This window comes from Phragmites australis, chromosome 2 (genome assembly GCF_958298935.1).
Source record: "Phragmites australis chromosome 2, lpPhrAust1.1, whole genome shotgun sequence".
In the NCBI taxonomy this organism is placed as follows: domain Eukaryota; kingdom Viridiplantae; phylum Streptophyta; class Magnoliopsida; order Poales; family Poaceae; genus Phragmites; species Phragmites australis.
This window is the reverse complement of record NC_084922.1, coordinates 42,699,290-42,842,785: the sequence shown is the minus strand read 5'-3', so window position 1 is coordinate 42,842,785 and position 143,496 is coordinate 42,699,290. Positions and strand designations below refer to the sequence as shown.

The following is a 143,496-nucleotide window of genomic DNA, read 5'->3' as shown; positions in this document are numbered from 1 at the left end:
TGAACATCAGGAATCATTTTGATTGATACAGAGCTGTGCTCTTGCAATGCAGGGATTTGTCGCACAATAACCTCATGGGGTCTATTCCTAGCACCATGGGAAACCTGACCAGTCTCCAGGTGGTCAATCTTTCTCAGAACAAGCTTAATGGGACGCTACCAGTGGAGCTATCTAACCTGCCCAGCCTCCACATCTTTGACGTCTCCCACAACATGCTGTCCGGGGACCTGCCGAAAAGCCGCTTCTTCGACAACATCCCTGAGTCCTTCCTCACCGACAATTCTGGTCTCTGTAGCTCACGGAAGAATGATTCGTGCATTGCAGTTATGCCAAAGCCGATTGTGCTCAACCCCAACTCCTCATCAAACCCCTCGTCGCAGGCACCTAGTGCCCCTAGCAACATGCATCACAAGAAAATCATACTGAGCATCTCCACCCTCATTGCCATTGCGGGTGGGGCTGCCATTGCTATTGGAGTGATCACCATATCTGTGCTCAACCGGCGTGTCCGTGCCCGTGCAGCTGCCCCTCGCTCAGCATCTGCCACTGCATTATCTGATGATTACCTTAGCCAATCCCCGGACAATGATGCTAGCTCCGGGAAGCTTGTCATGTTTGGTAAGGGCAGCCCTGAGTTAAGCGCTGGTGGGCATGCCTTGTTGAATAAAGATTGTGAGCTTGGGCGTGGAGGCTTTGGTGCAGTCTACAAGACAGTGCTCAGAGATGGACAGCCGGTAGCCATCAAGAAGCTTACCGTCTCTAGCTTGGTCAAGTCAAGGGATGATTTCGAGCGACAAGTGAAGTTGCTTAGCAAGGTGCGGCACCACAATGTTGTCGCACTCAGAGGCTTCTACTGGACTTCATCACTGCAGCTCCTGATCTATGATTACCTACCTGGAGGGAATTTGCATAAACACCTGCACGAGTGCACTGAAGATAATTCACTTTCCTGGATGGAGAGGTTCGACATCATCTTGGGTGTTGCCAGGGGCCTGACGTACCTGCACCAGCATGGGATCATCCATTACAATCTCAAGTCAAGCAACGTGCTGCTGGACAGCAATGGCGAGCCCAGGGTCGGCGACTATGGTCTTGCCAAGCTGCTGCCAATGTTAGACCGGTATGTGCTTAGCAGTAAGATCCAGAGTGCGCTTGGGTACATGGCGCCAGAATTCGCATGCAAGACGGTGAAGATCACTGAGAAATGCGATGTCTATGGCTTTGGGGTGCTTGTGCTGGAGGTCTTGACAGGCAGGAGGCCTGCTGAGTACTTGGAAGATGACGTCGTTGTGCTATGTGATTTGGTCAGAAGTGCGCTGGAGGAAGGCCGACTGGAGGACTGCATGGATCCGCAACTATGTGGTGAGTTCCCGATGGATGAAGCCCTGTCGATCATCAAGTTGGGCCTTGTCTGCACTTCGCAGGTGCCATCGAACCGGCCCGACATGGGTAGGGTGATGAACATACTTGAGCTGGTGAGGAGTCCTCAGGATAGTGCCGAGGATGAGCTGGTTTGAGTTCTAATTGTAATATTTGTTCTTATTGGTGTTGAGCTTTTTGTTTCGTTTTCTGAGGTGCATATATGATGCCCAATGGGAAAGAAAAGTGAGGAAGCATAGAGTAGTAATGTTAAGATAAACATCTGCTGAGAGGATAGCTGGACGTGTTTGTTGCTAGAGGATTGATGCGACTATAGATTAGGAAGATTTAGAATATTAAGTGCGATTTAGATTAATTTTTCTTTTTATTTGATTATAATGACGTGCGTCTACCTTTATACAAAGAGGGGAAATTACAATTCTAAATCAATTCTAATTTCTAACTCATGTTTTACCAAATTTATCTATAAGCAATTCTAATTTAATCTGATTATTAACTTATCTTAAATAAATCAATTTGAATTCGAATTGTATCGTATCAAACTTATCTCTAATTTTTTTCAACTAACACGTGCTACCTTAAGGACATAACAGGTGTGGAATGCTTGTACCCTGTTAAAATTTTCGCGCCGGGGGGGGGGGGGGCGGTGGGGTGGGGCTGGATGCAAACCAGGTCTGATGATACCTCGAACAGCTGGATGACACAGTTCTGCTGATAGTGTGACTTTTTTTGACAGATCAAATCGATCAACATTTCTCTAATTTATATGCTCGATTTCTAATTCGCGGTTCGTTTGACAGAATAAACTGCTCAACATTTCTTTAATCCAGAGGGGGCTAATTGTGGTAATCTTTTTTGTATTCGGTGATGAATCAACCAGCAATGTAGTAGAGCAGATCAGAAGCTTTAAAAAACAATGGTGTTCTCATTCAAAGGCTCTTATCCATTGGATATATCCTGTCTTCAGTTCATCGGTTTGGCCTTTTGGTCAAACAATTAATAGTAGTAGATGCGAATAAGCAACAGTTGACTTTGCAAAATACAAGAACAGCACTCCTATTTTTCCCTCTCAAAGACGTGTTCAGAGGGACTCGCTTGAGCAGGGCTGCAGGAGTCCATGGCCATCACTGGCTCATTGGTCATTGCTGCCGCGCCACCAGTCTTCACCGCAGGAATTGAATGACTTTGTTTAAACTTTAAAGACGGGCACCTACCCTCTCGACCATCCTCCTCCCACTCCACCTCCACCTTGTGCAATAATACTAGTAGCAGGCAGAGGCAGGCAGCAACAGCGGTCACCTCATTGCTGCTCGGCGCGGATCTGCTCTGTTCGCCAGGACCCAGGAGTAAACAAGGACAAGGCGCAAAGGCTCCAGACTGCACTCATCAGATACAGTGCTGGTGTGGCTGTGCCTGCCGACTGAATGGGGAGCTGCGGAGATGTCGAGAGTGGCGACTTTTTTGCGATGGCGCGCACTTTCCACCCTGTCACCCGCCATTTTCAAATAGCCAGATAGAACTACGCTACACATGCAAACAATAAACCGAGTGACACATTTTTCAGACCAGAAAACTGGGAAGAGCTATTATCATGCAGTAATTTTTTGAAAGTGCGGCATACCTTTGAAGATTAAAGTATTTTTTGGCAAATGTTCCAAGACAAGCTGCAGACGTTAGCAAGCCTAAAGAAAGGATGTTGAAGGAAAATACGTTGTGCTGTATATGCGGAAAGAAAGAGATCACTTACCATATTTTCTTTAAATGTCACATGTCCAAGTTTATTTGGTGCTGCATTAGAGATGACTTTGGATGGAATGGGTATCCATCCTTGGTGATTGATTTATGAGCGAATTAGCTATCTAGTAAATTAGGTATTTCACAATATCTGGATATGTTTATGTTTGCAGTGTAGCTTGGGCTATTTGGAAGATGCATAACAAATGACGATTGAAAAGATATTTCCAAATAAGTCGGCTAACATTGCATTCTTATGATCTCTTTTCTATAGAAATGGCTGCTGCTGCTAAAAAGGAGCTCGAAGCTTAAAGCTGAGAAAATTATCTCCTGCATGCTAGAGTGGATGAAGAATTTTGCACCTATTACATAGACTCTTGCTGACATCGTTAAGTTGTAAGTTTCTGGTGTCTTCGTATATTTGTCGTGCTACTCTGCCCTTTAGATGGATTTGTGTTTCTGAGCTCATAAAACTGTAGCTAGACTGCCTTTAAGTCGTTGATTTTGTTTTAGTAGTCTGAGCTGGTATTGGTAAGCTGGTAGCCCCAGTAGTTGTTAAAAACTTTTGGTGTCTAATTTATCTTCCAATATAAATCGTGAAAAGTCTCTTCTATCATACAGTAACTCAATTGTCTCTTGCCTAGAACACTTCATTTACCTACTGCCCTTAAAAATTTTAGAGAATTTTTACGGTGCTCCATACTACCTATAGCAAGAGGTAGTATAAATTTAATCCAACCGTCTACGTGATTGGATATTTTTGTAATTATTATATTTTCGTTAAAATTACCCACCATACCATTCAGGGGTATCGCAGTCATTTACCAATTGTATCTATCCTAATGCATACATGCACCTCCACTCGTCAAGCACCTCCACTCCGACCTCCTTCCTGATCTGCTCGTCCATGATCTCACGGTGCCGTCCCGCCAGCACTGCTGTGATGAAGAAGAACGCGAGGCTCCCGTCCTCCTCCTCCTCGTCGTCCAAAGGGTGAACGCCTTCCTCCCGATGAGCAGCTCCAGCACAACCATAGCGAAGCTGTAGTGCTGTACATGTCGCTCTTGCCGGTGAGCTGGCATGTCAGCAGGTACTCTGGGTCCAGCGTCTAGATACCCCAGTGTCCCCTGGACAAGCGTGGCCACCGCCGCCTCGTTTGCCGGCGTAAGCCTCGACGCGCCAAAGTCAGACATCTTGGTCGCGAGGTCGCCATCGGGCAGGATGTTGGTGAACTTGACGTTGCAGTGGAGGACAGGCGGCGAGGCCGACGAGTGTATGTATGCGAGCGCATTCGCCGCGGACTCGGCCGCGATGCGGAGGAGCGCTCCCGGCGGCAGCAACAGCTTGCTCTCACCATCGCCGTCGCCGCCGCCACCGTGGATGTGCCCATGGAGGCTACCGTTGGGGACATACTCGTAGACCAGCATGGGGACCTCGACCTCGAGGCAGCAGCCGAGCAGCTTCACCACGTTCCAGTGGTTGATCTGGGAGAGGATCAGCATCTCCCTCGCGAACTCCCTGATCGGCTTTGCGTCGACCACCCTGGACTTCTTGACGGCCACAGTGGAGCCGTCGGCGAGGACGCCCTTGTAGACGACGTTGTGCCCTCCACAGCCAAGGACTTGAGCCTCCACGAAGCCATCGGTGGCCTTGTTGATCTCCTCCTCAGAGAAGATCTTGAACGCCACGCCGGAGCTGGCCAGGATTCCCAGCTGCTACTGCAGAACCGGTTCTAACAATTCGGGCCAGTCCATACGTTGAATCCATGATTTTACAAGTTATTACTTTCATGCCATTTCTTTTTTTTCCAAAAATATCCTTATACTACTCCTATATACTGCCGATACTACCTCTAAAAATAGGTAGTATTCAAACCGATCTAGATCGTTCGAGCCAAAAAATGAATGGTCCAAATTATTTCGAGACCACCGTAAAATTTCTCAAATTTTATTGCCAGCTGAGCAAAGACCGACATAATGAAATCTACAAACTGAGTGTTTGCCCTAAAAAAATATTGGTGGTGTGAGTGTGATGACAAAGGTTGAAATCAGTAGGGTAGGAGTGTAGTCGAAGCATGCATGTGATGTCGAGTGAATAAGTATACTCACGCTAGCTTTAATCACGGAAAATCGAGTACTCCGATTACGCGGATTCAGAATCATAGTGCAACGGCCTATGGGAAGGTTACACACTGTAGAATAGGGCATTGCGTTTGTGTCACTCAAAAGCAACGTCCACAGGCCATTGATTCGAACGAAATTAAGAAATGCCACATCCTTTTTCCCTCTTCTTTTGAACAGTATATTGTACGAGTTTTTCTTGAAACAAGCTTAATTTAAGTTGGAGGACCGTGGTAGGTAGGGGCAAACATAGTCTAAAAGTTGAGCAGAGCATATCAGTGATCAAACCTTTATAACTTCATGAAAAAAGCGCAATTCTATTGAAAAACAAAAAAAAATTTGAGCAGATCTGTGCCATGTTGGGCGTATGCTGGGTGCTCGCAGGTCTTCCGAAGGAAGAAAGAAATGGATACGAAATTCGGCAAACTCCTTGGGCAAAGCTGTATGCTCGTTCTAGTAAAAAGCGAATTACCCCAGCTAGTCAGCTCCTGAGGCCAGCATTTTGCAGAGCGAATCGCGGTTTGCGCCGTGGGGATCGCCGGGCCAGATTTGTCGCGTTGCTGTTGCGAAGATTCGGAGCGGAAATTGATTAATCTCCCCTAAATCTCACGCACACGCACCAATGTGACTGGAGAAACCTACAAGATAACAATTTAACAAGAGATTTGATGACCAGTACACTAGACTTACGCATGCTTCTCCTACGAAGAAATCTGTAGTACTCCCCGAAATGGTTGTCACAGGTAGTGCGTCTTTCGAGGATGCTGTCCCAACGTCCCGTGCCGTTAACCTACGTGCACCTGCCTTCTTAGTTTTTCCTCGCTTCTGTTTATTTTTCCCGAAATCTGTACTAGAGTAGCATGTGCTGGAGTAGAAGCTCTAGCACTCCCAAGCTACTCCCAAGTCCAAACTGTTTTATGTGCCGCGTGCAAACGAAAAGGCCTGCCTTGCTCGTAGCCACGCCGCCGACGGGCGGAGGGCTGCTCCAGCCGAGTAACCGGCAACGCACTGCACGGTGCTGATGGCCGCTGCATCGGCCCATCCCGAGCAGACTGCTCACGACGTCTGGACTATGGAGAGGACTCGAAGCCAGCTACTCTACCAGTATCCCGTGAAATTCTCGAGCCGGACTTCATTTCCTCATGACTAGCGCGCATGCTTCTTCCGGCCTACCACGGGCATCGATCGCGCGCAGGTGGTGGCGGCGTTGGGCTTTGGGGCTCATTTATTACGGGCGAGGACATGCACCGGTGGGCGCATTTATGGAGCCTGCCGGCGCCCTGACCCTGCGGGCTGGGTCGCTGGCGCGGCCAGGCCCTACCACATGCCCGCGTGTCGCCGTCCCATCTCGACCGGACAGGCGGCCTCACCGGTGGCAGGCAAGGGACTCGAGCCTTTCCGCTGCATGCATGTTCTGAACTTTTGTGATGCGTCGCCGAGCACGCGGCGGTGGACAGTACCAGCGGTAGTACTAGCTCTGAACAGTTTATACGAGTGCACAGCAGCACAGGGCAGATGCGCAGGTGATGGAAGACAGCAGCACAGGGCAGATGCGCAGGTGATGGAAGCTGGCGTTGACGTAACTGTTGAACCGACGGTGTCGCTGCGTCGCCACGTCGACGTTGGAGCCCCGATGGCATCGCGTGCCCTCCGTTTTCGGGGCGAAGCGCGAGGCACCAGTAGTGCACCACCCATGGGGTGACGGGCTTCGTCGTGGCTGGGAAACAGAAGCCCAGTTATCCACCGGATGAATGCTCACTCGATGGTATATAAGCTTATAGAGATATATGTTTGTTTATATTTGAGAGGAAAACTCGTCAATAGCTTAGTGAATGCAGGTTCTATATTTATTTTTCAGACAGATTTACTTATTAACCGTGTTTGCATCTCCGGTTTCGGAGGCAATTAAAGCGTGAACGTGCACGTGCCGCTACCAGCTGCACAAGCTTCACTTCGTCTCCAAAAAAATTGCTGTACAAAACAAAAATACAGGCATGTACGATGTACCATATGCAGCGGAGGTGAGAGTCCTAAGGATTTTAATTTCGTTTTATATTTTTTTCATTTACCGAGAAAAAGAATAAAATTCGCAAAATTTTGTTAAAATGTTACTCAATTTTCGTCATATACTTATTTCCCATATCCTAGTGAAAGAAAAATTTAAAATTAGATATTTTATAAAATTTCGGTGAAATGGTGAAATTTTATCCCCGGTGAGACAGAGGCTGCATGTTTTTTTTGGGATTTCTAATTCGCTCGCACGCCAGCTACAGAAGTAGCAATTTTCAGACATGCCCTCTCACCTTTCCGTTTTTAGAAATTTTTTCCTCCCATAACTTCCCTTTTATATAAAAGTTTTCAGGACAAGTTGTCCAGATAAGTTTTTTACAAGTTAAAAAAAAAGTTTGAGAAGAAGTTAACAAGAAAAGTTTGTTAAAAAAGTTTTAAGGAAAGATTTTTGAAAAAAAAAATCTAAAAATAGAAAATGGCCTCTGAGGGGGGCGGTGTGAGCAAGGGAACACTTGTGAATAAGAATTTCCGCATTTTTTTTGTCTTTTGTGAGACAGGGCTGCACCTAAATATGGCCCAAATTGCTAGAGTTGGCCGAGCCCAAATGAACCTAATCTTCTAAGGAGAAGCCCAAACAGCCGGAAAGCGTTGCTACGGCCCATATTGGCTCAGCAGTAGAAGCCAAGCCCGAGCGGAGGGCCAGCAGCCCACTGGTGACCAGACCCTAAACCATTTCCCCTCCCCTCTTCTCCGGTCTCCACCCTTCACCGTGCTCCAGGGGTGCTAATGGCGGCGGCGGCGGACCTCGCAGGGAGCAAGCGGGCCATGGCCTACGCGCTCTGCAAGCACCTCAACATCGATCCCGTAAGCGCACTGCGGTTCGCTGTTAAAGCTCATGGTTTCGATCTTCGCTGCTTCGAAGCGATAGAGTTCCGGGCTTTTGCTGTGTACCTTAAGCTCTGTAGGCCTGTTGGGATTTCGGGATGCAGATTCGTTGGGATTTAGTCGTGGTTTTGTTACTAAAAGTTCAGTCTGAGTAGTCTCGTTGGTTGAAGTGCAATTTTGGCGTGATTTGGTCCTTAGGGTATGATGATTTCGTGCATTGTATGTAGTTTGGAAGATATTCGCTTGCCTACCATTAATTTTTTCGAGTCGTGGGAGGGTGAATTATGACTAATCGTGTTTGTAATTATTTCATATCGTGGGAGTGTCAATTCTGACTAATCGTGTTGTTGACTAATTGTGCCGCAATTAAAAAAATTTGCTAAGCACACAAAGGTCTTTAGTCGCACAGAGTGCATGTGATACTGAGTTGAACAGCCTAGTTAGCTACAATGTTTTGAGCTACTTTTGCTACATGACTAGAACTTCGTATAGTTTAGTCACACGGTTATGAACCTTGTAATCCCACCAGCGGAGTCTTTATTACTTGCTACATGCTACTATTTCAGCTTTTTTTTTTGTCTTGATGGTAGATGATGATAATGCTTGCTTCGCTCCATCTCTTGAATTGGTACCTGCTCATAGCTTGGTACGGTGCTAACTGGTTAACTTCGTTTTGCATCACTTATCATGTGTATTCTGGATGCTCCTAAACTAACTTGTCTACTCTATAATGCACAACATTTATGACTAGCAATGCTTGTGTTCTTCTTCGATATATTGTACTGTAAGTCAGTAACTGTTATTGCTTCTTGCTTGTACTATGCTTGTTTATTTGAATAAACTTTGCCCAAACTTTAAATGAAAACCTTTATTTGCGTAGGTTGGTTATTTTGGCTTGAAATTGTTACTAATTTATATTCTTGATTTTACAGAACACTGTATCCAATACAAGTATTGAAAAGAGTGATATTGCGAGCCTGTTTTCACATATTGTGAACTCATCCCAGGATGAGGTAATGACTTTTTTTGTCCATTTTTGTACACCAAATCCACTTGCTACTGCTTATGTACCGACACATCTTTCTTTTCTTCATTAATAGGTGATTCAGTGGGTAACATTTTCCGGTGATTTTACTGGGAATGATGGAAAACAGCATACATTGCTTGCTAATCTCAATCAAGATTTGTCCCAGAAGTCTGTACTACTGGGTGATGGTTTTAAACCATCAGTTGCTGATATTGTTGTGTTTGCAACTGTACAAGCTTTCATGGTACATATGATGTAACTTTACTCATTTGTGCAACCGTCATCAGATTTCAAATTTGCCATTTATTTTGCACTCCCTCTATTAATAAATCGATGTCCTTTTAGACAATTTCGTAGCCTCCTGTGGACATAATTTTATAAAAGTTATTTTAATGGCAAGACTACTTTTTTTATTTTCATGCGGTCATTCCATTAACATTTTAACATATTAAATTTGAAAAAGTCTGACTAAGTCTTGAAAACATCTATTCTGTAATTGAGGGAGTATTAGTTTTCTCTCTGATGTTTGAACCATTGTGCCCTATAAGGTAAGGTTGATTGACAGAGTCAAGAGATGGAGATCTTGGTTTAGCAGCGGCTGCCTGGCGGATGATGCAATAGAATTTTGAATCAGCGTTTTGATCTTTGGTTATCCTTCGTAGCAATAATATCTCAGGGCTTGCAACAAAAACTTGGTATATCGACTAGACGACCATGAAAAAAAATGTCTTGGGATGTTTCTATCTCTTGTTTGAGAGATGTTTCTTTCTCTTGTTTGAGAGAGCCTTTGAGTATAAAATATTAATACTCTTATTCTATTGTCCTATTTATAGTGAATTTGTAAGTTTAGTGTTAAACATTACATGTTTTATTGGATACTATTTGCTTCTTTTTTCTTATATCTTATGTTATTAAGAAATATTGTCAAATTTGTTAAATTCATTTTTAACTGTTTTTACTTGTTTCAGAGTCGTATCAGTGACAATGAATTGCAGAAATATCCGCATGCATTGCGGTGGATGGACTATATTCAGGTTTAAGATGAATCTTTCTATTTATGGACTAACTTGCTCCAATCTATTGTCAACATGAAATATATGCTCATTCTATGGAACAAAAGAGTCAAATGTATTTAATTATTCCTTGTCATGGTTCCATTGTTACTCCGAGCTACAGAATTTCTTCTCGACTAGAGTTGAAAACATGGCCTGCATTTTTCTTCCTGCTTTCCCGGACCCTCTGGTGGTATCCTTGGACAGTTGACTAACCTAGAATATAAAATTATCATTTCAGAGATGCCATCCTCTCAGTTATGGAGTTTGTCCCACCGATATTTAGGATCAAAATCAGCCATGTTTGTAAAACATCAGCTTTATCTGATATCCAGAGCTGATTCATCTCACTTTGACAGAGCTAGTTGTTGTACCTTTCGGAATCAACTAGTGCTTACGTTATTAAGTACACAAGTGCTGTGTTGGCATGTTATTCTAGTATCTTCACAATGTCTTACAAAAGTAACTATTTATTGCCTTAAGAGCTTCATAGCATACTTCTATAACGTATCAGTAACTTTATGATGATGGAAACCTCTTGTTTTGTTTTACAAAAAAGGCCATCTGTATTAAGAGGATGCTAGTTCCTTTATACCATCTTTCTTCTCTGGTAACGCTCATTGATAGCATCTCATGTTAATCTATACTATTTGATGCAGAACATTGTTGATTTTGGTACAACTTTGCAAAAGATAAATGTGACCAAGTCCGTCTTCGATCCAACTTCTGTAAGTATTTTTTCTCGGGGTGCCCTGGAAATCTCTTATGTTCTTGATTCGAAATTCCTTACTGTACAAGTTTCAAATTCAGTAGGAAATTATGAAAAGTTAACCCTATGCTGCTGCTGTTTATAGTTTTAGGATTCATGTATGTGTTTGGTATGATAAATTCTGTACGTGTTCATTTGCTTAATTTTATGATCTGACTGTACAAAACCACTTCTATGCTACTAAATGCGCTGGTAAAAAGTTATCTGCATAGAAATGCTAAGATGATGATCTAACATTTCCTTTTTCAGTCATCTTAACGTTCTTTGAAAAAAATGTGTTGAGATCACCAAAGTACTTATACCATTTCCTTTTTTCTATTTAACAGCATCCAAAGAAAGCTGATAAAGGAGATGGTGATCCAAGTTTGAAGAAAGCTGTTGCAGGACAGAAGATTGCTGGCAAATTAAATGGAAGTGCTGACTCCAAAAAAGCTGCAGGGGAGGTAGTTTATTCTGTAATTATTCAAATTCTCGTTAGTTTTGGCGAGAGGCACGGGTGGAGGTCAGAGGCGATGGGCTCTGGCGCAAGGGCTTGGAGTGCGGAGGGGTTTCCGAGGGCTCTTTGTCCTCCGATTTATAGGATAGACTTGGTCCCATCGCCTCGGGTTTTGAGGGGTCGGATGGGGAACCGAAATTCCCTCGAAGTCTAGCGGCAATCAAGGTTTCTCTCTCCCACGATTCTCTTCCTTGCGTACGCCCTCCTTTTTTTTTTCTCTCTCCCGCGATCTCTCTCGATGGACGTTTAACCTCCCCTCGGGATGCGGTTTTCTAAACCTGTCACGACAGTGGACCGTGTCGCCGATCACTCATTTGGCAAAGATTGGGTTCACCCGGGTCTTAAGTAGTACGACCGATCCTAACCACGCCCGTATGAGGATCGGCTCAGATCACAGTATCCACGATGGAGCTTGGGGGCTATTATCGATGTAAAGAATATGGGATCCCGCCGCCAAGATGGCCCACAACTATCAGTTTTTACAGGACCAGTTTTCTTTCTCTAATCCAGGCTTACCGCGTGACCACTTGGCACCGCGCGACCATGGCCCTGACCTTCGCTGGAATTCCCGCGACCATCATCTACCAGTTGCGGGACAGTTACTCATCTAACCGGTCGACTCTCATTTAATACCGCTACTCATGCCGTTTTCCTTCCCCAGACGCTCCACTTAGGCTGAGGCGACTGAGGCCGGCACAGAGCTTTCGTGTCAATGTTGCGGGATGGACTCGTAGACGCAACAGAGAGCGTGGCAGGCCACGTGGGAAACCGGCGATGGGACAGGGCAGGCTGGGCGACTTAGGAGCAACAACCAGGGTTGCGGCCGACGGATGGGACGGGTATCGCAGTGCTCCAGGGCAGGCATAACACATGCGTATCCTGTAATGATAGCCTATGTTGACCATTTAGGCAAGCATGAGCCTTTTGTTGGGCCCACATGTAAGACTTCTATCCCTTTGGAATATAAAGGGAGGGGAGTTCGGTTTGGAGGGGGAGAGAGATCTTTGTAACACAAAATCAGACTTCATGAGAGGAAGACACAAGATGTAGGACTATTACCCCACGGAGGGCTTGAATCTGCATAATCTCTCATGTTCTTAAGTAGCATACACACCCAGAACGCAGATCACGCACCCATCGCTTGGTACAACCTTTAATCATTGTCAGGAATTAACCCCCGACAGACACGTTTAATCATTTACAGTTTTTTGGGATAGCAATGCTGATTTCATTTTTTAGCACCATTTATTCAGACTACTTTCCTGTAGAAGTTATCCTTTTTTAATTAAGTTGTTGATTGCCTTTCTTGTTTTGACACTAGATTAAGGCTCCTGAAGATAAAGAGAATCCTAATGCCACAAAAAACGAAAAACCCTCTGGCGAGAAAAAGAAAGTACAATTGAAGTCTGCAGGAAAAAGTACAGAGAAAGCTCCACAGAAAACTGCAGAGATGGATTCAGAGTGCGATATCAGTATCCTCAATATACAGGTTGGCCTTATCCGAAAAGCATGGAAGCACCCATCTGCTGACAGGTGTTGTATTTTTGGACTTATGCAATATTTCGAGTTTTTCTCAATTGTTCTGTTTAGTCTTCAATTTAACATTCTGTTGCAGCCTTTTGGTGGAGGAGATAGATTTGGGAGATGGCAATGTGCGTCAAGTTGTTAGTGGTCTTGCTAAATACTGCAGCCTGGATGAACTTGTTGTGAGTAGTTAGCAGCACGAAGGAACTGGAATTACTCTCAACCATTTTGCTCTCTCTGAGGTTGCTGTGTTTTTTTTATAAACACCTGCCATTTCCTTTTCAGAATCGGCACGTCGTCTTGATCACAAATGTGAAGCCTGGGAAGCTGCGGGATGTCATGTCTTCTGGATTGGTATGGTCTGTCTGTTGTAGTTGCGTTTGTGTAGCTCAGCAAAACATCTTGAAACGTGGCTGTTGGTTAATTGGTTTATCAGCTTTTCCCAAAATACTACCATGGAGGAATACAAGCTTCAAGCTTGTCTTGCTGTCTGCTGTACACAGCCAGGCCCTATGTGTGTTACTGAACTTAAATACTAATATAGCATAAGAAAATAACAAACAACAACAAAGCCTTTGTTCTAAGCAAGTTGGAGTAGGCTAGGGATAAAACCCACAAGATCTAACTAAAAAGACAATGAGAAAACAATCATAATAAATATATTAGTAATAGTAAAAAAGTAAAAGTAATAACGGTACAAAGATATTGATGCATAAATTATGGTTCCAGCACGTGGATTGTTCACTTCTATGCGCTTTTATCCGCGGATAGTTCTTTCTGGATATTTTGTTCTTTCAAGTCTCTTTTTACAAACTCTTCTCATGTTAGGTTTGGTTGATCTCTGTCTCTCTTTTTACAAACACTATTTTGCAATGCGAATAGTGGGACATTTTGTAATTTCGTTGCGTTGAGTAATGAAATTCGGGGAGGACCCGTTCTTGAAAAAAAATATCAGCGCACTTTAGTATCCTGCTATGCACGGGTGACTCTGGAAGCCTCTGTTAGATATGTTAAAACTATCTCAATTGATGTTGGACAAACCTTTTTTTAAGAAAATAACAAACTACTTTATAAATTTTTATTCTGATGTGAAGCTCTCAGCCTGTAGTTTATGCTAACTTTAATCTTGTTGCATGAGTTTTTTAGCGAGTTAGTCAGGTCAGCGTGCACATCGTGAGGATGTGCACGTGAGTTAGAGGATGCATGCATGCTAGTGTTGCATGCAGACGGTTAATGCATTAGCGCATGCAGGTGTCCGTGGAGTTGTGCAAGTAGTGGAGCTGTGCATGTAACGCGTGAGTGCAGAGAACTAGTCCTTGCTCCTGTGTATAAATGTAGTAGTGCTTAGAGAGTGAAAGTGAGGGCTTGGGGTTGCCATGAGAGGAGAAAAATGTAGTCTGTTGTGTATATTTGTGTGTTCCTCCGGTGTTCTTTCTCCTCCCTGGAGAACTCTTGAGTGCGTGTGTGTGAAATAAAAATAAGAGAGATAGTGAGAAGGAAATCAGTGATTGATCGATTTCCAACAGTTTAAGTTTCTGAAGTGGGACACTTAGTCATTTACTCTTGTGTTCTATCGAAGCACAATAGCATGCTTTTTTTTGTCAGCAAAGTAGTACCAACGAACTTTGTAAAATTTCCCAACTCCCGATCCAAACTGTAAGTGCCTTTTTGTTGTTGGGAGGTTTTCATTTCGAGATGTGTTTTTTGTATTAATCATATGGCCAGGTCCTGTGCGCTTCGACTCAAGATCATACGGTTGTGGAGCCTTTGATTCCTCCAGAAGGAGCAAAGGTTGGAGAACATATTTCATTTGCTGGGTAAGAATTGTCTTATAGACACGATATCTTCTATTCAAAGACTTGCTTGTTCAGTTCTATATAGCATTTATTCTTTGTAATTGTCCCAATTTGTACTCATGAACATGTATGCCAAGTTGTACAAGCTGAGTTTCTCATAAGAATAGTATAGAACTTAGAAATGTAATCCGAATGAACTCATGTAACAGGTTTCCTATTGCCATTTTAGGGAAAAATTAATTTAGCTTGATCAGCATTTTTGGTTCAGACACATAGTGTTTTGTAGCATAAGGAATTTGCGTGGTTGTGGCCACTTTTGAAATTAAAGAGCATAGTTTAATACTTTTGTCAGTTTTTGCTAGGTTGTTCCGTTGTTCCTCTAGAGTTATGATTTGTATTGGGCCTGCATCTTTAACAAAGATATTGTTTACCAATTCTCTATCTTTCACTTGTTTTTGATTAAATTATCCTTCACATGTAGGATTGACGGGAAGCCGGAAGATGTTCTAAATCCAAAGAAAAAGCAGCTAGACAAGATTACACCGGTACACATTTACCAGTGGCTTCTTTCGTATGATGTTTTATCACTTCTCATAGGATGTTCTATTTTTTTTTCCCGTTTATCGAACATTCAAAGATTCGGTGGCCTTCCAGCATGGTTGTGAGGAAAGAGAAAAAATGGATGAATCAAGATACTTAGAAACCTAAAATAAATTGATTCAAAAAACTTAATAAGATAAACATATATCAATTTATATCTAAATATGCTAGGTTTATCTAGTGTGTCTACTCTACCGCTCAAAACGATTGCAATCTACTTTAGTAAGGTAAATTGGCATAACAGATTTTTATCCCGTGATATTGATAGCATGAATGTTACCTTTAATCTACGTTGGAGCTTTATAAAGGATATACTTCTGATCATCAAGTCTTTTTCGGTCACGGTTCTTGAGCTACTAAGTCACCAAGATAAGATCTCAAGCACGATAAGCCATTAAGACAAGGTTTCACAATTAGTCTCTCTTCCGATCACTTGTCGCTGTGATCACTTCGGAGCTTAAGCTACCAAGACAATAGTCTTCACATCCTCGTACACGTGTTTTGTCGTCACTCCATACTAAGTCGGAGGGTCAACAAGCTTGAGCCACTAAGGTCTAATATACCGACGAGTCACCAAGATTTCAAGACGTTAACGTACCACTCGATACAAGCTAGAATCACTCATTGATCCTTTCAAGCTGCAGCACCTAGCTACAACTCACTCTAGACCTATAAGCACTAAACACTCTTTAATCTTATGTTTAATTGATATAGATGATCACTTTGAGCACTTTGGTGGTTTGGATGTGTTCTCAAGTGTGTATGAGCTTCCATTAGACTCTAGCAGCGTGTCACACCTTCAAATGATTGAGTGAAGGGGTATTTATAGCCTTAAACCCGTCAACTAGCTGTTTTCCCAATGACTCAGAAAAGTTGTTAACACCGGATGATCCAGTGAGAGCAGTAGTATTAACACCGGATCATTCGGTGATTACAAACTCAGAAACTAGCCGTTAGACTTTCATTCAAAGTCTCTATGAACACCGGACACTTCAATGTGCCTTCAAATCCATCACTAGACCTTTCGATGAGTTATCTTAAGTCATCTTAGTCTTTGCAGCTTCTGCATTCATTCGGTGTTCATTTCATTCACATCGGACCATTCGATGAGTTAAACCTTCTCTTCTTTTTCTTGAAAATGCTGTGGTGCAACTATCTCTATGATCACCTGACTATTCGGTGAGTTGATCTTCATTCTTCAGCACTTGCAGTCATCTCTGCAAGAAATACTCCGGTGCTATACTTCGGTGTGCACAAACTAAGTACCGGATCTTTCGGTGGGTTGATCTTCAGTCTTCTGCACTCGCATTCTTCTCTGCAAGAAATGCTCCGGTGTTACCCTATGCAGATCACCGGACTATTCGGTGAGGTCATTAGATTTCTCCCCTTTTGTCAGAAATACTTCGGTGAGTTCAACACATAGAGCACCAGACTATTCGGTGAGGTTATCAATCTCTATACATAATGCTCCGTGAGTGCAAACTCTTCCGCACTGAACCTTCCAGTGAGGTCAATTCTCTTAGGATTTCTCTAATTCAATCAAATTTTGTCCCGGTTACGGTGTCTTTTGATATATTGTATCCATGAGATCTACTAGCATATATTTTTAACAAATATGTTAGTCTTAATGATTATGTTATCATTAATCACTAAAATCATAATTATGGTCTAGTAGTACCATTTTTGCTACAATGGTTTAGATAAATTCGATCAATTTTGTCATCTATCGTCAAACTTACCCTTAACATACTCAGTCATCATATACAGACAATTAAAATACCATGTTTTTTATTCTTTTCTGAATGATGTTTTATATTTATTCGTGTAGTGTGAACTTACCACTAACTTCATTGTATTATGCATCCAGCATCTTCGTACTGACGAGAATGGAATTGCAACGTTCAAAGGGATACCCTTTACTACATCAGCTGGTTCATGTAGATCTTCAATTCCCAATGCGAACATAAAGTGAGCAGCTCATTAGGACACGCTGATTACACATTGATGTGCTAAGACACACGTGAGGTGGCTGTACCATTTCCCCTTACATCCCATACTAAGTGTTGCTAAATTTCATCAGAGTTCTAATATCTGTATGCGCAGATTTTCATGGTTTATGTATACAGTCACACAAAGATCAAATATCCTTTGTGAGCGCAGTTCTGTGTTGGGCAAGAGAGCTGGGACGACTAATTTTCTAACCAGTCGTTTTAGTTGACCAATGTTACCGTAATTGGCATATGGAGAGTAAATTGCAGTTGACCCATTTATGGTCATGTTTAGCACAGTTGAAACTTATAAGCATTTGTTAAAAAATGGTTTTTTTTAAAGCTGCTTATGGTTTACGAGAAAATTTTAAATTCTCAGTATATTGGTTTTTCAAAAAAGTCGCTCTTAATCAACGTAGTTCATTTTATTAAAAGTTAGCTTTTTAGTTGTTTAAAGGTTAGTAATAAATCAGTCTGTATGTTTCAATTATAGCTTCTGAGAAGCAGAAGTTATTAATAAGCTATGCTAAACAAGTCTATATATATCATTAATGTATAATTAGAACCAATACCTTGCTTGGTTGGAGAGTTAGCATGAGACCAGAGCATTGATTTCTCATAAGCTAGTAATAAACTGTGTTAAACAGGGTTATATATATCATTACTGTATAATTAGAATCAATGCCTTGCTTGGCTAGAGTTAGCATGAGACCAGAGGATTGATGTCTTTCTTGTGGAGCTCCTTTTGCATCTCCTGCGTATGTCTCACCGTGACAGTTTGCCAGAAGCAACGCATGTTTGGAATCTGTTCCTTTGCTGCACGGGCACGGTTGTGGCACATCGACGTTGGGCACGGTTATGGCACATCGACGCTACCCCGAGATGTTACACATCATGATGCTTCTGGAAAATTTTAGGTCTCTTTTGTGAAAAGCCACCATCTGCTTTTCTTGAACCCAAAGGAACTAATAATCTCTTTGACTTTTAGCTTTTGACCCCAACCTTCATTAAAAGGTTTGGCCCTGACTCAAGATCTATTCCAGAGGGTTGGAACAACACCACCATTGTTCTCATACCCAAAGTGAAGAGTCCGGACATGGTAACTCACTTTAGGTCCATAAGTTTGTGCAATGTGGTGTATAAAATCATCTAAAAAATTCTCGCAAATCGTTTGAAGCTATTATTACCGGAGATAATCTCTCCCACTCAGAGTGCTTTTGTTCCACGGAGACTGATCACAGATAATATTTTGGTTGCCTATGAGAGCTATCATACTATAAAGAAGAAGACTCAAGGGAAATTTGGCCTTTGCGCAATCAAGCTTGATATGCACAAAGCTTATGATCGAGTGGAATGAAATTTTCTTGAAAATGTTATGATGAAGCTAGGCTTTGAGAGGAGATGGGTTGATCTCATCGTGCCGACGAGAGGGCTGCGCCAGGGGGACCCCATGTCGCCCTACCTCTTCCTGCTTTGTGTTGAAGGGTTGACAGCTTTGCTCAAGCATGCAGAGGATAAGGAGATATTGAAGGAGCGAAGGTCTGTAGATCAGCCCCAGCAGTTTCTCACTTATTGTTCGCAGACGATTCTTTAATCTTGATGAAAGCAGATGTGCACAATGCGTTTGCTTTGCGGCACCTTCTTGATTTGTACTATGACTCATCCAGGCAGTTGGTGAGCGTCGATAAATCTTCTATCTTTTTTAGCCCATGCACGACGGTGGAGGCAAGAGAGGAAGTTTGTATTGCAATGAACATTATGACCGAGGCTATAACTGACAAATACCTTGGCTTACCGCCATTGGTGGGGGTGGATAGATTTGATTGCTTTCAACACTTGATAGATCGAGTTTGTGAAAGGCTTAATGGGTGGAAGGAGAAAATCCTATCTTATGGAGGAAAGGAGGTTCTGTTGAAGGCAGTAGCTCAGGCTGTGCCGATGTATGCAATGTCGGTGTTCAAACTCCTAAAACAAGTATGCAAAGGGATCACTAATGCTATGTCCCAGTACTGGTGGGGGGATGAGGACCAACAGAAGCATATTCACTGGTTCGCTTGGTGGAAAATGTGTATCCCAAAGAAGAAAGGCGGGATGGGTTCTAGAGACCTACAATGCTTCAATCTTGCTATGTTGTCTAGACAGTGTTGGCGCCTACTGGCGGAGCCTGATTCTCTATGTGCTAGGGTTTTACGAGCTAAGTATTACCAGGAGGGTGACCTATTGTCGGTCCCTCTCAAGAAAGGTGCATCGTATTCTTGGCAGAGTATTTAGGCAGGCATACAAAGTTTCAAAAAAGGCAATATTTGGAGAGTGGGTGATGGCACAAAGATTGACATATGGAACCCATGGATTCCTAGTAGCCATACGAGGAGGATCATGATGAGGAGGGGAAATATAGTTCTGACAAAAGTTTCGGAGCTGATTGATCATGACAACAGAACTTGGGACGAAGAGCTGACACTAGACATCTTCTGGCCCATCGATGCAAACATAATTCTAAATATCCCATTGGCAGTAGGGATTATGGAGGACTTTGTAGCTTAGAATAACACAAAGAATGGGATTTTTCTGTGAGATCTGCCTATCATACAGAGTGGTGGCATCAACATGGCAGTAAATTAATGAGAACAAGCGGTGGGGCATCAGCTAATGATAACCTTGTTTGGCAAACCCTATGGCAGCTGCGCGTGCCAGCAAAGGTGAAGATTCACTGTTGGAGGGTTCTGCATGGCACTCTTCCTTGTTACGGCATGCTGGCGAATCGTCACGTCCCGACGTCGCCCACGTGTCCGTTGTGCAAGACCTTCTGTGAGGATACCATGCTTGCCGACTTTGGTTGTGCACGAGTACGTGAAGTCTGGCAGAATCTCGGGCTGCTAGAGAAAATTGAGAGTGCTATGATGGTCGACAGGGCAGGCTCCACGACCCTGGAAGAAATGCTGCGTTTGCCAGAAGAAAAGTCGATCTTGTTCCCACAAGTGGGGGTCCACGAACTGGTGGCAACACAGGCAAGTTACTCACGATGAGACGATCCAGCTGCCGGCCAGAACGGCATTAATGATTATCGCACTTACAGCGAGCTATGGTAAATCAATGAATATGAAGAGCGGAATTAAGAGACATGGCTGGATCAAGCCTCGCGAAGGGTATGTCAAATTAAATATAGATACTACTTTTTATCTCGATCAGAAAACTAGAGCAACTGGAGCTATAATTAGAGATGAAGTGAGAGGTTTTCTTGCGGCTAGCAATAGCATAATCGCTCACGTCAATTCAGCATTAACTGTAGAGGCTGAGGTCTGAGAGAGGGACTCATCCTAGCAGGACAGATTGGGTGCTCAAAGTTAATCATTAACTCTGACTGTATGGAGGTGGTTCACACAATGCAGGACGGTGGCTACTCAACAACTGAAGCTTCAGCAATATACGAAGAGTGTAATTTTCTAGCTAGAGGTTTTAATCATGTAATAATAGAACATTGTCCGTGGGAGGGTAATACTGTAGCTTATGTGTTAGCAGCACAGGTAGAGGGATCCTTAGATATGTGTTTGGACGGAAGATCTCTCAGATTTTATTGTGGCCATGTTGGTAGATGACGTAACTATTTTTGATAATCAATAAAGTCGCTGTGAAGGCATTCCCTCAAAAAGGTTTGGCCCTGATGCTAGATTTGTGCCCAGAAAGTAACGATTTTTTGTTTCCTTGGGTTTGGTAGTTCTGAGATTCCGGATCAGCAAAGGTAGCTGTGGTTTGATTTATGATCTTTTTTATTGCAGCGATTACATCCTCGAGCTATCAATGGTTTGAGACCTTGAATTGCAACTTGCAATAGCTTACTATATTTTAGCTATACACTAATGTTTGGACTGACGGTAAGAGGGTGCGTGTACATATGTGATATTTTTCCATGTTCAAGCAACCAGCAATCGGCAACTCGACATACACGTCACCTTATAGTACACAGCCTTGAAGCAAAGAGGCTACATCCTATACTTGTGGTCTTTTTTGTTTTTGTTTCTCTTCAAGCAAAGGGGAAGCCAATTGCACCCACGCTTATATTTCTCCTTCGGCCACCGTGTCTGCATAGCGCAAGACCTAGACAAAGTTTGTCACTAACACGGAAACACAGTCACTCGCGAGAGCGGAAAAAAGTCTGTTCCCGGAGCAGCGGCTTGGCGTGAGTGAAGCGGACAAACGAAACGAATAGCGCAGTGAGAAAAATCGACGGGCACAATCATATGAGTTGTGATGTGCGCGTGATGCGCGAGGTCGATGGCACTCTGACGGCGCAGAATTTTCAGAGGTGAGCAGGATCACGCGACACGGACAGGCGACCGGACGGACGGACGGACGATGGGTGGGGGAGCTCAACCGCTCCCGCTCCCGCTCCCGCGACCCCAGAGCCCAGAGAATTCGTCCCGAGTAGACGGGACGGGATCGGCGCTTCAAACCTGCTCGAAAGCGAAGAGAAACGAAACAAATTCCAAGCAAAAGCGCCGCGATAGCACCACGCAACAAACCAGCCGAGCTGAGCTGGGCTCCGCCCGCTCGACTCCGACCGACCCAAGACTCGCCAAAAGCCCCCAAGAAAGAGAAATTTCAGTATTTGCCACCTAATTCGCGTGCCTATCTGGAATTGCCATCCAATTCGTGTGACTTTCAAAATATAACACTGGGCACGCGAATTTTTTCAGAATATGACATCCGCACTAACACCTTTGGCGCGGAGGTGCTCTCTCCACCGGGCCAGACCATTATGCCCCTGTGTACTGTGTAATACCCGCGCCAATGGCGTTGGCACGGACCCTCTCGCGCCAAACTGCTTGGCGCGGAACCTCTGTGTGTTCAAGAATGCTGTGAAGAACTTGTTCCTACAGAGAATGTTCCGCGCCAAGCAGTTTGGCGCGGGAGGGTCCGCGCCAACGCCATTGGCGCGGGTATTACACAGTACACAAGGGCATAATGGTCTGGCTCGGTGGAGAGAGCACCTCCGCGCCAAAGGTGTTGGCGCGGATGTCATATTCTGAAAAAATTCGCGTGTCCGATATTATATTTTGAAAGTCACACGAATTGGATAACAATTCCAGAGACTCACGCGAATTGAGTGGCAAATACTGAAATTTCTCCCCAAGAAACCCCACAAAACTCCCCGTTCTACCCCCACCTCCGATTCGTGCCGTCCGCCCCTCCGCCGTCTCCAGTCTCCGCCCCTCCTCTTCCGTTCCGCCGCTCTCCCCCTCGCCAGCTCGCCACACTCCCGAGTCCCGTCCCCGTTCCCGAGGGGGCGCGCGGAGTCGCGGAACGGCCCACCCATCCCCGATGGCTGCCTCTCTCGTCCACGCCGCGGCCCCGCTCCCGAGCCCGGGCCTCGCCTCCGCCCCGTCGCTACGCCTCGCGCGCTCCTCGTCCTCCACCTCCCGTCGCCGCCTCGAGGTTTCGCTCCGGGCGGTCTCGGCGGGGCATCGTCTCGCCGGGAGGGGCGCACCCCGGGGTCGCCGCGTCGTCGCGGCCCTCGCGGGGGAGGAAACCGTGAGTCTACCCTCTCCGAGATCCTTGCGCTTGTTGCTGTTTCCAACGGCGAGATTGCCTCTTTCTCACGCGTGTCTGTTTTGCTTGTATCTATCTTATCTGCGTACTTATGATAGATTGGTTGCCGGTTGTCTCTGTGCTGCGGCAACTTTTTTTGTTTTGTTTTGACAAACTTGTTGATTCAAGTGCTTTATTTGACTGTCCTGAATCCAGTGCGTAGAGTACGTGCCAAATGGGAGATCTTTATTGTATGGCGATGTTGGTTTCGTCATTTTGACCACTGCATTACTTGTGGTGCTTTGATCAATTTGTTATGGTAAATTTGTTGATTCCCTAGCTGCATTTTGGTGCTCAAATTATCTATCCTACTGCTGGATTCAGGAGGGTTCAGAGGTGGGCGATGACAAGGATGACATCAAGGTGGAGATAAATTCCGAGGAGGCTCAGGAAACATGGAAGGTAATGCTAGAGCAGTTCAAGGCCGAGGCCCTGCGAATGCAGGCCCTGTCAATGCAGGCATATGATGTCTACTCCAAGAGGACGAGGGAGGTGCTATTGGAAGCCTCGGAGAAGTTGAGGATCCATGCAGACAAAGCGCAGAAGGATCTGAGCATGATCGCTACCGAGATTGGGCAGGAGGGACAGGAATATCTCGTGATGGCAGCACAGAACTCCCCAGATTCGATCAAGGATATCACCGAGACATTCAGGGCTCTTGGCAGTTTGAGTTGGCCATCACAATATAAGGATTATCATTTGGGCATTCCCTTCGGTATGTAAAAATGCTCGACATTGGTGAAATTTTCAATGACATTCATTTCACATGCTGAGCGTTGACAAACCTATTACACGCTGGAAAAATGTCTGATATATCACCATTTGTATTGTCAATTGTTGCCTTGTTATCGAAGGGTTAAAGTTGTTCATGGACCTGCATTTTTGTTTGTAGGTACCTTTCTTACCGTAGGGGGTTTCCTCAACTTCATGTTGACTGGAAGTACCTCTGCACTTCGTTTTGGTGTTGTTCTTGGCTTTGCATTGTTGGTTCTAGGTATCTCAAGTTTGAGATCACAAAAAGAACGCGGTCGCCCATCTCGTCTTCTGTTGAAAGGGCAAGCTGGTTGGTTCATTTCTACCTATCATCTTTGCCTTGCTGTAGTTTGTCTGTGCTTTTCATGATTTAGGAGCCTTTGGACGAGCATACTTGTGGTCTTTAACTCGTGCGAATATGCATGCTGTGTATGCTTGTTCAACATACTTTTAAAGTTTGTAGCCTTAACATAAACAGCATAAGGTAAATAAAAGGATTGTTGGTGAAGTATCAAACTCAGAAGGTTAGCTTTGAACCTTCGACTACTATTTGTTCTGCCCACAAATAAGTTATAATTTTTTTGGTGCTTGTTTGTAAAGTTTATTGTACTTGAAAAGTTTTGTGCTCAATTATGTTCACCTAATTATGACAATTTGATAAGCATAGCTTACTCAATGTTTCTTCTTCCTATAATCTTGTGCTGTCGGTGAAAGTTCCAAATCCGCTGTTTTAATAGTCTTTTTAGTGAGGTGATATATGTCTACTGTTCCATAATGCTTACTAATCATATTTCTCATAGTTCTGCTAAAAATAAAGTCAGTGGCTGCTTCTGTCTATAAATTGTTCCTATGGTTACTATCAATGGGTTAAACTTTCATGTATCCAACAACAAAAGTAGTAGAGGTTAATTGACATTAGATTTTATACACGCTGCATCTCACATTTTTTAGTCTATGATGAATAATTTACATCAATTTTATAGTAAAACGAATAGTGGTATAGCATAATATTGACAATTATGAACATTTCTAACTTCCGGTTTCCTATCCAAGTGGGATCTAGGAATTTGTCCAAACTTCACCTAGCATTCTACCATTTAATGTCCAACCTTGGAATAATGGTTTTGACTGGATTATTGATTTAGTGTGCTACCACAGCAGACTAAGTCCTAAGCCGTATCCTGATTTTTTTTTGTTCAAGATTTCAACCATGATCTATTTCAATATCATAATACAAAAATATTGGTAATAGGTACAAAGCATCCAAGCTTTCAACTGTTTCAAATTTAACATGCTATGTAAAATTTTTATGATGTTATCTTTATGATGGTTTACATTGACTTGTTCTATTGGCTTCGGAATATAAATAATGCTTGATTCGTCATGACACATTTAATAATCATGTCGAGATTTACTTACCAAATTGTCATTTGAATTCTGATAAGTCAGATTGTTATGCTTGTAACTAGCAAATTTCTTGACGTGTTTGACTTGTGGGCATGCAGCAATTGCAAGTGTCATCTTTTTCAGAGAATTGTCAGTTTTACTCCAGGTAAACTTTCTGGGCATTGATAGTATCTGTATATCTAAATTATGATGTTCCCTTTTTATCATGTTCATAATTTAATTTGACTTATCTTTTTTTTTTTGCCCTCCTATAGAATGGCTGGTTTCCAACAATCTTCATGGTCCTCCTCAGGTTAGTGCACATTTAACATTTGTAATTGATTGGAGCATTCTCATTCTACACTCACAGAAACACATACGGTTTAGCATCTTATATGGCTCATAAAATGTTTGTGCCTGTAACTGTGCTTGCATTTACCTGCATGACTCAAAAACTGCCTTTTTGTTCTTGACTTTCTGTGTCTAGAAGGGGGCAATTCAGTATAAAAAAATTCTTTCAATGGATGTCAATAGTTTTCTGCCCTTCAATTTGCATTTAAACTTTCGGGCAAGCTGTGATTTTCTGATGGATCACCTTTCAGTTTATACTGCTGTTTCGATCCTTCAATAACCATATTACCACCTAAAATGGATTGTCCTTGTTGATCCCGTGATATCTAGAACGACTCTTTTTTATATATCTGTTAGGCCACACGAGTGCATACCCCAAACATATCACATTGTACTGTTAATGCTTTTTCTTACCTTCATACTTGAAGGTACTGCCTACTGCTAGCGTATATCTGTAAAATGTTACTTAGAAAATGATGTTTACTTTTCGTTTGCCTTTAACATGTTTTATGCCTACACCATTATTCACCCAAAATGTGACTTATAATGCATTTATCTGTAAGATAATTGATATCAAGCATTGGAGAAATGTTATTGATAGTCGTAGTTGGTCACATATTTTTCTTCATCAGCTTAAACATCTGGTAGCTTGATTCGAATAGATGGTTTCAAGTCCCTTTTCTTTCAGTACTTAAGCTTTTCATTTTTCGTGCAGACACTATGGCCGTTTCTAAACATAATACAGAGTACATCGTTTATTGTATATGAGACTAATTTTGAATTGTGCTGCAGTGGGACGGTGGCAACCTTTTGCATTTATCGCATTGCAACTTGGGGTCACAAAGATCCGAGCAGCAAGAGTGATTCAGTGAACTAATGGTAACGCTCAACATTGATTACATAATGATCTCTTGGTTCTTTGTGCTTTCCCGTGTACACTGCATAAATAGGACTATTATATGATCAGATGTCTAAATCATATGTAGTATGCAGCACTTGATCAAATGTTTATGCAGCGTGGATTTGGAAAACTGACCCTTTGCTTTCGATTTCCTTCAGCTCAACTCAGGCAACCTCGGTTTCTCTCTAGTGTTTTAGGTGTCTCTGAACAGTGCCACATGGATTCAGAAGAATTGCCTGCTTACTCGTCCCTCATGGCCGCAGTCCTTTGTTCCTTTACTCATGTAATATAGATGATAGGCGGAACAAGAATAAGAAATGGCCTTCAAAGGTCAACAAGTCATGATGTACGTAGCTATTTAGTATTTCTGTTGTTTATTGGACGGGAAGTAATGCTGCAAGTTCAATGTTTAGTGAGATCACCAAAAACTGTCAGCAGTATTCTTTTCAGTAGTTTGCTGCTTGCCCTCAATTATAGCTGGTGGATGATAAGTCGATAACAGGAGGCAGTGACGTTGATCCCTTTCTGCTCTATTTGTTGTTTTGTTAGATTATTTGGCCATATGCTGTTTTACATGATTTGAAATCTATTCGTTCATTGCTTACTGCACACGTCTGCTTAACAACATATTCTCAAAATGCTTGGTTGCAAATATTCCACTGCAAGTAATCATCAGTGACAGAAAAGTATAATTTCGATCATCGCTGAGCTTTGCAGTGCTTAAGTATGCTTTTTCCTCGTGGGAAATGCCACTACGGTCATTACCCTTTGATTGTCTTGGAGAGATGAATCAAGGTCGGTCAATAGTCAATACGGGATTTGGCCGAAAGCTTATGGTTATCACGGAGGCGTCAGGTTTGCGTCTAATCGAATTGTTTTCGTTTCACATGATGCCGGACTTATGGGAACCGGGTGCAAGTTCATTTTATCTGTGATGCCCGCCTGTGCAGGTAGACGTCATCTTGTTTCTTCACTCCATTTTCTAACGTGCAAGTAGCAATTCTTTTCCCCTGAGGCTTCAACATGTTCAAGCTCAAACATTCCTCTGCTGAAACGAAATATTACAAGAAACTACGAGTAATTGGTCTGCTCTTGGGGCAGAGCCTCTGTGACCCTAGTAGGTTGCCACGCCTTACTACCGGGTCGAGCGGGCGTGAAGCTGCGACGGCGACTACACACATCCAAAACTACTGCCCTGCCCAGATGAGTTCCTGAGCTGCAATGCTATTGCCTACTGAAACGTAGCAACGTGATGGAGATCACCGAAATCGAAATTAAGGGGGTCGTTGATGACAGATTCCCAGTCGAAGCAGCCGTCCAAGAACTCCAGCACCGGAGAAGCGTAGCAAGGCGTCGCGCTTGGCTCCTCAACTCTGGCCGTTTCGAGCGTGTGCACCTCAAACTCCACCTCCGACGACGCCGACGACGACCATCCCTGTGACTGCGAGTGCGACATCTCGCCGTCCCAGGACCACCGCGGCTCGGAGGCAGCAGGCGCGCCTCCCCAACCCCAGGCGTTGGAGCCGAAGTCGACGACGGCGGGCGGTGGCGCGGCTCCCTGGCACGCGGCTGCGCCTCTGCACGTGTGCTCCCCGTAGTAGTGGATCTCGTACGCCGCGGGCTCCTCCTGCGACCGCTGCACCCGCCGGGTCGCGGTGCACCCCTGGTGTCTGTACGCGCAGCGGTAGTAGAGCCTGCAGGAGATTTGACATGGATCCAGTTAATCACCGATTCAGCCACATGTATGCAGCACATTTGGCATCAGAAAAAAAAACTATTGACAGGAGAGAGAGAGAGAGAGAGAGAGAGAGAGAGAGAGAGAGAGAGAGAGAGAGAGAGAGAGAGAGAGAGAGAGATTCTTGCCTCGGGTGCTTGCGGCCGTTGATTTCCTTCTGCCCGTACTTCCTCCAGATGAACCCGTCCACCGTCGTGCCGCTCTTCACCTCTCGGAGCGCCACTGCGCCGCGCGCCCTGCGAAATTAAACGGCAACTTGTTATTCGTCGTCAAAGAATTGAGGCTGACGTGCATGCTCCATGAGCAAAGCAGCAATCGAACCTTCTTTTCGGCGGCATCGCAGGAGGAGAACAACCTGCTGCGACGTCATCATACTCCACCGCCTTCCTCTTCTGGCCCCTGGCGCCCGTGGCCCTCAGCGCGTCGATCACGCGGCCGCAGCAGCGGAGGATCTCCGCGGCGAGCTCCTGGTGCTGCTCGCCTCCCTGCGGCGACGCCGGGGACGCGGCCCGGAGCAGGTCCCCGAGGTGCGCGGCCGACTTCTGCCCCATCGTCATCAGCTCCAGCACCACGGCAGCCGGGGTGGATAGCGCCATCCTACCACCACTACTCAGTGTGACTGCTTCGTTGCGTTCCTCACGCTCTCGCGGCTCACTCGTTGGCGCCACAGGTTGTCCGTGTGGGCGGGAGGCAGAGCCGCAGAGGCAGTGAGCTGAGCGCAAGACATCGCCCCACCCCAGGTGAGGATTTATAGTCCTCGGATCGACAAGGAAAGGGAACGGTCGAGCCGAGTGTCCCGACTGGAACGTTACACGAAGCTAGCTGAATCTTTTTTAAATAATATTTTTTAGAAAGTTACAAAAATGTTATTCAAAATGAAAAAATTGTAAAAATATATGCCAATTGGCACACAATTACCGACTAGCTACTTATCGGTAACCGAAGTACCGACTAGCAGTTATTTCTGCAATTTTCCTATTTTAGATAATATTTTTATAATTTTCTAATAAAATAATATTATATAAAAAATCCAAACTAGCTTAGTCTGCTCCTTTTTCTCTTCCCTGAGAGAGAAAAGGTTCCTCTGCTTCTGACGTACACAGCCCGAGCTAGCATATTATATACCCGTACACGTTTGGCGCCATGTCGCTCGCTCGCTACGCGTCTGCGTTTTTTTTAATGAATAGACGCTTCTAGATATAACTATCAATTACTAAGAGATATATTTATTAAGGAGAGATGTCTTCCTAACAGATATGTCATCTCATAATATCTTTTCTCCGTATATAAATATGTAAATATCATGATCAATAAATACAAGAGTTTATTTGCTACTCTATTGTCTCCCTTAATTACTATCTACACTACAACACGTTATCAGCACGTATGTTCTCCACCGAGACATCGGCCACAATAGAAGAACACTGACGGTAAGAATAGACATGGACAATGAGATGGGCTGCGATTCCACTCTCTTTATGAACTCCATCGTCTTCTGCTGCGACCAATCCTCAGGTGCTCCGGTGCGTATCTTCGCCGTTCATCACAAACAGACGATCTACACTGTGCTACAAAGGCGATGCACTCACGCTCTACAAGGCGTTCATCGGCATCAACACAGAGAAGAAATCGATTCCGGCCATCAGGTACTCATTGATGCCATACTTTCAACCTTGAGAGCGTTGGAGACCGCGTATTTTTCTCATTCTTCTCCTGATTATTAATGCAAATAAGGTGATTACCTCTTTTATCCAAAATTAGATAATATATGCGATCGTATTTATCGAAATATATAACATATCATCATATTTATAATTTTAGCATCCGTTCGACACCTCATTTATCAAAAACTGACTTTTCGTACACCATACGCCGAAAAAATACGGGTCTGACCATATTCAGCACACGAGATACTGGATATGCCATTGTACTCATATTCGGCACCTCGTGTGCTGAATATGGCCTGTCACTTCAGTGCATGTGGTCACGTACTGCTTTTATCGTGTCGCTATCGCTTCGGTGTTCTGCTTTCGACGTGAATAGCTGACATGCATGTATGCATGTTGCTTTCTTTTGTACGTTGGTGCGTTGTTTTGTTGTTATCGATGCTTTCGATGTGTCGCCTACAACCCGCTATAAAATGAGGAGTGAGGAGTAGCAGCACAGGCGAGGAGTAACAGAGGTGAGGAGGAGCAGCTCAGCGCGAGACGAGGAGGAGTAGCAGTGCAGCGTGAGGTGATGCAGCATCGCAAGGAGAGGAGGAGCAACAACGCAATATCAATTATAGTTAGTACTTAGATTAGGTAGGTAATTAATATAGATTAGTAATAATAATTAGAGTAAGTAGATTGTTTAAACCGATCAATTAGATTTGATAAATTATATTAAGTTGATAAATTAGAGTACTAGATTTTATATGTAATTAATAGGAATTAGAGTAAGTAGATTGATTAATCTATTAAATTATATTTGTTAAATTATATTAAGTTGATAAATTAGAGTATTTAGATTATTTGAATAGTTTGATTATATGAATTTAATTAGTTAGTGTAATTATATTATCGACTTAGTTTAATCAGTGTAATTAGATTATTTCCTTAGTATAATTGTATGCATGTCATTACCAGTATAATTAGAGTATTTACGTAATTTAATCAGAGTTATTAGAGTTATATAATTAATCGGAAGGTCACATATTTCTTACAACATAGATAAGAGCAGCTTGTTGTGGGGTCATTCCTCACAGTTTCATCGTAAAAAAAACACATTTAAGAGCAGCTTGAACAGTAATCTGAGCCAATCCCTCAGTACAAAATTCTAAGATCAGCTATCTGTACGGATAAATTACGCCAATATCTACTGAACATCAATAGAATAGAACATCTATATTTATTACATGTACGTTTATTTAGCAGATACGATATAACTATCCATATTTATTATGAAGAATGTCCTGCTGTTTTGCATGGGAGTCTTGCATCAATTCAAAATTATCAGTATATAGAGAGTACAGTTGAGATACCTATTGATCTAGATGGCCTGAAATCACATGTTATGAGCCTTTTACGTGTGAACCAACAGTCCTATAATGTTGTGCTAGAGGGTGTACGGTCACGGCTTATTCCAAATAGCTCGGTCATTGTCCATACGTTGTTCGAGATGAGAATGAACAACGCATAGGTTTTGTACTCACGCAAGGCATTGGAGGAAAAATTTGAAATGGGGGTGTACGTAAACATACTGTCATGACTGGTGCAAGGTGATGCAGCGTGTGATGCATGAAGAGGAGGGGGTGCATGTCGAGGAGGGCATTTCCGATACAAGGAAGCTGGAGTGGACCCTTCTGAGGTAGATATAGCCATGTAGGATACGTGGATAATGAAGCTGGTGGTAGTGGGGATGAAGAAGCTACTAACAATGATGACCCGGTGCCGACGATCTAGTACTTTCGTTGTGCTAATCTGTTGGATTGTGTCTTCGTTGAGTATAACACCCTATCCAACTGGAGATACCAGAATAGCGACATCCAAATTGAACAACGGTTTCGTAACAGGGAGAAGATTATCCACTTTATTAACAACTATGTTGTAATCACAAGAAGGGACCATAAGTGCGGCCAGTCTAACCCTACGGAGTATGAGGTCATGTGTGTCGGTGTATGTAGTATACGGGTACCTTGGCAAAAGGGTCCCGCAAGGAATATAAGAACTAGGGATGCGTATTTCTTAAAAACTAGTCGGCCGTATGACTAGGGTAGGAAGTCTCGCGACCAGTACAAGGCTTACGCGACCAGCCTCATTAGGACCTCGCTTGAACCCACGATCAGCCCCACTGGTCGCAGGGCCGGACCTGACACAAACTGTCTAATCACATTTATTGATATCTACTCAAGTGTTTTTTCCTTCCCCAGACGCTTTCCCCTACGAACAAAGTCATGGACTGTGTAGATAGGTAGTGTCTCGTCCCATGGCATTAAATGCTACAGGGTGGGGTAGTGCAGACCAGCACAGTGCCGCACAACAGATGGGACAGTGTCAGCAGACCAGTCAGGAAAGTTGATAACTCCACATACAAGCGGCAGGCAGAGCACCCGGACAAGACGACGTGACAGCCAAAGATCTACAACACATGACGAGTAGATGTATCAAACCCTCAGGGTAAGTGGGCACACTTTGTCCTCTGTAATGATGGCTTGTGTTAGATATTAGGATGAGCAGAAGTCCTCTATTTGGACCTACGTGTAAGTTCTCCCCCTCCCTCCTATATAAAGGGATGATGTCGGAGGATGAACTCCACAAGCAGGGATCTGGAGGGACCCCCTTTGAGATTCGACCGGGTGGATGATTCTGAACCCGCCCGTACGTGAAAAGAATAGGAGTAAATGAGATGCAGGTGGAGTGGATGATCGGATGCAGGAGGAAGTAAATGCTCAGAGGATTTTTAGACAGGTTCGGGCCGCACTGAGCGTAATACCCTACTCCTATGTGTATGCTATAAATGCTCCGAGAATATCTCTCTGAGGATCTGCTGTGTTACAAGAATGTTTGTCTAAGTCTAGAGCTTCGTGCTCCTTGTTCTTCATCGTCCGGAGTTCGTCCGATGTGCTCTATTCGATCTCCGTCCCCGTCCAAGTCCCTCTGTTCCGGGGAGCCCGCCCCTCTTTTATACCCGTCGGGGCGGGTACCGTGCCCAGAAAGGATGGCACAAGTTCCAAGGCGCCATAAATGGTAAGCAACCATCATGGGCTGCAGCTTGAGATGACGAGAGTTGAAAACGCGCCCCTGTCCGGTCTTCTTCGTCATCATTCCGTTTTTCAGCGGGTGCAGCGGGGAGGGCCCGCCGGGCAGCCACCAAGCAGCCCCGCGTGCCCGCCCGGTCAGAGCGAGCCTAACACAGCAGGGCGGCAGGCGTTGTGCCTCGAGCCCTGCGACGTTATCCCGAGGCGCGCCAGATGACGCGCGATGGGACCCGCGCATTAAATGTCCGCATGCCTCCCTGCCAGACCGTGGCAGGGACTGACAGCAGGCGTGGGGGGAGTGGTTGGAAGTGACAGGACACGCGCCCTCTTAAATGCAACATCAGGCCTCTCAGCAATTGACACCTCACCGCTGAGCCCCTATGGGGACCTCCGAAGAAGGACTTCTCGGGCCCTCGGGGAACTGTGAGTGCTCGGGGATTACTGTTCACAGCCACGAGCGCTCTCTCCCAGATATGCCCTCTCTTGGTCCTCGGAGAACTCGGGTGCTCAGAGGCCACTGTTCATGACCTCGAGCACCCTCTTCCGGAACTTGACTGCTCGGTTTCTCAGGGAACTCGGGTGCTCGAGGACCACTGTTCACAGCCCCGAGCACCCTCTTCCGGAACTTGACTACTCGGGTCCTCGGGGAACTCGGGTGCTCGGGGACCACTGTTCATGGCCCCGAGCACCCTTTCCTGGAACTTGGTCTTCTCGGACCTCGGAGAGATAATCCCCGAGGGAGGGCTTCACGTGGCACTCTGCTGTTCTGGCCTCGGGACTTTGGGTTGGCTTTATCCCCAATCAGGCTTTTCTAGCGTTATTTTCTTTTGTAAAAGATCCTAAATTGATAATACAATCTGTTCACCTGCTAAACAATTTCTCAGAGACAATCAATCTCCCCCTCTCGGTGCAAACCTATGACCAGTGCTAGGTTTTGTTTGAACACCTCTCTAGCTTGTTTTTTCTTAACCAGCAAGACTCTTTGAGCTATATTTGAGAAAGTGCATTCTATTCGGTCAATAAAGCATATAAATTCCTTATTGGTCGCATACTTGTTCAACCAATTTTTAATTGGATTCGGAAATCTTGTTGTTAAATAAAACATAAGGTGTTCTTCTGGCTCTTGCTTAAAGACATGCTAAACACAAGAGAAATTCTTTATCAGAAAAATATGTACCTCTTTTCTTATACCTTTGACCTTTGCCTTTGGCAAATTGAGGAGAGTAATTTGCATATTTTTGCCCATTGTAACTTCGATAGAAACTGTTAGACTCTTCTTCATCTCCCAGTGAACAATGGCCTTGGCTTGATCCCAATTTTCAATCGTTTTAGAAGACATTTGGCCATTCCTTTTGCTATGGAGGTTATTATTTTGACGTGCTGGAGTGTTTGGAGGGTCCAAGATGATTGGATCTTTAATGATGCTTTTCCTTCTATTCATAAAGTTTGGAGCTGTTTCAAAAAAGAATTTACTCTGGTTATCCACAGAGGCAAAGCTGCAAATGTTAACCTTATATCCGAATGACTTACTTCTTTAGAATGACATGTATAGGTCTTTTTCTTGTTTTTGTTTTTGGTTTGTAATTTTCTCTTTGTACTTTTTTTGTGGTTTTTAATATATAACCAGTAGGGGACTATCCTATTATTTCATAAAAAAAACTATCGCTGGTCGAGTCATGAAAACTAAAAGTAAAAGAGAGATTCAACGACTTGTGTGATTCTTGGAACAAGAACATTTGCATTTTCCTAAAGGAATGAAATCGGTTGATTCATCGATGGATAGGGTTTATATTCAATGCAGCAGGTTGCAGAACTAGAATATACGCACGCCTCTAGATCTTACCTAATGTTCACTCGATGCTAGATGTAGAGAGATGATCACTCCGTAACAAATGTCTAATCATCGTCTAGACATGTCTAGACTAGATGCTAAGCATTCGACTAAACTAGAGAACAAGCCCTTATCTAACGTCTAGTCGTCGTATAGACACCTTAGACCACTGTATACGTGAACACTGATCTTACGGTAAAAATAGAGAAATAGACAACATATGTCGGTGTATTTGCAAAAATAGAAAAAAATACATGTGTATTTACAAATCTAGCACATGTATTAAACACCTCAAAATTCGAAAACCCGATTTCGGTCCCTCAAAATCCAAAAGCAGCCCGGGCCCACTGATTTCGGGAACTCAGGTACCGAATACATTCACAGTATTCAGCACCTCAATTGCTGAAAGCTCTTTGTATTCGACAACTGAGGTACCGAATACGACGTATAGTGCCATATTCGACACTTGAGTTGCCGAAATTATGCTGGCCGAGTCACGTGTTGTCCGTGCTTTGGGTGCATGCGAGTTTTGCAGCCCACTGGTAGCTAGCTAAATTAGCAGCAAGGAGACACATTTCTTTATTCACTTGATGGAAATTGATGGGTGTAATTTTGTGAAGTAACATTAGGATGATACAAATTTGAATTTATCAAACAATAGTAGTTGTGAAGTACAATTATCATATAACCCAGTACAGAGGTTACATACGATAATAAACAAACGTTGACATGTACGGTACGCCTAATGACTAACTTAATAGCTTGTCGCTGCTAAACTTAACATGACTTAGGGAATAAAAATAGACCGGGTTATTATAGATGCTCTCTACTGAGTGCATCTAGGATATTTGTCCTTTCTTAAAGCATCAGAGCCCTCGGCCTTAGCGTGACGAGCCATTTCCCGCTTCCTTTCCCTCTGTTCCCCGCGAGCTTCAGTTGCGGCGCGCTCCTCCACTACCTTCCTCATACGCTCCTACTCCTGACGCTTCAGTCATAGTTCCTTCTACTGTTGCTCGTACTCCCGGCGTTCGTACGCTTTCCTCCTCCACCGCATGCTCTTGTCGATCCACAGTTTCTGGTGCTTATTTTGCTCCATGTATAGCCATTCTATAAAGTTACAGATATGTGGAGGAGACTAGACAAATGAAATAAGAGGGGACATTAGTAAGACAGTGCATGAAATAGTATGGAAAGTGCCACATAAGTGATCTATGTTGCTATACTGGTGGGTACTCATACGGTCCATATTGAAGTGCGTTGTACTGGTAGTTGGCACACATGAAAAAACGTAGGCCATATGTGTAGGAGATATCCTGAGACTCGTGGAGCCTATAAGGGTCACCACATAAGCACATTAGCGGTTAGACCATTTGGAGGATGAAAATCCTCCAATGCTTCTTGGGTGGGTTTGGTGGAGCTGAGGAAGACATTGCAGTTGAGAGAGCTGAGGAAGGAGTAGTCTATCCATGGAAGAGGGAGGGGTTATTTATAATGGATGGGGGTTGATGCATGGACCGAGTGCACGGCCTTAGCTGGGAGCTAGAGCATAGGATTCCCTGTGAAAGTTAGAAAAGTTGTGGCATTGATGCTTGGTAGAGATTCCCTAAGAAAGCTATTGCTTGATGTTGTCATTTCGTGGTTAAAACTGAGTCGTGTGGTCACTTCTTGTCTAAAGTCTGACTCACGGCAGATGTGTTGTCATTTCATGCTTAAAGCACCATCGTGTGCTCACTTCGTGTGTACAGTGTGAGTCACGACAGAGATGTTGTGCTGGCAGCCAGGTGTTATCATTTCATGCTTAAAGTTGAGTAGTGTGGCCACTTCATTTCTAAAGCCTGACTCACGACATATGTGTTGTGCTAGCAGCAGGGTGTGGTTACAACAGTATGTGTTTGCAATTGAGGGTGTGAACGACTATAATTAACCTACAACGAGCTTGTTGTTGAGATGAAATAGTCATCTGTATGTACTGAAGTGTATTCGTGAGTACGTGAATGGGTCCAGTGGAACAATAATTAAGTAGATTTCTAAGTAATGCTTTTATATGTTGGAAAGAATTGTGCTTGGATAGTACATTAATATAATAAATTTATCATCACATTTATTACACATAAAGTTTACAAATAGTTCATAACATAGTAAGTTAATATAAGACACTAACCATACATCTATCGAACTGAACTAATGAAATAGAAAGGTAAACAAAATAAATAGTCATGTCTGGCATTTGCATAGTTCATAGTGCATAGATGTTGAATACCTACATCATCTCAAGATGGTGGAGTAAAGTGGAAATGAAAATTAGCGGAAGAATATTAGCTGTGCCAGTTAATGCTATTAGGGTAAGATGTTTGTCATCTCCAAGGTGGTGATGGGCAATTGTAAGGATGGGTACCAGGAAATCCACCATCATTTTCAGGGTCATCAATGTTCTCCGGAGATGGAGGCAACGGAGGGAGGGATCGTTGTGGTATGAAATCGTCGTCATCATGGTCATATTGAGCTATCATGGTAGCATCTAGCAGTGTGTGGCTCTCATCGCAGCAGCCTGGGCTGATCTCTGCCTCGTGTGCCCATGCTCCTCATCATCATCGTCCTGCCCTGTGGGACCCCACCGGACGTGTATCCCGCTCCGCTAACTCGGTCCTGCATGTACCATGACGAAGGATCCTCATTCAGAAGTATGGATGCCCCTAGTACGTGCTCCAATGGAGTCGAGTGGGTCGAAGGCTGACCCTACTGGTACCACTGTGAACTCCTAGGTGGATCGGGATATTGGAGGTACTGTCCATTGAGGAGATCGGTGAAGCTGGCGTCCTGCATTGCAGAAGCCCGGTCAAAAGCATGCGTGCTGCTCCAATCAAGCGTCTGCTACGAGCAGTCAATGACGTCCTCGTAATGAGTCGATGTTGTAGGCAGGGGTGTCTTCGTAGTCTGAGGAGGTTGTGTCCACTGCGGGGCATGTGTACCTAGTGTAAACTGCTTGGGCGCAGGCGCTTGCGTGCATTCCTCGGCCTCAACATTAGAACGTTACACATGGTGCTCTGAAGCCGAAGGTGCCGCGCGTGTCTGTGCCCGAACAGGTTCCTCACGGGCACTGAACGAGGGTCTGTTGTGGGAGGCACAAGACGGGTCCATGGTACTTACTGCTTAGAAATGTGTCATCCACGCATACAATCGGCCTGCAATATCTGAAAGCTTCGATGCATTGTCCAAAGGACAAGAATAATCTAATGAGGTATCGGTTTGTGATGCTGTATGGCCCATCCTATAGCTTGATCGGCTCATCCACCATGGCCTACTGAGTCCCTGGATTCGTCATGGTAATCTTCTGTAGTAGCCTCGGAGCATAGTTGTAAGACTCTACGAGGCTTCCAAACAGCATCTTCAACACCTTTTGCTTCGCTTGCCACGCGGTGTGGTAATTGATCAGCATATCCGTCTTAGTCTGCACCTCTCCCATAATCGATTTTGGTGACAAACAAATGTATGTGCCAACAAGGGTGATGATGAGTTGGGCTATGAATCTCGCATCAACGGCATGGATCATATTCCTAATAACCTCTTCGCTGCATGTATGTGGGGTATATCTACTGATCACAAAATAGTTCTCATTTTTTGCTTATGTGCTCATACGAAGTAAGGACTATTTGGGTGCTTGATACACCTGACCTCATACTCCGTAGGGTTACACCGGGTGTACTTGTGGTCCCTACTTATTATGACAGCATAGTTACTAATAAAGTGGATGACCTCCCCCTATTACGAACGGTTGTCTGACTTGAATATCACTATTCTGGTATCCCCAGTTAGATAAGGTGTTGTACTCAATGATAGAACAATCCAGCAGCCCAGCACCATGAAAGTACTGGATCGTCGGCACCGGATCATCGTTGTCAGCAGCTTCTTCATCCCTGCTACCACTGGCTTCATCATCCATGCATTCTGCATCTACCTCAGAAGAGTCCACTCTAGCTCCCTTTTTATCGGAACTGCCCTCCCCGACATACCCTCCATTCTCTTCATGCATCACTTGCTGACCTGATTCTTCCACGGTAGTCACTGCATCACCTTGCACAAGTAGTAGCACTATGTTTACGTACACCCTCATATCAAAGTTCTTCTCCAATACATTGCGTGAGCACAAAGCTCATACATTGTTTCCTTCTCATCTCGAACAACGTATGGACAACCACCGAACTGTTTGAAACAAGCTGTGGCTACACACCCTCTATGACAACAGTATGGGACTGCTGGTTCACACGCAAAAAGCTATAACATATGTTTTTCAGGTTATCTAGGTCAATAGATACATCAATCGGATTCTCTATGTGCTGGCAATTCTAAATTGTTACAAGTCTTCCGTGCAAAACAGCGAGACATTCTCCATATTATATATGGAAAGGCATACAGTATATGCTAAACAAATATATATGTAATAAAATTACTACTTAAACGTATATACGGTACATAACTAATTACACCCTCAATAAATAATAAGTAACAGTACTCACCATATTTAAATAATCCGATTAATCATGTTACTCTACTTAATCTAAGTGATTAAGCTATTTAATCAAATAAACACAATTACACGAATTAATAAGATTAATTAAATAACTCTAATAATTCTGATTAATTTATGTAAAAAATCTAGTTATACTAGTTAATGACATGCATACAATTATACCATGGAAATAATCTAATTACACTGATTAATGAATTTCATATTTTTAAACAAAGTACATAATTTAATTACACTAACTAATAAAATTCATATAATCAAACTATTCAAATAACCTAAATACTCTATTCTATCAACTTAATATAATTTAGCAAATATATTGAATGGATTAGATAATCTACTTACTCTAATTACTATTACTAATTTAAGTATTAATTACATACATAATTTAAGTACCTACTGTAACTGGAGATAATATTCTCAAACTGTTCAACAAGCGTTGGAGCTCCTCTTCTCACGCTGATGCTGCTCCTCTCCTCGCTCCTCGCCTCGCACTAATGCTGCTCCTCTTGGTTCTAGCCTCGCACTGCTACTTCTCTCCTCGCCTCGCTCTGCTGTTGCTCTCCTCTCTTCGCGTTGCACTGCTGCTCTCCTCATTTTATAGCATGCACGGCTACCACACGACGCACCAAAAGCCAAAAAAAAAACAGCAGCACACGGACGCATAGCATCGAAACCAGGCGACACGAGATGACTGAGTGGCGACAAGCCGACAGCAGCTTTCGGCAGTGAAACAATAGCACGCGGGCCCGACGGCTTTCGGCAGCTGAGATACCGAATACGGCATTGTTCGCCATATTCGGCAGCTCAGTTGCCGAATATATGGAGATTTCGACAGCTGAGCTACCGAATACGGTGATCAGTGCCGTATTTGGCACCTCAGTTGCCGAAAAAGGTGGGGTCGGCCCGTTTTCGGTTTTTGAGATTTCGAAATCTGGTTTTTGGTATTTGAGGTGCTGAATACAAGTGCTAGATTTATAAATACGTCAGCATATTATCTATTTTGATATATACGCCAATATATATTGTCTATTTTTTCTTTTTTACCCTGATCTTACCTGAATGAAGCTGATCGATCGGGACGTGAGAACACTGGTAAAGCAGTCTTCCAAAAGTCTAACATAACGGGGATCGCGATGCTTGATCAGTAGCGTGATTGGAACGTTTTCTTATTGGAACGTTGTACGCAGCAATATGTGCAGTGCTTGTTCCTTTGGATTATCATACGTTACACATCCTGTTTTTCTCTTGAAAGACTTTGAGTAGTAAGTACTACCACTTGACCATTTTATTTCTTTTTTTCAAGAAAAAGCATTCCGTTCTAGAGATAATCAAACGGTCTAACTTGCACATGTTACGGTTACGTAGATGCCGGTCGGCTCATGTTTTTCCTCGCATCAAAGCCCCACTGCATTCGTTCATTGTTTTCGGTGTTACGAAAATTTCAGGAGTGTTATTAACCCAGCATCCATACGCCTCGCCTCTGAATCAGCCTGTTACGGCAGTTTTCTCTGTATGCTTGGACAGGAACGCATGAAGGCTCGGCATTTCAAAACGGCCGGTGCTTCTACCTGCAGACTCTATTTCATGTCACTGCAGTGATTAAGCCAAAATCAGCAATGACTGGCCGTTTTTAGGCCTCTGCTTCAGCTAGCACCTATCACCACCCTCGAGTGTTCTTCGGGTGAGAAAAGCCATACTCTTGATACCTCATAAGGACTAAAAAAAGTTTTTTAGGAAAGGTACCGAGAGGTTAAAAACCTCTCCGTATTGTGTTACTAGTACAAGAATTTACTTGTGTTGATTTCAGAAAACGTTAGCTGGGTAATCAACGCATGAGCATAGATTCTTAATACAGAAATGAGATACTACTTAAGCTATGACCCCTGCAACACATAGACCCAGAGTAGTAGTCACGCTAGGTTTTCACTTCAACTTGCGCAGATGTGAAGACCATCTTATCTTAGAACGTTCCGAATTCCCTCATGCTAGTTCTACCGGTACTCAGTTTCACGCATGAATACAAAACTGCACTCAAAATACTCATATTTAAACGACTAGAAAATCACGGTACTTCATGGCGTCGGCAAGGTACAGACACACTCGTAACCGCGAACAATCGGAAACGTACACTGGCCAAGAAGAATTTCTCTCCCGTATTTGACCCAGATGTCAAGGATTTTGGTGCCTAATTTCCTCTTAAAAATGGATTTGAAATAGTGGCTGATCCAGGATTTTGAGCAAGGGTGGTCCAACTTAACATAATTTTTTTTAATACCGTAAATATAACGTGCCAACATACCAGTATAGAATTTTACCAAAAGCACGATAGAACTAGATTAATAAGGTCTTACAAACATCGTAAAATCAACAATTAAATCTGAAATTTGCCTTAAAGAAGGTTACACACATACAATAGTTCAAAAAAGATCATAATACTAATTCTTGTTAGTCTTACGTTTTGAATGGTCATGAAGTTTCGATTATATCATCTCCATTCACTTTGAAGAAAATATCTCACTCAATAAATATGAATGGACAAACATCCAAAAGATTCTCACACATCTTATTTCTTAACTTACTCTTGACTAAACTCATTACAGAAAATACCCTTTCAACACTTTTTTTAATCAAATTAATGATGTTCTACACCCCGACTCCAATTTTTACCAAACTATGGGCAAAATAACTAGACAACTCCCAGGAATTCCTCCGCTATTTGAGTAATAATCCAAAGCAACAGCTCCAAATGCAGTCTCGGAACAAGAATCCAACAAAAAGCAAAGGGATCGAGGAAAAAATTAGGAGAGCTCACTTTGGGGAGAAAGATAAAGAATGGAAGCGGACGAAGCAGAAGTTGCAGGATTCAGGAACAAAACCAAGAGCACAGACGCAGGAAACAACCTTTTGCTACCACCCCAACACAAGAAATCGCTACCGATGAAGCAAGAACCGAGGCTACAAGCAAAGACCGCGGAAACCTGGATCAAATGCGACCTTTTAGAGTCCAAAACGGCTCCAGTTCCACGCACCAAACCCACAGCTTAGCTCACCAGATCAATGCCCGAAGACGTTAACGCTAGCTGCTTCCAGCCATAAAGAAACGCTCCAGAATAGTAGCTGCAAAAGTAAATGAGCCTAGCACGCTCCAACCCAAGAACACAGAGACGACCAATGCAAAGACTGGGGCAGCTCAACGAGGATGGCGCGGCCAAGGATTTGAAGGACTGAAGAGGGAGAGAGGCTGTAGTACAGATAGCGCAAGGACAAACGGACATGCTGCTCTACGCGCTCGCTATGTTCGAGATGACGAGCTGCTGGGCAGGATTGGCCAAATCCTTAGGGTGGTCCACGGCCCACCTGTGCCACCCTTTGGATCCACCACTGATTTGAAACATACACGCGCTTCAGTCATGCTAGAAGCGCGGCGGCGTGACGGGTGCGGGGTGTGACGCTACCGGCCATGTTAGAGCTATGCGCGGAAAGGCACGGTTCCGATGGCCGTGGCAAGGTGTACGGTGGCTGCATCTGTACACGGATGGGTGCTTCTATGTGGCGGCGGCGTGGAGCAAGGTTGGGCCTTGTCCGAGGGTCACAGGCGTGGGGCGGATTTGGGAGGCCACCAAGGAGTTGGATCGATGTTGTTGGTAGCATATGTGCATCTGTCTATGTGGTTCGGTCGTGATTTTGGTGCCAGCTTGGCGGAAGGAGGATCTGCACGAGTTGCAGGGCGGGACTACGTACCCCTGATGTGTTGGGGCTGGCAGCGGCTTGGCATCGCGGTGGTGGCTAGCCTCGCATGGTGACAGCTAGTCCGATGCTCGGTGATCTGGTGATGTGGTGGTCAGTTGGTGCTTCGTCGGTGGCGGTCGGGTGGTGTCTACAGCAGGCGTGGGGCGGCCCACGGGTGGCAGTATGATGATGGTCGGATGCCCAGTGGTGGCTAGGCCCACATGGTGGCGTCTGGTCTAACAAGGGGTGGCCTAGGTTTTTTGGACGGTGGCGGCGGTTGGTTTCGCACGGCGACGGCCAGTCGACACGACAGGGGCTGAGTCGACAGTGGTGCCTGTTTCTTGCAACAATGGGTGACGACACACAATGTTTGGGAGCCGGACTGTGGCGACTAACCCTGTATGGAAGCAATGAGTTCGGTGAGATACAACTGCCACTTAAGTGCGTTGGCAGCGGAGGGGGGAGGCAATGCGACTGGCCCTAGTCCTTTGGAGCTGGTGGGGCACAGTGGCGCGTTGGCAGTCGGTCACGCATAGAGGCAGCCGATTTTCGGCGCTGAGTGATTGTGCCCGGCGATATGGTGGGTGATGTCGTGGTGGTTTGTTATAGTTGTCGGCGCGTGTTGTGCTCCTTTTGTCCAACCGGCCGAGTATAATTGCTATAATTTCTTGTTGTTTAGTTATTGTGTTTGTTGTTGTTTTTTCTTTTCTTTTCTGATTATAGTCTCCTATATTTTTATTTTTATTTTTATTTTTCTACTATATGAATAAAAACGGATACTGTCTGGTTCGTATAAAAAAAAAGTCATGCTAGAATCTTACAGTTTGCAGTTACTCAACAAGAAAGAAGGTGACATGAATCGAGGGAAAAATAATGCCCTATTGCATGCTAGATTCTTACCCCTTTTGAAATGGTCCTGAACTCCAAGTGATGTCAATCTCAAGCAAACTACATGTGAACAAACTGCGAGCTGTAGCTAAGCATTTGATTTGGTGAGCTGCTGTAGACAGATGGAGCAGCGTTTTAATTTCGATCGAGACATGTCATGGAGGCAGGCAGGCAGATCATATGGGAGTGCAGATAGAATTGTGACTGTTTTATAGTTTATTTGGCAGTGTTTTTAAGCAGTTTTTCGATTAGAATCAGGAGAGCTCTGCTAAACAGTAATTTTTAGCTTTTAGTTCTTAAGTAGAATCCGTAGAAGTGATTCTCTGAAATAAACTAGAAATTGAGGAGTTGAAAAAACAGCTTCTTATAATTCACTTTCCATACAAAATCACTTTCTCTATATAGTTTATTATAGAGAATCACTTTTAACCATATAATCACTCGTCCTAGTCTCTACTGAGAATTTAAATAAAAAAACTCATTCAAACAGACCCTATTAACACGTTATGGATTCTCTGAAGAAAAACCGGAGACCGGACCAATCGGGTGAATGAATTCATCCGGTTGCATGGACAAGCATGCTGCCATACATAGGCACCAGATATTTCCATCACAAACATGGAAATTTCCACTGAGACTTGGGGGCCCTGCATGGCTAGCTCCCAACTGGCGGGTGGTGCAGTAACTGACATGGTCCAATCATGCCCTAGTAATTTGCAGTAAAGCGCGTTGCGAGAATTAGAGTGACAGGTTTTGCATCACGGTTACCAGTCGGCAGTCGCACATGTAGCACGATTAGCCGAGAGTTGTTAGGCGATACAGTTGCTGTCTGGTTAAATCAAACCAGCAAATTCTTTGCCGGATCAAGACCAGAGACCAGGTTTAAGGAATGGAATTATGAGTAAACAAAGCACGCAAAGGACCAGTGAAGCAGCAAGACGCACGACAGTATGTGTATTGTCTAGATACCGTAACATTGAAGATGTCAAACGTTCCTCGAATGCAGTCTTGTCAACCGTCAACTCGAGCACATTAACCCCAGATTCGACCTTCTTCTAAGAAGTGCAGAGACAACTTAACTGTATAGCAGGGTACGCATGAAGCGATCGAGTGCTATTCGGGAGATTTAGGGGCGAATTAGGTTGTGTTTGGTAGAGTTTTTAGATTAGTTTTTAAAATAAAATCAGTAAAAACTCTATTAAATAATGGTTTGTATTTTTAGTTTTTAAGTAGTTTCGTAAGAATTATTCCTTGAAATGAACTAATGTTGAGAATAAAAAACCAGTTTCATCTGATTTACTTTAAAAAATTACTTTTTTTTATAGGATTTACCCTATAAAATCACTACAGAATCATTTCTTCCGAAGAATTTAGATCAGAAGTAGTTTTACCAAATAAACTCTTAATAGCGATATCTATAGTATTTCTGATTTGAAGGAATACATAACTTGTAGCAAGTAGCAACTAATCAAATTGTTTATACAAGTGGTTCGAAAATACAATGTTATCTACTCTGCAATTTTCAAGATTGAAGGTAACTGCAACAACTTCAAGATCATAGTTTGGTTGCACCAAAACAACTGGTGTTACTAAGTCGGGAATTTCTAGGATTTTATCACTGATTATCTGTGAAATATCTTGCACTCCAACCAAAAAAATGTCTTCATATCCATGCTAGCTGTTTATATTGTTATCGCATTGGCATACATTATACGAGTATTGGACGACATTGTGCTACGGTAGTACGGGACCTGAGCATTGGTCAAGCCGGCCAGACATGAGGAAAAGTTCAGTTCATTTTGAATTGAAAAGGGTCGTCCAAGCTTGCTTGGTCTACAAGGTTGCCAGACCACAAAATATTAGGATGGGCCCTCGGGCCACTAGGGCGTTTTTAGATAGGTGTGAAGCGATCTATAGATCACGTTAGTATAATTTAATTAACTAACTCATTATTTTGATCCACGGATATCTATTAGATCAAAATAAATAGTTAATTAATTAAATTGTATTAGCGTGAATTCATAGATATTTATTGGTGCTCCACGCCTATTCCTAAGCGTTTCTATTGAACCTGAGCGTTAGCAGGGTGGCAGGACCGGGTCAAAGAATCTGACTGATTTGGTCCTAAGTTGGCTGCCCAGTCCAACCCTATAAGTCCACTGGGTAGAAAAAACAGGCCGGGCTCGGGCCAGACCAGACTATTTTTGGCTGCCCACCCACGGCTAAAACCCAGTTCATAGCGGTCATTGGGCCATCTGGGCTAGGCCCAGGCCGGGCTCGGGTTTTTTTTCTTAGGTCTAGTTTTTACTTGTAAAAATAAATAAATAGAGGTTGAGTTTGGATGTTTTTCTTTCTCAGGTGTATGTAATTCTATTGTCCAATTCCAAGACAGAAAGGAAAATTGTGTCATTAGTAGCTCCACAAATGATTAAGTGAAAATTTTGGAGCCAATTAACTAGGTTGTGTAGCCACAACTCCTACTAAGCTAGGCTTAGTTATATCCATAGGTACACACTTGTACTGGTCCTGAGCCGCTCGATGAAACCAGTTTCCCCTGCGCCGCTGTGTCGTTGCCCGCGTTCCAGTACGAGCGCGTCGCCCGCGGGCGCAGGCTAATCTGCGAGCTTCGCGCGCTCCTGTTGAGTGGCACGGGGCTAGTGGTGGCACGCCATGCAGGACCGGACCCAAGTGTGTTTGTGGTCCAAATCTTTCTATCTGATACGGTAAATAATATTGTTTGTATTTACTGTTTCAATCTGATTCGACGAATATAAATATACGGTCTTATTTTAGCTCGGGGGTGAAACTTGATTCGAGCCTCACTCCACAGCGTAGCTCAGCGGATGCAGATTCTGCATATGCTCATATAGACGAGCCCACTTATAATACCACTGTCCTGAGATCTCCTATAACTCCTATATCAATTTTTGAATTAAGTAGTCAATACGTATAGTACAATATTTGTGACATCACAGTCATGTATCATGTATATTGAGATTAATGTTACATGAGTATAAAAGATCTTTAAACCATACGATATAGTATAAACCTGATAACAAAAGCACAACAATATAATTATTCAAAGCCACAGATAACTCGAGTGCAAACGTGACCGCTAAATCCACTCTGCATGTATTCATCTCCCACAAAGTCAACATACATCTCCTCATCTGAATGACAGTAAGAATGAGTACGAAAAGAGCTCATCAAGTCATATAGTACTTCAAAGAGTCGATAGATGTATAAAGTATAACACAAAGATAAGGACTTACAGTTTAGTTTTAAGTGTAAAGCAGGTTAGGCAGATATCCAGTTATATTCCCTACTATTAACTTTGAAACAGCTAACAAGGTATATCTAGGGTTTTCGGTCTTGGGATGTGCTACACCCCACTTCACAATCCTTATCAATATGTCTGGTGTACTTTCGGTACCATTCAGCTACTGGCAGATCGAGCAATCAACCTCATCATATGGACTTCTAGTCCACACACTCACTTACCAATGATATATACGCCCCGAGTCTAACCAAATGAGGTCATTACTTTGCATGTTCATGACCGTAGACAAGGCTATTTGAATAGATTTACACCTTGCAAAGGTTGTACATTGTACCCATAAGATATCCTCAGCTTCCAATCGTTGCAAGCAGAGGAGTGAAACATACTGAGACGCTTCAATCACCCTTCCTTATCGGACTATACTGCAAGACACCTCAAGTATTCTAGGCCTACGTAATGGATGCTAGGGTACAACCCGTATGTTCGTAAAAAGTCTGGATCAATAAACACCTCCGCAAAGCACATGATAGACGTTTAGGTTCTCGTTGCTCCTTTTGCTTCCTAGTAAAATGCTTAGCTTGGTCGGGAGATAGAGAAGTTAAGTCCTACTCATAACAGGATGTATGGTTGCACTAGGGTGGTTTAGCATGACGGCGCAATGATTTGGTCCTTTATACAACCCAGACAGGCATCTTCAACATTGACAATGAGTACCATACAAGTAACTCAAGCCCCTAAGAGCATCCTCACCAGAGGACTACTCTGTATATTCTCGCTAAAACAGTTTTCAGCCATTTTACACATCACCCGCTATATACCCACGATTAGCAAAGATTTTACAATCATCAAAGATTCATAGCATATGAGTTGAATTGATATTCAATGAAGCGACATCTCCGAAGAGATGTATTCCATAAGCGATATTTCCGAAGAGATATATTTAATTCTAAGCATGCTATGTATCAAGACATCATCCGATGTTAATATAGATAATCCTAGGATAACATGGATTCATGATAATGACATTTAAGGCATAGCAATTATTTGATAGAATTTAACTATTGCAACAAATTAAAATAGCATAATATATAGAATATGCGATAATAAGTCAAGTTTTAAGTTGATCAATTAGATTATTAAAAACATGGGTTCAACATGATCGAGGGGATAAAACTTCCCTCTTAGAAGCCTTCTTCTAAATCTTGGTCGAAGTCGAGGTCTTTCGGGTTCTCTGCGAAATCCTTTGGTTCTGCAAATGTGATTACGATTAACAACGACATATGCTAGAGAAGAATCAAATAACACTAAATAGAAAACCAAATGGATCTAATGGATATCAAAATGATATAGAAATATAGATCTTGAATTTAGGTAAAACTATCGTTGAAATTGGAGTTAGAACAAAGAAGTTATGATAGAGGCAGGATAGTGCATAGCGGGTGAAGCTAGACGGTGAGGTACTGTAGCAGTATAACTTTGAAATATAGATCTTGAATTTAGGTAAAACTATCGCTGAAATTGGAGTTAGAACAGAGAAGTTATGACAGAGGCAGGATAGTTTTTTAAGGTTAAACAGTAATTCACAGCCAGGTACTGTAGCAGTATAACTTTGAATAAGGTGATATAATGGATTTTAATGTTTAGAGGACCATTGTAACATCACTTCTTCATCCATCTCAGATCCAACCACTCTTCACCTCACCGCGAAGTCACAGGATATGGATTCGTGCATAGCAGTAAAACAGAGCCCCCACTTCTGTTTGCTGGGAGATCTGATTGCAAGGTTCCATTGCACAGGACAGGAGTTGTATTTTAAGAAAGGACTTACTGTACGGTCCTAAGCCTCCTAGCCGAGTCCACGAGTCCGCGTGAACCGTGGAGCGTCCCCTGTTGCCACCACCAAACCAGTTCCAGCCTGCGCTGAGCTTTGCAGCTGCCACGACGCTTCTTCCCGCCCGTCCTGCCTTCCCGCGCGTCCCACTATATAAAAGCCGCCTCCACGCCTCTTCCTCTAATTAGCAAGCTTGGACCTCGATCCGTACAAACAAAACTAACGCTTTCCCAGAGAGCGGCACGGACTCTAACAGCGGCACGACGACGGTTGGTGGTGGCCAGCTCGCTGCGCAGCCATGCAGGCGCAGTCTCGCCTCGCCGTGAACTCGGTCTCGTCGGACGAGCACGAGGCGGTGATCAGGGAGCTGACGCGCGGGCACGAGCTGACGGCGCAGCTGCAGGAGGCCGCCATGCGCGCGCTGCGCGGGCAGGGCCAGCCCGAGGCCACCGCCGCGTTCATCCTGCGTGAGGTGTCCCGCGCCTTCACCGTCTGCCTCTCCATCATGAGCTCGCCCTCCCGCGCGCCGCCCGCACCACCCCTGCAGCCGGAAATGCCGGGGTCGAGCGTGGCGCCTGCCGTGGCCCCGAGGCGGAACAGAGACGACAGCATCCCAAGAAAGTGAGTTGTCGATCGATCTGCTGCATGGCTGCAGCCAGCGCAGCTGACAAAGCAACCAGCTCGATTGCAAGCTTTGTTAATTCCAACAAATTATTAGCCAGCGATAAGAGTAAGTACACGCGCTTAAGTGATTTGTCGTGTGCATTGTTTGTCTAACAGGACAGCGGTGACATCCACGCCGCACTTCGACGGCTACCAGTGGAGGAAGTACGGCCAGAAGAGGATCACCAATACAAGTTTTCCAAGGTTACTTATCTTCTCTCTCAGCTCTTTCATAGATATTATCAGTCCAGCACCAGGAATTAACAACTGCCACTATAGTGATTGGCCAATAATTCCAAACAGAGACTATAACAAAACAAGTAAGCTGCCATTTTGATGTAAGGGTAAGTTTTTAGAGCGTGACGTACGCTTCTATAGACAAGCGTTAAGGGGATGGTGTTCCTCTCTCGATGGATTGGGGTTGGAACTTCGGATAGCGATGCGTGGTGCCGGGGACACGAGACAAGCGCAAAACGCCGCTGGACACGCGCCGACCGTGTAAGCCTTATAAAGATTCTTGCGCAGCCGAACGAATCCCCTGCACGTTTGAAATCAACAAAAGTTTGATTAAGCCTTTTGTCAAAAAGTGATTAATCAAGATCATTTTGATGTTGACGTCTGTTTATCTTTGAAGGATAAAATGTTTTTTCTAAATCTGTTTTCTTGACCAGCTTTTTGCTCCTGAAAGTAGCATCTTGTAAGCATAATTCTCGTGTGCGTACTAGTACTAGATCACCGTGAACCCTGCGCGGTGCGGAACTAAAACCGTATTTAGTAGGGCTCTGATTTTTAGTTGCACTTAAGATCTAATATTTATAAATTAATATAAAATGGTTTATATATCTATTTTTAATTTAGAATGTAAATAAGATGATTTAGTTAAAAACCTCACTATACCTTTAGCTGTAGCTACATAAATTTTTAATACTAAAAATAACATACTTTCAGAATTTTTAGAGGTTGTACTCTGCCAAAGAAGCCTAATAATCTTGCTAGAGCTGGGTTAGTGACGTGTACCCCTTGTTTTTATTCGGGGCATCTTCCTGATGTCACTGCTCATTAAATAGTTCTCTTCGACTAACGTCACCATCTCTAGTTGCATTTTGTTAGAAGCATTGCCGATGCCTGCCTGGATGGATATCCTCTGCTGCCACGTGCCAAATCAATATTCCAACAAGCAAGCGATCGAGTAGTCTTGCGTGCTTAATTTTTTACTAGATCACTGTGAACCCTACGCGGTGTGAAACTAAAATCGTATTTGGTAGGGCTCTGATTTTTAGTTTCACTTTAGATCTAATATCTATAAATTAATATAAAATAGTCTATATATCTATTTTTAATTTAAAATGTAAATAAGATGATTTACTTAAAAACCTCACTATACCTTTAGCTTTAGCTACATAAATTTCTAATACTAAAAATAACATAGTTCCAGAATTTTTAAAGGTTGTACTCTGCAAAGAAGCCTAATATTCTTGCTGGAGCTGGGTTAGTGACGTGCGCCCCTTGTTTTTATTCGGGGCATCTTCCTGATGTCACTGCTCATTAAATAGTTCTCTCCGACTGACGTCACCATCTCTAGTTGCATTTCGTTAGAAGCATCGCCGATGCCTGCCTGGATGGATGGCCTCTGCTGCCAAGTGCCAAATCAATATTCCAACAAGCAAGCGAGTTGTCTTGCGTGCTTAATTTTTGTACGTGCGCAGGTGCTACTACAAGTGCAGCTACCACCGCGGGCGCAACTGCCCGGCCACCAAGCAGGTGCAGCAGCGCAGCAACGGCGACCCGCCGCAGTACGTCGTCATCTACGTCAACGAGCACACGTGTGACACGCCGATCCTGGAGCCCGAGGCTGCGGCTACGGCCACGGCCGGCGCGACGAACCCGCTACTGGACGAACGCGGCGCCAAGGAGGAGCACGAGCGCATGGTGCTCGTCTCGACGCTCGCGTGCGTGCTTGGGGGCCAGTCTCCGGCAGGCAGCGGCAGCGACGTCGCCGTCTTGCAGGAGCCGCAGGGACGCACGGGCGACGCGTCTGCGTCCGCACCCTCTGTTTCGGTCGCTGATGCACCTGGGCCGTCGCGGCCTGACGTGGACGCGGGGCTGGACGTCATGGACTACGAGGTGACGGGCGCGCTGTGTTTCCGCGATTCCTACGGGCTATCTGACGACGGTTTGCCGTTTTGAGGGCGAAACGCACCTGTGCTTCGTCGGTCGAGACTCGAGAGTGCGAATCAGGCGAGAAGGTTCAACCAATATTTGTGTTCGTGGTCCACACGATGACTGCTATGGAGAGAGAGAGAGAGAGAGAGAGAGAGAGAGAGAGAGAGAGAGAGAGAGAGAGAGAGAGAGAGAGAGAGAGAGAGAGCAGGCTGGCGCGGTTAGTTTTGCACGTGCTTTTGTGTTAATCAGCATGTACTCGAACCTTGTGAATTTTGTTGAGATTGATTATTCTACAACAATTTATTTTTCCTTTTCAAGCAGTAAAAAAAACGATCACCCGATGAAGCTTCGATGGTTGCAATAATTTGACCTCATGTACTAATAACCTACCCTCAACCATCGCAAGTGGATTCAGATCCTCTGCAGTCGGGCAACGAAGGCAGAGTTGTACAATAAAATATGAGATGTGGTACAATAATTTACAGTCAAATACTGTAGAGGCGGTACCGTTCACGAAAATATTGTAGCATCGGATCTTGTCCATCCATTTGAGATCGAACGGCTCACACACGTTTGAAATCACCTGACTTCACCTTCACATAAGTCAGAGGATCTCAATTCATTGCAAGCACACCTCATCTCCACCCCTTCACCATCACCTATCCTCCTATTCGTTGCGTTTATATTTCTTGTTTTTAGAAGCTTAGAGCTAGCCGACCTATCGCCCACCGCTGGTACCAGTCAAAGTAGTTGCCTCCCATCGAGTGATACTGTTGTTCTCTATTGCCGATTAGTGGTTGCTTACGTAGATGGATCGGCATGTTAGCATAGCATATAACAAAGTGTGTGTAACGTATTGAAGTGCGGAAGTGTTGGACAATAGAGAATGGATATAGAATGAATTAGTTGTCCGATTTAATTGATCATTGTTTGGTTTTATACAAGATGAAGGGATATTTACCGTTAGGAAGACACCCCTCCCTAATAGCCAAACAACAGCTAATGATAGCTACATCCAATTGATCATTTTGATTTATAGCATAACCTATCCACTGCCAGCCACCTCGCCTGTGGCTAGCAGCGCTTCCACAATTAGGCTAAGCTCAACGGATTCATTTCGGGGACGAAAATCTCGTCGTGAAAGGATTTTCGTTCCCTTCAGCGCTCCAACGGTTTTCCTTCACGGTTCCCTTCACGACGGGATTTCCAGGGTCATTCCCTTCAGGACGGGATTCTCTCTCCTTTTTCTTCGCGATTCCGCTCGAAAGGAAACTGTTGGAGATGAGAGAAAATAAAGAGAATAGGAACGGGAAAGATAATCGGGAAGAAAAAGAAATAAAAGAAATATAGTTGAAGATGATGTTATGCCTCCACTTCTACCTTCCTCTAATTAGGCCCTATAACCCTAACCTATTGCCGCCAGCAAGAATCCCGCTGCCAGAGACGTGGACGACACCTTGGAGCATAAATCATGAAGCAAATCGTAGGAGCAAAATTGAGGATTTTTCACAAAATTACGACTACAACAACTTTTAGTCCTATTGCACAGAACCTACATTGGTCAAACTTCTCAAAACACTACAGCTTAAGTAATTCTGTTGCATAAAAGACACCATGGGCCCACCGGGCGTACTCACATGCACCATGTACTGTCATAATTCGTCACACTACGTTTCTTTTGCTTCGGTGTGCAGTGACTGATTTTGGGATTAGGGACAACAGCATGCTTTGGTGAAATTAGCTACTTGCGTTGAAAATTTTGGCTATGCGCACAGGATTTAAGCCGAGGGCTAACTAATTTAGGGTTTGCTCCAAAGTGGATTGTTGACCCCTCAGTATCCAGATAGATCATGCGAACATGACTGGTAGGCCCTTGGTGTTAGTAACGTTTGGTGCCACGAAGTTTCCTTTTTTAAGGAGGATGACCAAGTTATAGTTATATATTATATATGTATTATATTAAAACTAGCGTATCAACCTGTGCGACTGCACAGGCTAGAAATTTAGCTTACGATTGAATTGTAGATATTTGTGTTAATAATAGTTGTATGCTAAGATACATCAATTATTTATATTTAAATATTAGAATATAAAATATAAATATAATTTTTGTTCATAATATTGGAATCATGTTTATTATTTGTGAATAGATCTAATCTATAATTTTCATTTTATGTGTTATGCAAATTGATTTTTATTTGTTTCTTAATTTTTTTAAATTATTATTATTTTTAATACTGTCACCGTATCTCATATTATTATTTTTAAATACATTATAAATTTTTTGATATTATTTTTGTGTGATAATCCGTAATATGTTTGTGTTCTGTTGTTTTAATTTTGTAATGTTTGATTATAATTGATTTGGAAAAGTGTGTTGATTGCTAACGTAACTAAGTTGAAGTTTGCTAATGTAATTTTGTTGAACAAATGGTATTTTAAAAAAAAGAAAGAAAAGGCAAGGCAAGTAGTCTTAGGACTAGACTCTATGATTTGTTTTTTAATCTTCTATGTTGTTTTATCTGGTTGTTGATCTATGATTACAGTTAGTCAATCAATTAATTTGATGGTTGAATCTTTTACTTTTTTATGTAAAATTTCAGGATTTTCTTAGGATTAACGTGAAGGCACCAAAAAAACCTCCAATTAGTAAATATAAGATAGTTGTAGTTTTATAAAATTTAACGATAATCAATTGTTCTCCTCCTTTAGAATCACTCGACGTTTCTTTAGGAATAACGATCGATTTTGTCCACCAAATCAAAGCACGACCGAAATAGGCCCGTGGTGTTGAAAACTTGGAATTCAACCAGATAAAGCTATACCAATTAGAAGACAAAACTTGCATCCTCCCATCCCATGATAGCGACTATTGGCCTTGACTGCTTGTCTAAGGTCCGGAAGGAACTTCGCTTTGCTAGCAGGCGTATTATACAGAGCATTATTGCCGTTCGCACAGGAATTTACTAGTGCATTGCACTTGGCGAAGGTAACATGGACAAAGCTGGCGTGTGCTAGCTGTGTGAACGCACGCCGCGGGCATGCACTAGCCGCCCGCGCGCATAAAGCTCCATCGACCACGCAGATCACGCAGCTATGCATTTCCCCGCAGATCATGCATCCGCTGCGTTTATCGATCTGCCGTTAAGTTTCTGCTGACATGAGCCAGAGCCAGCTCCGTGCAGGCGTCGTTGACTCGGGCATCTAGGTCCGGCGACCCGCGCGCGTCCACTGTGGCGCCGGCTAGCTGTACACGCCGCGCTCACGCGGGCGCAAGCAGCGTGGCTGACGGTGACATCACGACGCGCGCGTCACACTGCGCCGCTGCGTCGACGTCATGCGTGTTTGCGTTCGACGGGGGCGCGCTCCCTCGGCCACTCGCCTGGTCGCCTAGCCGGATGGCGAAGTCTGTGGGTGGGTCGTGTGTGGCGCCTGGGAATTTCCGCGCGTGCAAAACATTGAGCTGCTATAAAGCAACGACACCTTTTGTTATGTGCTCACTGCTCACTCGCTCGCTGTCCCAGTCCTGGCTTTCGCGATCCGTCGTCGTAGACTCGTAGGATGGCTAACACTGAGTGACTGTGCCAACGTGCGACCATACGTAGTGCTGATGCATATGTCCACAGGGCCATAATTAACCTTCTGGGAGCTGAGTTTATTGAGAGCTAAATACATGCATAGCCCTGAGTCTAATGTCTTCCAGCAGATACTTTAAAATTTTATTATTTATAATATTATTAAAATATTTTTTAAAGCTATTACAATATCTCTTATTTTTTTAATCTCCAGCAGCTACCTATTTCCTACCTTATATTACTTTTCATATCTTCTCAGACCCACACTCATCTGCTGTATACAGTAATACGACCTCCTCTCTCCTCCGCAAAAATACGGTGCCTCTCTTGTCTCCCGCTTTCCTGTAGAAGTCAAAAAAGTACTGCTGGAGATCGATGCCGCTCTACTGGATCGGCAAAGAACAGCAGCACAATGATACGGGCCGATCCTGCTGGAGACGCACTAAGGGTTTATCTGAACCAAGGAATTTCATAAGCAACAGTTCCCGTAGAAATAGGGGAATCTGTTCCTTCGTTATTCCAAGCTAGCGGAACGATGCTGGAAGCCTGTTAGCAAGTAGCAACACGATCGAGAGTAACTTCGTTTAGTATGGTCGCGCCGTGAAACAGAAAGAGTGATAGAGATGGCCGTTGATTCCACATTGACCAACACATCGTGCGTGCCAAGCAAGCTTGTCGCACTCCGAGCGAGTTAATTAGTATCATACATGCATGGAAGAGTACATCTGTACATGCATCCTATCCGTGTGCCAGTCGCCCTCGGTGTTGCGCTTCTTCTGGGTGTGGCTTCTGGCTTGGTTGGTTGTCTCATCTCTCATAGAAGTGAAACACGTCGGCTCAGACACCGGACGCGTGGAACTAAGAAGCGGTCTTTATGCACGAGGCAAAGAACCCCGCGGTCTTCGTCAACCTCGAGTCGGTCCCATGTTGGTTTGGAGGACATGGCAGCGTACGGGACAAGTTAAGGCCGGTTGGGCTGCCGACATACTCTATATCAGTGTCGCATGGATCCACGAAAGCCCATGTACTGCATTAGGATTCGGTCCGGCCCACTAGGGACAACGTGGTTACCGATTGGAGGATGCGGTACTGTTTCCAAATCACTATCTATTATATTATTATTTGAGAAGAAAAAAAAAATTACATATTCACTCTCAAAATCACAAAATTACCATGTAATCGGGAAAAATAAAAAGGTCTAAACCACTTATTATTTTGAACATCTAACGATCTAGTTAAAACCAAAAAACACATATCAAATATGATTAATAAATAGTTAAATTTGGAAACCAAAGAATCCATATGAAATACGATTAATAAACATGTAAATTCGGAATTAAAAATTACAAAAATTTAGCAGTTCGATGTCTATACGGTTTGAAAAGCAAAATATTTAAATAAAGAGTCTAAATAAAATAAAATAAATAATAATTAAAATTGGAATTAGATAGAAAAATAAGGATATATATCAGATATAGTCTTATAAAAAAATCAAATTATTATAAAAATAAAATACCTACATAAAGAGTCCATGTAAAATAAAATTAATCAATAGCTAAAATTAATAATAAAAATAATGAAAAAAATAAAAATTCTTACTAAAATAATAGATTAAGCAGCACCATGTAGCTCAAGTTCGTCACATCAAGCAGGTAGCAGCCAAGCCACACAAGCAAGGCAAAGCTATTTTAATTTTAGTTAGCCTGCCTACAATTGATGTTTGATTTTAGTAGTTGATCAAAATGTATACTAAACGACTCAATATGATTTTAGTTAGCCTGCCTACAATTGATGCTCGATTTTGGTAGTCGATCAAAATGTATACTAATCGACTCAATATGTGTCTACCTTTTGAGTATAAGTTTAGTGCATAAATAAATTTTTTCACTAACATAATTTTTTTCTTCTTCTAATTTGATGTGTTTATACTAAATGACACTAACCTAAAAAATATAAAGTGACTAATTTTTAACAAAAAATTATCATGATAAAATATTACAATGAGACTAGTCACACTATTAGCATTGAGCAGCTTACTAGTTGCAAATAATACGATAGGCAGAACGGGTGTCATTGATCAAGAAGGAAAACAAAAAAGAAATCCAGTTTTTGGTGCGATCACTCAGGGATTGAGACTTATGAATTGACACTGGGACCATAGATGGAGAAGCAAATTTTATAGGACTCGATTTAAAAAGATCTTCGTGAGACCCTATCTATATCATCCATCATATGATCCAACAGCTAGACTGAAGAGGAGAGAGAAAGAGTGAACGTATCATTACAGGAGAGATAGTCTTTTATACGACTGGATTATATAGAATTTACTTCCCATGAATGGTGGTTACAAAACACACAACAGCTCCTCTCTCTCACACACATATACTCATTAGACACTAGTCAACACCGACTGTTTTTCTGCCGGCTTGATCTGGCCGAGCAACTTCTGGCAGCTTACCCATCTTGTCTCAAATAATCGCTTGTCACTATCACTAGCTACCTATGAATCTATGATCGACATGGCCCTGCACGCAGCAGCTTCCATGCACTGTATGCTTTGCGAAACATGGCTGTCCCCCAAATGTGGACGCAGTCAATTTAAACGCCAAGCACCTCAAGTGTGCCGCGGCCACACCGTGTCCATGGTCCGGGGCACATCCATGTGCATGTCGCAGTGGTCGAACAACTCGGCTGCCCCCCCGGGGCAAAACGACAACGGATCGCACGAAAAACCAATGCCAACCATCATTTCGTCCGCCATGCTGCTGCCCGGTGGCACGTACGCTGGCGGGTCACTTGCACCCGCTTCGGCTGGCGGCCGCGGCGACGGCGCGGTTCCGCTGATGACCGTCGCGAGGCACGAGACGATGGCCTCGTTCTCGTCGACGCTGCCGCCGCCGATGTGGGGAAACATCAGATCAGACGAGCCATTTCTTGAGGAGTCCACGACTCCGAGGGCGTGGCTCGTGGTCTTGGGCGACGTTATCCTAGCAGTGTGATCGTTGGAAGGTAATGCATGGCATGTGTGCTCGTTCACGTAAGTGACCTCAAACATTGGACCGTCGCTGCAGGCGCTGCCGTTATCCTGCTGCTGCACTTTCTTCTTCGCTGCGCAGCACCGATCACGGTTGCATCTGTAGTAGTACCTGCACAAATACGTAGCTAGAATTAGGAATGCTGGCGTGTGAGGACTGAGTAGCTAGGGTCCCATCATCTTCTTATTTCTAAAACAGATGCATGTGTGGCGAACTGGAGATTAAGCTCGCCCATGTTGACGACGCAAGTCAAGTCGTCGGTGCAAGCGTACGTCACGAGTGTTCCAGCGAGCATATGACGGCAGTTAATTGACTTAGTCGAGTAGTTAAGTTGATCAGTATGAAATGGCTGGGACACATTGTATGTTGTAGTTGAGCTAGCGTACGTAGCTTGGCTGCTTGTTGTTGATGACGCACAAATTCCCAAGACTTCCGCAAGACTTGTGCATGCAGGATGCACATAATTCCAACAGAATTCTTATGAAATTCCCGCTTTAGATTAAAGAAAAGAAGACACATGCATGCTCATTAGAAAATCTAGTATAATTCCTGATTAATTTTAGGTGGTTATAGTCTGGATTTATAAACACATACTATAGTTGATCTTGGAGTCAACTTTTTTTAGATGACTGCCTTTCAAAGAACATGTACCCTTTAATTTATCTAATGATTATCCGGAATCATCAATTCTTTTTTAGATGACTGCCTTTCAAAGAACATGTACCCTTTAATTTATCTAATGATTATCCGGAATCATCAATTCCACCGAACTCCTCTTTTCAAAATAAAATTATATCCGATTTACTCTTACGCTGTATTAGAATATATTTTCATTTTTTAGACGACGACTATACTTTATGTTTTCCTTATGAACAGCATATAACCATGCCCTAGCTTGTACAGACCACGAGGTAAAATTATTTGGTGAGATTAGCTAAAGTCTTGGAACGTACTAGTACGCATATGCATATTCCAGGGAAATGAGAAAACTTGGTATCATTAAACCATAGAACTTCACCTTGGGAAAAGGCAGTTCTGAATGTTCTTTTGACCGTATTTTCTCCACTGGTATCCATCCTTGTGTGGCGAGGTTGTGATCTCCTTCCTCGTAACCTCCTCCTCCTCTCTACTCCTCTTGAGGGGAGTAGCATCTTGTCCACTACCACCCGTAGCAGCAGCATCAACACACTACATTTCTAACTAAAAAATGTTGAAAGCATGCACACAATTGATGAGTGCATGAAGATGGAAGGCTGTCAGTAATTCAGTATACCTGATGCGTTTATCCTTGGTAGGAGCGCTGAAGGCAGTGCTATTGCCAGTCATTATGATCTCCGGCGCCGTCCTCACCACGTCCAATCTGTCACTGTTCGCATGCTTCAGCACGGACATGGACTCCATGAACACTCGCGAGAGCTCTTGGCTGAACGCCATGGCCTCCTCCTGGCGGCGGCTATCCAGGGGGCGGCCGAGCAGTGCTTGGAGTTGGGCGTTGAGATGGTAGCCGCCGGCGAGCTTCTGGGACAGTAGCATCATAGGCTCTCGATCAAGTGACATCTTTGGTTTACTTGAGCACACCTTGAGACCTTAAGTTGAGGAGTGTCTTGGTAGCTAGGTTTGGGTCTTGCTGAAGCGAGTATTTATGTAGACAGACCGCTGACTCCGATCAACCTTGCAAATTATTTAAGTTTGACGAGCTCAAACTCTGTTTCATTTATCTAAGTTGATCATCAATGTCAACGGTGGTGCTTCCGATTCTGGTCTTCTGACTGACGGATCGATCAGTAGAGTATGGATGTTGGATAGGTTGATTGCTGTATGTAGTATCATGGAACATCAGTACAATGGCACATGGAGGAGAAATTTCTGCTTATGGTGGTCAACCCTGCGCTTGACAAGTGAGCTGGCTCTATTGTGATAGTATACCTACTACGCAGCACTTCAAGTTGTTGCGAACTTGCAATATAGTACGAGGCCAGATCTGCAGTTTCGAACTCTTGTGCTCTGATCTTCTAAGCTCATTCCCAGAGGAGACGCCGGACAGGGACGCCAATGTGACAATATTGGATAGCAGAACGCGTAGCATGTCATGGAACACATGGAGCAGGTCAAGATGAATGGCGCGTTTGTACTTTTGATCCTACTGGGCATAGATACAGGTCAAATCCATATGCCCAGCTAAAAGTTTCTAATTACCAAATTGCTAATCGTATGACAGTCATGGAGAGTGATATCTGCCCTTGAATTGCATTTTCTGTTCTGACCAAGCAGCGAGGTCTTGCTGGAGAAATCTGGAGGATGACACTAGTTAGAATAAAGAGTTCTATCTGTATCTGATGACCAATAAACAAGGCCGGCGACTTAATCTCCGAATGACCTAACATTACGCTAGACGGTTCAAGTCACCACCAACTAGGGTCCAATGCGGTTAAAAATAGATTTGTTTCCTGGTAGGTCTAGAAGTCTTGTCTTAGGAATATGCCATGGGGATATTAAACCTTTTTCTTTCCGATTACAAGGTGATGGGCACGCACTACACACCAGTAGCGGAGGGTGAGCCAAACTTGAGGAGGTGCCAAAAGAAATTACTAATAATCTTTATCTCATGTTGCATAATAAGCGCAGCAGTTTTCGACTTGAATGGATTTTGAAAGTAGGAACCAAACCTCTGGAGCACAAAAGGTTAAATAAAAATTAAGGAAATTCACCCAACAACCAGTGAAAAAAAGTGACGGAACCTTGAATCTCAGCTACCTAAGAGGATACAAAAGTAAAAGCGTCAATAGAAGGCAAACTAACAAATTGAACAAAAGTTAATAATCTTACAAGTATAAGTGGATTAAGGATGAGAAGGGGCCGGGCGAAAAGTCAAAAATCCACCCTGGTCTCCATTAGCCTTTGCCAGTGCTACACACAAGCACCACTCTCAAACATCCCCAAATATGCCTCCTATGAACACTCGCGCGTGTGTATAAAACTAAGACGGCTCTTGCATTCATCCAGGGTTGTACCCGGTAGGGGTTGGCTGGTGAGGGATCAGAGGACCACTTACAACAGGCGTAATCCAGAATATCTTCTACAGCACTGAAGGGTGAAGATCTAACATATGCATATTATGTTCTATTAGAGATATATCTCTGGCCTACGTGGACCCAAGTCCAGCTTTCCTAGGACTCCTAGGTTATGGAGGCACGTCATTTGAAAGAAGGGACCCTGAAGGGTCCTTGTTCAAGATAACTTACCAAGGTATGCACCCCGCACCTTGAAAGTCTCGGGTTGTGCACCTCGGGATCTTCAGAGGTCGGTACCTAGGAGATTCCTGAGTTTTGCACTATATTTTAGAGGTCAACACCTAGGAGATTCTTGAGTTATGCACTTTAAATTCGTCCTCGACCTCGGCCTCGATTTCAACTTCTCGACCTCGCTTCAACTTTGACATCTCGACCTTGGCCTTGACTCCAATATCAGGGCCTAGATCTTGACCTAGGCCCATATGGCCTTGGGCCCACATCTAGAGGGCATCACAAGCCATATCGAGCAAATGATCATAACATTGTAATTGTTGTACCAGCACATGACTATCATTTGTACAAGGCCATGCCCATGTCCTATAAACATCTCCATGTAACCCTCTCACGGGGGAGCTCATTCACTCATAATACAAATGCAAGACACATTCACAAGGGTGACCCTAGAGACTCCGACTTTGGAGACTCAGGGCTCACCAACTAGAAGTAGGATGACTTTTGGTTTTGAAACAGTATAAATCTCGTGTCATACATTAACTCACGGATGCGAGGCTTGTCAAACGGCCAACCATCCCCTATTGTGTTCGTGTAACTTCGTGACGTATCTCACTCTTAGTCCCGGTCACGTGAATGCTCCTACTTACTCATATTTACTTACAACAACATGTTCGTTCATGTCATCCTTGTTATGTTAGCCCATTAGGGCATCACTAGTGTTTATTTATTAAGGTTGACCTTAAGGTGCTAACATGGCCTATGACAAATTTCTATAGTGCATACAGTCCGACGCAGGTTTTAAGATGGGATCCACCTGGCAATAAAAAATGAAAAAAAAACAACTCCTCGCCCCTATCGTTTCTTCTCGATTCCCCATCATCAATAACACACTCCTCCAGTCATTGGCGCTACCCCCTCCTCGTCTTCCATAGTGTGCCACATCCCCCCTACTAGACACCACTTTCTCGTCCTATAACCATTGCACTGTCCTCCCCTCTCATAGCACCATCCCTCCTCTTGGCTCTCGACGATGAGATCTGGCATGCCAAGTCTATCTGGTGACCGCCACAACTTTCTCGACATAGGCTGACTGAATCCGTCAGCGGCCAAGGCAGAGAGAGGAAGGAGGCGAGTGAAACAAGAGGATGGAGCACCAAATCTGGTTGTGGCTGTGGCAGAGAGAGGAGGGTGGCATGTCCATGGCATGGCGGCCTTCCTCGACTGTAAGCAACAGCGGCAACCTGGTGTGGTGGCAACAACGATCCCTCATCCGCTCCTCCCAATTCGTTTTTTTATTGCTTAAGACCGGGCCTTATGCTTGCGGTTCCTCAAGCCTTTTTTTTTGCTAGGCCGACATCCCTATTGTTTGAGGTCGACCTCAAGACTGCCAGGTCATCTTTATGATTTTTTTTCACACACTACATGTGGCCTTATGTTCTATTCTTATCATTGGTCATACTCCTATTTTTTTCTAACAAAAATACCCCTATATGCTTATTTCCGTTGGATTTAACCGATCAATATATGTCAACATTTTGTCAATTAACCACCCCAACCATGTATGATGATGCAAAGGCTCCTATCAACACACACTCACATATAAGGGCAATCCATATAACGCTAACCTAACACCCTTTATTTGTTTGACACCTCGAAAGTCACCTCACTGTCATTCACTATTCCCTAGGGCCTAGTAATACTTAATCGGGAATTAGACAGGCCTAGGTGGGCGTTAGCTAGGTAGGATGGTGTCACCTAGCGCCGAGACGGGCCAAGTGGCTGCCTTGGGCAATACTGCTGGTTTGCCCTTAACACACATGCCTCCCACTCCGTGTACTCCTCCCCACTCCGTTGACGCTACATAATGTCGTGCCTTACTTGGACATCATTCCTCCTTAACTAGTCGCGATGAACTCACCAGAGAAAGGGGTGCCATCACCAACAAAAAAGCGACTGCAGCAGCCAATGATGTGTAAAGACAACTCAAGCACAAATCTTCAAGCAAAATCTAAAGCTAAATTCGATGGACTCGCCCCCCTCCCACACCACACGTTAAAAAAAGGAACGGGCATGATAATTTGTCATAGCTTTGTTAACACACTGTTTGTCATAAGATGGCATGCATGTGGAACCAAAAATGAATATAAGAGGATAATAATGCGCAATCGTTTCCAGTTTTAATCAGAAAATGATGATACAAACCATGCACAACTAACTGCACCTACAGCCATCTCCAAAAGAAAAGAATTGCACCTTCAGCTCAGATGGCTTCTTTGGATAAACATGATTAGGCACTGACTACAGCAATCAGCTCAGTCGGGTAGCATCCTCATCCCGGGAGTACTGTTCACGCAGAGTGTAGCATCCCGCCTGTTGCCGGGCTATGTTGATATTCCAACAGGCACAACCCCCTTGGATTAGGAGAGAAAAATGTATTAATTCCCATGCTCCCGTGAGCAAGTAGACATCCATCTCAGTCCCCCACAAAAATATACTTTCAGATCAATAGAATGTCACATGTAATTATGAATCGTGGCTCGCGATCAGTAATTATCATCATCGTCATTACTGTTATAAGGAAAATGCACGTGATCGCCGAAGGGCATATGGTCGTCCAAATCATATCTGAACGAGTCCCACGTCGAGAACATGTCACCGTTTGTCGACGGCGGCGCCGGCAACGCCTCCGTCGTAAAAGACAACGATGCTCCGGCCCCTTGATCGGAAGGGAAGACAGGCAACTGATCGTGCGTCTGGCTACTCGAACCAAAGCTCAGTATCATGAACGGACCCCAAGACGTAGACTGGTACGGCCCCTGTTGCTGCATCTGCGCATTGGGGTGGCCGCCGGCCGGGGAATCGAACCTGAGCACCAATCCTTCCCTTGCTGCCGGCGGCTCCGCCACGATGTCGGGAGTCGGGACGGGCGCTGCGCCGCACGTGTGCTCGTACGTGTAGGTCACCGTGAACAGTGGCGGGTCGTCGTCGTTCTCTTGTTGCACCAGCTTCGAGGCCAGGCATTTCTTATCTTCACGGTAAGAACATCTGAAATAGAGCCTGCAATGACACTTTCATGGGTGCATGAGTATATTAATTTCACTATTCATTGTATATATGTGAGGCGTCGTTTGCCCATGTCGTCAGCCAATTTGATTATTTGATATGAACTAGGTCTAAGCTAAAGTAGCTCCGTGTTTAGTGTGTTTAGTTCTAGATCGTATACCGGCTATTTTAGATATACTTTTCCCCCCAAAAGGATGTTATATACATTTGGCCAATATACAATTGTATTTTGCCCCCCAAAGTCACTATTTGGTGAGCTTCTTTCCGACGAAGCCTCCTACCTGACTTCTCAAAGTAGCTCAAGTCCACTATGCAAAATAACATGTTGGAGTCCCTCGCTGCCCACTAAGTATATAACGTAACCAATCTGCTAATTTCCAAATTCAAGCGATCGATTTCAAAACGTTTATATATATGGATGGTGAGTGTGTAAAAGACATTTGTTGTGAAAGAAAATATATCTTTCACGAATAAGGTGCGACGAGAGTGAACTCACAGGTGTGACTTAAACTTAGAAGAGAAGTGAAGAGAAAAGAAATACCAAGATGTATTTTAATGAACTGAACTCTCTTTGTCTACCATGTGCCCGTGGTCTGTATTTATAGTGCCTTATAAAGGGTAAGTGTCTATGCATACCTCTTCAGGGGTAGAGATACAAGTTGTTACTAGACAACTGGGACCTAAGGCCAGTCAGATAATACACGGCTCAGATTCAGGTAAATCTGAATCTACTATGATGACATCATTTGACCGTGGTACTATAGTTGCAGCAAGTGGCCGCAACTGGTCGTTTGTTACGGCGCTGCTCTGCCCAGGGTGTCAGGTCGGTCGCCAAATAGATCGTTATTAAATACAGGTCATCTCATAGCAGGTAGAGGGCGACCAGCGAGCCCCCCCCTCTGGTTGATCTTTCTGAATGACCGATGGTTCCCACCAAAGGCTCCGGGGGTTCGTGGCCTTCGGGGATTTGCAGGCTCCAGAGCTGAGGCTCTGAGGCAACTTCAGAAGGGTCCTAAGCCTAGGGGCCTATGGACACAGGTTGGCGGAGCCAGGAGCATCGGGGTCCTTGATGGCGATCCCCCAACAGTGGCCCCTCGTGAGGGCGCACAACAGAGTGGCCAACCCCGTGGTCTTTGGAGTAGGGTCTCTGATGATCCTTTGCTCCATTGCCAGGGGGCTAGTCCTCCAAGTTGTAACGGATCACGCAAGTGCCAGTCCAACGTTTGGAGCCGAATGCCCAACGTCGCCTACAAGAGAGTTCATTGAATGCATCCTGCGATTAGTGGTACTGTTATGCCTTGCCAGGCAATAGTGGGACATGTGGCGCCATGCCATTGAAGGGTCATGGAGAGTGGTTTAGTTTCCCCATGATCATAGGAGAACGAACGGAACGTGGCGTGTGCATGCGTCCTAAGGGATGCAGCATTCCCCGCCCTGGGTCTATAAAGCAGGGGTCTCGGTCGCGCGACATCCTTATCCGACACCCTTGTTCTTTTTCTCCCTCATTATTGCATCTGCACCTTTCAGTCCCAGCATTCCCAGCCTCCATTGCCGGTGAGTCTATTTTGCTGTATTCCTAAGGATGATATGACTCGCTCAGGCTCCCGTGACAGAGTTGGTTCCCTAGCCGGGGGCCGCCTAGACCCCGAGAACCCTGACGCCGTGTTGGTGGTCTCAAGCACCACCACCCATTAGGCAGATACAACGCTTGCTGCCATTGATGAACCAGCAGTGGGCGGGGCCGTTGATACGCATAGGCCGACCAAATCCATGGCAATCGCAAATCTCCACCACTACCCAGACCGACACCGGGCATGGAGCTCCCACCGTGCCAGCAAGAAGTACCCCCTGTAAACACGTGCGCTGGGGGAGTTGTCTGTCATCGAGGCTGAGCTCGATCAAATAGTCGAGGAGGGGAAATCCCCTCCAGATCTGTCACTCGCATCTTGAGGGCGAGGCGACCTCGGCACCATAGGGCCATGAGATCGTGGTCTTTGAAAGGGTGCTCTGCTATTTTTATGTGGAGCTCCCCCAACTTTCCACCAATGCTATCGCCTGCCTGGCCATCTTCGAATGGCCAAGCGGGCGAAGGGCTGTGAGGGACGAGTAGAGCTTCGTCGCTATCCATGAAGCAAGCTACCAGCCAAAGACTTGGACAGAGTCAGCTTTGGCAGCGTGAACTTCTACCTCTGGCAAGAGTACTAGGATGCTTTCATGGCGAAGCCTATCAATGACCGGTGGTAAACCGGGTGGTTGAAGGGGTGGTTCTATTATGACGTAGGCATCGGGTCCCCCCTTTGCTCCACCAATCGGAACATCCTTTGCATCCATAACCCGGTGGTGGATACCTCCGAGGCGCAATTTGTTTTGAGGGTGGCACTCCTCCAGATGGTGGCTCGGAGGATGAAAATGCATGATCTTGTGGAGGAGTTCGCGATGCAACGTGTCCAGCCCCTTCGGGTGGACTGAGACCACACCTTTGAGCAAGGTGAGGAGGACGAGCCGAATGAGTACTCTAGGCCCTTGTCAGTTCAGGTGAGTCCTCTCCATTGTATAGCATTGAGACAACAGATGTGAAATGCCTTTTTGTTGTAGAGAGTTGCCTCACGCTGGACCAAGTAGCCAAGATCGTGGAGAAGTTCTTGGGCCAGCCCTCCATCGCGGAGCGGGACCAACGTTTGGAGCTGGTTGGAAGTTAGGAGTGGCACAACTGCATCTGTTCCCACATGGGTTTGGCGGCACCGGCATGTCCGGATCAAATGGAGCCTTGGGTTCCTAGGAAGCGAGGGTGCGGGTGCCTGGAGCCTTGGCCACCGTAATTCGTGTGCCCTCGCTCTGAACTCGAACCTCGCCTGCCCCCACAACCTCGTATGCCACCTTTGCAGTCGAATCCTCTGAGGCGGAGTCAAATGAAAGAAAGCGCCAGAGGCTCGCCGAAAACATCAGGGCTGCAGGCGACGGGGCTACAGACAAGACCCGATCCGAAGGAGGCGATCAAGGGACGGGTCCTGCCCCTTTGGACCCGATCAGGCCTAGCCAATGTGGAGGGGATCATGAGGCCTCCCTTGACATCTACGTGGTGTGGGATATTGCTGGCCCCTTCGACGACGAGGACGTCACATGCCCTTCTACCGTCACGCCAGTTGGCACGGGTGAGATGTTGTTTTTCCACCTTTTACTCCATCGTGCCTATGCCTAGGGATCCTGACTTTGGCGTGTCTCCTGTTTTTAGGGGTTGTTGGAGTGAACCTGTCCTTGGCCTCTGACCCGGAGGTTCTAGCTACCCCTGAGAGCCTGGTGACTCCTTCGGAGGTAGCTAAGGTAGCTAAGGTGGCTGCTCCTAGCGAAGGCGATAGGCTACTCACAGCATCGGGCCCTTGTAGTGGCCCATGAGGTGGTGAAGCGAGCGAAGTCTGCGGAGGGTTGTCTACAAGAAGAGACATCATCCTAGGAACGTGTGGAGGGCCTTCTGAAGGGAGAGATAGAGCATCGGGAGTGCGCGGAGGCCAACGCTTAGGAGCCCGCCGAAGCATGCTGGGCTACGGAGGCGTCCATCACCGAGGCTATTATGGGACGCGTGGCTACGGAAGGTGATGCCTAGGAGCTCTGGATTGTGACAGCTGCGGTTCAACAAGAGCTAGCAGAAGCCCGTGCAACAGTGGAGGCACTATGCATGGAGCGCCAAGGGCTGGTCGGGCGCACAATGGAAGCAGCCCACACCATCGAGGAGGCCCTGGGTGGCCTAAGGGCCAAGGGTCCGCCAGTGCCCTCTGGACCAAAGGTTCTGTCCCAGATGCCCTGCTGGCTCTAGTTTGCCGCGGGGGTGACGACCAGCGCAACCGAGGCCTTTGCGGACTCTAGCGTCCATGTGGCCTCGATGCTTCAGTCATCTTGAAGTGCTGTCATAGCCGTCCCTAGGCTTTATGGTCGAGGATATCCGGTTAGAGACGCCATCGAAGGAGATCCTTGCTGCCTTGAACGGTTTCCACCGGGGGGTTTGGGTGAAACATAGCCGATCCGCCACTCTACGTTTTATGGTAGATCACGTGAAGTCCACCACCTGAGGAAAGGGTGGTCGGGCTTCAAGTCCAGAGACATCCCTACGCGCACCGCAGCTACCGAAGGACACTTGCTCATCTAGGATGCCTCTTTTCCTAGAAATTGCTCTGCAAGAGCAGTCTCCGCACGCGGGCAACACTCTTTAGGATTCACGACCGGAGGTGTAGCTCTGAGTAGGTTTCATCGTTTGTTGTCTTTCTTGTTTATCTTCTTTTGCAGGGGCCGACGACCCAATGTGTTAGCCCATCATTCCTGTTGTGTGTATCTTGACTTTGTTTACCACTCCTTTGCAGAGCTATTTCTCCTGTATGCTTGTCTATTTATTTAGGTGATGTGCTGGGGATATACGCATGTCACATGGCTGACTCCTGAGCAGGATTTGTATGTACAGGTTTGGCGACCCAAAGCAATATGAACCTTCTTGAGTGCTCGGGCAGCCACTTCTGGAGGGGTCCCAGGACGTCCTGATGCTCCAAGCCTGCCTACCTTCCCTGCGGTGGGAGCGCTTTGTCCTTCCTTGTGATTCCCAAGGGTGCGTGGACTCGGAGGTGGCCACCGACATTTTGGTCAAGGATGAGCCAGAGGACCCTGCATTGGAGATTGGCCCAGGTTCCGTAGGCGTAACCGGGTGGTGAAAAAAGGGATTTTGAGGGCACGGGCCCACGCTACTCTCGGTATTTTGCTCTCCCTCAGAACCCTAATGAAAAGGTGCCATCAAAAGTCCTTGAGGATGTCATGACCTAGATAAAGACGGGGGATGTGGAGGCTGCAGAGGATTCATCACCGTCGGTGGAGTTGGACTTCTCGACCTTCGATTCATATCCCTCCTAGGTGGATTCCTCCTAGGTCGGTGCCTCTTCTCACGCTCAAGGGGACTCTGTCTTTTGTCGAAGGCTTTCACGTCAAGGGTTTGCGTGATGCCACCCCGCACGTTGATCAGACTGCATGGGTGGTGGCTTCAGCAAGCGGAGTCTATCCTCCGTAAACCCCGACACTTTTGGAAGGCGTGGCGGCTTAGCTTGTCTTTTAGGACTAGATTTATTGTAACTTGTAAGGCATATTTCCAAGTGCATTTTTTTGCCTGTATCATATATCAATAAGATTATGATGCGTTGACTTCACTTTTCACCATTTGTTTTTGTCGCACCTATGCTCCGGAAGTTCCCCTTTCCCGCCCCCTCGCATACTGTGGTTGCTAGCAGCCGGAGGGTGCGGCTAGAGGTACTTTAATGTGTCTTACATGCGACTTAGAGTGATAAAGCCTCACTCTGGTGATTGTGACTGAGGATAACGCCTTCAAGGTGCTGATGGTGTGTACCTCAACGCGATCGAGGCTAAAGCCCTCGAGGTGCGGAGGGTAGACCTCAACGATGCCGAGGTTGATGCCTTCGAGGTGTGGAGGAAAGACCTCGATGCGATCAAGGTTGATGCCTTCATGGTGCAGAGGGTAGACCTTGACATGACCGAGGCTGAATCCTTCGAGGTGCAGATGGTAGACCTCGATGCGACCAAAGCTCAAGCCTTTAAGGTGGTGAAGGGTTATATGTAGCACTATTAAGCAGATACGTAACTTAAGTTTGGTCTTTACTATTAGTAGTGAGACGGCTATTTTTAGCACATGTGAAACTACAGCCTTTAGTATGCCATGTAAAGAACGAAAGTAAATAGCAATGCTGAACTTGTAGATATAACTTACGTTTTGATGTTTATCGTTGCTAGGGAATAGCAATTTGCAGCATAAGATATGACTAGGTTGGACTGCTATTCTTTAGTGCATGCCACACTAAGGGCTCTAGTACGTCATGTAAGGGTCGGAAGTAAACAACAGTTATGAACTTTGAAGAGTTGTTGCTAGCAAATTGCCTATTGCAGCATAAGATATGACTAGGTTGGATTGTTATTCTTTAGCACATGCCAAACTAACGGCCCTAGTACGTCATGTAAGGGTTGAAAGTAAACAACAGTGCTGAACTTTGAAGAGGGCAGTGGTGGGGCGTACCTTTCACAGATGGGCCCCCCCTCGACGGAGGCCGCGATGAGGCTCAATGGAAGCAGGGCTTTCTGGAGCCCAGAGGTGGTGGCCAAAGTGGGGGTTGACGGCTGTACAGAGTTGGAGCCGATGTCGCTGTCGAGGGGTGGTGATGGTCATCGGAGGCAGGGCCATCCAGAGCCCCTTTGTGGGGACATTGGTTCTTCGTTGTCGATTCTTCCGAGTTGGGACCATCATGTCCGATATTTTGTGTAGTGGTGAGATGTTCTCCTCTTTTTTCGGTGTAAGTGCATGATGACACAAAATAATGGCAGTGCATCTGACTCCTGTAAGATTTGTTTATTCTATCGTCATCGCGATGTGGTCGCTGATATGTGGGCCAACTTACTATGGACCCCATATTCAAGGGACCATGTAACAGGGTGAGATTACACCACAGGAACCTGCTCTCGTCTGACTCCTAGGGTCTTATGCCTACTGCCCCTGCACATGCCAAAATTAATTCAAGCAATAACTATGACACGATGTGTGCACGAGAAACCAGGGCATTGGGTGGCCGCGTGCTCCCAAGTTGGAATGGGAGTTGTCGCGAACATGCTTTATAAGCAGTGCCTTGCCTTGCGACTCTCTTGCCTCTGAGTAAGACAAGATTTATTTTTGCAACTCAGCTTGTATTTCCCATGGCATTTCCTCCCACCTTGGGTGCAAGTGGCCATGTTGATCCGCCATCAACACTGACGCTGGTCCCGCTGGTCGTGTTGCCTCCCGGGGCGGGTGGTCCCAAGCTGACAACCATCATGCTTCCGTCATTGCACAGGGGACCGACTCCCGCCGCTCCATCTCAATCTTAGGCCCGAGCGGTTGCTTCAGTTAAGGTTATCGACATCTCTGATGATGAAGAGGAGGTTGTCTGAGATCTCCTGGAGAAGGTGATCAATGAGGAGGAGGTGGAAGAGGAGAAGACAAAGGAGGCATCCGCCAGTTCTTCTTTGTCCTCTGACGGGGTTGACTATTGCATCAAGGTCTGAGGTGGGGTGCCGTGTCTAAAGCGCCTGTGACACCATTAGGACCTTGTAGTCTGTTAGTTTTTTTTCAGTTTCCTAAACAATCATGAGTTCGGAGGGGTGACCTGCATATGTACACTTCCTTTGGATCGTTGGTTTAATGAGTTCGGAGGGGTGACCTGCATATGTACACTCCTTTAGATCATCTCTCTCTCTCTCTCTCATAGCTTTGTCTCCTAATTGAAACGTTTGTGAGGCTTTGGGTAGAACACCATACGCATCCTTGGTCCACGAAGACAGCAATAGTGGCGGGACGTTTACACGTAATATATATGGAGTGACTGCGGGTTCCAGGTGTGCTCGAGGGGGCCCCCTCTGTCTTCGCCAAGCGATAGGAGCCTGGCTTGTTGGATTCGAGGATGAGGTAAAGGCCTTCCCATTTATTCTGAAGTTCTCCAGGAGCCAGCGCTCGTCGAAGGACTAGGTCTCTAGGCTTGAAGGTCAGCGGAGCGACCTTATGATTGTAACAAGCCTTGGTTTCAACAATGTATAAGGTCGAGGTATCAGATAACCAAGAACCTCATGCCCTCTATGAGGTCAAGGGATACTTCTCTTTCTTCGATGGTCTCCAGTAACTGGACCGAAAGTGTCCATCCCTTGGCTTCTGTCGAAGTCATGGCTTCATCGCTGAACAGCAGGCCAAAGGGGGTAAATCTGATGGATGGGTAACCGTGGTGCGGAGAGACAACAACACTTTTGGGAGCTCTTCGACCCATAGGTCCTTAGCGAGGCCAACGAGGCACCGGTTTAATCCTGAGAGGATGTTGCCGTTGGCACACTAAACTGCCCCGTTCGACTGTGGGTGATAAACTACGATGAAGCACATCTTGATGCCGAGCTCGATGTAGAAATCTCAGAATGGGCCAGAGTTAAACTGCGTCCCATTGTCAATGGTGAGCTGTCATGGGATGCCGAAGCGACAAATGATATTTTTCTAGAATTTTTTTGGATGTTCTTGGGTTTAATCGCTGTGATGGGCTCGATCTTGATCCATTTGGAGAAGTACTCCTAGGCCACAACCACATACTGGAGATTCCCCTTGGTACGTGGGAGTGGTCCGATCAAGTACTTCTCAGACGTTCTATAATGCTAAGTTGACTAAAAATGCTTAGTAAAACGTTTGGAAGAGAACCTTTGAGCTATCCTCAACGTGCCAGGGTCCAGATGGGAGTGATTGGCTGCAACAGAGTTAGAGGCTGGTGGCTTCGGTGCCCCATCCACTAGCATCCTTGGTAGGTACGGATGAGTTCCTCTGTATCGGTCATGATTGTGGGCCAGTATAGCCCCTGGCGGAGTGCCTTGCCTGTCAGGGCATAGGGCGCAAGGTCGCTGACACAGAACCCCTAGTGAATCTCCCTTAGAAGATGGGGTCCATGCTCCTTGGTAACACAACAGACTAGGGGATGCATATTCCTACCTTGTAAAGAGCTCCGTTGATCAAGAGGTAGCCCCTGATGCGCTGTTGAATACGGCGGAGCTTGACATGGTCGTCATGCTCCTCTGATCCGTTTAGAAAAGAAAGGATGGAGGCCCTCTAGTCCAGGAGTCCAATAAGCAGGATGGTGGTGGCAACATCATCATTGGTACGGGCCACCGACTTGTGGAGGACCTTGAAGAAGGACCCTGAGGGGAGGACCCCACTTCCGGTAGAGGCCTTATCCAAAGCATCTACCTCGTGGTTGTCCGCACACGGTATGCTTCGCATTGAGATGCCTCAAAAAAGGACCCTTCGGCTCTACGGATGGTTTCCATGTAGTTCAACAGGTCTGGATGCCGAGTCTGGAAGCTCTTGTCAACATGCTCAGCAACATCCTAGGAGTAGTTTTGAAGACGAGTCTGGCGGCTCCTAAGGCTCGAGCCTTGCAGAGCCTCAGGATGATGGCTTCGTATTCAGCAATGTTGTTGGTTGTCTTGAACTCTAGGCGGGTAGCAAATGCTGCTCGCTGGCTAGTCGGGGAGATCAAGACTGCCCCAGCCCCCACGCCATTGACCCCGTACACTCTGTCTATTTATATTGTTCATACATCTTGGGGCGGAGTCTCCGAGGGCCCTACAGATGGGGGAGTCCACTCGGGGATGAAATCCGCTAGGTTAGCTAATTGATGGTCGTACAAGCCACAAATTTTACCGCAAAAGGTGCTAGTTCCATAGCCCACTTGCCTATGCATCCCGTCACCTCCCGGTTAAGGAACATGTCGCCCAGTGGCTATGAGATTGGCACGGTGATGTCGTGGGTGAGGAAGTAGTGTCGGAGGTTACGGGAGGCTGTTAGAATGGCGTATGTCACCTTTTCTAGCTTCGTATAACGTGTCTTGGCCTCTGCTAGAGCCTTCAAAATGTAGTAAACCACCCTCTAAATAGAGCGGTCTTCCTTCTCATCTTTGCACACGAGTACGACACTTATGGTGGAGGCAGAGGCGAATAAGTACAAGACGAGCCCATTGTCGAGAAGGGGTATTACAAGTTTCTTGAGGTTAGAGAGGTCGGCCTAAAGGGCCTCGAAGGCGTTCTAGCACTCTATCGTCCATTTGAATGGCTTGGAGCCCGTCAGTGTTTTGAAGAAAGGAAGGTTGTGCTCAGCGAACTTGGAGAAAAATCGATTGAGGACTGCGAGGCAACTGGCAAGGCGCTGGAACCCCTTTCGAGTTGGTGGGTGGTGCCATCTCCGTGATGACATGGATTTTGCCAGGGTTGGCCTTGGTGCCTCGCTTTGAGACAAGGTATCACATCAATCTTCCAGCTTTGGCGCCGAATACACACTTCTCCTGGTTGAGATGCACGCCGGTGGCTCGGAGGCTATTGGAGGTCTCTTGAAGGTCAGCAACGTGGTTGATTTTGAGCTTATTTTTTACGACTATGTCATCAATGTAGGGTACCACATTGCGGCCTAGCTGGTGCTCTAGGATTTTGCGCACTAGGCGGGAAAAGGTGGCTCTGGCATTCCGGAGGCCAAAGGGCATTCGAATGTAGCAATATACCCCAAAGGGGTAAATGAAGCTAGTCTTGCCCTCGTTTTCCATGGCCATCCACACTTGGTGGTATCCCGAGTACGCATCCAGGAAACTCAATAACTCACAGCCGGCTGTGGAGTCCACTAGCTGGTCTATGCGAGTGAGCGGGTATGGGTCTCGAGGGCAAGCTTTGTTTAGCGCCATGAAGTCGATGCACATGCGCCATTTTCTGTTAGGTTTCTTGACCACGATGGGGTTTGATAGTGTAACACTCTGTGTTTAGCATATTGTATAATTACAGAATTAGCTCCAAATTAAAACTTTTTGAGGATAACTAAGTAAGCTAGTACATGTACAGGGATGTGTATGTATGCCAGTACATACACCTTCACACATGTTGGAGGTATGGAGTTGACTAGTTGTTCCAAAGTTTACCAGTGCAAATTTTAGTATGATCACTGCATTAGGTTGACTGTCATGCATTGTTGGATTTTTTTCTGATTCTTTGTGTGCAGGTTTGAATTGAATGTCTCTCAATTCAAACCTACTCTTAGACTCTGATCAGTTTAAATCAAATTATCTCCAAGCTCAGAGATCCAGATTAAATCAACTCCAAATAAATAGTTGAAGTTGATCTTAATCCAAGGTCAAGTTCCAAATTCAAATTTCCAAATTAAATTATTCCAAAGATATGTTTGATTCTCCTTCTCTTTTTCTCTCTTTCTTTTTCTCCTCCAAATTCTCGGTGGGCCGGTTTCCTTTTTTTTCCCCTCTCTTTTTATCCGGCCCAACTGCCAGCCCGTTCGGCCGCTTACTTCCCCGCGTGGGCCGCCATCGCCTTCCCGGCCCACTCGGCCGCACGCCAGCGCGCCAGGCGCGCCCGCGCGTGCGTTCGCTCCGGGCCGTCCACCGATGCCGCGTGTCACCCATCCACCCGCGCCACACCCTTCTTCCCTCTTCCCCCCTCCCTTCTCACCCCGCCAGCGCTGCAGGCCACGTCGCCGGCTGCCGCTCTTCGCGGGACAGCTCCGCCCCGAGCCCATGCCTCTCCCTTCTCTTCGCCCATGCCCCAGCCCCTGCCCTGGTGCCGCAGTACGCGTGCTTGCGGTAGCCTGCCGCGCGTCGGCCGGCCACAGGCCACCGCCGCTGCGTCGCACGCCTCGCTGCGCTCCACCTCGCCTCCGTCGACCCGCGGTGGACATCCGCGCCCGCTCGCGTGTCCGTCGCCCTCGTCTTAGTGCCGCCTCCCCTCCCAGCTATAAATAGCAGGCCGGCACTCCCTCCTTACCCATTTCACCACTTCCGCCACCGCCGCCCCGTTTCTCGCCTCACCATTGCTCGCCGTCGACCATACGCCACCACCGACGAGCTGCCGAGGAGGACCTTAAGCCGACGCTGCCCACGTGCCACCGTCCGTTGGCCCGAAAAGCTCGACGGGAGCTACCTTCGCGCGAAGCCCGAGCCGCCGTCATTCGTCGTCCCCACCGCCGACCACAGACGCCGCTTGCCGCCGTCCGACCTCATTGGTGAGCCCCCCTAGCCTCCCTAGAATCCCTAGGCTAGCTAAGTAGGCCACCCCATGCGCCAAATTGGCTGTTAGCTGTACGCCGATGCGTTTGTGGTTCGGCCACCGCGTCTGGTCGCCGCCGGCACGTGCCTGTGTCGTGTATGTGTTCACCGGCCATCGTGCCGAGTTCTTCGGGACCGTGAGCCCCGTTTTCTTGCAGGAAGAACGCCTCCCCGTGTAGGGGAGGTGCTGCCCATTTCTCTCCGCTCCTTGTTCCCCCTCCGGCGACGAACTGGCATCGTTTCTGCCACCGGCTGCCGTCGAGGTGCCCCCTGCCGAGTCCGCCAGTTCTCAAGGTTGGCCGGCGTGCCTTCGTCGTCGTGAAGCTTGGGCCGAAACACTTTTTCGGCGAGCTCTCTGGTGCGCACCGCCGCAAGATTGCTCACCGCCGGCCGAATTCCTCCCTCTCCGCCGTTCGCTCGTGTAAGCGCGCCCGCGCGCCCGCGCGCACGCCGAACCGACAACGGGCCGTGGCCTGGCTTGGCCAGACCGGCCTCGGCTCGGCCCAACGGCCGTCTCGGCCCGTGCACCGCTAGCTCGGCCCAAGCAGCCAACCGCCAGTGGGCCAGGCCTCAGCATGCCGGCCCAGCTCCTGTAGCCCATTCAGCAGCCAGCCCGAATACTGTGTGGGCTGCACTGTGTAGCCCACTACTGTAGACCCAAGCCCAGCCTGGCCCATTTAGGCCCGGACCCGGCCCACCTAAAGCCCAAGTGGGCCCATAACCCACCTGGTCCCTGTTCATATGGGCCCTTTCACTGTTCAGTGGGCCCCACCGGTGAATAGTGTCTTTTCATAATTTCCTAAATTAAATCTTCCAGGAGCCGTAACTTCTCCGTTCTGGCTCCGATTTCGGCGTTTCTTTCGCCGAAATTCCTTAAAAATCAAGATCTACTCATTGGCCAACTTGTGTTGTCTATTAGGGCTTGTTTGGCTTTTCAATTGGTGTTAATCGATTCTTCTTTAGATTAGCCGTATTGATCGTAATTGTGAATTACAGAGGAGCAAGAGCAGGAACAAGGACATTTGTTTTGCGAGATCTGTGCTGGGATTATTCGGGCTGAGGAGGATCCTGACTTTGACCAAAATCAAGAGGAGAACTCCGGAGAAGGCAAGTCCTATTTTCCTTGATCATATTGAACCTATGTTTTCCGATAATCTACATGCTCAACTAAAACTGGGAATACTACTGCATGTGCTATGTATTACGCTTTTGCAATTGTTGTAGTAGTTAATCCTATCAACACTTGTCATGCCATAACTAACTTTACCTAGAATACATATCACCCTAGGATTACCTATTGTTATTTATATTAACGATGGAAGACGTCTTGATATCTAGCATGCTTAGGATTGAATACGTCTCCTCACAGGCGTTGCTTTTAAAACTGCATCTCCTCGGGGATGATAAATTATCATTATCCAATGACAAGTCATATACCATGAATCCTTGATGGATATGAATTTCGTGATGGATATGAGATCCTTGTCGGTCTGTGGGATATGGTGGGTGGTGTGTAAAAATTAGTGAAAACTGTTTTGGCGGGGGCAGGTAGAGTAGTCCTCTGTGGGAAGGGATGCTCTTGGGGGCATGTGGTATTGTGGGAATACTCGTGCTGGGAGATGCCCACCCCGGCCGCTTAAGGACCGAGTCATTGCGGCCCGTCTAGCCTAGCCACTACGTACAACCATGCGTCCTGTATGGGCAGGACTTGACTTTCCTTTCACTGGACTGGGTCGGACATCATACCAGGAGGCTGAGAGCAACGAGCAGGCAAGTACTATCCTGTCCCGCGTGCTTGGAGGTTTCTAGTACCGGCCAAGGCTTAAAAAGGGATGCTGGCCTTCGGAAGCATGCAGCTCTGGTACTTGGGCGTGTCTCGTGGAAAAGCCCGGCAGGAAAGGTGTTATGGAGAGTCTCGGTATGATTCGCTCCCCTGCATGCAACAGTGGGAGGCTGAGCATATCGCGTGGGTAAAGTTGTACAACCTCTGCAGAGTGTAAAACTATTCGAATAGCCGTGTCCACGGTTATGGACATGCGAAAGCAGCAATCGCGTTGACTAGACTCAGGGTGCGTGTGTCTTGATGAGTGAGTGGGTGGACTAGATGTCCGTATGTTAATGTTCCTGGCTCGATCCGCCAGAAGCTGTGTGGTACTAGAGGTACACCAGTTGTGATAAAAGGGACTGCGGAGTGAGGTATAGCCCCTCCCAGGACCGAAAACTCCCAGATAAAACTTGTTACTGGTTTTGAACTATTAAAACGGTTTTAAAGTTAATCATTGATGATACAACTGAATACCTGCATAAATTGCTTTACGCTAAAACTATTCCGTAAAGCCTTATCCTTGAAATACTTCATTATGCATCTATCAAACCCTTGAAAGTAGTATAGGGCTTGCTGAGTACCTTTTGTACTCACTCTTGTTGTCATTCAGATGAAGAAGATAATGCCGACTTTGCCGGGGGCGAAGCCGGAGACGAAGAGTAGTCTAAGTGTCGTGTTCGCACCCTCACTGCTTGTGGCTTGGATCCTTTTCCGCTGTGCTTTTCATGAAGGCCGCTAGGCCATGTTTGTAAAAGACAATATGGGTTGTAACTTAAAGTACACTGTACGTTAATGTATTGTACGAAGTTTGACTGTGATACTACAACTGTTGTACTGTGCGTATCAGCTACGTAATCCAGGGACTGATACAGGAGGCACAGGAGATCCCGGCAACGCGGGTCTTACAGATAGCCACTCCGAGTGGATGACCTTCTGGATGACACTGACTTCCAACAGTTTCTAGACTTCCTCCTTCACGGCCTCCGCTCGCTCGGTGGATAGCTTGCGGAGCCCCTGGCGTATAGGCCGGGCCTGTGGGTTGACTTGAAGGGCATGCTCGATGATGTGGCAGTTGACTCCGGAGAGGTTATGTGGAGACCATGTGAAAACGTCAAAATTGGCCCTCAAGACGGTAGTGAGCTGGGCTTCCTGCTCTGGAGTGAGATCCACCTTGGGTTGAAAAGCCCAGTTGGGATTTCCCATACCTAACGGGACGTGCTTAATGTCTCTCTCCAGTTGTGGCTTCGAAGGACAACGATGCTCGAGGCACGCCGAAGAGGGGGTCTTTGAGGGGTCCTTCAGCTACACTATTTACATGGTGGCTGTTGAGTGAGGTAGGGTGCCCGTACTCGATGCGCCTAGCCAGGTTTTGATCACTATGGACGGACATCAGCCCCTGGGGTCCAGACATCTTATGCAGAGGTAATTGTGATGTGAGATCACTCCAAATTTGTTCAGGGTTCCCTGACCTAGGATGACATTGTATGCGTAGGGTACGCCCACAACATCGAAGGTGACCATCTCGCTTCGTATGGCGGAAGCTTCACCAAAGGTGACTGGAAGCTCTATCCGGCCCAAGGCATCAAGGGGGCCCATTGAACCCCTGAATGGGTCTTCGAGATAGAGTGAGCCGGCTCCACGAAATGCGGAGCTGGTCGAAGGCATGTATGAAGAGAATATCTATGGAACTTCCTCATCGACCAGCACCCTCCATACTTTGACTTCGATGATGTTGACCGTAATGACTAGAGCGTTAGTGTGAGGGAAGTTCACCCCTACCGTATTATCATAGGTGAAGGTCACAGGGGTTTCAACTTATCCAGGGACTTGGTGATAGATGCTGGTTGCGCTGACATGGTGGACCCCAGGCGTGTAGTCTTGTCGTTACCGCTTCGAGGAGTTGTCGGAGGCTCCTCCTCTTATGATGGCAAGGACCACCTGCCTGGCATGGTCCCACATGGCATGGTCCCCTTTGTCGACATGCTGCACCATTTGTGGTGGAGGCAGAGGCGGTAGAGCTAGCTGAGGAGGGTTCTGTAGGGCCAGGTGATACACTTGGCGTGCTGTTGCTGGCCTACGTCCTTTGGGTTACCCATCACCGGTTCTATCTCATGCTGTGTGTGCCACCTGTCTCTCGAGGTATTCCTCTCAGAACATCATGAGGGTCTAGCAATCTTCGATATTGTGGGCACGCCCAGTTCATGCAAAGTGCACCAGTATCCTTCTTTCGGCTGCCAGCTCGGGGCACGCTGCCATCCAAGGAAGGATCCTGAGTGTCCTCTGTTGTGCCCCAGGACGAGGTGGGTTCAGAGCCCCTCACGTATTGTCGATGTTGTGGATGCCGCACCGCTGTCCTTGCCGAGGTCGATGCGATTTGGAGCCCTCGGCATCCTTAGAGCTCCGTTTTGTCGACAGAGGTGATGGGGCATGTGAGGACCCTGCTTGCGAGGTTGGCTTTTTAGACTCGATGTAGGGGGTCATGGTAACATATATGACCCCTCGACAGTGCCACTCCTCCTCCGCACGTGCATACTCCTCGAACTTGCATATGAGGGCGCTCATCGAGCGTACTGGGCATCGATGCAGTCGATCGAAGAGGTGCCTGGAGGCTAAATCCTAGGTAGTAGCGTCGATGACCGATGACTCCGAAATGTCTTTTATTCGAAACTTGGTTTGGGCAATCCACTGAAAGTACTCCTGGAGGGTTTCTCTTGGCTGTTGCCCAACGACAAACATGCTCTCAGAGGTCACCGGCTTGACTAAGGTGCCCTAGAATTTATTGCAGTAGGAGTCTCATAGCTGGGCCCAAGCATAAATGGTCCCAGACTCCAGCGTCCAAAACCACCGAAGGGCTACCCCCTCCAAAGAGAGAGGGAAGCACTTGGCCATGGTGGCGTATTCGCCTCCACTGGCCTCGATGGCGAGGGTGTATGTGCAAATGAACTCAACCGAGTTCAAATCACCTTTAGATTTAGGCAGTTTTGGGGTCTGGAACCCCTCCGGGAAGGACACGACTTGCAGGTCCTCCTAAAGGGGAGGGCTGAGGTCTATGAGCGAAGCTCGCGCTGACTGTTCTGAGGCTCGGCTACCTGTAGATTGACCATTGGCGGTGCATGGGGACAATGAGTCGCGATGTTGAAGCCCTCGCTAACCTCCAAAGCCTGTGCCAGCATAGTGTTGGCCGTCATAGAAGCACCAACGGTCAGGTCTGCATGTTGCTGTGCGGCCCGTAGGGCTGCCTACTGTTCCTCTAGCTGAGCCTGAAGGGCTGCTATGTGTGCTGCTGGTTGGCCATGCCGGCATGTACAGCTGTGGCCTCAACCGCGACCCCTTAGGGGAAGGTGAGGTCCTCACTGCGCTGCTATGGAACAGCCTCCGAAATGGTGGGCCTCCTAGCATCAATCACTCCATGGGTCATGGCTAGATCGGCGGTGGTCATGGGGTCCTCATTCCGCCCGGTTGGAGGGCTGATGTCGGTGTAGCGTGTGTTTGGTCGCGGTTGCCGTGTGGACCTCCGCACAAGCGTGGCAGCAGTGCCAGCCGCTTGGGCCAACGCCGTGGTGGTCTTCTTCTTTAGTGGCATCCTACCTCTCCTAGTGCTTCAACACGTATTCTGTCCCTATGGACGGCACCAACTATTGGTTGAAGAAAATATGTCTTCCGTAAACAAAAGTGCGGCGAGAGACAACTCATAGGAGTGACTTAAGCTTGGAGGAGAAGTGGAGAGAAAAGGAATACGAAGGTGTGTTTCAATGAATTAAACTCTCTTTGTCCACCGTGTGCCCTCGGTCTGTATTTATAGTGCCTTACAGAGGGTAAGTGTCCATGCATACTTCTACAGGGGCAGAGATACGAGTTGTTACTAGACAACTGGGACTTAGGGCCAACCAGGTAATACATGGCTCAGGCCTAGGTAAATCTGAATCTACCCTGATGACATCATCTGACCGTGACATTACAGTGGTAGCAAGTGGCACTAGTTGAGTGGCCGCAGCTGGTTGTCTATTGCGGTGCTGCTCTGCCTAGGGTGTTAGGTCAGTCGCCGAATAGACCGGTATTAAATGTAGGTCATCTCATGGCATGCAGAGGGCAGCTGATGGGTCTCCCTCTGGTTGATCTTTCTGAAGGACCGATGGCTCCCCCAAAGGCTCTAGGGTTTGTGGCCTCTGTGGATCCGCAGGCTCTAGAGCTGAGGATCCAAATTGACTTCGAAGCCTGTCGACTCTGAAAGGATCCTGAGCCTAGTGGCTCATGGATCTAGGCTGGTAGAGCTAGGGGCATCAGAAATCCTTGATGGTGACCCCAACAACATTTGGCTGTTCACATTCTATGACAACTTATATTTAGTGATATGAAAATCCGCTACCCTCTAATTTTCCCCTCTAATTTTAATCGCAAAACTATTGGTATATTAATGATGGCGCATATGTGCTTATTACGTACGTCATGTCCTCATTTACGGCACATGCCATACATAAGAGATGGATGTTACAAATAATATTCAAGTAAGGCAGGCAATACAACTATACTCCTTTGTATCTTATCTGGTTCAAAGATAGATTGAGACCTAAATCAGATGTTTATATGATCGATTTATGTAGAATGTTATATCCTAAAATGTGTTGTTTTTGCAAACTTCTAGTAAATCGTTAGATGCTTAACTGTTAATCTTTTGGGGAAGTTAGGCCATGCATTTGAGCTTGTTCTCGTATAACACAAACGACTCTTAATTATCATTTATAACTCCTAAAATTTAATTTGTGATGAATCATATATAGATTTTGTATATATATATGCGTGTGTGTTAATTTGATGTGTTCATATGTATATGTTTAAGACTTTTGATAATAGATATTGATTTAAGGATAAAAATATATGAACAAACGTGGTGAATGGAGCAATTTGACTACAATAGGATATTTAAAATTTCTCCAATGAACAGAAAAAACAGTACCTTGGGGTCTCAAATTGAACAACAATTGACAAGTAAATTACCTAGGGTACTCAGCGTCCTTAATGTTCTTTTGGCCATACTTTCGCCATAAGTGACCATCAAAATGAGGTGTTAATGTATGTTTGACCCATGACGGTCTATCCTTCCTGCAACAATATTCAAGAAGTATTCAGGTAAAGTTGGATAAGCATGGCAAATTTATATTAAGCTTGTAAATTCATTGGCATATTTATAGGAGGTATCGGAGCATGAGCAGCAAAATAGAAATGAAAATTAACACATATAAAGGGCTAAGTAGGCAGAAAAATAAAATATCCGTGTGTTTAGATGACGATATATAGACAGTATATATGGGAATGTTGATAGAGAGTTCACATTTAAGACTCGATGGAAGATTTCTACGATGTTAGATTTCACGCCTATTTTCCGCAAAAAATAAATAAATCGTAGAGTGGATATTTTGTAGGTGTTATAACTAATCACATCTTTTAATTCGAGCACCCATATAAAAAAAAATTATGTTCCATAGTAGCCCATACTATTGTGTTAACACTTAACACTACATGTCTGAACCACTCCATAGCCGTTGAGACTTGAGAATGCATATAGATATGAAGTTGCACATTGTTCACGCATTGTCAATATATATCCTGATAAATTTATTACCTAGATCCACTATTTTTAGTTGTCAGTTCAATCATCGATACGATCTCTACTATGTGAACACATTTAATCAGAAGTAACTTTGATGTCAAATCTAGTAAACATGCACAAATTAAGCTAAAACACTTCTGTGTATGCCCAACGATCAGAATTAGGAATGACATGAAGGTATAGTACTTACGAGCAGTTAATGTGCGTATGCTAATTATTGGTGGAAGAAAAAATCTTCCATGAATAGAATGCGACAATAACTAACCTACTAGAGTGGCTCAAGTTTGAAGAAAAAGTGAAGAGGAAGAGAAGGTTTAGAGTGATGAAAAATCCCTCTCCTCCTTGGCGCGGTGGCCATAGATTCGCATTTATATTATCATTTAGGGTGTAAGTGTATAAATATACCTCTACACAAGGTTGATAGAGATACATCGTCACTATACAACCGGGCCCTATGGCTAGTCTGGTAAAATATTATCTAAGCCTAGGTCAATTTTCAACTACTATAATGATATCACCTAACTGTGATAGGCAAGTGGCCACAGTGCTTGGCCGGTCATCAGCTACAGTGTCGGTCTCGTCCCGTCTGTAGGGTCAGCCTCCAACTACTCCAGCATTAAATGCCCTGTCACACCCAGTTTTAATAGACAAAACCAAATATGGCTTATATGTATGTAGGAAGTTTAACACATATAAGGACATCACATGTGAAATAACAATAGCAATACTTTAACTTACAACCGTTTAACTCTTAAAAAAAACTTCACCTAAACAACTCTATTAACCTAACGACTGAACTAAACGACAACAAAAGAACGAAAGCATTGACGACCAAGTAACTCCACAGGCGCCAACCGGAAAACACGCTCCTATTACACCAGGTTATCGTCTTAAAAGTTCTTCATTGAGCAGCATATGTATTGCGATAGATAGCAAGAATGAGTACATAGAGTACTCAGCAAGTGTGGAAAAATATTGATATATAGGTTTACAACAAGAATAGGCTAACATATGGTATATTTGAATAAATTCGAGTAAAATAATAATAATATAATTCAAAAGTATTAAGCAGTTATTAAGTGAATGTAACATAATAACCCAACAACTAGGCATCACCCAAAGCTGATCACCTTGCAAACCATAACCATCCAACCATCACCAATATCACCAACCTATAGCCAAACCATTACTATGACCAACTAATTATGTGAGGATCAAGTCTCCTGTAACCACGAGCACGACTATTATAATAATTTTTATACTCTGCAGAGGTTGTTCAATATTTAGCCATGAGTCATGATATCCATGTAACCGTATTTGCAAGACACTTAACACATGTCAATGGTGTGCCGCTGGGAGGGGAAAAGAAAGAAATTAGATGTTACGCCATCCTAACCAAAGAAAGAAAGCAGATGTTACGATCATCCTAACCATAGAAAACCTACCTGCTTGGAACGTATCCACAAGCCTACCGCACTTACCATCATCATCCTACCATTCTTTGCCCAAGTCTTAGGGTTCCATGTTACTATATCAAATTCACCATGATGATTGCATATATCCAGTAATCATGTATATGACACTACCCAATATCCCGATAGCATGGCTAATCAATTCTACCCAACAGACTCATGTTAACCACCTCTTATGATTCAAGAAATGTAAAGGAAGAACTAGGTAAACCCTAACATAGGTGACTACCCATCAAGTTGGTAGATATTGCATGCAATTTTGTAAAACAAAATATTTAAAAATATATGTTCAAGATAATCAAGGACACTCAACTTCTTCTTGCTACTGCTCAGTGAACTCTAGCTCCTGGTCTTGACGTTCCTCAAACTGATCCGGGGCGTTGACGTCTAATCGTACAATTACCAGCAAAACTCACTAAGAACAAAGCACAAAATAAAAGAACAACACAACAAAATCTATCTAGAAAGATAGAAGTCTGAAAAACAAATCTAACGACACAAAAATCGTTGAAAAAGGAGTTAATACAAAAAAGTTATAAGACTTTTTACTAAACATGATCTTTTCTACAAAAACTACATTAATTATTAGGATTATCAGAATTATTTTGATACCAGAAATCCTATTTAACTACGCAAGCGCTAACTGGGCTAACACGTCAGTGCTATTGCTGATGTGGTGCTGAGGTGGTTGACACATGGCATGCTGATGAGGCAAAGCTGCTGACTGGGATTAAGGGCGACATGTGGTGACTTCTTACTAACCAGCAAAGGGGTATCTGCTTGATCTAATCATAGCCACATGATCTTAAACAAACGACTGAGGGAGGTTGGGCGGCTGGAGGGGATCGTGACGGCGACGACTGAGCGAGACACGGAGACGCACATGCCGGAGATTTGTTGGAACCTCTTCGCCGGCCACGAGACACGATGGCGAGCGTGTGTCACAGAGAGAAGGACACAGGGAGCTCAATTGAGGGCTTACCACAGTTGGCGAGGCTTGGAAGGGGGTCAACGATGAATGGGTCAGTGAAGGACTCGGGAGCTCGACGAGGAAGGGTCTCCGGTTGTCGGGAACCAAGGCGACGTCAGGATGAGCTTTGGCGGTCGAAGGCGGAGCTCAGGGATGGCTCGTGCGGGGAAAAGTGGCACTGGAGCGGATCGGCAGCGTGCTAGACCGAGGGCAGTGGAGCTCGGAACTCGATGAGTTGGCTTGGGTTTCAACGATTTTGGGACGAGATGAGATCAGGTAGGGGGCGGGGACCTATATAGGCGGGTCAAGAAGCTTCGGGGCACGCTAGGACTCTAGGGTAGCGATGGGAGTTCATCTCGAACACGGTGGGGGTGGCGGCGGCCGACTCGGAGATGAAGGGCATGGATGCGGGGGAGAAAGTGGAAACGGCTGAGGCGCGTTTGGCAGGCGGCTGAGCGGGCTAGCGCAGAGGCGAGCTGGGCGGGAGAGTGGGCTGGCTCGGGCGTGGCCTAGGCAACAAGGGAAAGGGAGGAGGGGAGGAAAGACAAGGCAGGCTAGGTCGGCCGGCGAGTTGGGCCGGAGAGAGAGGGGGGAGGGAGGGAGAGGGAGTTGGTCCAGGTTAGGTTTAGGTTTTGTGTTTTTCCTTTTATATTTATAATCCTTTTCTATTCTACTTCTATTTTCCTTTTCTATTGCTATTCTAGAGCAAACAATGCTAAATAAAAGCCAAAAAAACCAAAAAAAAAACCTACATGCCTATTTCCAGTATGAATGCATTCAAGCAAATATAACCTATGTAAAATTGGATTTATTTTTAGAAAATAGGTTTTATCCTATTCTATTTTATTCAAACCCTAATTAAGTTCTAGAAAATTTTAAGAAATTGCAAAAGTTGAAAACATGGGTGTTACACGTAGGTAGTTGGTGGGCAGGTAGTTGGTAGCCAGTGGGACCCCCTTCCCGTTGGCCCTACAGAGGGGCCGTTCGCTCCCCCAAGGATCCATGGTCAGCAGCCTCCGGAGGTCCGTAGGCTCCGAAGGCTTAGATCTTCGTGGCGACTTGGAGCTCGAGGGTCTCCAAAGGGGTTCCATAGGTCATAACGGTCCGGCTGCCAGGTCGGTAACTGTCTCCTAGACCCAAGGTCGGTAACGGTCTTTGAGAGGGGGCACTCCGGGCTCTGAGCCTAGAGGCCTTCAGACTTAGACTAGCCGAGCCAAGGGTGTCGGGGGGCATTTGATGGCGACCTCCAACACTAATTAACTGTGTCAACGTTTGTAGATATGATGTTCCATTCTGAGTTACATCATCACCATATCAAGTCTCTTATGAATGCTGGACCGAAATGATACCAATTACAAGAGAACCCAGGTCATAGAAGCTCAGAAGCCTCAAATGCCTGCTAGCTCTATTTGTTAGCTACAAACAATTAATCAGTATATATGCTAGTGTCTCGTGGATGTGCTCATGAAGCTAATAACAAGCTCTCAAAAGGATGGCAATAATACATTTGGACTGTAGGGTATACACGCTATGATCGGCTACGCTTCCCAGAAAGATGTGGTAAGTTCATATTGGGTCGAGCGATTAAGGACAAAATGAATCCTCAAAATTAGAAGTTAACCGATATGGAGTATTAATTTACGTAGAAACATGTTATTAGGGATCAGTGCACAGGAAGGGTAAAGGGATAATCGTAATACCAAAAAGGAATTGATGTTTCTTAAAAAAAAACGAAGAAGAGGCATTGACGTGGATGGACAGGAATTAAAGAGATGTGCTAATTAATCTATCAGGATATATAAAAGTTTAAAATTGACTGAATGAAAATCATCTCAGAAATGACTGACATGAGAACCACACTTAACCAAGGAAATACATATATATCGTCAAAGTATAAAAAGTGGAAATTGTCTGAAAGCTTTGAGTTGCATGAACAATGCACTGACGACCACATGCATATGATCGAGTTCCATTGTCGTTTCAGATTTGGAAAAAGAGCTAATAATATACATATGCTGTAAGACTCCGATCTCTGGTTTACATATGCCTCATATATTAGTCCTTGAATTTTAAGTTAGCTTGATTATTTAAGTAAAAAAAAATAACAAGAGTGATTTTTGACTAATTTCTAAATACTAAAACGCAGGGTCTTATAAATCTATCTCACTTAAAAAGAATCTCGTCCCCGAGATTCGAATGGTTCGAGAAGGATAAGAAAAACTATCTTCCATCAAATATTTTCCTTGATCAAATGTTACTTTAACCATCGTGTGAAAACTTTATGATACTTGTCCAACGTAATTGTTGTCCTTTTTAGCTAGACGAGTTGCCATATCCAAAATCTCACTAAACCTTTTTTGAATTTAGAGTTTCGCTTGAGGGTTAGTAATTTTCACTAGGACTTGTCCTCCTGGGATACCGTAACGCTTCCTTGACTGATCTTTCTGCTAGAGAATGTAATCCGTAGATAGCAACTCTTTATGTGGTAAGTTCCTTGTAGGATCCGAATATCCGATTTCTCCGGACCTCAAGTGTATGTGCACTTGAGAGGAATCTTCAGGTGCCTTTATTCTCTGACATCAAAATGGGGTTCTTTCCTTTAGGTGTTCTTATAGCTTTTCTGATAAAATTAACCACTTTAGGATTCTCTTCGATCTTAGTCATTAGTCCTTCTGTATGGGTATACATCTAAAACTTTGATGTAATGTATCTTAAAGACTAGGTTCCTCACTTGTCCAAGGTACTTCTTGAGTTATCCATTTCCACTTAATTTCTTGAAATTATCTCATGTATTTCACTGCTAGAGCACTAAAGATCGTCTTGCGGCTTATGATTATGCTTGAATGTTCCATTTATCCCAAATCTTCTCACAATATATTCTCGAAGTCAATTTTGGGCTACCCAACTTAAGGGTGGTTCTGACTACGGATGTTTCATAGAGTATGTGACACCCTAGTCATTTGTCCATTCATGGATTACCATTTTGTCCTCTGTTGAGATTCTATTTTCTGTTGCAGTTCTCTCACTAATATGATGTTGTTTCAAAACATACTTTAAACATTTGAATCATTAACGGTGTCTATCATTTGCCATGAGTACCTGGGTGTCCTAGGTAGTCTGATCCTCATGCTTAACCTTGTCGTAGGATTTGTCCATTAAAACTTTCTTTATGATATTACATAGGTAGATCATTTGCTGTCATCTGATAGGATATTCTACTCGTTCATCCAGGAGTACTTCCGGTTACAGTCATTTCCATACTATAGATACATTCTTTCGGGAGTAATTTCGTAAACTTCTGTGAGTTCGGGCTTTAGGTCATTGATATCAAGATTTTTCTTCAATCTTTCATGGGCTTACTGGAGTAAACTTCCAAATTTCCTAGGTTGCATTGCCTTATTGACAATTAATCACTTAATTCCAACATTATAACTTGTCATTTCTTTCACAGGGCTATAGAGTTTGCTAGAAACTCTACCTCACTTAAGGTAGATCGAACATAAGAGTGTCCAAAAGATGTCTAATACTTATTCTAAGTGCACGGATTGCAAACAGATTTTCTATGATAGGAGATACTCTCTGAATGGTGAACAAAAGTACAATTCCAAGGTAAAACCAAACAACGACTTGAGTTGCACTAACTGAAGTATCTATTGGGATTGATATATATTTATTCCTGGGTTTCTGGTTATGGGTATACTTTCCAAGGGCGTACATGATCTTCCATAGCCGTTGCGGTTATTGATGGTGATACTTTGAGGATGTAAGCTAATGCAAGAGTCGGTTACTTCTAGGGACAATTCCTTGTGATGTCCTAGATCCTTGCAAATATATCAAAGCTTTTGTGTGCTTCGAGTGTTGCACTGGGTCGCTGCTGGACAACTTGCTATCAATTGCTCGGGCTGCCTACACCTGTAGCAGATTTGGCTAAGGTTTGACATCTTCAGAGTTCCTTCTTGCTATAGGTTTCCACTATCTTGGTTGCAGGGAATTGGATTTGCTTGGTTAGAGGTGGATACTGTGCTTTATACTACATAATATGTTGGCTTTCTGTCTTTCGGCTTGAATTATGCATAGCCTCTAACAAAAAAAGTCTTCGGCACTAAGTTCTCTCTTTTTCTTAGTTCTATGGTCTTGGCTAGAATTTCCTAGAAGCAGAACTTGACTGATGCTACTGAGTCCTTGAGCAATAGTTTGCATCAGTTGGATCTGATTAGCCATCATTGTGCGAATATCACTAGCAATGGATGCCAATGTCATGTGCTGTTCATTCTTATTGTCCTGATTTTCTTGTTCCTTAGTCAGTCCCTATTCGTCATGGACTTCCTATATCTCCGGATTGCTCTCATTGCCTCGAGCGTCTCCTTTAGTTGGTTTGAAATTGTCGATTGTCTGATTGATGTTATTTTTACAGACTTTGTTGATGGGCTACTTCCAGCTTTCAGTCATGTAGCTTGGGTTTTAAGCTCTAGGTGTTGATCATCTTCGCTTGATTTTTTTTATGACATTTCCGGCAGCATCCGATTCTTTGGGGATTGGGTAGAAAGCATATGATGAGTTAATATTCAATTTGGGTAGATGTGTAATAAGACCACACAACCGAGAAATATGCAACGAACAACCAACAAGAGCCATCACTACAACACAAACAATCACGATAAATTTTCCGTTGCTACATTATGATAGAGAATAGGGTTAGGATTCATGCTTGACACAACTCCTTGTGCAAGCTCAATCTTATTGGGATTCCCCACGTTCAAGTTTTGAGAAGAGGTGGATAGGGAGGAATCCAACAAGTTTTGCAATAGAGTGACAAGGTAACGTAAGAGCAATAAGATGTAGATAGGGTAAGGAAGAGTTTTTCAATAAATAATTTGTAATAAAACTAAAGTATAAATAATGTCCATACTAAGGTTATGACTTACAGCCAAGTACAACTCTGATTCCACTCTATAAGACTACGATCTTAGGTTTTCTTGTACCTCTTGTACCAGTCTCTAAATTTTAAGTTAGCTCAATTATTTAAAAAAAATTAAATACGAGTGGATTTTGGCTATTTTCTAAGTGCTAAAACGCAGGGTGTTACATATGCTTGAGTCATAAAATAGTAATTGTGAAATTTTGCTTAAAGAAAAGGAAACAGTAAAGGATACTGATGAAATATCTCAAAGAAGGGGTCATTATGTGTGTATTCCTTTTTTATACAGGCATGCTTAAAATATGCGGAAGAACACAATTTAGTAGTTCTAGTGGTAATCTAGGGCTCTCGAGCAAATGAGCCCTCCACTATGGGAAAGTTATATATAAGAAAAGGTTGCATTGGTTCCGATGTCTCGCAAATTAATGGCCTTTGCTGAGTGATGGATAACATGCTTCTTCTAGGGGGGAAACATGAAGAATTCCCAGAAATGGCTTACACATGATGATTACAATAAAATTTCCTAAAAAGTTCGTGGTTTTATTTTTTCCGTAGCAAAAACTTACTTTGGGCAATTATACCATGCATTTCAACTTCTCCCCGGTCCATGAAATATAGCTCGACTCAGGAATATTGGGACTAGTCTGACAGGAGGAAATAAGAAAGAAACAAATCTGATTATATGCATCAGTTTTATTGACCTTCACTTTTAAATATCGGTATCCGGCGCTATTTTTAGCAGTGGACCATTAAGTCCAAGTTATAACATTGTATAATGTCCTCCAACTCCATCTTGAACCTATTATCATGACAATCTGACCATATATGCTTATTGATTCCTTTTTCTTAATTTGCCAAATGTTCCCCCATATCGACCCAAGGCACAGAAATAACTCTAGTTCCCTTCGCATGCATTTTGACAGATTGTGTAGTACACACGAACAAGAAACAGCTAAAACTGTGCAAGACAGAGAACGCAAATCAAGCAGCAGGCAAGTTCAGGATCTGGATCAAAATTAGCTCATACAAAGGAGACAAAAAAGTAGACGAACGAACGAACGATATCAAGCAGCAAGCAAGGAGGCAACAATCAACGCAACACACACACAGCTAGATCGGCGTGATGTTCGTAACAAAGAGTACTAGAGAAGATAGTGCCGATCGGTATATGTACGTACCTTCTCTTCCGGCCATCGCCTGGCAGCGAGGAGTCAGGCGGGGAGAGGCCAAAGACGCCTCCGGGAGGGCTGTAGGACGCTGAGGCGGATCCCATGGCTTCTTGGCCGCTGGGCTGCTCGAAGTCAAAGGACTTCTCTCTCTTCAGGCGCGGCGACGCCATTCTTTCTTCTTGGCTACCTACCTAGCTTGCTGCTCAGCAAATGGCAGCAGGTGTGTGGGAACTGGAGGAAGTTGATTGGCAGACACCTATGTCGCTTTCATGGCCACCGGCTAGCCCAGGGCTTTATTTTGACGAGCTCAACAGCGAGCAGCACAAACGCGCGCGGTCAATACTTATGGTTCGTTTGTAGTCTAGTCAAGAAGAGTTTTTGGGTCATATGATAAGTTTAATGTTTTCAGATATTATATTCGAGGGGATGAATCTGGAGCAAATTTATCAATCATGTGCCTAATACATGACCTCGAGATGGGAATTATAGTTTCCTTAATTTTGGGGCTTCTTGCCAGTTCATTTTCTCTATTTCATAATCTTTTAGGAGGATTTTTTTAGTACTATGATTGCCATGTACTCCAATTAGCTTTGAGGCCATGGGCTAGCGTCTTACGTAGGCACCCGGCTGGGTGCAGAGCGTGCATGTTTATCTATAGCCAAATTGCAGCGAAGACAGTACACAAACAGTGGGTGCCAGCGGATTAGATGTATTGCCAAGTGGGATTACAATAACGGTGACCATTGTTAATCAGGACAGTGGAGGCTACCAATCCCGAGCCACTCCCACGTTGCGGTGTGGTTTTTACAACATTTTGCTATTCGCAGCGAACTGATAAAGATAACTGGTTGGTTTATCAGAGAGAAGTGCCAAAAATGCTGTGATCTGATCTGAAGGACTTTATGCGCAGAGAGTGAACATGATGTATAAATGATTCTTGTCTGACAGTTCAATGTGATTTTTCAAAGATTTATAGAGATCAGTGAGCCTCTCAGCTATCCCGCTCATTCCTGATGAGTTCTGACAGTAATTTTAGACTAGAAGCAATGCATTACCCACCTCATCCTGATCAATTGGCAGAGCTCCTTTCTGCTTTTTTGGAGAAAGAAAAGAAGCAAATTTTTTTCCTTGTTTTTTAAGAAACAAAGGCCACACCCTACCCCATGTTTCGTTAAATGAGACTGTTAAAACCTTTTTATAGCTCAGGATAAAACAAAACACTTCCTGGGTCAGAGTAGAGTATCAGTCTTTCCTGTAATTTTTCAAATTTTTTTCCTCGTTGTTTCATGTAATTCATGTTTATTTTCATAGATATCATGTAGGTCTGATAACAGTGATCAGAGTGGGGTGAATAGGAGCATCATCAATTTTTTCAAAATAGATGGTCCTCTCCTATTTTAGTCACCCAACACACCTTAAAAATCAAAAATGGAACTAAAAACATGAGAGAAACAAGTTACGATAAAAAACACAAAGAAAACATAGCTCTTATGAATCTTAGTGAACCCTAAGTTCGATTGAGACTCATTCCATGAGTCGTTGTTAAAAAAAATAGCAATTTGAAAAAAAAACACTTAGATACAAAGAAATACGCACATAGTGAAGAAACTATCCAAGTTAATTATCTAGAGACAAGGGAATTCAAAACCAATTCCGAATGAGAATTTAATTATTTTAGTAACAAGAAGAATAACTTCACGAGGTGAAATTTTTTTAGTGAACCCTAGGTTCGATCTCAGCATTGTAGGCTACAAAGATGACCTGTGGGTACTCGCTGATCATGTCGCACAAGTTTTCTATATAATTGACCCCACGAATGAAAAGAAGCACGTAGTTGTTGCTGAAAAATAAAGAATTGTCAGAGTTGAGAATATGGAGGATGAGAAAGAATACAATCAGTTCGACGACGTGTCGTCTTTCAGATAAAAAAAGATCAAACTTGTAGAAGCAACCCTCGATAGAATTATAATGCCTTACATGCACCTTGATGGTGTAGGAAAAATAAGATAAATAGTGTCATATTATGCAAACTATTTTTCAATGTGATAGAACCTGAAATTTGTATAAATTTAGGATAAACTTTAATTTATATCGAGGACTTGTATACATGATGTAAGAATATGCTTTAATTTATATCAAGGGCATGTATGGAATAATAATATACTTTAATTTATATTTAAGGCATGTATTGATTTTTTATAGATAAAGGGAGTTCTATTTCATCAACCAAATGAAAGGCATGTATGAACTACGAAGCATAATATATAATAGAAGAATATTTCCCAAAAAATAATAATCAGTGTCGGTTCTAAGTAAAAACCGGCACTGATACGTTTCCACATGCGGCTGACCTAAGAAACCGCCTATGGAAATGCATTTGGAAACGTATCAATGCCGGTTGCCTGTGGAAATCATTTTCACAAGCGGTTGCTTAGGTCAATTGCCTATGGAAATGTATTTCCACATGCAGTTCCTTAGGTCAACCGCCTATGAAAATACATTAATCAATTTCTTTCAAAATAGATGGTCCTCTCCTATTTTAGTCACCAACACACCTTAAAAATCAAGAGCGGAACTACAAACATGAGAGAAACAAATTACGATAAAAAAAAACACAAAGAAAACACAGCTCTCATGAATCTTAGTGAACCCTAGGTTCAATTGAGACTCATTCCATGAGTCATCGTCACTAAAAAAAATAGCAAGTTGAAGAATTTTAACTCTTTTAGTTATATTTCCATTTCATGCATAGATGATCGAATGGACCCGCACCTTGCTCAAAGACGAAGATATCTAAAACATCCAACGTGACATGTGTTGGTTCATCCTGCATGAAGTCATTCACAAGAGTGGTAGATTATTTGACCTCAAAGGTGAATTAGATAGCCATCCGAGGTTTTGTGAGTGGGACAGGAAAAACTTTTAGTAATGTTTGCTTGTGATGTAAAAATATTGTACTTATGAATAATATTGTACTTATGTTGATTCAAATGTTGTTGAAATCTGTCTTAGAAATGTATTAAAATCTGGAGGGAAAAAGTATATGCTATTATTAATTTTTGAATGAAATACATACCATAGGCAGGTTCTTATGTCATCCGCTTGTGACAATCTATCTATTTATAGGTGGACGCTAAAGTACGTCGCCTGTAAAAACTATTTACACAGACGGTTCTCCTGTGAAAAACCATTTTCATAGGCAGTTTACTTAAAAAACCGCCTATGGAAATGGTTTTCGATAGGAGGTTAACTTAAGAAACCGCCTATGAAAATAGTTTTCCACATGCGAGAACCGCCTATGAAAATAGATTTTCGCAGGTGGTCTTTTTACGTCTGTGAAAAACGTCTATTTCTATAGACCTTTAGTCACAGGTGGGTGCACTAAACGTCTGTGAAAATGGTTTATAAACCGTCTATGGAAATAGTTTTTATAGTAGTGAACCAAAATGAAAATTGCAATAAAAAAAGAAAAACTCGCAACAAAGCAAGTGAGCCAAAAGAAGAAAACTAGAAGGAGATAAACACAAGCATCGGAGGAAACATGTGCTTCATTGCTTGCAAAGGTCATCCATCTTTTTGGTAGATTACAAGATGGTTTTATTATTTCCTCTAAAACCCTAGCATACAAACTCAAATGGCTGTATCACCCTCTTCCAACAGCCTGACCACTCTATTTATAGGGCTTGAGAGCTTCCTTGGATACCAAGTTTCTTTATTCCCGAAATATCTCTTTCTTGTAGTATACTCCTATCTACAACTAAGGATATTTTAGTCAATTTTTCCCTCTATCCATTGGACGATCGTGATTCCTTCGTGAATTAGCTTTGCCTCGACGCAATGTACACAGTGATACCATGTGCACTCCATCCTTCCACGGTTTTGAGGCCAAACCATGAAACCGCATCTCACGCTTCTAAAAGCATGACTCATTACCACTTGCTTTTACCTCGTGCAAGCATCCTGATATCGACGTATGTACTCTATCTTGAGATCTAGACTAACGGAAAGTCTCTCCCGCTCCCGATCTCTTTGATCGTCTTGTCACTTGCACCGGCATCTCCTTCGCTTTACTTTATCAATATGTCGTCTTCATCCATCTTCTCATGCTTTGCTTACTCTCAATTTGCACAACTTATGATCACCCTTGACTCTGTCTGGCCTCCTCGATTGTCAGGCACCAAGCACCTTGCTTAGCCCCGATCATCTTGTCGTTGGCCGCCAAAGTGCATCCATCACCTGCACAGCACAAGACAAGCAAACTTGCATTTCCAACGCCATTATGGATTAGTCAAAAACAAAATTCTCTGTTGAACAACTCATCCCAAACAAATCATGAATGCCGGATGATCCATTGTTCACCCCTTCTGAGCGCCAGACCATCCGGCATGTTCAACTCCTCAAATCGGCCATTTTGCATCATCTCTGGAAATATTAGTCTGGTATATCCTTCGGTGTTCACACTGCTCTTCACCGGACTATCTGGCGAGTACAACCTTGCCACAAGCCATTTTGCAACTTCTCTGCAACAATTGGTCCGACGAAGCATCCGACGCTCATCCCTTTGAGCACCAAACTATCCATCGAGTACAAGTCCACCAGAGCCAGTTTGCAACCTCTTTGCAAGAAAAGCTTCGGTGTTCATATTACTCCATCGCCAGACCTTCCGGTATTCACTTCAATTTTTGTCTCTGGCTTGAAATGCTCCGGTGTGAAAACTTCCTGAGCGTCAGACCATCCAACGCGTTCAGTTTATGGGGCGCCGGATCATCCGGTGTGTACAATTTACCTGGCACAAAGAAAAAATACGGTAACTCCATTTCTCTTTCCAACTTTGGTTAATCATGATCATAACTGCAGCACATAAACATGTTCATGCAAGCCAACAAATTATTAAACTAAAACAACAACCTTGTCAATCACTCCTACATATAAACCAAGACACATTTCAACTTGGTTTCTCAATCTTCCCCTTATTGAGTGCATTGACAATCCTCAAAGTACAAAGATTTTTATTTGAAGAAATTCCAGCAAGAGAACCTCATCCAAGTGACCAAAATATAAAGAAGAAACAACATGGATCACTTGGTGTAAGAAAGATTGCATAAGCCTGAACAGAAGCCAAGACAAGCCCAAAAAAAAGCAAAAACTCCCCCTTGATGAAGCATAGTTTACATTATGCAAGATTTTTTTTTTGAGATTTAGTGCATATTTTCTCCCCTTTGGCAAAGCAAACATCAAGGATAAAAAAGACCATGTAATGCATGAACATGCAATACTAATGAGCTTCCACAAGTATACCACAAACCATTTGCAAAAGATAAAAAAAATTAAATAGCTATGGAGAGTAAAATGTGGAGCTCACAATTGCATAAAGGCTTAAAAGGAGACAATAACATAAGAGCATGAAGCTTTACAAGCTAATCCTGTAGAATTGTTGGCGTATTTAAGTTCATATAGCCGAATCATGTTAAAAGTGACCACAACATAAGCATCCACTCGTACCAAGACAAACAAGTATTCATGAAAGTAGACTTTGCAAACGCTCATATATAAAATCAAGACTTAGTTAGATCAAGTGATTAAAACAAAATTGATCATTTAGGCATATTTCTTTGTAATTCTTTTTATAACAATTTTTTTCTATCCTCGAGTTAACTTTAGCTACCATGTGTTCACTTCTTTGGTAAAACCACATGATGCATCAAGATAATCGTATTAGATCACATTTGAGCACAAGAAGCTTGATTGCTCAAGAATATTCAAATTGCATAAATTATCAAGATTTCACTGGATCAAATTAAGTAATGTCTTTGTAACACAAGTAACATATGTTCCTCTAAGGTTCTATCGTGAGCTAAACATTTGACAATCACAGAAAATATAGTGCAATATTCTTCAATCCACTATCTTGAACCAAACAGCTTAGAGTAAGATATTCATCAAACTAGCCTTAACATAAGTATTGACTAAGCTAAAGCAATTACGAATATGGTAATCAAGAAAGTAGGATTTCATAGTTTATATGATTCATAAAATTTTCAAATATCAGCTTTAGAAAAGCTAGCTTATTTGAAATGTTTTATATCAAAGCATCAAGAGAAGTCTAAGATTAAAAACTTGTTCCACACAACTACTCAACTTAGTCCAAATTCAAGTTCAGCAATAGAAAATGCTAAAGATATACAAGTCAAAGCTTAACTACTATGATTATCTTATATGATGCTATGCAATGCAAATGCAACAAAAGTAAAATAGAGTATGTACAACTGCAACTTCCCTTCACACAATATCATATGGATGACACAATCCAAGCTCTCCCCTCAAATAAGCAAATCAGATTGCATCTAGAGGCTTGGTAGTGATATTGGCAAGATGGTGTTGGGTATCAATGTAGCGTAGGTCAATGTCTCCCTTTTCATTGTGGTCTTATCAGAAGTGAAATCTCACATCTATGTATTTGGTTCTGGAGTATTGAATTTGGTTATTGGCTAAGCTTATGACATTGGTGTTATCATATAAAAGTGTCACACTCTTGAATCTAACCTAAAATCTCTTAAAGTAGTAATCCTCCACAAAATCTGAGAACAAAACTAGCGGTAGCAATATATTTAGCTTCAGTAGTTGGCTGCGCAATATTAGACTGTTTGCGAGAAGACCAACAAATAAGAGAAATGCCCAAAAAATGACAAGTACCAGAGGTACTTTTCCTGTAAATTCTACAATCAGCAAAGTTAGCATCTGAAAAACCACAAAGAGAGAGAAGAAGATGTAGAAAACCAAAGACCATACTTAAAGATGTGTTGGAGATATCTCAATATGCGCTTCATCATTTGACAGTGAGATGTCCTTGGTGATGCTTGGAAGTGGGCACAAAGACAAACGACGAAGTGAATATTGGGTCTTGTCGCCATCAGGTACAGGAGAGAGCTAATCATGCTCCTATACTCCCGCGGGTCTACCTCATCTCTATCTTCATCTGGATCAAGCACGGTCGAGGTAGCCATCGATGTCGCAAATGGTTTTGTATCGCTCATGTCAAACTTCTTCAACAAATCCTTAGTGTACTTCGTTTGGTGAATGAATATAACTTGCTTGCATTGCTTGATTTGAAGCCTAAGAAAAAGTTAAGCTCGCCCATCATCGATATCTCAAATTTACTGCTCATAGTTTCTACAAACTTGGCCACAAGTGCATGAGAAGGGCCACAAAAAATAATATCATCCACGTATATCCGAACAAGTAGGAAATCATTTCCATGCCTAAATATGAATAAAGTTTTATCGACCGACCCTATCACATACCTATGTTTTAGCAAGAATGATTTAAGCCTATCATACCAAGCTCTACGCGCCTGCTTAAGCCCATATAAAGCTTTCTGAAGCTTGTATACTCTATGAGGGTATTTGGAGTGCTCAAAACCGGGGGGGGGGGGAGGGGTGCTTGACATAGACCTCTTGCTCTATGGACCCATTGAGGAATACACTTTTGACATCCATTTGATACAACTTGAATCCTTGTGATACCGCAAATGCAAGGAGAATTCTAATGACTTCTTATCTAGCTACTGGTGTAAAGATCTCTCCAAAGTTTATCCCCTCTACTTGAGTCAAACCCTCGATGCAAGCTTCATGATGATGTTACGTGCATTCCATCCTTGCACGGTTTTGAGGCCAAACCACGAAATAGCTTCACACGCTTCTCAAAACGTGACTTGCTACCACTTGCTTTCACCTCATACAAGCATCCTGATGTCAACACGTGTAATCTGTCTTACAATCTTGACCACCGGCAAGTCTCTTCTGCTTCCGATCCCTTGGGTCACTTTGTCACTTGCACTGGCATCCTCTTCGCTTAACTTTCTCAATACGTTTTCTTCATCCATCTTCTCATGCTTTGCTCGCTCTCATTATGCATAGTTTAGGACAATACTTGACTCTGCCTGGCCTACTCGATCGTCCGGCACCAATCATCCCATTTGGTCTTAATCATCCCACCGTCGGCTGCTAAAGTGCATCCATCACTTGCAAAAGACAAGACAATCAAACATGCATCTCCAACATTATTAGGGACTAGTCAAAATCAAAATTCTCTATTGAAAAACTTATCCCAGACAAATCGTGAACGCCAGACGATCCAGTGTTCACCCCTTCTGAGCGTCGAACCATCTGGCGTGTTCAACTCTTCAGATAGGTCATTTTGCATCCTCTTTGGAAATATTAGTCTGATGTATCCTTCGGTGTTCACACTGCTCATCACCGAACTATCTGACGAGTACAATCTTGCTAGAAGCCATTTTGCAACCTCTCTGCAATAAATGGTCCGACGAAGCATCTAATGTTCATCCCTTTGAGCGTCAGATCATCCGACGAGTACAAATACACCAGTGCCAGTTTGCAACCTCTCTACAAGAAAAACTCTGTCATTCAAATCACTCCATCGCTGGACCATTCGGTGTTCACTTCAATTTTTGCATCTAACTTAAAATGCTCCGGTGTGAAAACTTCACGAGTGTTGGACCATCCAACGCGTTCAACTTCCCGAGCGCTGGATTATCCGATGTGTACAATTTATCTGGCACAGAGATAAAACACTTCAAGTCTATTTCTCTTTACAACTTTAATTAATCATCATAATTATAGCACATAAAAATGTCTTTAGGAGTTCGGAACGATTGTAAACTTATACTAGAACGCTACAATGATCGCTCAGTGTTGCGGAGCAGCAGAGCACAGCTTAATCTTTTCCATGGAGCCATTTCTCGAGACCCAGATAGCTGGAACCATTTGCCTCTTGCCCTACTGGTTGGAACCAATTCAATAGTCAACTTAAGGAAACGAACAATCGTGACAACAAACCTGATCTTTTACTGGATTAAGTGCTAGTACCGCGATCTAGTGCGTCGAGCTGGAGGAGATCGAGGCACTGATCCGCAAGGCGAAAACGGTCACCTCTGTATGCCCAAGGCCGTTTAGGTGATGCGGGCCGTGGAGGTCTTTAGCTAGGGCGCACCACGGCGGGGGGTTTGGTGGCTGTTGGGGGTTCAACAACCGACGCAGCACTGTGGAGAGAAGCGCAACGTCGCCAACACGCGCTGCCGTGCCCTTAGGCGCGGCGCGCGGGGTGAAGGGGAGAGCGAGAACCGAACTGCGACGACAAGCGATCCGCGGGCACGCACGAGCGACCGGAGCGCGGGGTAAGCCGTGACCGCCCTGTGCAATTGCAGGGGTCGAAGAAGACAGGACCAAATAGCGCGCGGCGCACGCGTGATTCGTCGAGAAACACCACGCACGCACGCACGGTAGCGCCCCACCGTCTCACCCAGCGCATTCAGATCGGTCCGGTGGGAGGGAAAATGCAACTTTTCATATTGTTTCGCACGTACGGTCTATCTTAATCATTTATTTCTTTAATTTGATGATCATTTATTTATTAATTTTTTGTTTATTTTATGATTTTTTTTATCTCTTTCAATACAAATCCCAATACAAATAAATTAATCCATGCCTCCGTATAATAGAATTTTCCCCTGCAGTGAGAAGTCCAGTTCCACATCGCGGTTGTCAATATTGATCTCCGATCAAACGGGTTGCAATTATGTCACATCGAAGTATAGGAATCTAAAGTACTCTCTAAAGTGGTTAATTTCGTACTCTCTAAAGTAGCCTAAGCACTTTGAGTGGAACCTAACTAATTTAGTTTTGAAATTTTGCATGGATATAGAACACTTGTTTGCCTACCGCTCATAATAGTTAACAGTCTTTTGAAAGTTTGTACTTGTGATATTTAGAGGGTTTTACGATCTTTAAAAATTAGCATTACAATCTTTAAAGGCTAGTTTTCAAACATATCTTCCTGATTAGTCATGGTAAAATGGGAGGCACCAAATCTTCTTAATTATATCTGTGACTAAATGGCACATGAAGCTACCACATCAAATAGTACGGTTATAATCAAAGTAGTGGTTACTAGTGGACTGAACTTAGCATAATCAAATTATAGAACTATGTCAATCGCGCGATGACTCAATCCACCATAGTATTAGCTGTCCCCAGACGTCATTTGCACGAAGCGATTTGCTTATGAGAGTCAAATGCATATGAGGAATATATTAAGGACTGAGAAATATCAGTAGTTCAGTACAATATGTGCTCCTCGATTGGTTGATCACAACTGCAACCTAAGAGTGTAAGTTCTGCCAATATTGTGACAGGTTGGTTGATACATAACACTCGAGAAAATGTCAGAGCTAGCAATCAATTTGAGTTCATGATAGGGCAGGACGCTTTAAGTTGGAGATGAGATCACATTTTAACCCAACGCATTCATGTGCCACTGACCTTTTGCCACCCTGATGCAAGAAGATCCTCACAAGGATGGAGAGCTTTCGCGATTCAGCTCTCAATGAACCGGGCATCAAACTTCTGGCTAATAACCTGTTTGTTGAGCCCCTGTTTTTTGGTTTTTTTAAAAATTGTGTTTTTGCTTGTCTAAAAGTAAGCTTTTAGCTTCTACAATATTTTTTAACTTTTCAGTATATAGTTTTTCAAAAAACATCTCTCGATAAGCTTCTCAGTTTTAATTCATTTTTCTTAAAAACAGGTTTTGATTTCTTCAAAATCACTTCTTCAATACCTTATTTATTCTAACTTGTAGCTTATGACAGCAGAAAAATAGAACTAGAAGCAGAAAAAAAAAAAGCCTAAACCTCTAAACAAATTTCTCTCTCTATTTTCATCGTTGTTCTCTTGTCTTGAATACGTAGTACTGCGTCTGCAGTTCCCTGCTTGCAAACTGTCAGTCAGTCACACGACAAAACTCCATAGATGGCACGCTCGACAATTCTAACTGACAGACTGACACCACGTGGTGGGGAGCAGAGAACCTGAGGTGCAGCCAAGGGGTTGTGGACAGGGTGACGAGGACAAGCATCTCATTTTCTGATCGAAACGACTCGTTGCCCACTTTATCTTGTCAACTCGGGGCTGCAAGAACAAGGGCAAAATAATGCAAGTGGCAAGCTAAACAAAGCTAGATGCCGATGTCGACGATGCTTAAACAAAGCTATTCCACCGAGCGTGTCAGGGCATTTACTTCGCTAAGCATCGGCAAGTGATAATCTAAGGGAATTCGCACGCGGTTTTGGGAGCAGGGCCAGGTCCCCTGGAGAAAACGCCAGCTGCCACCGCCAGCTACTAGAGGTACCGGAAGAATGGTTTGTCCAAATCTTGCCGAGATTGTGGCTATGTGCAGATGGAGGTTGGGGCGCGGATCTAGTTGAACAGCTTTGAGGTGGATGCATATCTATACTTTTATATCCTATAAAATAGACTAGTTACGATATATTGGAACGATTTTTATCATATATTTTATATTATCAAATAATTTACAATTAAAGTTGGCTGTCTCCCGGCTCAATTGCTAAAAAATCTTATCATCAATTTGTAAACCTACAATTAATAGACACTATTAGTATTAAAAAATATTAATATATCATTATTTACTTCATCTATAGGGGTATATTCTCAGTATTTTGTTTTTCAATTATTTTTTCCAGTGAAAATTTTTAGATCCGTCACAATATTATTAATTTCACGTGTGTGGAACACATGGATGATTGCTAGTGGCCACAAAAGTGATAGTACATGTCATACACTTTTAGATGTGTATTTGCTCAAAAAATGAAAAGTAAGAGGAAATCCAAACCTAGAAGATCTCCTAGGGGGTATTCACGATTTCTTGAGTGTGTTTTGTTGCTTGAATTCCTCCGGACTAGCTCGGTGGATACGTATAATATTATAAAGAAGCATATTAAGTTATCTGCATCCACTATTTCCGTTTGCATGAGTAGATGTAAATATACAACCTTATTCTGGCTAAGAAGTGAAGTTCAATTTGAGCTTCACTCCTCATCCTGACTGACCGGATGTAGACTCATACGAGCAACCAATTACAATCTTAACTCTTGCATCCGCTCATGCGGCTTTTGATTCAGTCAACCAAACAGAAAATCAGCTCAACCTGTCTAGACAGATACAATCAACCAAATACTCTTCTTTTCAACACATATGACTCCACTCAGCCTGTTTCGTCTCAATCTGTTTATACGATGCAATTCTATAAAACTTTGTTCAATTAACCAAACACACTCTTTGTTTATTGGATAAGCAAACTTTACAAATTAAACTTTTCATGACATGCTCAACTTTTCCATATATAGCATAGTGTACTAACATACTAACTATATTACATGTAACTCCAAAAAAAATCAGCATTACATCAGTATATAATATATATGTATATGGCTTTAAAAGAAAACCTATGGATCTCTCGTAAACAGAGCACGTACATGTATACTGCAAAAGTGGATATCAAAGCCAAAGAGTGGTTATGGATGTTTTAGATATGGATGATGGATCAACGCACAACCACTACGTGAAAAAAATCATTAGTGATGGATGATAACCGACATTAGTGATAGGTCTTATATCAGTTATTCTTATCGCGTCACTAATGATAGATCATTAGTGATAGGTGATGACTCGTCACTAATGAGGTTATTAGTGACGGGTCATAAATGTGACCCTTCACTAATGTTTAGTTATTAGTGACAGGTCGTAACAGTGATCATTCACTAATGTTCAGTTATTAGTGACAGGTCGTAACCGTGATCCGTCACTAGTGACTAAACATTAGTAACAAGTTGTAATCTTGACCCGTCACTAATAACTGATGAATATTTTTCGTATTTTTTTAACAAAAAAAGTCAAAAAAATATTTTTTTTCACCGAGCCATCCTAATACATGCCCATCCTATATGCCTCACAAGTAATATTTTTTCACATTATTTTCAAGTTTGTATTTCATGGGAATCGAAACCCACGACCTTCTCCTCACGTATGTAGCCACTTTACCACCTCTGCTATCACGTAGTTATGATAAAAACCGGATATTTTATCTTTTTAATCTTATTTGCCGAAGATCATTAGTGACGCGTAATAACCATGGCCTGTCACTAATGACTAATTTTGTCAAATTTCGTCGAGGGTTATAATTTGATATGTGACTCGGAGTGCATTTGGTAAAACGGGTATAAGTTTTGCATACAGACTCTAATTTTGACGTTTTTTTTTACTCTCTGGACAACTTAAATAAAGTTACATCCAGTTCTTCGGGTTGAAGAAATTTTTTTAGGCCAAAAACGGCTTGTAAGATTGAGTTCTCACCCTCGGAAGTTTCTGCATCATTTTCAGAATGCGTGTTTGTGTCTATAACTGCCACACCTTATATCAAACTTTAGTAGAAATATACAATAGGTCTTATTCTAGTGCTGCTGAAGTGAGAAAAAATAAGAGAAAAATAAAATAAAAATAAAAAAAATATTTGCGAATGCTGTTATTAGTGACTGGGGTTGGTCATTAGTGACGGATTACAAGTTGATTCATCACTAATGACTGCATAGGATGACCCGTCATTAACGAGTGGATCATTAGTAATGGGTCAAGTTGTGACTTGACACTAATGGCTGGTCTTGGACGACCCGTCACTGATTACCTTATCATTAGTGACAGGTCAAGTTATGGCTCGTCACTAATGATTGGTCTAAGACGATCTGTCACTAATAACTTTATCATTAATTATGGATCACAACTTAATCTGTCACTAATAATTGACCTAGCACGACCCGTCACTGATGACCTAGTCATTAGTGACGGATCACAACTTGACCCATCACTATTATCATCAGTGAGGGGTCATGTTACGACTTGTCACTAATGACCACTCATTGATGACGGGTCTATATCTGGTCCCGATCAGAAGGGATATTAGCGATGTGTATTTATTATACCCGTCACTAATAGAATATTAGTGACACGTGTTGAACAGATGTCACTAATGCAATATCTTCTTTGTTGGGTTCTTAGGCAGTGAATGGTCAACCGGTCTGCGTGGATCCTATGAATTAACCAACCTAAATCCAAAGGCTCGAACCAGTGGGACTCCGGTGACTCGATGAAGTCCATTTTCAGTTCGTCAGATGCCGACAGAAATACGGGTGAAATCGAAGGAGTAGCCTCGTAGCTGCTTCTGGTGGTCAACGTCAGGTTATTAGGACACTTACGTTCTCTTGTATAGTATGCATAACATTCGATGTTGCAACATCACGGCCTCTCATGGCGGTGAGCAAGGAGGAGACGATGGCATCTTTCTTTTATCACTTCGTGGCCAGCACGTGGGTCCAGCTAGGTATTTCCATCTCTGCCTTTCTCAAAGAGGCGTCGGCGATCTGCTGAATGTGTATTGAGGAAGCCATATAGCCCGAGGCATCAGTACTGCTGCATGTGTGCTCATTTATGTAGACTACTCGAAACAAAGGCGGATCCCAGGAATTGTTTTTCTCCACATGCTTGGTTGCTGAGCAACCATGATCCTGATGGTATGTGCACCTATAGTAGCACCTGCGTAGAACAACACCTTGAGTTGTTTAGAGCTCACACTTTTCCATGCCTTGGGGGAAATGCTCACAAAAGAGGTCGCCAAGATGCATGCGGAAGCCAAAAACATAACACATGACAACATTTAGCATTGTCCATCTGGCTCAGAATTGTTAATCATGCCGACATGCATTATTAGCTTCAAAGGAGGATTCCTATGCACGCATGCTCACGATATCATACCCCAATGTGGGGAGTGTCATTAAGTACGGGATATCACATGCATCCAGCACCGGAGAATCTAACATCATCATCAAAATTCATTGATAATTGTAGAACTAGCTCTCATATACATAAGCCGATCTATATGTACCGTGTCAATAACCGTATTTTTTTTTCTTTTTCGAACGATGGGCAGGGCACTGCTCTTTCATTTTAGAAGAAAGAAAAATGTAGATCGGCCCATATATGGTCTATATATTTGGTCGATATATGTTGTATACATATGCCGCTCTTGGTCCTTTAACCCACCATATATGAAATGCTTCCCCTGGCCGCAGAATTTGGGGCGATCTTGAGAATTCAAGAATTTTTGCCACGTGTATCTTTCTACAATAATACCTCGTAGGGCCTTTTTTTTTGTGTGGCTGCGTTTATTTCCAACGGTTTTTTTAACACTACGCGCATACATGCAAAGTCTGGAAGTGCCTATCATTTATAATGCTGTAAGACCAACCAAGATAATATGGCCTCTAAAAGAACAGTTATCTTTGCTAGCATTGGCCGACAACTTTAATCTACAGAGTGATACCTATTGCCATTATATGTTTTCTTATCCCTTAGAGGCCTTAATTTATCTCGAGTTGTACCGTAAAACATGACTGACCCATGCACAAAGACTGGCGTCGTCATGACATAATAAAATTGATTCTATGATGATGTTCAATCCTTATCTGCAACTCTTAGTTTCCCTTGCGGAAGTTGCAAGTAGCATCAGGGATAAAGAAAATGCTTACGGTGATCTGTTAGACAATGAGTTATTTTCCACTCCTCACACAGCTATTGACAACTTCTAGCAAGCTCCAAGCCAAATATTCCGTACTCAATCAGCGTTGGTTGCAAATTAGTTTTTGCCGTCAATCACTTATGCCTTATTGCAAGATTATTTTGGATACACACTGTAATACTCCGGCTCATTAGTATTTCTGGTTTCGACCCACGTGGCCTAAATATTTCAGTGTAGTAAGTTTAGTACCACACTTTTGAAGTTTAAATATGTTTGGACCGGTTAATAAGCCTTCACGCTCTAAATATAACATCTTCAGGTTAACCCTTTTACACGAAATGAGGATAAACTCATGTATATAAGTTTTATAGTTAAATACTAGGGGTATTTTTAATAAAAAAAAATTAACAGCAATATGGCAGATCCATGATGTAAACTTTTACTGTATTCTCACATTCATCTCAAAATAAGTTATGCTCGTAGAAATTCTAAAACTAGGTAACAGGTACTCGCTAGGCCACTCACCTTGTAGTGAGTATATGATAATCGGCCTAGTACCAAGTCTTGTAACAAGTTTTTCCTTTTCTATTTATCTTTTTATTTATATAACAACTATACAAAAATACACTAATCTCTTTTGACATATATAAGTGTTTAAAAATCATCATTTTTTAACAATCAAGTAATTATAAAAAAAATCAATGCAATGCACCATTCAACAACAGCAAGTGGTTATAAATCATCGGTTCAACATTCAACAAGTGCAAGGCTATTTTTGTAACAAAGTAAAGTTCATAATTCATACAACTACAACTAAGATTATGTGTTTAGGCTGCTATGCCATTATTGGTGTTGGTATGGATGGGCAATACAAGGCCTTGTACAAGGGCTAATCGGCCTATTATTCGAGTAGACCTAGTATATACTAGATTTTACTTATTAGTATCAGGTTAAGTGGCATAGTCCTTGTACACACTACTATAAAAATGGTTATCATTGTCGGCTTAAAAACGCCATCAGTGATAGTTTTTAAACCGACACTGATTACTCAGCACTGATAGTCACGAACTATCAGTACTAGTTTTTGAACTAACATTGATAATGAATATCAGTGCTGCCTCTTTATCCTAAACCGATCAGTGTCAGTTCTTTGTTATGAACCGATACTGATACTGATTATTAGTGCTTGTTTCAGCTCATATTCATCCAGAAAACAGCATAATAACAAGGGGGCACACACACATATATATATATATATATCACTCATAATTCAATCATAGATAATAAGCATTTATACAGATATTTCACTCATAAACTAATCAGTCATGATAAACACTAATACATTAATTCAAACTACAAGCATTTCTAAAATTACATCAAAGATCATTACGTGCATAGTTCATATCTAAAATTTTAACTCCAAATATTATATCAAAATGGTTCTGTGTATAAATGAGCACACTAGTTGTTGCTTCAAACAGAAGTTCCATTGGACTTCCGTAGATAACGAAAGCATTGCTATCATATTGAAACTCAAGGTCTGACTGGTACTTTCCTTCACGAGCCTTCCTGCATTACGGGCCAAGCACTTTGTACCCCTAGCGTTGTGCAAGAAGATGTAAGATTGAAGCTAAAGTACGATCCGTCTGCATCCGGGTATTCTAGTAAAAATTCTACATGCAAAGAGCAGCAACATAGAGGAAAACTTAATATTATTAAAATTATCCTAGCTACAAGATACATGTTCATGTCACCAACCGTTTTAGCTGCATGTAACCGTGAGAATTTAGGAGTCATTGTAAGCACATTCTCATTTTGTTCAAGTGCTTTCAATTTGAAATAGTTGTAATCCGGAAACATGTATCCAAGTTGCAGCCAACCGATTGTAGAAGCGTGTAGACAACAGATCATTCAGCTATAAGCCTTTGGTCTATTTTGGAGCTAGATGATATTAAAGTAATGTATACTTCTTTAGATACTGCAACCCCAAAAGAGATAGTGATCTTTATTTTATTGTTATTAGCTAATGTGGTCATCACCACAGGTGGGGTGCCATCAATGTCCATAATAATATCATGTAGACATTGTAGTTGAGAAAACATCTACATCAATCGATATACCAGTTTCTGAATTTAATAGTGTCAAAATTTGTTAACTACAAACTACAATATTAACTGACCTTCTTATAATTTCTAGCAAAAGGATTTTCATCACTGAGCATGTAGATGTACCTGGGACAAATCATATGTGCATCTACATGCCCAGAGAAAAAAATTTCAATGCCAAATCAATCAGCCTATTTGAAGTTTAAGTCAAAATTGGCCTTAGATAATGACTATCATAGAGGTTTAGGATTTAGTAATTCAAACAATATCTTTAATTACCAGTAGCCACATGTTGTTGCACCATCTTTGAGAACCCAAAACCCTATAAACATCTCACAAATTATCGTCATTGGCCTAAGAACAAGGAAACAAACCTTTGAATTACCATTAGCCACATGTTGTTGCACCATCTTTAAAAATCCAAAACCCTAGGAAATATCTCTAAGAACAAGGCAACACAACTAAATTGCTAATACAAATTTCAGAACCTAAATTAGCTAACTAAAATTGCTAACTACAATTTGCTAACTAAAGTTGCTAGCAGTAATTAGAGACCTAGAATTTGAGAACTAATCCAGGTGTTTTGTAGTCCTTCCGGAAAGGGCAGGATACGCCATTGAGGATCTGGAGGCCAGGAGTGCGGGAGAGGTCACTTGGACTTGGACAGCTGGATAGGATGCAACAATCGCCTATATGCTACCAGAATCTACGCCCTCCACCTCCACTGCTACTGCTGCTCGCGATGGGGATGTTGAGGAGGCGATGAAAAGGAGGAGGCAGTGGTCCAACGTGCGAAGAGGAGGAGAAGGTGGTGACCTAGCGTGCGACGAGGAAGAGGCGGCAGGCCAACGTGCGAAGAGGACGAGGGGGCGGCAGCGAGCCGATGTGCAATGAGGAGGAGGTGGCGGGCCGGTGCGCCATGAGGAGGTGGCGGGTCGGCGCACAAAGAGGATGAGGAGGCGGCAATCCGATGCACGACGAGGAGGAGGCGGCGGTCCAAGGCGCACAATGAGGAGGAGGCAGTTGGCAAGGGCACGATTGGGAGAGAAAGAGAGTGGAGGCGTGGAGACAGCTAATGTGTAGTGATATGTAGGAAGTAATATCAGTGCCAACTAATATAGAGTACCGATATTGATAAAAAGTATCAGTGTCAGCTGATACCTACAACCGACACTGATAAAAAGTATCAGTGCCGGTTCATGATTATCAAGCGACACTGAAGTATCAGTGCTGGTTTTCCTAAGAACCGACACTGGTACTTAGTCAGTTCGATCCCGACTCAATCATTGAATGAGCGCGGGAAGTTACAAACTGGCACTAATACTTTATCAGTATCAGTTCTGATCTAGCCAGCACTGATGATCCGGCTCGGATGACCATTTCTGTTGTAGTGACAAGATCTACTAAACCTAGTTTTAGAACCTTGCACATTATGCAATTGATATACATACCTAGGCAGTCGCCCATTCCTGCTGCATCACTTTGTTTGATCCCAAAATACGGTTTAGATCCCCAATAATCTTTTTTAGAAAATGATAGAGCACCAATCATTGCAAAAGCAAATAAAAAGTTTGGTTTAATCAAAGGCAAGTTGGTCAGTAGGACAATTAAATAGCTCATCCATGATTATGCATGTTAATTAGGAAACTAATTAGCATCTTTTGGACTAATAAACAACCCTGATGAGTGCGTAAGAGCAGATTGTGTGATGACTCCCCCAACATATGGTGCTTAGTTATTTATCTTTTCCCTTCGGTTCTGTTCCGCTTCTTAAAATTTCCCATGTAGCCATTTAGGCATGTGACTTTTGGATACACAACAACATAAAGGTAAACGCTAGAATCTGATGGAGCCACATGCAACTACTGGGGAAGGCAGCACAATCTAATAAACCATACATGCATGCACCAGATTTTTTATTACTTCTAACCACACTTGCGATTAAACTATACTACGCGACCAGAAAGCTGGCTTTCTGGCTTGATACGATAAGCTAACTACTCACAGCGTAGAAACAAAACCAATCACATGTGCTTATAGCTAATATATATGAGAAAGCCTTGAAATCACATTATGTAAGAAACCATCAAAAAAGACAAGTTGTTAGTGATGGCTCCTCAGTACGTGTCATTAATGCATTATCGGTGATAGGTCTTGTGCCGACTTGTTATTAATATGTAGTCTAGGCTAGGACCCGGTAAGACCCGTCACTAATGAAAGTTCATTAGTGACAGCTAGCGAGGGTCACTAAAGATAGTAATAACGGGTAACATTAAATACCGTCACTAATAATATAGTCATTAGTGACGGATAGATAGGACACATGTTACTAAATGTAGCATACTCATTAGTGACGGGTTATTATTAGACACGTCATTAATATTAAAGTAATTAGTAATTAGTGATATTAGTGATTGGTCATAGTTCTTACCTGTCAATAATTACCAACTCATTAGTGATGAGTATTCTTATCACCCGTCACTAATTTCAAAAACAACCATTTGCTGCTCGACCACTCTTATCCGCTCATTTCTCTCTCGCGACCACTCAACGCTTACGTCCGCTCACCTCCTCCTCTCAACGCTGCTACCGTTAGACCGCACCGCTTGACACTGTCGTCATCCTCCCGCCTCCACCACAACCCGATGTTGCTACCCCGTTCTACCCGCTAGGGTTAGGGTGTTAGATCAAGGTAGCGGTTGGGGCCGTGGCTATGATGGCCTTGGATGACCCTAATGACTCCTCCATCGGCTCGCGCACCATTCATCCACTACCCTTCAGGCGTTTGTCCACCGGCGACATCCCCGGTGATGACCCCACAGCCTCCAGGATCGAGCCTGAGCATAGTACGTAACCTCTTTCCTTTTTCTCCCTCATTGTTGGCTCATAATAACGTTCATTAGGACACAACAATTTAATTAAGTTTACAGTGGGGATGAGTTGGAACGGTGGGGGAAGAGTGGTGCTCTGATCGCCTAAGGGAGGACGAGGGCTCAAGAGCGCAAGGAAGAAGAAGATTCAATCGCAAAGATGGCATAAAGAGGGGGGCGGTTCGCTCCCCTCCTCCTTTTATACTCCAAGGAAATTCAATTGTCGCCTGCCGCGGCGCGCTCGGCGAGACGATTTCCTCGGCCAGCGCAACCGCCAGGCGAATCTCCCTCGGGCCGCGCGGTTGTCAGCGGTTGCCAGGCGCACTTTCCTCGATCTGCGCGGTTGCCACGCGCGCCGCTTGCCTCGTTATCACGCGCCGCCCGCCTCGTTATCACGCGCCTCGGGAGTCGGCTGGACGCGCGTCCGCTCGGCTCCCCGTTGGGTCGTACCAGAAGCCCGGGCCGGAAGGGCCAGCGCCTAAAAGCGCGCCGCATGGCGTCGGTGCTGGGTTCGACCTCATTAACGACGAAGGGCCCATCCGCAGTCTCTGGGCCATCGCCTGTCAATGGGCCCGGGGGCTGCTGTCGGTGAATCAGGAACCAGGGGTCCCCGAATCCCGAGGCCAGACCAGCAATCCGCCACGTGGCGCCCTCCCGCGGAGGTCATCTCCGCAAGGTAAAAAAGACTAAGTCCCGGGAGAGAGCGCTCGGGGCCACAGACAGTGGTCCCCGAGTACCTGGGTTCCCCGATGATCTGCGAAGACTAAGTGACTGGGAAGAGAGTGCTCGGAGAGGTGAACAGTGACCCCAGAGCACCCAAGTCCCCCGACGACCAGGAGACCCGAGTACCGGGAGGGGTGTGCCCGGGGCTGCGAGCAGTAGCCCCCCGGGCACCCGAATACCCGAGGACTCAAGGAAGGTAGTTCCGGGAGAGAATGCTCGGGGCTGCGAGCAGCAGCCCCCGAGCACTCGGTTCCTCGAGGACCAAGAAAGGGCGTTCTCGGGAGAGAGTGCTCGGGGAGGTGAACAGTGACCCCCGAGCACTCGATTCCCCGACGATCCAGGAAGCCCCCCATCAGTGGGCCCCATAGGGGTCCAGCGATGAGATGTCAGCCAGTGAAAGGCCCGAGGCCGCATTTAAGAGCGCGCGTGGCCTGTCACCTCCAACTGCTCCCGCCACGCTCGGTGTCAGTTCTTGCCATATTCTGGCGGAAGGGCGTGGGGACATTTAATGCACGGGTCCCATCCCGCGCTATCCGGCGCGCCTCGGGATAGCATCGCGAGACCCGAGGTGTTCCATCTGCCACGCTGCTGTGGCAGGCGAACAAGATCGGGCAGGCACGTCGGGCCGCTCTGCGGCTGCCCGGTGGGCCCTCTCCACGACGCCCGTTGCCAGCGTCATCATGACGACTGAAGACCGGGCGCGGGGTGCATTTTCAACCCCCGTCACTTCGCGTAGAGGCCATGATGACACTCTTTCCATTTATGGTGCCTTGGAACTCGTGCCCTCCCATTCGGGGTACGCTACTGCCAGTGGGTATTTAAAGCGGCCGGCAGCACGGACAAAGATAGAGTTAATTGAAAGGCAACGCTCGAACTCTCAGACAGGGGCACACAGAGTCCAACAGAGATCGAAGAACACCTTCGTACGAGCATAGAAGCCGAAGAACAAGGAGCCCAAGGCTTTAGGATAGACAGACATTCTTGTAACTAGCACATTCCTGAGAGACATTCTCAGGGCTTTTATAGCATCCACACAGGAGTAGGGTATTACGCGCAGTGCGGCCCGAACCTGTCTAAAAATCCCCCAGCGCATTTACTCTTTTCTGCATTAGATCATTCCACCCCACCTGTCATCGCATTTGCATCCATTTATTTCTCCAGCAAACATATTCAGAATCATCACCCCGACCGAATCTCTAAAAAGGGGTCCCTTAGGATCCCTGCGATAGGAGCTAACCCTCCGACATGTACCTTTGGTGCAATCCACGGTAGATGGAAGAAATTTTGTGGAACTATCTATCTCTTTTTACCTACGTTCAAGGGGAGAAAGTAGTGGGGATATCACTATTAGGGTCTGTGACAATGCATCATCGATTGCATTGCATGCCACCGAAAAAACTGTCATTGAAGGGTGGATGAAAGCGCTTGAGGAGCATGGGTTCTTTTTGCCTGACTACAACTATTTTTGACTAAAAGCGCTTGAGGAGGGCGAAAAGGATTTGGCTTTGATCAATGAGAGGCTTGCTCGGTTCAATATGATATGGTACAATAATACATAATCTGGCTGTTTTGATATAGATGATTGTTAGCGTGTACTATTTTCATAATTTATTTTCTTTGCTTGTAGGATATTTTTTATGACAAGTAGCTTTCATGATATTTTAGATCAAGCCATGGAGCATCTTGTGTTAAGCTTTTATGGTCTCGGAGTGTACTTCACTGATGAAGACAACTTCTAGGTTGATATAAGGTTTTATTTAAGAGGAAATCAACTAGCTAATAAGATATTGTTTACTATTATGGTAAAGCATCGGGTCATCCATGTCAAGCGAAAGAGAATGCACTAATTCATGTGCTAAAGTATATCGATGAAGTACTAGGATACAGTATTGTAGATTTCAACTATATTAAATATCTCAGATTACGTGCTCTAGTAAATTCTCAAGTACAATGATGTATGGATATTTGGATAAGTACACAATGTATGCAGAACTATATTGTATGACTGACTTGAGCTAAATTGAAGTTTCTGGATGTATATCTATGTTCTTGAATGTGAAGATGGCTGCTAAATCCTAACATTGCTTCAGGATGTCATCCATTGAAGTTCTGTTCTATTCTGTTGAATGGGATCTGTTGAAGTACTCTGTATTTGCATATATGCCTCTGTTTTGAAAGTCGATCTCTTCTTGTAGAAGTCATTAGTGACGGGTATTAGTTTTCACCCGTCACTAATGTGTCATGAAAATCATTAGTGACGGGTTTCCTTCTAACCCATCACTAATTATTGATATTTACTGTTATTTTCTACATCGAGAAGCATGACCAAACAGTGCCTGTCCGCCGGTTGCTCAGCAAAGAGGTGATTTTTTGGTGATTCCGTTGAGGTCAAATCAAATCTCAGTTATTTGAAGTTGGGATTGTCCCTAGCCTTTGAAGGTTTGCCTCCCCTCTCCTCCTCCTCTTGCTCATATATGCATGGTGGATTCTAGCGTTTAAGTACTTGGAATCATCAATTTTGCTCCTTCTCCCTAATCTTGATATATGTGCATTGTACCCCTTAGTGTACATGAGTAAACTATGTCTCCTGTTCGGGAGTGTTTGATTATAAATATGACTTGGCAACTGGTCATATTTATAAGAAAATGCTCTCGAATTGTCCACATACTTTAGATAGTTCGAGGATATATGGTCCGAGTAGTAGTTTTTATGCTCTTGTATGGTTCTAGAGTGAATTTCAGTGGTGTCCCTCTATTTTTCTCCAGATACACACCCTCTCGGCTCGTTGTCGAGACGTGTATTTGAAGAACTGCGGGGAGGTGTTGCTGAAATTTTCTCTAGAACCGTACAAGAACATGGAAACCTACTCGAGCTATATATCCTCGAATGGGATTAGGACCTATCTTTACCTATTAAAAATTAGCTAGGATAACCATAGATAACATGTGTCATATTTGGATATTAATTGTTACATCGAATATCACTAGAATAGTACACGCACACACTTAATTTAGTTAAATTGAGTTAGAATTTTTATATTTATTATAGCTACTCTGTCGTTTCTATTAAGAATGAATATTTTTTTTAATTTGTAGATGGTGGACCGAAGTTGGATGTATCTTGATTACCGTACTTGTAACGAGTAAATGAGCAGGGTGAATTCTTTCATGAGTGTCGCGGTGGCGGATATGGAAGGTCAGGGTAAAACAACAATGTGGTGTCCATGTTGTGATTGCAAGAATGAGAGAAGTTTTCAAAACCTGACAATGTGTACGATCACTTGTTAAGACGTGGATTCAAAGAGAGATATCACATTTGGAACAAACACGGTGAGGAAGGCATTAATGAAGGGGAAATGGATCATGTCCTCCTGGACGGTAGTACGGATTAAGGACTCCCGCTAGCCGGCGATATGGATCATTATCTTAGGAACACAGACATATTAAGATTCAATGATGACTATATGGATTTTGTGGAGAATGTGGACCAAATAGTGCGCGATGCCGAGGGAAATGACGAGTATAGTGATGGTGAGTTTGCCAAATTCCAAAAACTGGTGTGAGACTCGAAGACACCATTTTATCCTGGCTATAAGGAGAAATACATGGTGCTATTTGCGGTGCTTATACTTCTGCAATTGAAGGCAACCCATCATTGGTCTGATATGAGTTTCAAAGCATTATTACATCTGCTAAGGAACATGCTACCTGAGGGGGAACAAGGTGCCCAAGATCGTCTACGACACGAAAAAGATAATTTTTCCTTTGGGATTGGAGGTAGAAAAAATACATGTATGTAAGGGGGATTATGTCCTATTTTGTGGAGAGTATGTAGATCTGGATCAATGTCCTGTTTGTGAAATCCATCGATACAAGCGTAGAAATGACAGTGGCAACGTGAAGGAAGGCAGCAAGAGAAAAGGGTCCACATAGATAGTGGCAACCCTATAGATTTAGCTCAATGACGAGCCATTGATTCCACATTTGCTTGGTCCGCTAAAGAATTAAGAAATATTAGGTTTGCTATAAGCAAAGGTGGCATGAATCCATTCGGTAACATGAGTACCTCATATAGAAGCTAGCCTGTTGTAATATCTATCTACAACCTTCCACCTTGGCTTTGTAAAAAACGAAAATACATTATGTTGTTGACCTTAATTCCTGGTCTGAGGCAATCTGGCAACAACATCTATGCGTACCTCAGGCCATTAAAGGATGATCTTAAAGAACTCTGGTCTGAAGGTGTTGAGGTTTGGGATCAATACAAGTAAGAATACTTCGCCCTACATGCCATGTTGTTCGTCACCATCAATGATCTGTCAGCACTTCGTAACTTGTCAGGGCAGAGTAAAAGAAAAGGTGAAGCTTGCCCCTAATGCTTAGATGACACTAAGAGTATCTGATCGAACGAGTCAAAGAAAATAATATACATGCGACATCAATATTTCCTTCCAAGGAACCACCTGTACTACTACCTTTTTGTCGAACCAACGGTTTTTTCCCTCTTCAGTGCCCCAACAACCGCCAGGTAACGTCTGTGGCTTCTATATTGCGCGTCACATGCTGCTAAACTTGGCAGCCAAGGATATGAAATCCCCATATGTAAGATAATTACATAGTCTTTTCATAACTGCTTTTATTCATTACTAATATCCGATAATAAAATAATTTTGCTCACGCTAATTACATACTTTTTCCATAACTACTTTCATTCAGTAGGAATTTAGCTTACCAGATGGCAACATCAAGGAGTCTGCACTCGCCAACATTCAAGGACGGATCGCCGCGTTCATAATGACCAAAGTCATCTCTTCAAAAGGTGAGTTCTATTGTAGGGACACGGTATCCTGACTTATGTAATTTATTGTTGCACTTTTGACTTATGTAATTTGTAGTTATTTTGATGTAGACTTGCGATGTTGTACGTTTTGATTATGTATATGTGCATATCTCGTGACTTTGTCCCTACAATGTGGGTATCTTGAAATGAATGGCGTGGCATGAATGTTTTGAGTGATTTCGATATGGGTATCTAGATATGTCTTATTTGCAAGAGAAGACGACTGTCAAATCCTGATATTACTTCAGGATGCAGCCAGAAAACAGGTAAATTTCTTCGGGGGGGCGAGACTATTAGTGATGGGTGAAAACTTCACCCGTCACTACAGAGGCCACCAGTGATGGGTGGTAAATTCACCTATTACTGATGACCAAGTCGCAGTGATGGGTAGCTTTCCAATCCCTCAGTGGGACTCAGTTATTAGTGATAGGTAGTAAATGGATCGTCACTAATATCTGGATCATTAGTGACATGTGGTAAATAGACCTATCATTGATGACTCGATCAACAGTGACGAGTTGTAGTTACCACTAATCACTAATAACCGAGTCCTTGAGATGGGTTGGAAAGGTACACTTTACTATGACTCGATAATTAGTGATGGGTGGTAACACCCGTTACTAATGACCGAATCTCTGAGACGGGTTAAAAAACTACTGTCGGAGGATGAACTCCTGTCGCAGGGATCCCGAGAGACCCCTTTTTAAAGATTCGGCCGGGGGGATGATCCTGAACGAGCTTGTCTGGGAAATAAATGGGAACGGAAATAAATGCAGTGGCTGGTGGTGAGAGATGATCGACCTAGTGCAAGAAAGATGGGTGCACCGGGATTTAGACAGGTTCGGGCCGCGCGGGGGCGTAACACCCTACTCCTGTGTGAGTGTTATATCTCTCCTTGAAGGGAATTCTTCAAGGATGTATCTGGTTACAGAGGTGAGCTGTCTACAGAGAGCTTGAGGCTCTCGTGTTCTAGCTTGGCTTGAGCTTGTTTGTGATGTTCTTCGCCTTTTGATCTGGGCTTCGTGTGCTTCTTGAGGGTTGTCGGGGCTTTCTTGCCTTGTTCACCTTGATTTTTTGGTCTCTTCTCTTGATCTCGTCCTGTCTAGCTTAGTTGTCTCTTGGCTTCGCTCTCTTTCCTTTTATAGGCGCGCCGACCTCGACTTATCCAGAATGGGAAAGAGGGGGCGCGAACGCCAAGGCACCACGGAGAAAGGCGTCATCATTCCGTTTTGGCGAAGTGACAGGGGCGGTGGAAAAATGCGGCGTGCATCCGACCACCCGCCACTGCGGATGTCCTCCGGCGTCATTAAGAGGGCTCACCGGGCAGCCACAGAGGTGCTCGGTGCGCCCACCCTGTCTTGTTCTTCTGCCAGGGCAGGGTGGCAGGCGGAGCGCTTCGATTTTGGCAACGCTATCCCGAGGCACCCGGGTGAAACCGGACGGGACCTGTGCATTTAATGGACCCACGCCCCCCTGCCAGAGCATGGCAGGATCTGACACTAGAGCGTGGGCAGCTGAGAATGTCAGGATATCAGGATGTCAGGCCGCGCGTGCCTATTAAATGCGGTATTGGGCCTTTGACTGGCTGACACCTCGACGATGGGATCCCTTGGGTCGTCGGACGATCTTGCGCGAACCTTCGGGGAACCGAGTCCTCGGGGGCTGCCACGTGCAACCCCGAGCACTCTCTCCCGAGCACTTGGGGGAGACCTTCGGGGAACCGAGTCCTCGGGGGCTGCCACGTGCAGCCCCGGGCACTCTCTCCCGAGTACTTGGGGGAGACCTTCGGGGAACCGAGTCCTCGGGGGCTGCCACGTGCAGCCCCGAGCACTCTCTCCCGAGCACTTGGGGGAGACCTTCGGGGAACCGAGTCCTCGGGGGCTGCCACGTGCAGCCCCGAGCACTCTCTCCCGAGTACTTGGGGGAGACCTTCGGGGAACCGAGTCCTCGGGGGCTGCCACGTGCAGCCCCGAGCACTCTCTCTCGAGCACTTGGCTGTTTGGATCATCGGGGGACTACAGTACTCGGGGGTAGGCGAGAACCCTTCCGAGCACTTCCTTCCCGGTACTTGGACTCTGTGGGTCATCGGGGAACTGGGGTGCTCGGGAACCAGAGGCTGTGGCCCCGAGCACCTTCTCCCGGAACTTAGATTTTCCTCATCCTGCAGGGGAGACCTCGCGGGATGGTGATACGTGGCGGACGGCCGGCCCAGTCTCGGGACTTAGGGACCCATGGTTCCCGATACACCGACAGTAGCCCCCGGGCCCATTGGTAGGCGATGGCACGGAGACTGCGGATGGGCCCTTCGTCGCGGCCGAGGCCGAGGCTGGCGTGGACGCCACATGGCAGGCTTTCGAGAGGTGGCCTTTCTAGACCCGGGCCTCGGGTACGACCCAGCGGGGAAACGAGTAGACGCGTGTCCACACAACTCCCGAAGGGTATGACGACCGTACGGGCGGCACGCGCATTCGCCGCGCAGATCAAGGAAAATACGCCTGGCAGCCGCTGACGCCGCACGATCGGCGGGAGATTTGCCTGGCGGTTGTGTCGATCGAGGCGGCGCTTCGCCGAGCGAACCGTTGGGCGGCAATATTTGAATTTTGAGATATAAAAGGGGGAGGGGATCGGTCCGTCCCCCCTTTTTACGCCTTCTTGCACTCATGCTCTTGCCTTTTTCGTGCTCCGAAGCCCTTAGGAAATTTTCAGGCAACCGGAGCACTTTTTCTTCCCTTTCACCACCACCAGAACACCTTCACTTTTGCCGAGATGCCGAGGGTCGGAGGAGGCCACCGGGACAAGGCTCCGGACAGCATTCTGCCGGAGTCTCGTTTGAGGAACGAAGAGGCGGTGGAAAAGATCAGGAAGTTGCTGGTACCCGAGGGGCAAGAGGGAGCTGTGGTGGTGACGCCGGCAAGCCTGACACCGGTGACGACTGCCCCGGGCGGATCGTTCTCTTCACGTCTTTCGTGGCGGCGGGGTTGGTGCCGCCGTTCTCCGCCTTTTTCCTTCAAGTGCTCGAGACCTACGGCATCCAATTGGTGCACCTGAGTCCTAACTCCGTCGTGGTGTTGGCGATCTTCGCGCACTTCTGCGAGATGTTCGTGGGGGTGGCGCCTTCGGCGATGCTGCTTCGACACTTCTTTGTCCTTCGGCCGGTGGGGAAGAAGAGGGGGCACTCCACGGCGGATGTCGCGGGGTGCTGCAACCTTCGGCTTCGGGACGGCCTGGGGGATCACTACATCCCCCAGGTACTGCGCAGCAAGTGGGAGGAGTGGCGACGGGACTGGTTCTTCGTCGACGTCGACCCCCACGAGCGCCTCGAACTGCCAGAGGCGGCGGCGGAACCTCGGAGGTCGACGTGGGAGGCGCCGCCGCCAGAAGACGCGAGGCTGGAGCCGGTGCTGGAGCGCATCCGGTTTCTGCGCGACTCCAGGCTGACTTCCGTTATGGTGGTGGTGGATTTCCTGCGCCGTCGCCTGGCGCCTCTGCGGGAGCGGGTCCGGCCGAGTTGGTTCTACACTGGGCCGGAGGACATCACCCGGACCCAGGTCGGCGCAAGCTGGGATCTGGGTCCGGTGGAGTTGAGGGGCATGACGCGGGTGATCACCGGAGTAGAAGACATGGGCCGGGCGGAACTCCCGTGGCCGGAGATGGCGCTCTGCGCCAACCCCGACCGGGTGGCAATCATGGCGCGGCTGCTAGAGTTCGACGCCCAGGGGCCCGTGGATCGGCCGAGGAGCCGGAGCCCCGAGGTCTCCGAGCTCCTTGGATTGGACGAGCTGCTCGGCGAGGAGGCCACAGACAACTCGGCGATGGTTGGCGACGGGGCCGATGCAGGCAGCAGCCGCCGCGCTGGAGAGGAGGGCGTCTCCGAAATTGCCGTGGAGGTGGCGCCGGGAGATCGGGGAAAGCGTCCTCGGGCCCTGATTCTAGTGCCGGACTCTCCGCCGTCGCCAATGGCAGCGGCGGCATTCCCGGTGCTGGAGCCGCGGCTGGTGCGGATGGGGCCTGCGCCGGTGCCCGCGACCCGCGCGGCGGCACCCGAGGCCCGCGCAGCGGCCCCGCCGAGCCCCCAGCGGAAGAGGCGGCGGGAGGAATCCGGACCGACGGCGCCGGACCCGGACTTCAGGCTCCCAGCGGCCACGTGGCAGTATCGGTGAGCCTCCTTTCTTGCTTTTTCCTGGGCATTTCTGGCCCAAACTAAGCTTTGACATTTTTCATCTGTCTCCCGTAGGCCGGCCGCGGGCGCCACTGCGACGGAGAAGGTGCAAGCGCCAAGGCCAGGGCCGAGCCCGCCGGCTGCGTCGACGGAGGCGGGCACAGGAAAGGCGGAGGCACCAATTGTCGTGGCGGCCACTGGGAGAGAGGCGGAGGCGGCGGCCGAGAGGAGGACGGAGCAACCGTCCGAATCCTTGGCGCCGGCGGAACCTACCCCGGGCGCGGAGAGCCCGGGGCGGATGACGGTGGCAGTGGATGTTTTGCCGGGGCCGGCGGACAGGGCGGCCGATGCGGGAACACGGCCGCCGTCCGAGTCTTCGGCACCGGCGGAGCCTACCCCGGGCGCGGAGAGCCCGGGGCGGATGACGGTAGAGGGCCCTACAGAGAGCTCGAACCCCCCGGAGGCACTCTGCGGAGAGGCCTGGGCCCCACCGACGCCCGGCCAGCCCGCCGACCCATTCCTGGCCGCCATCGAAGGCGTCCAGGTAGCGGTTGGGCGGCTGGGTGCAGCGGTGAACGCCAAGGAGGGGGAGCTCGAGGCCGAGCGCGCCCGCCTGGCATTGGAGAAGGCGCAGCTGGCGGGCGCCCAGGAGGAGGCCCGTGCGGCGGCCACGCGGGAGCAGAAGCTCCTAGAAGACCTCCGCGCGGAAGCCGCGCGGGAACAAGAAATTTTGAAGACCGCGCGGGCAGAAGCCGCGCGGGAACGAGAAGACGCCGCCCGCCTGGCCGAGGCGTCGAAGCAGCAAGCTGCTGAGGCCCTTGCCAGGATAGGGCAGGCGCAGGAGAGGGAGGTGGCAGTCGCAGCTCGGGAGCAGGCGGCGGAGGAGCGGCAAGCCGAGCTGACCCGCCGGGAGGGCGCGGCCGAGAAGACGCGCGCCGACCTCCAGCGCTGGGAAGACGACCTCCGGAAGATCAGAGAAGAGATCTGCCGCTGGGAGGAGGACATCTCCCTTCGGGAGGTGGACAACGAGTTGTCGGCGTCGGATCTTGGTGCTCGGGAGGATTCGGTGGCCCAGCAGGAGGATGTGCTGGCCCGGCGGGAGGGCGAGCTGAGTCGTCGAGAGGGCGAGGCTGCTGCGGCGGCAGCGGTCACGGCTACCAGGGCGGAGCAGAACGCGAAGCATGAGGCGGAACTGACCGCCCGTGAACGCGCCTTATCCGAGATGGTGGCCAAGACGAAACAGGCTACCGGCCCCGCAGCAGTCGGCGGTTCTTCCGGTCCGGTCGGGAACCAGGGACTTGAGGCGCAGCTGCGGGTTGCCAAGGAGAAGCTCGAGACCGCTTTTGTCTCGTGGGTCAACCTGCAGCATATGCTGGAAGACATACTCCGGCGGATGCGGCGGGCCGTAGAGAAGGGTGGTCTTGGGCGGCTCGTTGAAGATCAGAAGAGCGACAGCCCCGCACGACAAGTGTTGGGGCTGCAGCAGGTCTGCGAGCGCCTTGAGGCCCTGCCTTGGACGGTCTGCCTTGGGCGGTCCAGGAACTCGCCGCCCGGGAGGGACGTGGCTTGGCACATGCAGTGGCCGAGCACGTCCTGGCCTGCTACCGAAGCAGGGACCCGAACTTCCTGCTGGAGCCGGCGCGGGAGGGAGTGGTCGAGGCTGAGGGAGAGGCCGCCCGGGAAGCGGTCCGGAGCACCGCCGCCGTGGTGGCGGCCGGCTTCATGCGAGAGGTGCCGCCGCCGCCAGCCCCCGGGGACAACTTAGAGGATTCAGCCGACGCCTCCGCCGCCGATTAGATCTTTTGTAGCTTTTTTTCTTTCTTTTGTCGTCTTGATGATTGTAAATATAGGAGTGAACCCTTAAAAAATGCCTTGTGAATATAATGGCAGCTTTTCCTTGGGCTCGCAACTCCAATTCCTCTGTGTGTTTGATGTTTCTTCTGATGTTTTGCCTGGAAGTTCTGGGGAGTACTCAGTCGGGCCGTTCCCAACCTTCCCATCCCCGAGAACGAAGTTGTCCCGATCGCTGTTGCTGGCGTAGTCGGCCCTCGAGTTCTCGCGAGTCCGCACTGTCTAAGTCAAGAAACAAAAACATAGACTTCCTTGCCCGGGAGATAGATCGATCCAGCACGGAACACGCCGTGCCCGGTGAACACTTTTTCACTTTGCGACCACTCAGTTAGTAGACGGGAGACGCGTGCGGGCGAGAATGTGACCAAGAGTCCTCGTGATCCGGTGGTGCTCGGGCTTAAAACGGGCCGGACCGAGCACTGACAGCCCGCCCCCGAGGCCTGAGCTCCGGACTACTCGAGCAGCTCGAGCGATAGGATTACCCAGGGCACCCGAGGACTCGGTAGTGCTCGGGGTCCTTAAAAGCGGACCGAACACTACGACCACCACGAAGGGCTTCTGTCAGACATTATCGTACGCGCGGTACTCCTTTCTACAAACCGCTCTGTTGTTCTGGGAAAGAGTAGACACGCGGCAGGGTTTTGCGTGTGAGGAGACCACCTCGCCGAACAGATTAAAGCGCGAGAGCCCCCGAGAATGACTCGGGAACATAAACTTACTGAAAACAGACTTGTCTGAATATAACCACTCACCGGACAGCTGTCGGCCTTCTGGCCAACCGATCCAGGAGGGGTGTGCTTCCGAGCTCGGGTGCCCGGGGACTTGGTTCTTTCAACGGAGCGCCCGAGTGCCCAGAGGCATACGAGGCTCCCGGGGTCGGGTGATCTCGACCACCCATGCCTAAGTGGTAGGACCACCCGAGGACCCTTGGGGCCGACCAGAGACCGGGGCATTGAAGCCCTCGCGGCCGAACTGCTCGCGATTGCCAGCCTGTGACTTAAGAGAAAATATAGAATTTCTTTGTCTGGTGCGCTCTGTTAGTGCGGTACTTGCTATAGACTGCTCTCATTTTCGACCCGAGACCTCTTGAACACCCAAACCGGTGGACAAGAGCGGTCAGAGGCATAACCCAGAGGTCCTATGGTTTGGTGGCGCCCGGGTATGACAGACCAGACCGAGCACCGACAGCCCGCTCCAGGGGCCTGAGCTCTGGACTACTCGAGCAGCTCGAGCGATGGGATTACCCAGAGCACCCCGAAGCTCGGTAGTGCCGGGAGCCTGCCACGACGCTGAACACCACAGCCTACCCTGCCGGACGTAAGTCAGCGGCGACTGCTTGCATGCATACCGATTGGGATTCTTTTATCAGCGGGAAAAATGAGAGAGCGAACTTTTTCTCGCACAACCGAGCACCTCACCAGACAGATTAAACATACGGAATCCAGGAAAATATTTCGACATAGCGATTGCTTATTGAATGTGCAATATTTACAAGGTTGGGTGACAGCGACTTACCCAAGGGGCGGAGCCCTCGGACTGTTTTGGGCGGGGAGAAGCCCCCGGCCTTGCTGACCTGAGCCGCGAACACAACCATCTATGGGTAGAAACGTCGGAGATGCTCGATGTTCCACGGATTCGGGAGTGGCTGTCCTTCCTCCGTCGCCAACCTGAAAGAACCTGCCCGCGGGACCGCGATCACGGTGAAGGGACCTTCCAACACAGGGGACAGCTTATTCATTCCTTCGCGCGACTGGACGCGTCAGAGAACTAGGTCCCCCACCTCGAGAGACCGGGCCCGGACGTGGCGCAGATGATAACGCTGCAGATTCTGCTGGTACCGAGCCGCCCGGACGGCGGCACACCGCCGGCGCTCTTCCAGGTAGTCCACGTCGTCGCGCCTTTGCTGCTCCTGCTCACCCTCAGAGTATGCATGCACCCGAGGGGAGCCCAGAGTAAGCTCGGAGGGGAGGACTGCCTCGGCGCCATAGACGAGGAAGAACGGAGTCTCCCCGGTGGCGCGGCTTGGCGTAGTCCGATTAGCCCACAGCACGGCTGGCAGCTCGTCCACCCATCCCTTCCCGTGCTTGGCGAGCACGTTATAGGTTCGGGTTTTGAGGCCCTTCAGTATCTCCGCGTTGGCGCGCTCGACCTGCCCGTTACTCCGAGGATGAGCGACGGAGGCGAAGCAGAGCTTGATGCCGAGGTCTTCGCAATAGTCCCCGAACAGGGCACTTGTGAATTGGGTGCCGTTGTCGGTGATGATCCGGTTCGGGACGCCAAAGCGGCTGGTGATACCGCGGATAAACTGGAGCGCCGTGTTTTTGGTCACCTTGATGACTGGGGCAGCCTCCGGCTACTTGGTGAACTTGTCGATGGCGACATATAGGTATGCATAGCCCCCGATTACTCGGGGGAATGGACCCAGAATGTCCAAACCCCAGACCGCGAAAGGCCATGACAGGGGAATGGTATGAAGAGCCTGAGCTGGCTGGTGAATTTGCTTTGCGTGAAACTGGCACGCCCTGCAGCGCCGAACCAGCTCGGAAGCATCCTGGAGAGCTGTAGGCCAGTAGAAACCTTGCCGGAAGGCCTTCCCGACCAGCGTGCGGAACGATGAATGGCCACCGCACTCGCCCTCGTGGACCTCAGCGAGAAGATCGCCGCCTTCTGCCCGGGAGATACATTTCAGGAGGACACCTCCTGCACCACGCCGGTAGAGATCCCCATCTACTATGGCATAGCGTCTGGACTGCCGAGCAACTCTTTCGGCAGACGCCTCATCCCCGGGTAGGAACTTTTCTTTCAAGTACCCTCGGATGTCAGACATCCACGAGGCATCTTGAGAACATTCGGCGAGCGCAGCACACTCGCCGGACGGCGGCGCCCTGACGGGGCTTCCCACTGAGGGCACCGCCGGGGTCCCCTGAATTGAGTTCGAGGTTTCCCCTTCATCCTGTTCGGCAGGCAGGACGGAAGGCCGTGCGAGTCTTTCTTCAAAGACTCCGGCAGGGACGCGCGCACGTGAGGAGGCCAGGCGAGAGAGCTCGTCGGCCAGAGCGTTGTCGCGGCGAGGAATGTGCCGCAACTCCAGGCCATCGAAGCGCCTCTCGAGCTTCCTGACCGCAGCCACGTACACCGCCATTTGAGGATCCGTGCACTGGTACTCCTTAGACACCTGGTTGACGACCAGTTGGGAGTCCCCTTTGACCAGGAGGCGACGAATCCCGAGCCCCACCGCAGCCCGGAGGCCGGCGATGAGACCTTCGTACTCCGCCATGTTGTTGGATGCGCGGAACTGCAACTGCACGACGTACCGGAGCTCTTCACCCGTTGGGGAGGTGAGAACCACTCCGGCCCCTGCGCCTTTCAGCGAGAGGGAGCCGTCGAAGTGCATGACCCAGTACCCGGGCGCGTCGTGCCCGGGATAGGCAGAGATCTCTTTCGGGACGATGTAGGGGATGGGCGTCCACTCTGCCAAGAAGTCGGAGAGCGCCTGACTTTTGATTGCCTGGAGACTGACGAAGTGTAGGTCGAACTCGGCCAGCTCTACCGCCCATTTGACAACGCGCCCGGTGCCTTCCCGGTTCCGGAGAATGGGCCCCAGTGGATAAGTGGTAACCACCGAGATCTTGTGCGCCTAGAAGTAGTGGCGCAGCTTCCGAGAAGCGACGAGCACGGCATAGAGCAGCTTCTGCGCCTGGGGATATCTTGTCTTGGCTTCCCGGAGGACTTCACTGACAAAGTACACCGGTCGCTGCACCCGGCGAGCCCGGACGGCGGCTCCACCCGGGGGGCTGCCACAGCCCCCAGGCTTGGCGGCACGGTCGGGGCTGGCCGGGCACTCGGGCTCGACTCCCTGGTTGGGAGGAGCAGTGCGCTCGGGCTCGACCCCCTGCCTAGGGGGAGCCGCGAGGACAGGTGAGTGGTCAGGGACCTCTGGGAGCTGGGACCCAACACCCGGTCCTGAACACTCGTCGCGCTCCACCACCAGCACTATGCTCACGACCTGAGGTGTGGCCGAAACGTAGAGCAGTAGGGGCTCACCTTGAGAGGGAGCCACTAGCACGGGTGGTGAAGTAAGGTACTTCTTTAGGTCGCGGAAGGCCTGCTCGGCCTCCGGCGTCCAGTCGAAATGACCGGTTTTCTTCAGAAGCTTGAAGAGGGGGAGCCCTCGCTTCCCGAGCTTGGAGATGAAGCGCCCGAGGGCTGCCATGCAGCCGGCGAGACGCTGGACCTCTTTGAGTCGAGCCGGGGGTCGCATCTGCTCGATGGCCCGGATCTTCTCTGGATTGACCTCGATTCCTCGGCCAGAAACCAAGAAACCAAGGAGCTTGCCCGCCGGCACCCCGAAGACGCACTTCTCCGGGTTGAGCTTGAGGCGGGTAGTGCGGAGACTGTTGAAAGTCTCGGCAAGGTCCTCGAGCAAGGTGGCGCGGTCTCGGGTTTTGACCACGAGATCGTCGACGTAAGCTTCGACGTTGCGACCAACCTGCGAGTCAAGGGTAATACGAATAGCGCGCTGGAAGGAGGATCCAGCGTTGCGCAGGCCAAAAGGCATTGACATATAGCAATAAGTCCCCACCGGAGTGGTAAAAGCAGTTTTTTCCTCGTCCCCTACGGCCATGCGGATCTGGTGATACCCAGAGTTTGCATCTAAAAAGCATAAAAGATCGCATCCCACAGTTGCATCTATAATTTGATCAATGCGAGGTATGGGGAAGGGATCTTTAGGGCAAGCCTTATTCAGGTCGGTGTAGTCCACGCACATGCGGAGCTTGCCATTGGCCTTCGGGACGATGACTGGGTTTGCCAGCCAGTCGGGGTGGAGGACTTCTCGGATAAATCCGGCGTCGAGGAGCTTGCTGACCTGCTCGCGGATAAACTCCTGGCGCTCAGGCGCCTGCCGCCGGACCTTCTGCTTCACTGGGCGGGCGTCCGGACGCACCGCCAAGTGATGCTCGATCACCTCCCTAGGGATCCCGGGCATGTCGGACGGTTGCCAGGCAAACACGTCTGCGTTAGCCCGGAGGAAGGCGACGAGCGCGCTTTCCTATTTGCTGCCCAGGTCACCGCCGATCCGGACGACCTGGGTAGCATCTTCGCCCACCATGACCTCCTTCGTTGGAACAGAGGCGTCGGCGGAGAGTCGGGGTTTGGATGAAGAGGGTCCCGAGCCCCCTGTAGAGCCATTGACCTCGGCCTGCGCTGAGACCAGAGCCATGTATGACTGTTCAGCGCAGGAGACGGCGCCGCCGGAGTCGGCGATCACGGAGATGGAGCCCGCGGGGCCGGGCATCTTAACCGTAAGGTATGCATAATGCACGGCCATCATAAACTTGGCGAGCGTCGGACGCCCGAGGATGGCGTTGTAGGGGAGAGGGAGCTCCGCGACGTCGAAGAGGACGCACTCCGTGCGGAAGTTGTCCCTGCTCCCGAACGTTACAGGCAACTCGACCTGCCCGAGGGGCAGGGAGTGCCCAGGGGTCACTCCACAGAAGGGGAGCGACGGCTTTAGGCGCCTGGAGGACACCTGTAGCTTCTCAAAAGCCTCCTTGGAGAGGAGATTGAGGCCGGCACCACCGTCGATCAGCACTCTGTCGACCTTAACATTGCAGATAGTGGGGGACACTACTAGAGGTAGTCGCCCCACGGCTGCAGTACTGGCGGGGTGATCAGCCATGCTGAACGTGATCGGAGCATCCGACCACCTCAGGGGCCTTGCGGCCTCCTCGCTCGAGGTTGCCGAGCACACCTCGCATCGCATGACCTTGATGCCACGACGCGAGCAAGGTGTGTAGGCGCCTCCGTCGATGAAGGCGACGGCGTGCTCGGGCTCCTGGAAGCCGAGCTCGGCGTTGTCGGGGGCGACCTCAGCGTTGCCTCCCCCGCGGGACTCATCGCGCTCCCTCTGGCGCTGCTCGACGAGTCCTTTGACCGTACGACACTCCGTGAGGTCGTGCCATCTGGTCTGGTGTATGGGACACCATTTACCTGGCTCGGGCCCCGCGGGAGCGGGGGCCCTTGCTGGAGCAGGAGCTCGGCCGGGGGCCGGGGCTCTTGCGGGAGCCAGGGCCCTAGCTGGTGCCGGGGCCCTCGTGGGCACGGAGGCCCGAGGAGGAGCCCTAGCAGGGGCCCTGGAGGGACGTCGGTCGACGCCCGGCCGAAGCTCTTGCCGGCGGTCGGGTTCTTGCGGCACCTTATGAGCAGGGACCTGGGTCGGCTCAACGGGGGTGGCCTCGTGCTTCGTTCTCTTCTTCTTTTCCCGCTTGTCGGAGCGGGAAGAACTTGGCTGGTCGGAGGCGGGGCGAGGAGCATGCCACGCCCTGGCCTCCGCAGCCTTGGCGCATTTATCGGCCAGTGCGAAGAGTTCCGCAGTGGTCTCGATCTCGTGCGTGCCTAGCTTTTCGAGCATCCGCTCGTCGCGGACGCCCTGCCGGAAAGCAACAATAACAGCATGGGGGGCCACTCGCGGAATAGTGTTGCGAACCTGGCTGAAGCGCTGTATAAAGCACCGTAGCGTCTCCCCTTCCGGCTGTTGGATGGCGTGGAGGTCGCACTCCAAACCGGGGCGCGTAAACGTGCCCTGAAAGTTGGCCTCAAACTAGTGGCACAGGTCGTCCCAGGAGCTAATAGACCCTGGGGGTAAGTTCATAAACCAAGAGCGGGCGGAGCCCCTCAAGGCAACATGAAAATAGTTTGCCATCACCTTTTCGCTGCCTCCGGCCGCTTGGATGGCCGTTGTGTAGATTTGGAGGAACTCGACGGGGTCGATGGACCCGTCGTACTTCTCCGGCAGCTCGGGGCGGAACTTGGAAGGCCACCTGACCCGGCGGAGCTCAGTGGTGAAGGCACGGCAGCCGGTGCCGTACCCCGCAGCACGAGTAGGGGTCTTTGGTGGCGAGTGGCGGCGAGCCGGGGATTCCCGGTGGCCTTGGGCCGGGAGAGAGGAAGCCTGGTCCTCTGCCCCGACCTCCTGCCGGGTCTCCCGCTGGCGCTCGAGAGTAACTCGGGCGTCCTCGTGGCCCCTCCGCTCGTCAAGGCGCAAGCGGAGGTCCCGGGCTTCGGACACGGCCAGGGGGACGGCACTCCGCCTGGAGGCCCCTCGGCCCGTGCTCTGGCGGCACCACGCTGAGAAATGGTGCGAGGACTCCGGGCCTGCACCTGACGGCGAGCAGTGCCAACCAAAGCGACAACATCTTGTATCCACCGGCCTCTGGAGTATTCGGCGTGGCCTGAACGGGCAGGTGTCTGAGGAGAGCATGCGTTGCAAGCAGCGCGCTCCCCGGGCCGGCCTCGCTGAAGGCGAGCCTGCGCCGGGATGGCACCCGACGTGGTCCAGAGGCGGACCTGGCGGCTGGGGTCCCGACCTCTTGCTGGGGGTCGGAAAGTGTATCAGCAGCGGCAGCGGCGGCCCTGCTGGGCCCAGCGCCTTGATTCCCTTGAGCAGGAAAAACCGCGCACGTGGATAGCGGCTGCTGATGGAACGCAGCAGCGACTGGGCTCTCCTGAGCGTCGGGCAGCACTCCATCACTGGAAGTGGAGCCGGAACGCTGGAGACGGTGCCCACCAGCCATCTTTTCCTGTGGAAAAAAGCAAACGAACAAATCCAGGGATATTTCCCCCTACCTGGCGCGCCAGCTGTCGGAGGATGAACTCCTGTCGCAGGGATCCCGAGAGACCCCTTTTTAAAGATTCGGCCGGGGGGATGATCCTGAACGAGCTTGTCTGGGAAATAAATGGGAACAGAAATAAATGCAGTGGCTGGTGGTGGGAGATGATCGACCTAGTGCAAGAAAGATGGGTGCACCGGGATTTAGACAGGTTCGGGCCGCGCGGGGGCGTAACACCCTACTCCTGTGTGAGTGTTATATCTCTCCTTGAAGGGAATTCTTCAAGGATGTATCTGGTTACAGAGGTGAGCTGTCTACAGAGAGTTTGAGGCTCTCGTGTTCTAGCTTGGCTTGAGCTTGTTTGTGATGTTCTTCGCCTTTTGATCTGGGCTTCGTGTGCTTCTTGAGGGTTGTCGGGGCTTTCTTGCCTTGTTCACCTTGATTTTTTGGTCTCTTCTCTTGATCTCGTCCTGTCTAGCTTAGTTGTCTCTTGGCTTCGCTCTCTTTCCTTTTATAGGCGCGCCGACCTCGACTTATCCAGAATGGGAAAGAGGGGGCGCGAACGTCAAGGCGCCACGGAGAAAGGCGTCATCATTCCGTTTTGGCGAAGTGACAGGGGCGGTGGAAAAATGCGGCGTGCATCCGACCACCCGCCACTGCGGATGTCCTCCGGCGTCATTAAGAGGGCTCACCGGGCAGCCACAGAGGTGCTCGGTGCGCCCACCCTGTCTTGTTCTTCTGCCAGGGCAGGGTGGCAGGCGGAGCGCTTCGATTTTGGCAACGCTATCCCGAGGCACCCGGGTGAAACCGGACGGGACCTGTGCATTTAATGGACCCACGCTCCCCTGCCAGAGCATGGCAGGATCTGACACTAGGGCGTGCGCAGCTGAGAATGTCAGGATATCAGGATGTCAGGCCGCGCGTGCCTATTAAATGCGGTATTGGGCCTTTGACTGGCTGACACCTCGACGATGGGATCCCTTGGGTCGTCGGACGATCTTGCGCGAACCTTCGGGGAACCGAGTCCTCGGGGGCTGCCACGTGCAGCCCCGAGCACTCTCTCCCGAGCACTTGGGGGAGACCTTCGGGGAACCGAGTCCTCGGGGGCTGCCACGTGCAGCCCCGAGCACTCTATCCCGAGCACTTGGGGGAGACCTTCGGGGAACCGAGTCCTCGGGGGCTGCCACGTGCAGCCCCGGGCACTCTCTCCCGAGTACTTGGGGGAGACCTTCGGGGAATCGAGTCCTCGGGGGCTGCCACGTGCAGCCCCGCCCCGAGCACTCTCTCCCGAGCACTTGGGGGAGACCTTCGGGGAACCGAATCCTCGGGGGCTGCCACGTGCAGCCCCGAGCACTCTCTCCCGAGTACTTGGGGGAGACCTTCGGGGAACCGAGTCCTCGGGGGCTGCCACGTGCAGCCCCGAGCACTCTCTCCCGAGCACTTGGCTGTTTGGATCATCGGGGGACTACAGTACTCGGGGGTAGGCGAGAACCCTTCCGAGCACTTCCTTCCCGGTACTTGGACTCTGTGGGTCATCGAGGAACTAGGGTGCTCGGGAACCAGAGGCTGTGGCCCCGAGCACCTTCTCCCGGAACTTAGATTTTCCTCATCCTGCAGGGGAGACCTCGCGGGATGGTGATACGTGGCGGACGGCCGGCCCGGTCTCGGGACTTAGGGACCCCTGGTTCCCGATACACCGACAACTACTGATCACTGGAACTCGATTATTAGTGACGAGTGGTAATACACTCGTCACTAATAACAATCACAGTGACAGACAACAAGCAAACTTAGACTATAGAAGACTCACTTTAGTGATAGATCTCAACTATGACCTGTCATTGGTGGCAATCATTAGTAACAGATCATAACCCAATATTAATGTTTCATCATTAATGACGTAATAAGAGTGACGGATACGATAACCGTCATTAATAACGGTTGTCACCCATCAATAATGTGTTATTCTGTTGTAGCGTCGACAAGATCAATCGCATGTACTTAACGAACACCGGAAACCTCCGCTATATACAGCGCTAGTGTGTTTCAGTATTTGGGTTGGTATATATTAATTTAGTATCTTCACTTATGTTTGCTTTTCTGTAAGCTCTTCTTATACCCTTTTTATTTTGGAAGCTTATTTAAGACCCAAAGAGCGTGGCCCAGTTGGACCATGTACATGGGTCGACGGTTCTATTTCACCTGTTATTTCTGAGTGTTCTTGGTGTGCATGCATGCAATGAGCAGAGGTGCTAATGTGCCTAGGTAGTTCTAGCGTGATGAATTGTCAGACTTTGGCGTGATGGACAAATTGCCCGAGTCTGCCCCTCTTACATACACTGATTAAAAAATGTAAGATAAAAGGATTGATGATTTTTGTATACACACCTTGGGAAGGCATTGCCCCGGATCATCTTTTGTCCGTATTTTGTCCACTGGTAACCATCATGATACGGTAATGCTTGTACACGGTCGTCCGAGCTGAGAAAAATATCGGACGCCTCGCTTTTCTGGTTAGACGGATAGACTTGGTAAAAACGCAGCCTACCTTGTCTCAGAAATGCATCGCTCCTTTTCTACTAAGCTGCCCCTTTCTCCTGTGGTCTGTGCAGGCCTCTCCCTCCTTCCTCACTCTCCAAGTGCCATGACCTCGATCCAAATAGAATGCATGATGCATCCACATGGATAAACTAGCCCGTTCCCATGTGCATAAGCTCCATCCTCCTGCTCTCTCTCTCTGGATCTGGTGAGTCTAAGACTTCATGAGGTGGTGGTGTGGCCGGATCTGAAGAAGAAGAAGACTAGGAAGCTGATGTTATTGTTGGATTTCTTTGTTTGTTGCAGAAAGTAATTTTGTTATTTAGATTGCTTCCTCGAATGTTGCACGTACGATCAATTTTTGTTTCACTTTTGTTTTCTAGTTGTTGCATAAGAGTAATTTTTTATTGCAGTAAGTATTTTCATTTGTTGCCCTATCATCACGGAGCTGCTAGCGCCTGGATCGGTCCATTGCAACATCTAAAAATAATATTTGAAACATTAAAATGATTGTTTGCAACATCAAAAGACATATATCAAAATATCACACCGTATGCATCCGATCCAGAAGAAAATTTTCCACCGCAACATTACGGCTTGTTTCATGCAACATTTTCATGCAAAACCTATGTGATATAGGACTGAGTGTAACATACGAAAATAACTATGACAATAAATTTTTATAACGTCTAAAACATTAAACTTGAACATCTGAAACATTGGATATACGAAAATATAGAAATTAACACAAATAGATAATTTGTTCGGGTCCGGATCTATACGCAAGAGATTCCGGAATGCAACCTACTATAATAATTATTTCAACAAATTTTCATAACATCTAAAACATTAAACTTATACGTCTGAAATATTGAGGATACGAGGACATAAAAATTAACTTAAATGGATAATATTTTTGGACAGGCCCAGTTAAAGTGTCCGATACGTCTAGACGGTCAGGCCACAACATTTCCGTATATCAAATAGTTGCAGCAAAGTTTTTTGAATATTGCAATATTGTGCTGCAAAAGCTATAGTTACCCTAGTGTTTCCTCGATGCTACAACAAGTACTATTCTTTATCGCAGTACCGTTTCATGTATTTGTTGCACTGGATCTAACAATTTTGGTGCAAAGCTTTGGGGAGGGGAAGCACAGATGGATGATTTAGTAGGAGGAACTTGGTTTTTGGACGATTTGGCAGCATGATTGCTTGATTTTTTTTTTTTTTTTTTTTTTTTTTTTTTGCAGTTAGAGTGGCTTGGAAGCCAATCTCGTCCATGACCCCATAGGTGAGGTCGTGGGCAAGCGCTTGGTGGAGGACAAATAATGTGATCTAAGCTGAACATTGCGTGTTGCAGTGGGATTTTTTGGGATTTAGATCGGATGGCACAAAGTGATCAAGCTCCTTTAATTGAAAGGAAAAGAAGCGTCCGGGCGCTAGCAACTCCCATCATGATACGGTGCGTATGTGTACTCCGTTGCTGTGTTGATGCAAATCTTCCTTCTTCAGGAAAGTACCATTAATAACTTGAGACAATATCCATCAGAATAAATGGAATAGCACATGTATCAAGAACTAGGAACATCATACGGAACAAAAGAACACCGAAGGTCCAGAACAACTCATTAGCTCTTTCTCTTTGTAGAAATTTGATTGTAATTCACATTTCTCTTTGTAGAAATTTAATAGTAATTCACATACTCAGATAACTCAGTTCAATATATATGACATGAATGAAACTTCTTAGCGTGCTCCTGGGCATAACCACAACTATCCTGCAGCGGCCTTTTATGGGTTCGCAGCCGCTGGAGCTGGCCATGTAGTCATCCCTCTTAGCCATGGATGCCGACCTCTTGCAACGTCCCGAAACTGATCGACGTGGCCGATTCACGTGGATGCACGTTGGCGCCAGCAAATTTCCTTGAGTTGGAGAGCTCCCAACAGATTCCTGGAAATCGGCGCTGAGCCCTTGGCTGGCGTGAAGCGGAGATGATGAGTTTTATTCTCCTTGTCTAAGCGCAGCATGTAGCTCATATATGCACTGGAGAACCTTGACCTGGAGTAGGTGGGTGGATGCTTGCTTCCAGAATTTTAAATCCCGGGCTTAACTCTAATCACATCGTTTCGGACTTCCAAACCTAACCGACATGCATGCAACGTGGCATCGTGGTGGAGTAGCTCATGTCTCTGATGGTGTAAAGCAGACATTAGAATGGGCGAATCCCTAGGGGGCGAGCCTGGGTACCTCTGGGTGTATTTGGGAGCCCTTCTCAATTTTTGGATATGCAAGATGAAGAAGAAGAGAAGATACGGAGGGGAGGAAGAAGAGGAGGAAAAATCTCCTTTTTTTTTTCTTTGGATCTGTCACTGGCCACATCAGTAGCATATTACAGCCATCTGTTCTTCAGATAGTGAAGCGCTTCAAAAAACAAATGTTGTTTGGCCATCTTCATGTTTGAGAAAAAAACATATTGCGCTCCATATTTACTCTTAGTAATTTAACCACAAGTATGATTTAACGACTAGGGCTACTGTACTGCAGGCACTCTGCTGTGATAAAAAAGATGCAAACAACCCCTGATCTACACTTCAGTGGGGACGTTAGAGTAATGGTTTATCATAAATCACATGTACACATCTAGATGCCCAGGTGGAGGAGATAAGATTTCTATATCAGATTTAGATCCAAAGAGTAACTTATCAATGCCACGTGAGGCCTACTTTTGTGCAAAACTGAAGATATTCTTTAAAAAAATGTGTATGCAATACTGCCGGGAGATGAGTGCACATAGTCTCAGTCTAGCTTTTATATTGAAGACTTGAACTTGTACATGTGCACACATTGTACTAGTGCAGGATCTAAGCTTAGCTTCTCGGATTCGCAGTTCTCATCACTGTGGTCAATACTTCTACGGCCTCGTTTGGTACATATTCTACTTATAGATTCAAAAGTATTTTGTAAAAACTATATCAAACAGTAAGATTCTATAACAAATTTTTAATAAACGGATTCTAAAAATAAATTGTATAATTAAAAAAGTAGAATCTATTTTTTACAAGATTCTCTAAAAACAGATTCTATAGAAGCACATGTTATACCAAACAAAATCTACAAATGCATACACCGTGCAGGATCTAAGCTTAGCTTTTCAGATTCTCGGTACCCATCAATGTGGTTAATCAACTTCCCTTGTTTGCCACTTGAATATAGTTAGGCTCTCACTTTCCATATCGAAAATTATTTATGCATAGATATGCATGTGACGGCATGTGACACATGGGATAAATCCACTATTTAGGCCAAAAAGCTGATAATGTTTGAGGAAAAAGATCAAACGTCTTTTTTTTCAGCTGTGATTTATAAAAAACAGTTTGTAGATTATGAATGGTAAAAAACTGGATTATACAAGATGCAGACGTTGGATTGCTGGATTGTTACAATCTGAAGACTGAATTACAATTCAGCTTTTACAATGTGATATGTTTGTTTCAATTTACAAATTGTAATCATAATCTGTAATCTACAGGCTAAAACAAACATAGCTTAATATAAGTAAATTCTAGCAAATCTTATATTTTCTTGAATTCTCCAGTTTTTTTTTTTTGTTTTAGCAAGATTTCAAAATATTAGACAAACTGAAAAACTGAAACGTTAGATGAGATGAAAATCAAAATGAGTAAATTTAGATTAACATTTTACGTGGTTACCTGAGAGGTTTATCTAAACCCATGGAGTGAGTTTCAAGCTAAGTAAATAGAAAAAATCAGTATTCTAATTCAATTGACAATTAACTATAGCATTCTAGCATCAAAGTATAGCACGGGGGTATTTCTTACAAAGGCGACTGCAAGTGTTAAAAAATAAAGATCAACTCACCGGATGGTCCGATGTGAACGGAATGATCATCGGATGTTCCGGTGTGAATGGAATAAACAGCGGATAATACACCGGAGCATTCTACACATAGAGGCTTAAAGGCTCAGATAGCTCAAGATAACTCACCGAAAGGTCATGTAAAGAATTTGAAGGCACACCAAATTGTACGGTGTTCACAGAGGTCTTGAGTGAAGTTTCAATGACTAGTTTTTGAGTTTGTAGTCACCAGATGATCTGGTGTTAGTACTACTATTCTCATGGGATCATCCGATGTTAACAGTTTTTCTGGATCATTAGGAAAAAGGCTAGTTGACAGGTTTAAGGCTATAAATACTTATTCACTCGGTCATTTGAAGTTGTGGCGTGCTGCTAGAGTATAAAAGAAGCTCATATACACTTGAGAAGATATTCAAGCCACCAAAGTGCTTAAAGTGATCATCCAAGACAATTAAGCATAAGGTTAGAGAGTATTTAGTGCTTATAGGCCTACAGTGAGTTGTAGCTAGGTGTTGTAACTTGAAGAAGGGATCAAGGAGTGATCCTAGCTTGTACTGAGTGGTACATTAACACCTTAGAGTTTTGATGACTTATTGGTATCTTGGGTTTTGGTGGTTCAAGCTTGTTGACCCTCTGACTTGGTATGGAGCAGCGGCAAAACACATATACGGGGACACGGAGACCCTCGCCTTAGTGGCTCAAGCTCCAAAGTGATCACGACGGCAAGTGACAGGAAGAGAGGTTAGTTGTGAGACCTTGCGTTGGTGGCTTGGTGGCTCATCGTACTTGAGATCTTGTCTTGGTGACTTGGTAGCTTAAGAGCCGTGATCGAAAGAGACTTGGCGACCAGGAGCGTATCCTTTGTGGAGCTCTAACGTGAATTAGAGATGGCATTTATGCTATCGATACAACGGGATAACAATCCCTTGTGCCAAGTTTGTCTCTCTATCTTATTTACATTTTCGTATTTATATACTTGCAATTTACCTTACTATAATAGGTTGCAATCCTCTTGAGTGCTAGAGTAGATACACTAGATAAACGTAAAGTATATTTAGATAGAAATTGATATAAGTTTATCTTATGAAGTTTTTGGAGTCAATTTATTTTAGGTTTCTAAGTGTCCTAATTCTACCCCCCCCCCCCCTCCTCTTAGGATGTCATCGTTCCTCACAATTGGTATCAAAACCTCGTTTTCTTGATAGGCTTAATATACTAGAGTTGTGATGTCCGAGGTTAGGATAAATACCCATCGTACTCTACTTTTTAATGACACAAATTTTTTCTATTGAAAAATTCTAATGTCTTGTTATTTACAAGCTAAAAATCTAGATGTTTATAGAGTCACCGAGGAAGAGATGAGATCTCGCATCACCAACAAGGAGAGGCAATTAAATGCATTGGCGAAGAGTATCCTTTTATCATCTTTAAATATTGATGTATTTAATCTATTCTCTCACCAATGCACATGATATTTGGAATAGTCTTATTGAAATACATGAAGGCACAAAGGATGTGCAGAATGAGAAATATCATATGCTTGTTACTAAGTTAAATAATATCAAATAATTTATCTATGAAAGTGCTAATGATATGTACTCACATTTGAATATTCTTGTCAATGAGATAAATGGGCTACGTGTGATGTCAATTGACGATGATCAAGTGGTGAGAAGAATACTTCAAGCACTTCTTCCAAAGTACAAATTGATAGCCTCCATCATATACGACAATAATGACATCAAGAAGATGACTTCAAGTCAAGTGCTCGGTAAAATCACCGCCTATGAGATGATCATGAACATGGGAGTGAAAGCATCTTCCTCATCCGACGTCAAGAACCTTGCTCTCACAAGTAAGCAAGTAATATGCCCACGCATAAAGGCAAAGATGAGGAGTCAAGAGCAAGGGTCAAGCTCAAGTGAAGATGATGAAGATGAAGGTGAAGATAAAGAGAGTAATCAAGATGATTAGCAAAGCACATCAGAAGATGAAGAAATGGATTCCAAAGTCGCCAAACTCATCTCTCAAGTGGAGAAGAACATCAAGAAGATCAATGTCAAGATTGATAAATGAATCTACATTAAAGACTTGGTCAAAACTATTGATTGCATTAAGAAGGAGAAAAAGACCAAGAGCAAGAGAGAGACAAGTGAAAGAGTCAAAGTATTTGCAAGCATGAAAGATAGATGAGTGAAGATGAAGATTCAAGCTCAAGTGATGAGAACTTCGTCACTCACTCCTCCATGAGAGGCTCTTCCTCAAGGTGAGCATCACGCAAGTCGTCATCACGCAAGTTATCACATAAGTGTCTTATGATCAAAGGTATAAATAGCGATGTAAGTGATGATGAATTCAATAAGAATTCTCTCGCCTATGATGAACTCCTTCATTTGATCAATGCGCACCAAAGGGCCCTTAATAAACAATCAAAAGAGTTTAAGAAATTCAATGCACTTAATAACATTCATGCTACCTTTATTTAATTCTAATTATGAACAATTATTGAGCAAACTCAATTTGCTAAACAAGAAGCATGATGAGCTTAAGGAAAAATTTTAGTGCATTGAATCTCAATCTAAGGCCCGTTTAGATTAATCTACCTCTCTATTTAATTTTTAATCCTAAGGTAGATACTTCTACTTCTTGCAATAATTTAATTGTTATATCATGCTCACCCCTTTATAATGAGATGTGTATTGAGAATGTTCTTGTAGAACCATCTAATTAACTCATTGCAAAAAAAATGATGAGCTCAAGTAAAAAGTGGAAAAGCTCAAGAAGGACTTAGCAAGATTAAACGATAAGAACCATATCCAATATCCTCAAGATAACCATGCTACCTTGGTGAAGAAGCTTGCGGAGGGGTCCACCATGATATCACAAGTCCTTTCAATGCAAGTAAGTCAAGAAGGAGATCAATGAGAAAAAAAAAGCAATGAACCTCTCTAACAAGACCTCTAATATCTACACCAAACCTAACTACAAAATCAAGACTACGAGCAGCCACTATAAGCTCAAGAAGAAGAAGAATACCAAAGTGGTTATATATATGGTTGGGAGAAAGAATTGGGAGTGAAAACAACCCATTTGGGTGCTAAGGAAGTCATCACCAACATGAAGGACCCCAATTGGTTTGGGTTCCAAAGAAGACTTGAAGCCCAAAGTAGCTATGAGGATTTGGAGACTTGGCTCACAAGATAAAGTGAAGGTTCAATAAAAAAAAAACCAGTGTATAAGATTAGGTGCTTTGATAAAGATCATGATCATCATCTACCCAAATCATCATCCAAAAGTAAAAGTGGTAAATGGTAGCTAGACTTTTGTTCATTTCTTTTTGCATCTAGCATATTTACCTTGTCTAGGATTGCATGTATATATTTCAATTTATTGCAATACCTAGTTTTTATATGGTAGGTTCCTACATGGTTTATTACTTGTAGAGTCTTTTAATGGTATTAGTTTCATAATTGGTATCTATTATGTGCTATAAACCGATCTATAGGGTAACCTTCACTATTGTTACAAGTGTATATGTCTCGTATGTATTCAAAACTTGTATGTACATATTTAAGGGGAATATATCCTATGGGATATGATTTTAAGACCAACATGTGTTACTAGATGTATCTTTATAGTCTCATGGAAAAATCAACACGTCTCTGGAGGTATGCAATGCTTAAATGCTTCAATTGGTATCATTGTCGATTTATTTCTACATTTAAGCTATCTCCATGCATGGTATGACTTAAACTTCATACCTCTATTTATTATCTAGATGTGCATATATTACTACATTTCTACAATTGGTATTCATAAGTGGATCTTATTATATGTATGCATACATAAAGGGGGGGTTAAAATTATATCACGTGAGTTTCATGAATTACTATCCTTGCTTATCTTTTTTAATTATATCAATGCCTCTTATCCTTACAATTGGTATATTTTTTTCAATTGGTATCATTTCACTGGATTATGATTTATGAAGTGTTCTCCCATGTGCTCTAATGCTTTTTCTTGAGTTTAACATATATTTGTAGCTCTTTTTTGAGATTATTGATAAAATGGGAGAAGTTTGATTACCAAAGCAAGAAGCAAAGATACAAGATGTCTAGAAATACCGAAGTTGACAAATGGGAAGAAGAAGATACAAGAAGCAACATGAGCCACATAGATTGACAAAGAGGGAGAATCTCTTGCATGGGTCGATCAAGCGAGATAGTGGCAAGTGAGAAATGGGGAGCCACAACAAAGGGGGGCTAAATGGTAAGAACATGCAACAAAGCAATATGGTAAGGCTTTGTGCTTTTTACGATTGATATTATTTATTATTTATCACTTGCTTTGATTATGTTATCATCAATCACCAAAAAGAGGGAGATTGTAGCGAAAATAACCCTATTAGGCCATGATTGTGATTTTGGTGATTAATGACAACATAATCATTAGGATTAATATATTTGTCAAAAATATATGTTAGTAGTTCTCATTGATGCAATACATCAAGAAGTCACCACAGTCAGGATAAAGCTTGATTGAATTGGAGAAGTCTCAGGAGAATTGATCTCACCGAAAGGTCCAGTGCAGAGGAGTTTGCACTCACTGTAGCATTGTGTATAGAGGCCAATAGCGTCACTAGATAGTCTAGTGCTCTGTGTGTTGAACTCATCGGAGTATTTCTGACAAAGGGGGAGAAAGCTAAGGACCTCACCTGATAGTTCGGTGATCTGCACAGGGTAACATCGGAGCATTTCTTGTAGAGAAGAATGTGAGTGCAGAAGATTGAAGATCAACCCACCGGAAGGTCTAGTGCTTGGTTTGTGCACACTGGAGTATAGCACCGGAGCATTTCTTGCAGAGGCGATTGCAAGTGCTAAGAAATGAAGATCAACTCATCGGATAGTCATGTTATCACAGAGATAGCTGCACCGGAGTATTTTCAGGGAAAAGGAGAGAAGGTTTAACTCACCGGATGGTCCGGTGTGAATAGAATGAACACTGAATGATGTATCAGAGCATTTTACACAGAGAGGCTGCAAAGGCTCGGATGGCTCAAGATAACTCACCGGAAGGTCTGGTGATGGATTTGAAGGCACACCGGATTGTACGGTGTTCACAAAAGCTTTGAGTGGAGTTTCAACGGCTAGTTTCTAAGTTTGTATTTACCAAATGATCCAGTGTTAGTACTACTATTCTCATCGGATCATCTAGTGTTAACAGCTTTTC

The 143,496-nt window shown here is 45.5% G+C and overlaps 7 protein-coding genes and 2 pseudogenes across 8 annotated transcripts in view; 4 read left to right on the top strand and 5 right to left on the bottom strand.

Moving 5' to 3' along the window:
- The window catches only part of LOC133909025 (probable LRR receptor-like serine/threonine-protein kinase IRK), a 3,859-nt gene extending 2,076 nt beyond the window's left edge, over window positions 1–1,783 (top strand). The window contains exon 2 of the mRNA XM_062351294.1: window positions 53–1,783. Within this exon, the coding sequence (XP_062207278.1) occupies window positions 53–1,517 (1,465 nt within the window). The 3' untranslated portion in view covers window positions 1,518–1,783. The remainder of the gene's footprint in view (window positions 1–52) is intronic.
- Window positions 1,784–3,948: 2,165 nt separating this feature from the next.
- Window positions 3,949–4,868, bottom strand: LOC133907484 (putative wall-associated receptor kinase-like 16; annotated as a pseudogene).
- A 3,082-nt stretch (window positions 4,869–7,950) lies between these two features.
- Window positions 7,951–17,552, top strand: LOC133909024 (methionine--tRNA ligase, cytoplasmic-like). Its single transcript, XM_062351293.1, has 12 exons — window positions 7,951–8,108; window positions 9,062–9,142; window positions 9,230–9,400; window positions 10,125–10,190; window positions 10,868–10,936; window positions 11,304–11,420; window positions 12,795–13,006; window positions 13,089–13,179; window positions 13,283–13,351; window positions 14,723–14,814; window positions 15,275–15,338; window positions 17,261–17,552. Exons 1-12 carry the CDS (start codon window positions 8,031–8,033, stop codon window positions 17,363–17,365), a joined length of 1,215 nt encoding a protein of 404 aa, XP_062207277.1. The 5' UTR covers window positions 7,951–8,030; the 3' UTR covers window positions 17,366–17,552.
- Window positions 17,553–22,511: 4,959 nt separating this feature from the next.
- LOC133909021 (protein FATTY ACID EXPORT 3, chloroplastic-like) lies at window positions 22,512–26,967 on the top strand. Of its 2 annotated transcripts, none has more exons than XM_062351290.1 (7): window positions 22,512–22,910; window positions 23,292–23,682; window positions 23,860–24,030; window positions 25,226–25,272; window positions 25,382–25,419; window positions 26,250–26,336; window positions 26,517–26,967. In XM_062351290.1, exons 1-6 carry the CDS (start codon window positions 22,701–22,703, stop codon window positions 26,332–26,334), a joined length of 942 nt encoding a protein of 313 aa, XP_062207274.1. In that variant the 5' UTR covers window positions 22,512–22,700; the 3' UTR covers window positions 26,335–26,336; window positions 26,517–26,967. The 2 variants fall into 2 exon arrangements, with proteins under 2 accessions (XP_062207274.1, XP_062207275.1); XM_062351291.1 differs by having other exon boundaries at window positions 26,451–26,967.
- Window positions 26,968–27,377: 410 nt separating this feature from the next.
- On the bottom strand, window positions 27,378–28,826 carry LOC133909022 (transcription factor WRKY45-2-like). The gene is made up of 3 exons (XM_062351292.1): window positions 28,415–28,826; window positions 28,222–28,329; window positions 27,378–28,052 (listed from the first exon to the last, which is right to left on the bottom strand). The coding sequence occupies exons 1-3, from the start codon at window positions 28,687–28,689 to the stop codon at window positions 27,590–27,592; spliced, it is 846 nt and encodes a 281-aa protein (XP_062207276.1). The 5' UTR covers window positions 28,690–28,826; the 3' UTR covers window positions 27,378–27,589.
- A 20,260-nt stretch (window positions 28,827–49,086) lies between these two features.
- On the top strand, window positions 49,087–52,061 carry LOC133909020 (transcription factor WRKY19-like). The gene is made up of 3 exons (XM_062351289.1): window positions 49,087–49,539; window positions 49,699–49,785; window positions 51,288–52,061. Exons 1-3 carry the CDS (start codon window positions 49,217–49,219, stop codon window positions 51,766–51,768), a joined length of 891 nt encoding a protein of 296 aa, XP_062207273.1. The 5' UTR covers window positions 49,087–49,216; the 3' UTR covers window positions 51,769–52,061.
- A 5,578-nt stretch (window positions 52,062–57,639) lies between these two features.
- On the bottom strand, window positions 57,640–60,043 carry LOC133910139 (WRKY DNA-binding transcription factor 70-like). The gene is made up of 3 exons (XM_062352653.1): window positions 59,628–60,043; window positions 59,373–59,513; window positions 57,640–58,465 (listed from the first exon to the last, which is right to left on the bottom strand). Exons 1-3 carry the CDS (start codon window positions 59,909–59,911, stop codon window positions 57,934–57,936), a joined length of 957 nt encoding a protein of 318 aa, XP_062208637.1. The 5' UTR covers window positions 59,912–60,043; the 3' UTR covers window positions 57,640–57,933.
- Window positions 60,044–63,754: 3,711 nt separating this feature from the next.
- On the bottom strand, window positions 63,755–92,552 carry LOC133910137 (probable WRKY transcription factor 4). The gene is made up of 3 exons (XM_062352652.1): window positions 92,267–92,552; window positions 83,116–83,220; window positions 63,755–64,656 (listed from the first exon to the last, which is right to left on the bottom strand). The coding sequence occupies exons 1-3, from the start codon at window positions 92,425–92,427 to the stop codon at window positions 64,143–64,145; spliced, it is 780 nt and encodes a 259-aa protein (XP_062208636.1). The 5' UTR covers window positions 92,428–92,552; the 3' UTR covers window positions 63,755–64,142.
- Window positions 92,553–96,395: 3,843 nt separating this feature from the next.
- On the bottom strand, window positions 96,396–136,233 carry LOC133907473 (probable WRKY transcription factor 29; annotated as a pseudogene).
- Window positions 136,234–143,496: the final 7,263 nt, after the last annotated feature.

Coding starts and splice junctions, on each gene's coding strand:
- LOC133909024 (XM_062351293.1), top strand. CDS start 8,031: ATGGCGGCGGCGGCGGACCTCGCAGGGAGCAAGCGGGCCATGGCCTAC. Junction 9,143..9,229: donor TGAACTCATCCCAGGATGAG/GTAATGACTTTT, acceptor CTTCATTAATAG/GTGATTCAGTGGGTAACATT. Junction 13,352..14,722: donor ATGTCATGTCTTCTGGATTG/GTATGGTCTGTC, acceptor TCATATGGCCAG/GTCCTGTGCGCTTCGACTCA.
- LOC133909021 (XM_062351290.1), top strand. CDS start 22,701: ATGGCTGCCTCTCTCGTCCACGCCGCGGCCCCGCTCCCGAGCCCGGGC. Junction 23,683..23,859: donor TCATTTGGGCATTCCCTTCG/GTATGTAAAAAT, acceptor TTTTGTTTGTAG/GTACCTTTCTTACCGTAGGG. Junction 25,420..26,249: donor ATCTTCATGGTCCTCCTCAG/GTTAGTGCACAT, acceptor ATTGTGCTGCAG/TGGGACGGTGGCAACCTTTT.
- LOC133909022 (XM_062351292.1), bottom strand. CDS start 28,689: ATGGCGCTATCCACCCCGGCTGCCGTGGTGCTGGAGCTGATGACGATG. Junction 28,330..28,414: donor GCGATGCCGCCGAAAAGAAG/GTTCGATTGCTG, acceptor TTAATTTCGCAG/GGCGCGCGGCGCAGTGGCGC. Junction 28,053..28,221: donor AACGGCCGCAAGCACCCGAG/GCAAGAATCTCT, acceptor AATCTCCTGCAG/GCTCTACTACCGCTGCGCGT.
- LOC133909020 (XM_062351289.1), top strand. CDS start 49,217: ATGCAGGCGCAGTCTCGCCTCGCCGTGAACTCGGTCTCGTCGGACGAG. Junction 49,540..49,698: donor GACGACAGCATCCCAAGAAA/GTGAGTTGTCGA, acceptor TTTGTCTAACAG/GACAGCGGTGACATCCACGC. Junction 49,786..51,287: donor ACCAATACAAGTTTTCCAAG/GTTACTTATCTT, acceptor GTACGTGCGCAG/GTGCTACTACAAGTGCAGCT.
- LOC133910139 (XM_062352653.1), bottom strand. CDS start 59,911: ATGTCACTTGATCGAGAGCCTATGATGCTACTGTCCCAGAAGCTCGCC. Junction 59,514..59,627: donor ACCAAGGATAAACGCATCAG/GTATACTGAATT, acceptor TACGGGTGGTAG/TGGACAAGATGCTACTCCCC. Junction 58,466..59,372: donor CAGAACTGCCTTTTCCCAAG/GTGAAGTTCTAT, acceptor GTATTTGTGCAG/GTACTACTACAGATGCAACC.
- LOC133910137 (XM_062352652.1), bottom strand. CDS start 92,427: ATGGCGTCGCCGCGCCTGAAGAGAGAGAAGTCCTTTGACTTCGAGCAG. Junction 83,221..92,266: donor GGCGATGGCCGGAAGAGAAG/GTACGTACATAT, acceptor ATATTGTTGCAG/GAAGGATAGACCGTCATGGG. Junction 64,657..83,115: donor AAGGACGCTGAGTACCCTAG/GTAATTTACTTG, acceptor GTGTCATTGCAG/GCTCTATTTCAGATGTTCTT.